Source organism: Juglans microcarpa x Juglans regia, chromosome 6S (genome assembly GCF_004785595.1).
Source record: "Juglans microcarpa x Juglans regia isolate MS1-56 chromosome 6S, Jm3101_v1.0, whole genome shotgun sequence".
Lineage (NCBI taxonomy): Eukaryota > Viridiplantae > Streptophyta > Magnoliopsida > Fagales > Juglandaceae > Juglans > Juglans microcarpa x Juglans regia.
The window spans coordinates 14,076,246-14,220,424 of NC_054605.1; the positions used below are offsets into that span (position 1 = coordinate 14,076,246).

The following is a 144,179-nucleotide window of genomic DNA, read 5'->3' on the forward strand; positions in this document are numbered from 1 at the left end:
CACAATTAAAAACTAAGTGGACAAATGTCAAGGACCAAGTCAATGGGGACTAAGTTTTGTCTCTCGTTTCCTCTCTTGTTTCCGTAAACCAATCGTTACTTCTAGGAGTTTGATTCGTTCAATGGGGAGAGGGGGGTTTGAAGCTTTGGCTTCACCCACCTCCCTCCCTCACCAACCTTAATCTCTGTTTAGATTTTTTTTTTTTCCTAATTTTTATCTTAGCTTTTCACCGGTTGCACCGAAACTAGTTAATTTGTTACTTTTCGGAGAGCAAATTCTGACACACACCCTGCCATCAGTCGCCCCAGGCGCCGATCTTCAAGACAGCAGAAGAAATCTGCATGTCCATTCAAGTTGCGCGTAAACCTCACGCACAATCTATGCCATGTGTGAGTTTCACATGTAGCCACGCCTGCGAAAGCTTCCTGCTGCCACGCGTGGCACCGTCAGAATCAACAGCGTCAGATCTTCATGTTCCATCCTTTCAACCCTCTCCAGGTGTGGTGCATGTATTGCATGCGCCGCCACAACCATTGGTGGCCCCACGCCGGCGATTCGTCTCAATTTTTGGTTGCTACACTACGTTCCTTTTTTTTCCCTAACCAAAAATCAAGTGAAAGTGGATGTGACAGTTCATTCCAGCCAGTCCAGACCAACATGTTGCAACACACCCATTTGTATTGTGGCTTCTAGCTGCAGTTTAATAGTCTATTCATCAGACTATTTAAAAACCATCACCAAGCGGTCTCCCCTTGTGGGAATTGGGTGTGAGTCATTTTTTGGCTCCGATCACCCTATTTGTATTTTTACTTTTGTGTTGTAATGTGTGTTGACTTTGGAAAGATTGTAGGGAACTCCCACCCCACCGAACTTGTGTCTTATATCCGTTAGTTTATCTATAAATACTTACTTGTCGAGAAAAAAAAAAAAGTGGACAAATGTCAATTTAATCACAAATCCTAAAAAATATATGCAAGACTTGCACATCATAAAATTGTATTCAATATTACTCATAAATTAAATATGTTAGACATTCAAACCTCTCTCTATACCTACTCTATCTCTCTCTCTCTCTCCCTATATATATATATATATAATATGTATATATATAAATTCTCGATCAATTGATCGAGATCTCTAAAAAATTTTGTCCACATTTCATATTTATAATTTCTTAATCTAGATCGTAAAACTCGTGAAAGTTTTTTAGAATATCTTGACTATTGTATCATGTTAGTAATATAAGATTTAGTTTGGATTGAGAAACATTTTATCATTATAATTTTTACAAATTTTTACATAAAATATAATAAATAATTCAACTTTTTTAAATTTTAAAATAATAATAATATTAAAAAATAATATTATAATAATATTTTATTCAACTTTTAACTTTAATATTAACTCATATCATTTCAACTCGTCCAAACCTAACTTAATTCCCACTACAGTACTCCCCCGCTCTACCAAGTCGGTTTCTATCCTTCTGATTTCATATTTGCTTTTTGATATACAAAAGTCATTTTTTTTATGACACCCCCTTTCAGAGAAAAGGCCAAGCCCATTGACGAAATGGGCCGGTCCGACTCAAAGCCTCATGCTTCGTTTCGGTTGGCAAGCACTAAATTCAGAGCGAAAGGTAAAATCTACTTTCATTTGCCATACCATCAAATGCATGTTGTTTCGCTTCAAATATACTTAGGTAATAAGATAATTTTAAATAAAATTTAAAATTTAAATAAAATATTTTTAAAATATTATTTTTTAATATTATTTTTATTTTGAGATTTGAAAAAAATGAATTGTTTATTATATTTTATGTTAGAATTTGAGAAAATTATAATGATGAGATAAGATAAGATGAAATACTTTCACTATTAAAATAGGACATTAATTACTTTCCTAGCCAGTGCCATCGTGATCAGGCTAGGACAGATTATTTTATAGTACTAAGGGTCACTTCATCAAGCTCACAAAATTAAAACACAAGAGGTTGTTGTAAGCTAGATGATCCTCAGCATATAGTTACAACATATATGTTTCAATTTACAAGTAGTACATAGCTACAGCTTCATACCACTTTGCATGTATTTCCAATCTCAACCTCTATGTATGGGCTTCAAACCAAGGCTAAAAAAACTGTTCAATTTAGGTTGATTTAAATTGAATCGGTGAGAAAGTGAACCGATTTTAGTCAACTTTTTTAATCGTTTACTGAACTGCTTCAATCGACCAATTTTAGATTGATTTGAACTTATTCCAACTGAATTAAAACATTGTATTTATTTTGAAGTTGTCTAACAACTGATTTTTTATTTTTATTTTTATTTTTGTACAAAAATATGATAGAACTAAACATATATTACATTTTTCATCATTATATTTGATAATAATCATATAAAAATTGAAAGATAAAGCATATAGTTCTTTATTTTCATTAGTTGAACAAAAAAGTTAGGAGATAATGAGCTTTTTTATTAAATTTGTGGTTGTGCATAAAATATTACATTTTTCATGCGCTTATAATAACTTCATGATCTTCTTCGTATACGAGGAAAGAAATGTCGACAATTGATATTAAATACATGAATTACATGTTTATTAAAACTATTTAGATTTATATAATATTTTCATTGAAACCAATTAATAAATTTATATTTTATACTCTTTAATACATAATATAAAATGCTTAAATTACATTATATATGATTTTTAATACTTTTTATCAACATGAAAATAACCGATTCAAAATTATCACGAATTATCTGATTCAATTTGTTAAATCGTCCAATATTAAATCCGTCCTTACCCGGTTCCAATTTTTCAAGCCTTGCTTCAAGCATCATCTTGGTCGATCTCTAATGCTGCAATTCCGCTGCGGGGGCAATCGTGCCGAGATAGTGATAGTGGTGGTAATTGTAGGAGTGTCGTCGTATTCATGAAGAATTAATGGTGCTTGTAGTTTCAGTGGTCAGGATTCTCATTGCATTGCCTGGCTAGAGGGTGAAGAAGACATAGACGCGCTTGTTTGGTTAAGAATAGATCAGAATGCTCTGCCATATTGGTATGAGCGTTAAACCAGTCAAAGCTTCCACGAGCATGACAATACGGACGAAAGAACATCAACGACGTCAACCTCGAATAAATGTACTTACTTTGGCATGATGACGCTTCAAATAGCAATCAATATTTAAGAGCTTTTCAATTTTGAATCAATCACTAAAATGATCTCTTGTACTCCAGAGGAAAGAGGAGAGAGTCTAATACGTTTAGTTTGTTTTCACAGATAAATAAAATACGATGAGATTAAATTTAAAAAATTGAATAAAATATTATTAAAATATATTTTTAATATTATTTTTATTAGAATATATCACTCAAATATAATTTTGTTTTTAATTTTTAATTTTTTTATCTAATCATTACAACCTTTTCAAATAAAACACAACAAAAATATAATTTTTTTAAATTTCAAAATAAAAATAATAATAATAAATATATTCAAACAATTTTTTAAATTTATAATTTTTTAAATTATTTCTTTCTCATTTTCTAAAACTCAATAAAACATCTTCATACAAATTATTTTATTACTATTAACAGATATATTAAAATATTATAAGTTACCAAGTGGTGTTGAATAGTCTTCTTTTGTGGTTTTATAAGTCTAGTCCATTTTATCTCCACAGTTTCATTAACTATTCTTTTTCAATCTTTTTGTTTGATTTATAAGATCATTCATTTCGTGGGAAGAAAACACACTGACTTTGCTCCGAAAAGTTTTTAAAATAAAGAGCAATGTCTCTTTATCGTAAATTCTATTCTCCTAGTTATGCGACTCCTTATTTATAAATATGGATAATGATAGATTTATTATATTGTTATCACTCTTTTATTACTCTATAACAGTATTTTGAATACAGTACCGGTGACCGTTTCGATCGAGGTATTGAAACGAGATATTTCGATATCGATATTATTTCAGATACAGTTTCGAAATAGTTTATATATGAATAAATTATATATATAAATTATATTCTAAAATAATAGTCTATATATAAAAAAAATTATATAAATATATATAAATTATAAATAGTCTGGTTTGAATTGAGAGGTCAAAAAATGAACTTACAATTTAAATAAATGAAAAAAAAAAGTAAAGGCCGAAATATCGGTTAGTATGAGCCAAAACGTCGAAATTCTGACCGGTACGAAACTATACCCTTCTCTATACCGACTATATTACAGAAACGAAATATTTCGATCGTACTGGTCGATATGGTACCAAATTCAAAACAATGTTCAATAGTGTATTTGAAATTTTTATTTTTTATTATTTTATTTTAAGTATTTTTTTAACATCTTTAATCATTAAAAAGAAATTAAAAAATATATAATTTCACTAATAATTATTTTCTTAACTATTAGGTAAAAGAAAAAAAAGAATAATAAATAAGTAGTAGGAAGTAATAATCCTATCATTATTCTATAATTTTTGTAAAGGAGTTTTTATAAGGATCGGATCCTCCGCCCTCTCCTATTGTACTCTTTTCTTTTTCTTTTTAACTCGATGTAAGTTGGATGGAAAGGAAAAAAAAAAAAAAAATAGTACCTTTTAAAATTATAAGATGCAAAGATAATGACATCATTCCCCTCTAAAAAAGTTAGGCGTGTTTAAGAAAGAGATAGTTGGGCCGTTCAACTAACAAGCTAGATATTGTGCTAAAAAAAAAAAAAAAAAAAGCTATATATTGTGCATAATAATTAAAGTTTGAAAGTAAAATCCCAATATCCTCCCATCTTTGAACTTGTAACTGATCTCCACTGGATGCTGATCACTGAGGGTATATGTTCCAAGGAAACGTGCTCGAAAGCTTTTTTGACACAACATATACTTACGACGGATTATTTGTCATGATAATAATTTATTTATAATAAAAATAGACTCATTTTATGATAGATTATCTGTGACGAATATTTGTGATAATGACTATTTGTAATAAAAATATAATTATTTTAACAGAAAATAATAATTTTTATAAAAAATAACTGACCATAAATAAATAATTTTTTTATAGTTATATTAGTTATATATGGATGATTAGGGATCACAGATTCATTTCCTCAAATCGATCCAAGAAAGCAACAACCGATAAGAGAGAAACTACAGAGAGGACTCCATGGCTGTGATTGCGTCATGCATGCACCGGCACCCAGATAACTCCACATATGGCTGGCTAGTGGCTTGAGAAAGCGAAACTGAGGATGTCGACATTTAACGACTCCTGTTGAGACTAAAATATGCAGTCATCAGGTGTATAAACACATCAATAATGTGTACACAGTACATCATGTGTATATATAGGTGGAGGATTATACCCTCTAAGAGTCGTGGCCATTTTGGTATCCACATGAATTATTATTGAAGGAAAAATATCATGATTGGGTACTTATCGATAAGAGACCCATGTCCATGCAGTCTTTGTACAACATAATTTAGGTCACATTTAGATTGTGAAAGTATTTCATTTTATTTTATTTTATTTTATTATTATAATTTTTTTTTATATTTTTATAAAAAAATATAATAAACAATTAAAACAAAGATGTAAACCAGGATACGGATCCAAGGTATCCTGCTTGGAATTAAGGGTGTAAACTGTTAGTTTTTAAATTTAGAAATAATTAAAATATTTGATGTAAAATAAAAATAGCGTAAACCATTACCTTTGTTCAATGTATCGATTCGGTTGTCTAGATTTAAAGGTGTCTTGGTACTTGAACCAATGTATGCCTATTGAAGATATGAGCATTAACCGCTTCCCAATCAAACAAAGGGTTGTGTCATTTGGTGAATTAGAAATATTTTCAATGTATTCTCTAATATTTAAGAAGTCTTTTCAAAAGTGCTCATTCTTTTTAGTTGTGATTTTTCACAAATACTATTTCATTTATATAAGTTGTGACTTTTCACAAGTATCATTTCATTTATATGATATGACTTTTTACAAGTATCATTTCATTTAAATAAGTTGTGACTTTTCACAAGTGTCATTTCATTCTCTATAAATAGGGAACCCCACTCACAAATTCAATATTTCCAAATTCTCTGCAAAAATTAGAGAAACACTTCCTCATTCTTTTTGTCTTTCTTTTTTTGGACTTTGGCTATTTTATATTAGGTTCGAGGATCTCCTTTTGTGTGCACCGAAGAGGAGATTAACGGAAACCAACGTTGTTGTATCTTAAGAGTAGACTGTCAAGAAGCCTACTGTATGTTTAAATTTGGAAGCGGGAGAATCTACTCTAAAGAAAGCGTATATCACAATGTACCTCAACACCGGATTATCTCTTTCTAATTTGTTCTTATTATTTTACATATTCTTTAGTTTACAAAGCGTTTCAAAATATTTCCTAACATAAACCAGGATGCGGATCCAAGGTATCCAACTATGCTCAAACCTGCATCGAGTTTATAATGCAATATCCCAATTGCATGTCTGGATTAATTAGGTTATAATTCGAACAAGTACCAGTTATAAATTAAGATCTAGTTTCTAACCGAATATCCATATTTATATAATAAAAAAAATTAAGGCAAGGAAAATAAACACAAAACAACATTGTGTTATCTATAAGATAATGGATTAATTAGTGTTATATATTCCGGATCGGACCGGAATAAGAACGGGTCCAATTGCACAAGCATGCTATTTGCTAATGTCTCTTTGTTAAATAATAATAATAATAATTAAAAAAAAATGTACACAAAATTATTTTATAAATTTGTGATGGAACAAACGTAGCAGCTCCCATTGCGTGATTGTGTATCCAACATCAACAAATCTCATTTTGTAAGTACAAGTTAAAGAAGATGACACGAAATTCATTGATTTTGGTCAACAAATAACAGAGTAAGCTTGACCTAAACCTTGGACAAATCAAACCAGTACCAGTTAAGCATATGATCACTTTAATTTCACTCTTGACCAAGAAAGAAGAGAGAAATCCAAATGAATACAGGCAAATGAATAAATAAATCCCAACCGATAAAACCAGAGTCAGTGGTTGACCCACTTTGACGCAATCAAAGTCAGAACTGGCAATGGAATGGCTTGCACAGCAGAATCTTCATAACTTTCTCAGTATGTTCTTGTGCTTTCGATCCTATCAAAGCCAAACTTCGACGATTACAAGAATTCATACGAAGAATTCTTATCTGTTTCATTATTAAAAAGAGAAAAAAAAAACAAAACAGTGGTATGATCATGTTTTTCTAATTCGAATATCCTTCATAAAGCTTTTCCTTTTTAACGATCCCGAAGCCTCGTTTCCCTAAAAGACAACTAACGGCAGTAACTATGTTTCCGTTTTTCAGTTACTACTGCATCATGTTCTTCTTCTTCTTCTTCTTCTTCCTCTGTCTTTCCCGCCCTTGCTTTCCCGCCAGAGCCTCACCAGACTTGTCAACTGCACTAACCGTCGATGCCCACAACGCCACGTGGCAAGGCTTCGTCAGGTTCCTACATGCCGGGAAGGGCACCCACGTCAGCGGCATGTCGGAGCTCAAGACTTACTTCAACCGTTTTGGTTACCTCCCGACGCCACCGCCCAAAGAGGAATTCGATGATATCTTCGACACTCAATTCGAATCCGCCGTTGTTCTCTACCAGCAAAACCTTGGATTGCCCGTCACCGGAAAGCTCGACTCCGACACCATATTGGCCATCATGTCGCCGAGGTGTGGCATGAGTGATCATACCTCGCATACCTTGCATACGACGCGTCACTTCGCTTTCTTTAACGGTCAACCGCGGTGGTTCCGGCCGCCTCCGATGACGCTAACCTACGCTTTCTCTCCAAACGACACGATCGATTACTTGAGCTCGTCCGATATTCGGGCGGCTTTTAGGCGCGCTTTCTCGAGGTGGGAGTCGGTAATTCCGGTGAACTTCACCGAGACGATGGACTACCAATCGGCGAATATCCGAATCGGATTTTACGGGGGGGATCACTACGACGGAGAGCCGTTCGATGGGGTGTTGGGAGTGTTGGCTCATGCTTTCTCACCGGAGAACGGGAATCTCCACCTGGATCTAGCGGAGAGGTGGGCGGTGGACTTCAAATCGGAGAAGTCAAAGGTCGCAGTCGATTTGGAATCGGTGGCTACCCACGAGATCGGGCATGTACTGGGGCTTGCTCATAGTTCGGTGAAAGAGTCTGTCATGTATCCGAAGATTGGTCCAAGGACGAAGAAGGTGGAGCTCAAGATAGACGACGTGAGCGGAATTCAGACACTTTACGGGCCAAACCCTAATTTCAAGTACAGTTCTTTGTTGGAGTCTGAAAATTCTGTCAACCAAGCCAGTGGCTTGGAGAGAAGATTCTCCAGGTTGACCCTTTCTATGGGTCTGATACTATTACGTTCGTTTCTGGGTACATCATGAAAATCTGTTTAATTTCGTGTTAAAGTTACTGTAGATCAAACAGTTACACTCAAAGGAAGCATGGCAAATTGGCAATAAATCAATGAAAAATTCTTTACACTTCTTCTTCTTCTTCTTGTTTTATTCATGATCTGTCATGTGGCTCTAATTTCGAATATATTTTTTCGACTGTCATAGGCCGACAGGTTGCAGATATTTTCTGTATGAGCGAGCTCCAGATGTCAAAAAGGAAACAAAATTGCAGGAAAAATACTATTTTCACCTCAGAAATTGTGATCAAGAAAATATTATTCGTTTCTAATTTTTATCATCATATGACATGATACGTTTTAGTGCTGATTTAAATTGTATAGATACGATAGAGATTAAGATTTTTTTGTTTTATTGACACTATGTTGGGAATAACGTCCAATCTAATTCCAGGAGTATACAGATAAGATAGAGATCTTACAATGAAATAAGATGAGATTATTTTATATTAAAATTAAAAATTAAATAAAATATTATTATAATATTATTTTTTAATATTATTATAATTTAAAATTTTAAAAAAATTTATAATAAAGAGATGAAATAAAATGTGATGGAGATGAAATCGTTTGCGTACGAAACGGGGCTAAGAATGATAAAACTTATCAGAGGAAAAGGCAAGTGCTAATTCCGTCAAGGTTGATGGCCAAAAGTGGAGTGGAAGACGCGCTCCACTGCTTACCTAATAATGACCCAATTTCATTGGAATTGAATTGCAAAGAATAATTATGTGGCAAAGACAAGTTTCCTGTTAGGAGGATACTTCCTAATCAAAACGAAGAAACTTCACTCTCGAGGGCTTTGAAAAATATCGGCTGCTCCGATGATATGAAAGAGAAAAAATATAGAGATAACGAGAGTTTGGGTCTCGACATGGGTCCCGATACTTTTTTTTTTTTAGTAATTAAAGATGTATTTTTCAATAATGTTGTTATTCTTTTTAAAAATAAGGATATAAAAAAAATCTAGGGATGGAAAAAAGAATTTAGCCTTCTTGGAACCCATCCTTAGGCTAGCACTACTCTATGAAAAATTTTATTCTCATGAAAGTCAGTGTATAGAGTATATTTAATAAAGTATTTATATGATATAATTTGACGTAAAAGATAGATTTTAAAATTTAAATCTTATAAATCAAATTTTATTATTTAAATAATATAAATTATGTATTTTACATACCAACTTTAGAATATAATAACTCTTACAATATTACTCACTCAAAATTTAAGTGATTTTTTAAGGCACAAATTTACTTGATTTCTAACAAATTAAAGAGAGTTAAGATAGGAGAATGAGAGGAACTAGTCCAATCGGAGAGCGTCGCAATAACTCTCTTGATGTAATAATAATAAAGAAGAGTACTTCTACTCAATAGCTTTACACCACGCACTTGTTAATGTCGATTTTTATTTTTTTATCTTTCTTTTTCTTAATAAATGTGTGGTGTATGATTGCTGAATAGTATTTTTCAATAAAAAATTTAGACAACCTCTACTTATTATAAACCATTTTCAATCCGTACAATATCAAAATTTATTTTAGCACGTCTCTAAAGAAAACAAAAATTATTCAAACAAGCTAACAAGAGCTGATACTTTTCTTCCTTATCAAAATTCGACCATCAAGATTGTATTACTTATTTTTCATTCATCTCAATTATTAAAATTGAATTATTGTAAAGGTGGTACGATGCTATCTATTTTTTATGAATAATGATTTGCATAAAAATTAAATATACAAATTTCGTATAGATATTTTATAAAAAATTAAATATTTATTTTTGAAATCTATACTTTCAACAAAAGACATATAAGGTGCGCACATAAGGTTTGTGTTGATGCTTTAAAAATTGTATAATAGGTTAGAATGAGAGAAAAAGTCATTCTCGGCCTATTGGGGTGACTTGGGCCTAGTTTGGTGTGGCCTGGTGCGCCCGACGATGATCCGGTGTGGCTATACAATGTCGGTGCGTACGTCCATAGCGATGAATGGAAAGCATGTGTAGAGAAAATAAGAAAAAATGACACATAGGTTTACGTGGTTTGGTATAATGCCTACGCCCACATATATTTGGGGATGAGAAATTCACTATAATATTCTTGTTTACAGTCTCTCATGGTCTTTCATTATACAATGGTAGATTCAGATATATTTACTGGAGAAAAACCCATCGCTGAAGCTCCATGTTCTGAGGTTGAAGGATAAGTCAAAGGGGAAGAAGAAGAATTGAAGAAGAAGAAGATCCTTGGAAGTCGTTCGGACACCCTATTTATTTGATTGCTTTTCCCGCATGCCCCTGCAGTGGTGAGACAGAGTTTGCTACGCGTGCCCGAAAGGTTCCCCTTTTTCCCATTTCTCCGGACCTCCTGACTTTACCTGCCGTCTGACCCCCTACCCCTCTTTAGCTCCCTGACACCTCATGCCTCCTCACCTTTCTTGTCTCCTATTTGTTCCCTGTTGGGCTCGGCAACTGGGCTTGGACCCAAATATTTTTACCCCCTTCACAATACCCCGCAATTGTTAAGGGCAATTAGCTCCAAAAAGAAGACCTTGAGAATCTTCAAAGGTAAGAAATGCAACCAAATTAGTTTACCCGAGTACGTAGAGAAATGAGTTTCGAAGGCCAGTCCCCATTCATTTGTTCCTCTGGCACGAGCAGTAAATATTTCCGAACTCAGAGTTGAGAGATGAGCTCGAGTACGTAAAGTGTGGGAAGACAGCTTGTCTCGACGAGGCGAGCGGGGGCGGGCTCGACCACTTAAAGCGTGTGCACAGGGCTTGTGCGAGTCTATGGACTCGACTTTGTTGAGGGGGATCGACGAGTCTAAAGACTTGGTCTTACCCCGCAATGAGTCTAGGGACCCCCATAACTAGTCTAGGGACTCGACTTCATGGTGAGTCCAAGGACTCGGCTTTGTTGAATGGGGGGTTGGCGAGTCTAGAGACTTGGCCTTACCCCGCAGCGAGTCTAGGGACCCGACTTTATGGGCTAGTCTAGGGACTTAGATTTATTGAACGAAGGGTCGGTGAGTCTAGAGACTTCGCCTTACCCCGTAGTGAGTCTAGGGACCCGACTGCGTGAGTGAGTCTAGGGTCTCGACTTTGTTGAACGGGGGGTCGGCAGGTCTAGAGACTTGGCCTTACCCCGCAGTAAGTCTAGGGACCAGACTTTGTTGACGGAGGCGCTTGTCTTGCTAAATCTCTCTGTCGGAGTGTGGGGCCACGTGACCTATGTTTCGTACTACAGGAAGTGGTTTTGTTAGTATAAATGAACTCTTATAATTTTTTAGAGCGACAAACTGGAGAGTTTTAGCTACTGTAGTCGATCTTTTTGTTTGACTAAAAAAATTGTTTGTTGTTGGTTGTAATTCTCAAGCTGGTTAGCTCCGAGCATGAGATGGGTCCGAGCAAGTGAATCCATAGTACCGAGCAGATAAATCCCGAGGTTGCTGACTCCCATGCAGATGGGTTTCGAGTTGCGTTTCTTGAGCCGTGGAGGTAAATTCCGAGTAGAGGACTACTGTGCAAACCTGGCTTTGTCACGAGGAGAGTGGAAAGTTTGAGCAGATGAGGATATGTCCCAAGGAGGGTTCCCGAGTAGTTGACTCTCGAAATGGTGACTTCCGAGTGGACGGTTTCCGAGCTGGTGACTCCCAAGCAGGTGATTTCTGAGCTGAGTAAATCTTGGGCAGAGGAGTCCCGACAAAAGTGGGTTGTGGAGATCAGGTGATTTCCTAAGCTGAGTAAATCCTGGGTAGAGGAGTCCTGATGTGAGTGGCCCGTGAAGATGCCGAGTTGGGTGGCTGTGATGGGGACTCCTGAGCAGGTTGGCTGCCGAGTTGAGGGGTTGTGATGGGGACTCCCGAGTAGGTTGGCTGCCGAGCTGATGGGCTGCGATGGGGACTCCCGAGCAAGTGGGCTGATGAGCAGGTAGCTCTCGAGCGGAATAAGTTCCGGGCTAAGGAGGTGTTGAGAAGATGACCTCCGTGTAGGTGGCGTCCGAGCTGGATATCTAGCCTGGTTCGGGGAACAAGCTCTCTTCGTGTGGGCATAGTGCCACTGACAAACAGGCTCTCTCTACTCACCTTAGATAAAGTTCACAGTGCCACCATAGCACTCCCGTGTTCACCACAAGGTGCACACGGGCTGGGTAGTCAACGACCCCTATGGGCGGGGGCTGTAGCAGCTTGAGGCATAATGTGCCGGTGGTTCGCGTAGTGACTGCCGGCAGGGCAACCTGCTCGCAGTTGGAGGTTGCGGGCTCCTTATTGTGTGCACGGCTACGTGTGCTTGGATGCTATGCCAATGGCCACCACGTGCCAACCCCGTATAACATCGTAACGACGTGCTGGGATAACATTGGTGTGGCCAGACGTCGCTGGCTAACCACAAGGGTCTCTGTCGATGCCTTTTCTGTCTAAAACACGGTTGGGCTGTGCTTTGGCCCCTGGCACGTTGGGACGTGGTTTGTGCCGAACCACACTAGGGAAGTGGGCGGTCGGCGACCAGCCTAGCAGAGATAGACGGCGTCGACGGTCATCATGGTGGTCGCCTGCGCCGCCTCTGGGTTGTGGCACCCTTGGGTGCTCGACGTGCATGCACGGGCAGGACATGCACGCTCAGTTGACGTGCACGGCACTGTGCACTTAAGTGCACAGTGCCACCGTGTACTATTTACTACTCCTTGTGCCCACATAGTGCACAGTGCCACCGTGTACTATTTTCGACTCCTTGTGCCCACATATTGAGTATAGTGCCTAGGGTGCTGTGCATAAATTAAACCCCTAGAGTCGGGAGATGAGCAACTAGGACAGTGCACTTTTTGCGTGATAGTGTGATTCAAGTGCCATGGCGAGGAGCCCGGTAAGTCCTTCACCTAGGCAATATGGTCTTTCCTTACTAACTGTCCGCCTATTTTTCATAAATGTAAAAGTTATGAAAAAATTAAGAATACTCATATGGGAGGGTGTTATCTGTTCGTTCGATGATTTATTCAGTGTGTTGAGAAATCGTCCTTCTCCCACCTTCGACGAAGAGAGAAAATCAGATCTCACAGACGGTACCACTGTTGATACTCTAAAAATTGCACAACAGGTCCGAATGGGAGAAAGAGTAATTCTCGGCCCATTGGGGCTACTTGGGCCTCTTTCGGTGTGGTCTGGTGCCCCCGATAGTGATATGGTGAGGCTATATGGTGTCGGTACTTACGTACATGGCAGTGAATGAAAAGTATGTGTAGATAAAATAAGAGAAAAAGACACATGAGTTTACGTGGTTCGGCATAGTCCCTACATCTACGGGCGTTTAGGGAGAAGAAATCCACTATAATATTCTTATTTATAATATCTCATGGTCTCTCATTATTCACTATACAATGACAGCTTCAGATATATTTACTGGAAAAAAACCTATCTCTGGAGTTCCCTGTTCTGAGGTTAAAGGAAAAGTTAAAGAGAAAGAAGAAGAATTGAAGAAGAAGATCCTTAGAAGTCGTCCAAACCCTTTATTTATCTGATTGCTTTTCTTGCTTGCCCTGCAGTGGTGAGGCAAGGTGGTCTGCTGTGCGTGCCCGATTGGTTCCCCTTTTTCTCATTTCCCCGGACAGTCTGCCCTACTTCCTCACACCATGACTCTACCCATAACGCCCTTTACCAGCCGTCTGACCCTTGGCCCTCCTTCAATTCCTAACATCTCATGCCTCTTCACCTTTCTTGTCTCTAATTGTTTCCTGCTAGGTACGGTGGCTCAGCTTGAGTCCAAATATTTTCACCGCATCACAGTTTGTATTAATTAAATTATAATATAAAATTGTTAAGTTTTATTAATTTGGGAATGTAATCTTCTAATTATTTTAATAATCTAAGACATAGAATTTAAAATTTTAAAACTTAAAAATTGCAAGAAAATGGAAAATACGATTACGCTGGATATAAAAACTCGAATGTTCTTGTTTATTTTTTTTGAAGTAAATTGAGATTAAAATTAAAAGTTAAATAAAATATTATTAAAATATATTAATAATATATTTTTTTATATATTTAAAAATATTAAATTATTTATTTTATTTTATAAAAAAATTATAATAATTAAATGAAATGAATACGTTATAACAGTTATGAAATAAACCACAACCTTAACAAGTTACAGTGGCCGTTCACTTCGTCTCGGTTCTGCTAAAACCCTAAACCCTCGCAGTCTCCCCGAATCATTCACGTCTTCTTCTTCTTCTTCTTCGTCAATCCTTCGATGGCTTCGGCATGCAACAGATTCGTCAGCAGAGCATCCCTATCGTCTGTAAAATCCGCCATTAGATCTAATGTCCGTACATCTCCGCTTACCAAATCCGCCACGTCCACTTCCCCGGGCGTCCCTCTCCCCACTAGATCCACTTCGAGTTCTCTTCCCCGATTCTCATTCTCCAGGTCTCTCTTTACCTCTAAATTATTGTGTAAATACCTTTAGAATTTTCACTTTGTTCTCATTTTAAATAAGTTATTTATTTATTTATTTTATATTTGAGTTTGGTAGGTGTCCCGCGGAACTGGGATGCGTGCAGTCAATGTTGCCACTTCACAGCGCGGTGGCAGTGGCGAGAATGATGTCTTGCCTGAGCACCACATCGAGGAGTTCTCGAGCGCTCTCGCAGGGTACACTCTGCTGCACCTCTCCGGGCCTGTAGTAGCATGTACAAAAATTGAAAAGAAAAAAAACTAAAACCTTTTTCGCTTAAATTGTCAGTAGCTTTTGCTTGCTTCCCTACCTCCAAATTAATGCGTTCCTCAATTTCTCGCTCCTGCTTTGAATTACACTGCTACTTCAAGTGTTTGCTTTGAATAATGAAACTGATGAGATTGGAAACTATGGAGAACTAAATTAAAATTACCCTTTGACGAATTTTATAGATTTGGCTTGCGCAATATCTTATGTCCGTGAGTGTTAAAGCGGCTGGTAGTTTAGTACTTATTCTTAGACCAATGTCGTATAATGGCTGCATTAGGGTACAGACTGGTCGCAGTTATGCAGACGCTGGCGGGAGAGACACTGAGACAATATTATTAGATTTTTTAGTTGTTAGTTTTTATGCTCTTGGTTTAATGAGTCCATTTCATGAGTTGGTGAATTGGGGTAATGGTTTGGTGGTGAAGCGCTCTGGTGAGGATCTTACTATCTGACTGTAATATTTAGTTCCTGCCGATACATAAGTATGAATATGAGTTCCCTATTTGTAGCATTAAGAAATATGGTTTTATAAAGATAGAATTTTGTGTTTCAGGTTTATCTTAAATTTTGATGATTGGTTTCAGAAGTACTCATGCATACTTTTAGGGTGTTATTCAGGGAAGGGGGCCCTTAATTGGTAACATATGAAAGTTTCCTTTGCTCATGAAATTTATGCATTTTTTGTAACATGTGCCACTTTCTCGTTACCGTATGGATGGGGGTTTTATTGGGTAGTAAATTTGGGGTAGTTTAATTGAAGGTAGTTTGCAGTTTGTTTAGCTTGACTAGACCTTGAAAGTCTTCTAAATTTGTGATATCCCATATGATAGGATAAAAGTAGGTGGTGAATGGGATCTCACATTGCTTGGGAAAGAGAAGTTCTTGCTCTTTAAAGGTTCCAATGGGGCTCCAATTATATCATTCATTAGTCATTTTGGAGTATAAACCATGTGATTTGGACCTTTTATTGGGACGTTATAAATGGTATTAAAGCCTATCCCAACAAAAAAAGTGGGAATTAAGCCGTGCCACTTATAATGGACAGGCCCGACGAGGACGTTGAGAATTTAAGAAGGGGAGATTGTGATATCCTATATGATAAGGATAATGATAGGTGGTGAATGAGATCTCATATTGTTTGGGAATGAGAAGTTCTCGTTCTTTTTAAGGTTCCAATGAGGTTCCAATTGTATCACTGACTAGTCATTTTGGAGTATAGGCCATGTGGTTTGAGCCTTTTATTGGAGTATTACAAATGTTATCAGAGTCTATCTTAACCAGAAATGTGGGACTTGAGCTGTGCCACCTACGACGGATAGGCCCGAAGAAGATGTCGAGAATTTAAGAGGGGGAGATTGTGATACCCCATATGATAAAAATAATGGTAGGTGGTGAATGTGATCTCACATTGCTTGGGAAGGAGAAGTTATTGTTTTTTATAAGGTTCCAATGTGGCTCTAATTGTATCATTGATCAGTCCTTTTGGAGTATAGACCATGTGGTTTGGGCCTTCCATTGGAGCGTTACAGAATCAAGCTTTCACTCATATATATTAATGACATACTACACGAGAATTTAATTAGAAACTCAAAATAATAAGAAAGTATTTTTTATTTTTTGATGACATGGGAACCACCTCACGACTGAGCCCTTAGGTTTCACCCATGGAACCTAAACCCCTGGGGAGACTAGCACAACAACCCACTGCCATGACCTCCCCACTTAAATCGCAGTTTGATCCCAGGGGGAATTGAACTTGTGACATGGGGCTCATGCACACAAGTTCGCCTTTACCACTTGGGCTACGCATGGGTGGGTAATAAGAAAGTCTTTAACGTTATGTGTTAGTGTTTGCAGTTTTTTTCTAATTAATAAGAAGTTTTATTGAATCTAGTAAATAGCATTTGCAGTTAAAATTTAGGATGTGTTTGTATCAGAGTAAATTGTGTTTTGAGGATTATTTCTGATCATCTGGTTGAGACCTTGATAAAAATATTTGAAAAAACTTTTAGGTATTTTTTTGGTACTGAGAACCTTTACTCATTATCCCATCGAAAATTACTTAAAACCATAAACAGCTAGGGAACTGCCAGAAAGAGCTTCAAAACCTTTGGAAACTGCCACATCTTGCTACTAGTAACTTAAAACAAAGCCAAGACATTTGACTAACTCATGTGAACGACAAGTTCAAAATCCAAAATCTTCACCAAGATTTACAACTACATGAATCCTAAAATGCTACCAGAAACCACACCGAACATGATTCAACTAATGAAATTGTTTTCAGGAGTTCCGTGGCATATGCGGCCAATATGAGGTCATCTAGCTCATGGTTCAGTCAAACACAAAGCCCTTTGTGATGGAATCTTCTATAGATGGGTGAGTGGATGGACATTTCTTTTGGTTGTCTAATAGAGAATAAGAGGCTGCAAATTACATGAGTAAATTTCCACATTCGACTTACAAATTATAAAAAAGAAGAAAACATCAAGTAGCCCAAAGGTTCTAGTAATCAAAATTAAGAAAAAGATGAAACAAAAGTTATAGTTACCTTAGGAATTATGTGGTTTTGTTTGGACTCCTTGGCAGTTTCTTGACTTCATCCAAAGGAGGATTCTTCATCTTCTCTTGAAATGCTTTGAGTCCAACATAATAACATGGTTTCACTTGGAAAATGGACCTTATCTATACTTTTCATTCATTTACTTTCCCTTTGGAATAAGTTTTATCCTTTTTCATAGTCTTTCCTTGAAAGTTCAGCATCTTGTTAATGATATCTGTCTTTTCCAAAGGCACAACATTTCCCGTGGAGAATGAAGTTTGATTTCTTGTCAATACTAGCTTTCTTGAGCAAAAATTGGAAACGTAACATTTCCTAAAGCATTAAGAAAGCCTAAAGGCGGCTATAAAAAATGTAGTTTCTGAAGAAACATTTTCAAGAAATTGGCTGTATACACAGCATGTACAGCTTCCTCCTCTTCCTCTCTACGACATCGTGATTAATTAAAATTTGCGAGACACTATCCTATGCATCTTTACATACCAGTTCCAAACACCAGGTATGTTACTTACCAAAAAACATACTTGATGTCTGGTATTGGTGGTTATGCCATTGTTTTGTAACCTCAGTAGTTTCCTTGCTCTTGTGCCATACTTGCTCCATTTCTTGGTGACCTTCTTTTGGGGTGAAATTAGTTTTGGTTGCTATTGTGCTTCATGCATTCCATTTCTTTAAAGCCAAATCCAAGCTTATAGAAGACAGCTTCCACTAGGCTATTTTGTGAGTGATCATTAAATTTCAACGTGGTCCCATGGCCTCATTGTTGTTTCATCTCCACTAGATTTTACATTATTGGTTTTTCATGAGAGTGAAAAAAGAGTGTAAAGGGTCCCATAGAAGCCTAAATCATCAAATTGCCAAAATTGGAATGAAAAGTGGGTTCTCCTTTGGCAAACTCGCTGTGTGCCGGTTGCGGGATGGGATTGTATACTAAATACCAACTGGTCATGGTGGCACTAGAGTATTTGGTGGATAAAATTGACTGAATTTTCCATATTCTCCAAGGATTAGCTTTTTTATTTTCCCAGACTCAATTTTACTAGTAGTATTTTAAAATATTTTTAACATGTGTTAAAGTTCAATAATAGGAGTCTTTTATTCTAGAAAAGTATTGGTTATAAGCTATTTCGCGCAAGCAATGCAAGGATAAGTAAGAATTGGAAATATCGAAAGTTTAAGAAGGTGGCCTTGCATGATAGGGGAATAGAGGTAGTAGGCAAATACCATTTCAGATAGAGGGGTTTTGGCTTGAATTTGTTTCACGTAGTGTGAATTACGTACATGTGAGTAAGAATTCTGTAGTAACATAGCTGCTCCTTTTCTCAGATGGAGTTGATGGTACGTGAGCATGTGTGCTGTATTTGGAGGTGGGCCCTGCATCTATCCTCCTATGTACTCAAAATTTCAAATTAAATTAATGTGGAAAACTGCTTTAGAAGATCGGGTCACATGTTATCTTGGTTTTGGAGGAAGTTGGGGGGCTAGGTTAGCTATACCTTATACCATATCATTTACAATATTCTCAGAATCCTTACATTTGATATTGCACTTACGAGTCATTCACTTGGATGAGATCTGAACTCTACCATCTCTGCTATTCTCCATTTAAAGACTCTGGCTTTACTGTATGTTTCTTCTGATATGCCTTTGTATTCTTTGTTGGTTTAGAGCTTGGTCTGTCAGTTCCAAGGTGACTTTTTATAGCAGTTCACTAATGACGAGATGTTATCTTCACAAGAATGGAAAATCTTGCAGCAAAGATCACAGTTTTGCTTTCTGAAGTTCAGTCAATACTGCCTGAACCTTGCACGCAAGGATACTGATTTTGATTCTTCCCACCAAATAAATATTTGTTCAGTACCTATTCATTTATGTTTAATCATCCAGCCTGTCTGTTCAGCACATTTTCTTCTCTGCCGGTTGCTTGCTTTGTACTCGCCAATTTGTTGCATTGCCTTTGCAGTCCCAAGGCTGCATGGAGACATTTGATGTGGTCCCAATACGTGAACTTCGATACTCAATCACCACCATGAGATGAGGTCATCTTGATAAGAAAGAACACATAATCAAGATGTTTTTGTTGTGTATTACTAAATATTGCTTGAACTCTCGAGAGGCCATAAAACTCGTTTGGTTCTTCCTAGCAGAGTGAGTTGTCCCTGCCTACACAAAATATATTTTTCCTGGTTTCTATTGTTTTTACTTGTCAATGCTACCATTTTGTTGTACATGCTTTTGGAGAGCCTCGAGGCCTAGAAAACGCCAGTTCTATTGCTAGATGCTGATGTGTGATGGCAGAAAGTAAACGCCATCGCCATAATCGTTCACCTTTGCTGCTTCAGTCATTGCAACTTTCAGATCTAGACAAGCGCTACAAGCAACATGACCCAAAACCCAATTCAATTATCATCGTCTTTGCCCTTCACCTAAATAAAATCGAGTCTGCAAATGTGGCCCATAACTTTTTGTGCATTTTATGTTCTACAACATAAAGAGTGTGCATAATGGACAACTTTATTTTAAAGAGAAGTGTTTTTGCCATAAAAGTAAATTTATAAAATGACGTAATTTGATGCTGAATATAAAGTTACTTTTATTGTAAAATAAATTTAACTGTATTTTATGAATTAGTATCAATTTGTAAATCTATTTTTATGAAATCTCTTTATGGATGTAGTGCTTCTCATTCCCAAATAACAAAAGGTTAGTTATTAACAAAAAAAAAAGTTTCTTGTCTCGAAAAGATTTGTTAGTTCAAAGGACTGATTTATAAACTGGTCCTTAGATTTTGACTTGTTTCCAAATATATATATATATATATATATATATATATATATATCGTAAGGTGTAAAATTTATCAAATTTGTCAATATGTCCATTCATCAAGTCACACGTGTATAAAAAAACAAAAAAACCATTGAGTCATGCTACAGACACGGATGAAACATGGACTAGGCATATAAATTTCACTATTCAATGAATTTTTTATGCCCGATCAATATTTTGTCCGTGAAAGTTATCTGTGTGCATATAATTTCTATTGAATATTTTGTTGATGACGTATTTTGCATACCATATACTAGGTTCAGTTACCTACAATATAAAAGGAAATGGTGGGCTCGGGGTGTTCTAAGAAGCTGTTGATGCCGAAGTTAGTAGGTTTCCTTAGTGTATTTACATAGAAGAGAGTTGTATAAGTACTTAGGGTTTGGCTTTTATAAGCCGTATTAGGAGAGCATTCCGTACATTGTGTTAGGGGTCAATACTTTGTGTGCAATTGTCATGCCGTGTTCTTTAATGCGACATGGCCTCTCAGGTGGTACTATTAATGCAGCGTAGTTCCCTGAGTAGCATCTTGATGGTAGGTGGATGGTGCGGTCACTACTCATTCCCTTCGTTAGGGAATGAAGGGTTGTCCGTGATCTCCGTTCACTTGTCGGCTTAAATCTTTAAATGTTAGGTGTCATAAGGAGACGTAAGAGTTGGTGTGTCCCGTCTATACAGGTTGTAAGTCGGGGTGTCCGGCGAGGACATCCCCATTCCTCTAGATCAGGTCGTAGGCCGGATTTCATTGGGGATTAACCTATAGGAGGGGAGTGATTTGGGCTAAAATGGGCTTCAGCTTCTTGCCCAGGCCCAACCAAGAGCCCCTCCACATTCCATTCAAACACCACGCGTACACAGTATTAGCATCATACTCTGGAAGATCCTAATTGTTGTGTATGGAACAAGGTGCCGTACCCATCTCTGTTGTGTGTCTGAGATTTATGCATGCACGTGCTGCTACGCTTTCCTCCTCCAGAGAAATACAAGTCCACTTGTTGTTCCACCTTTTCCATTGAACGCCAGGTGACTGGTGAGTGTGCAGCCTCGCCATTCTTCTTTTTTTATTTGCAGTCAATGAAAATATTAAACCTCAACTCATCAATTAAAAAAGAAAATAGCCTTTAGAGAGAGAACTATCTCGGACTTGCACGCTCAAATTTTTTTTATATCTAACTATTATAAATCTTATATTAATAGAAATTACATCATATTTCTAATATTTTTTAAATGAGAATTTAGTCACATTTTTAATAATCTAAATTTCGGAACATCACATTCATGAGAACGCAGATGTTGAAAAGAATGTTAGTTTCGAAACAAACGAAACTAAATATTGAAGTCTCGTTTATTTTTATAGATGAGGTAAGATAAAAATTAAAAGTTAAATAAACTATTATTAGAATATTATTTTTATTTTAAAATTTGAAAAAATTGAATTGTTTATTTTATTTTATATGAAAACTTGAGAAAATTGTAATGATTAGATAAGATGAGAAAAGATGAAAATGATCGTGAAAACAAATGAAATTGAGAGTTTAGACATATACCAATATTTTTTTTTTCTTGTTCTGCTTTTTGTTTTTTAGAACTACCTCCGATATAGGCCAGAGGTTATACCCATTATTAGAAAATTTGAAAGAAGAGATTTGCTTAAAATTGCCTATGAGGAGGCAAAAATAGCTCCACTAAAATATATTTTCACTAAAACAAATTCAATATATCCTATCAATCTTGAGCATCTAAACCAAAAATTCCAAAGTGAAGCAAATTAATAACAAAAATTAGTCCGAAAGAATTAAAACACACACACATACACACACAAGCTAGATGGAGGGAGAGCCGTTGAAGAAAGAAAGGCTCCCTACATTTTCTTTCCCAACATTTTCCAAGAAAAGGACAAGTTCAGGACGGAGGACCGGAAGAAGACTGGTAGGGAAGAGCTTGGCCATGAAAGTTAGCTGAGCTTAATTAACTCTGAAACACGGATAGAGAAGAAAAACAGACAGAACCACCGCCACATACTGAAGGGAAGAAAAGAAAGACACAAAGGGAAAACAGAGAGGGATAGGCATTCATGAAAAAGTAGGAAAAGGGAGAAGAGGGAAGAATTTTCTTGTAACAGAAAGGGAGGGATACGAGTGGTAAAGGTGGATACAGTTTTCCAGAAATTGGTTTAGAAAAGAAGAAGATATTAGGGAGAGAGAGAGAGAGAGAGAGAGAGATCATGGTAGAGATGATGGAGATAATGGAGCTGAAGAAGAGCGATATCTATGAAGATGTGGTGATAATAGGGGGTTTGATTGGGGTGCAATTTGTATATGCAGGGAACTCTGTATTGCTAAGTTATCTTATGTCTACTGGAATCAGACCTCTCACCATTGTTATTTTCTCTGCCTTCTCCACCTTCCTCATCATCTCTCCCATTGCCACTTATTTCGAAAGGTTCTCTCTCTCTCTCTCTCTCTCTCTCTCTGATATATTAATGCTAATTGGTACGGTTTTTCCTTTTCCTTTTCCTTGTTATATATCAAGTCCGAGTTCAAACGAAAGCTTTCATGCATGTATTGCAGGAGCAGGTGGCCCAAGAAATTCAGCTTCAAGTTAATAACACAGCTGCTTTTGATCTCTTTTGGAGGGTAAGAAAGTTTTATCCATATATTTCCATAACTTTTGATTTCATTTCCGGAAGAACAGTTCGGAAAAATGAGCAATGCAATCGTAATATCGGATGATAACTTTAGATTAATATTAATTATTGTTAGCTGGGAAAGTGGGGTAACAAAGAATTATTCAGTCTTTTTTAGATAAAAAGGGACAAAATACACACCTTGATACTATAAATCATGTTCTAATGAATTTATCTTTGTTTTTGGGAACTTGTACTGTTGAAATATCAGCTTGTGAATATCACCGCAGAGAGAAATTCGAAACATATGAGTGGATGATATATCTTTTCAAATATTGTCCACAACTCCACCTAACAAATTAGTTTCTTCATTCTTTCCCCAACCTGAGGATGAAATTAATTACGAACTTAAGACTTCGCCAACATATGTAATTTAACTTCAATTAATGGAACGTAGAAAAAACTCAGTTTTCAAACTCAATTTTTAGCAAATTTTCAAGATGCATATATATATAAACCCAATTAGAGTACCATCCGATTTGTAATCACCCCAAACCATCAATTTTGGTAATCACTCTCTCAAACTATCAGAAAATTTTAATAAATACCGTTGATAAAAAAATTAAGTTTCTTCAAAACAAAAATTACAAAAAAAAAAAGAATTATTTTTCAAAAAATAAAACATAAAAGCGTAAAAAAAAAAAAAAACAATTTTTTTCGAGTTTTTTAGTTTTAATTTTGTGGATTATTTGATAAGGATACGGGTATTTTTTTTGTTTTTATGATTGTTTTAAGATAATTTTGTCTAAGGGAAAATGGGTACTTGAGAATACCTGTGAAGTGTTGAGAATATTCGTGAATAATAGTAAAAAAATAATAATAGAATATTGAATAGTAGTGAAAAGTAATTAATAGTATTAAAAAGTATATAAAAAGTAATAATAAAGTAATGAATAATAGTGAAAAATGTTGAGAATACTTGAGACTTTTGGTACCCAAACTTAGATGGAAGGGATGATTGCAAATTGGGTGGTAGTTGCGAGAGAGTTTGTGTATTTTTTCCCAGAAAATTTCATCATGCATGCAATTGTGTATGGTTATCTTTTATTAAATGAAACCCTGAATTTGAATGTTTCAGATTCTGACCACTCCAAGAGACACTGATTTTAAGAAAAGAAATGGAAAACAAGCACGGTGGCTTTGATACTTCCTTCTTTTCATGTGTTTGTTTGTTTTACAGGGTAACATTATTCCAGACCCTATTTCTAAAGGGGATAAAGCTAACTTCAGCAGCAGCTGCAACCGCCATGCCAAACCTTGCTCCAGGGTTTATCTTTGTCATTGCATGGACTTTCAGGTAGCCACTCTTCTTTGTTCCTTTATTTGGTACATGTCGCTATATCTCATTATTTTGTGACATTTTCTAAAACATGAAAACGGGGAATACAACAAGAAGTCACATAAAAGTATAGAAAGTAAGATCAAATGATGTTTTTTGAGTGCCACGTTATTTGTCTACTTGGTGATATAGATTGCAATAATTGCAGGCTGGAGAAGGTAAAACTCAGTTGCTTGTACAGCAAAGTCAAGATTATAGGCACTCTGCTCTGCGTTGTGGGTGCTCTCGCAATGAGCATAATGCACAGCACCGGGGTTACAGCAAGAGAGGCTGAACTAAAACATCCCATACCTGATATTGCCTTTGACACACAGAAGATCATAGGCTGCCTCTACCTCGTTGCAGCAGTTTTGGCTTTATCCAGCAATGTTGTATTGCAGGTAAATCTCAGTAAAAGAATATGATTCCTATTCTTGCAGATGTTTATATTGAAAGTGTTGTGACTTTCCTTTAAATCTATGGATATGGTGATGAATGACAGGCTAAAACATTGAGTGATTTTCCAGCACCAATGTCATTGTGTGCAATAACATCCTTGATGGGTATGGTTATGACTGCAGCTGTCCAACTAATTCAAGATCACAGAATTGATGTTGGTTGGCCACTTGTAAATATCAGAGACTTGATTGCCTTTTCTCTACTGGTAAATATATATCACCCCCTAGCTCGATGCTTCTAAAGTATATTCATTGCTCATCCATTTATATAATATATACCTTATAAACATCTGAATGTGCAGGGAGGTTTTGTGAGTGGAATATGTGTTAGCTTCAACGGATGGGCAATGAAAAAAAGAGGGCCAGTCTTTGTTTCCACGTTTAGCCCCATTAGTACAGTCTGCTCAGTCATTCTCTCTGTGGCCACCTTAGGAGACACCATTAATATTGGAAGGTAGTTTAGTTTGTATCCTCCTGTTCAATATGATATTGCTTAGTGAAAATTTGAAAACTTCCAAGTCGGTGTGAAGGACACACCCTCGGTAACATCGGCATGACAGATCTTGATTTACAAAACTAATTTTAAACTTCTCTTACAAACCAAATCTTGACAGTGTGTCCTTCACGATTGACTTGTAAGTAGAAGCACATATACATTCGAATATCTTACAATTCAACTCACATAATGCAGCCTTATTGGCATGTTCCTTATGTTCATCGGCCTTTACTTTGTGCTTTGGGCTAAGGGGAAGGAAGGTTACTATGCAGCAGATGACATAGAAAGTGAGTTCAATGCAAAGAAGCCTCTCCTCTCTTAAGTTAGTATGTCATCAACAAATATGTAATTTTGTTCATCTTTAGTTGTAGAAGGAAAATGGAAAGTAAGCTAGAAAGACAACAGTATTTTTGAAGATTTCTGATTAATGCAAACAACAGTATCTTTAGTGAAAGATATCAGATCAGAGCAAGCATTACATAATTCTCAACAATGTTCAAAGATGCATAAGTTCCACCATTTTTAAAATTTTTTGCAGAATCATGATGAGCTTTCCATTTTTTGGCTATTTTTTACATGGGTCGAGTACTACTTATTCTTTATAGAGATTGGTAGAAGGTTCCTTGGAAGGAGGAATATTGGAGTTAAGCAATAGATCAAAATTCTGATAAATATTAGTCTTCTGCATGCAAAAAAACTCATCTCAAGTTTTGAGTACAAGCTGAGCCATATGCATGGTTGCTGATATAGCAGAAACTTTCGAAATTATTCTTTGTTGAAATTGTTGGCTGACAAAGTTGTAGGAAGATCTTGCAAACTCCATCATCATTCTCTTGTGCACCAAGTTTTGAGAAGTTGTAGGAAGATCTTGCAAACTCCTTCATCATTCTCTTGTGCGCCAAGTTTTGAGTCACAATAACATTTCTTGTCGAGGATGTGGTTTGTTTTTTGTCTAATGTCTATATATTGGGAATGTACAATTCTCAAAACAAACGAATGGAGAAACATAAATCATGTATCAATTAAGAAAGAGGAATCCCATGTAAATATCATCGGTTTTGTTAATATTATTTCTTATGAAGTTCTTTTTGGTGTTCCTAACCCCCCATGTTATTCAGCTATTTCTGGTTAATTTGAGATTGTTATTTCTTCCGACCTAATGGTTGTGGAGCACAAGGTTTCTGCTGGAGAATTAGAAGGAATGTGACGACAAAACATGCCATTTAGTTGTTCCTGTCTTATTTAGTATTAGGCCTTCTCACTCCGACATACTTTTCCCTCTCGAATAATTTCCTTTTTTTATAAAAGAAAATAATTCTATTTGAAATCCTATTTATTGCCATTGCGTAATTACATTCATATATATATATATATCAAGAGTTTTGCTATGTACAAGTAAATTTACGTACTAATCTGCATACTAATATTGTTGCCTTCATATTCTAAATTCAAATTAGCATTATTTTTAATAAAATTTACTTTCTGACCAATCATATTGAATGAGTGCGCGTATTAGTGCGCAGAATCTCTTATAATTAGATTTTTCCATATATCAATTACAAATTTAAAATGTCCGAAGCACAAAAACCCATATCCGATCCATGATTAATAGGCCTCTGATTTCTCATGGGGCTAATAATTGGCGATTGCGGAATTTGATTCATAGTTTCTCCATCGTTCTATTTTTCTACGCACCCAATACATCATTGATTGAAGTAATGTCACTAATTAATATGATTTGTCAAATTATAAAGTTATTTTTATTATAAAATAGATTTGATGAATTTCTTTATGACTACCGCTCGTCTCTAAATTAATGTCTCCAATCAAGAACTGGGGCCTCACATTCACTGCCCCCATACGTTTTTCTTTTGGTTCAATATTCTATTCTTTCAGGCTTATAAATAGCAAAATTGTTCTAAAAATGTTTTCTTTTGTCGACAAAGTATCATACCTAAATTCTAGAGTAATAATAGACACAAAATCATTTTCATAATATTTTACAGAACCATATTTAAATAGAATGATATTTTTATAAAATGATGATATTTTATAAATTATTTTTGTAAAAACATATTTAATTTAAAAAATAGAAATTTATAAAAGATTGTGAAAAGAAATTGCTAGCTTCCAGGAAGTTTCTTAAAAGCCGAACTTGCTAGCTAGAAGGCACTTGGCAGATTATATTTTCCACGTAAGATGAACAAACAATATTTTCCACGTAATTTCTTCTTAATTATTGACTTAAAAAGTAATTTTACACCAGACACATGACTACCCAATCTATGTAGTAGACACATGACTCCCAACTGTCCATTAATCTTGGGTTCAAGGGAAAGGTCTTCCTCAAAGCAGCTTGTAAGGTACTACTACACTAACTTTACTATCGCTCTTGTTCTTTTTCCTGCTCTTACATCCATCCATCCATCCATCCATCTATCTATATCTACAAGACTTTCTTTTGAAGTAATTGAAAAACTGATCCGCAGAGAGTTGTAGCTCTAATTAGAGGCAGACCAAAATGTTGTAGTGCTCACTTCGATCTCTTGACTGCAGTGCATATATATACTTGCATCAGTTTCCAGTCTATAAGCTTTCTTCCAATTCCAAGAGTTTGAAATAAAAAAGCATTTCTGGTTTGTGTTTTCGGTTAATTTGAAGAAGAAATCAAATCAAATATTTCAAGGGTTTTTTTTTTTTTTTTTTAAAGAGTCCGATCCATGGATGGTGTCGGTTATAAGCTTTGGTTTATACTCCATTTTCATCTTCAAATATCAAGTAGTACTGCACCTGTTTCAATTTAGTTCTTGAAGAAAAATTAATTCTGTATTATCTATATATATATATATAAATTCTTTTTCCCAAATCCTCTATTTTCGTTAATTTTTGCTTTCTTAGGATATATTTCATCTCAAATTTTGGAAGTGATTTTGATTTTGATTTTGGCCAAATGTGTTGCAGGATTCTTGTTTACTTACATATTTAAGTTTTATATAATAATTTGGATTTTTCCTTTTTTGAAAAATTCTCATAATTTCAGGGTATTTGCTATATAAATACTTACATACATACATACATACATATATATATATATATATCCTCTTGTTCTTTTCTTTTATGTTCTAAGTATTAATTAATTTCTGCGTGATCTGATCACATGCCCTATTAAGTCCTTTTCAAGCTACTAGCCAGGGTTGAATGAACAAATGAATGCCATTCATAGAATTTACAACAAGATGAACAGAAAAGGAAAATATTTCCATGTGATTTTTCATGCAGTTTTATATTTCAGATTTCCAGGAGTACTACTCTTTTGTGTGGAAACAGAGAGACCATGACCATCACTCGCATGGGTCCGATTCTCTATAATGCTGCAGCAAAAGGCAACATCGTGGCTTTCAAAGATGATAACTTCAAACGGCCACTAGAAGCCTTGTTAACACCAAACAAAAACACAGTCCTCCACATTTTCATCACAACCCTAAAAAATCAGATAGAATCAACAGAAAATAACTTCGTGAGAGATATACTCAACATGTGTCCCTCACTTTTATGTCAAGTCAATGTCAAAGATGAAACTCCATTACATATCGCAGCAAGGTATGGGCATGCTAATATTGTTGAAGTTCTGATCGAATATGCTAGATATCCACATAATCAAGATCTTGGAAGCGGGGTTAAAGCAGTCAGGGATATGCTTAGGATGGTGACCAAGGAGAAAGACACAGCCTTACATGAGGCTGTACGTTATAATCACCTTGAAGTGATAAAACTTTTAATCAAGGAAGACCCAGATTTTTCATATTCTATTAATGATGCCGGGGAGACTCCACTCTACATTGCCGTCGAGAGGGACTATGAAAATTTGGTGTTGGAAATTTTGAACACCTGCAATTCACTGGCTTATGATGGCCCCTTGGGTAGAACGGCTCTGCATGCTGCAGTATTTCGGGATAACACAGGTACTGCATTTATAGCTGTATAAATGAATTTATTGGATAGCATGAAATATTTAGTAAATATCGCAGTTTTTTGAGATATTAACAGAGGTACTCAATTGCATCTATCTCCATCTCTCTTCCTATCTAAACCTTAGAGATCGAGGAAGAATCCCAGATAATTTAAATCCCGTGAATTCTATCTCCTAATAAGTCGTTGTTGTGTCGGTTACAAAGTAATTATTATGGTACTTAACATGTATTCAAATTCTTTGTAGTAACGATCACAGAAATTCTGAAAAGAATTGGAGGAGATATAACTAAAAGGGTAGACCAAGAAGGTTGGACTCCACTGCACTTGACTGCATACTCAGATGGGTGGTTGTCTACAGAGCTGTTGCTGGAACATGATTCAGAAGTAGCATACATCAAAGACAAAAAGGGAAGGACAGCTCTTCACATTGCAGCTCATCGTGGCAATATTCTGGTCATGAAAAGCATTATAGACATGTGTCCAGATTGTTGCGAATTGGTTGACAACAGAGGCTGGAATGCGTTGCACTTCGCAGTGGAGGGCGATAGGCCAGATTCTACAGAATCTACAGTGGAATTGATCCTTGAAAATTCGTCTCTCAGCAATCTTTTGAACGAGAAGGACTCCGAAGGGAACACTCCTCTCCATCACATTTCCCTCTCTTCTGGCCCGTACTTGAAGGATCTCATAGATCACCCCAGAGTAGATAAGATGGCCTTCAACAAAAATAACCTCAATGCTTACCAAGTCGCTTTAAGTGCAAAGTTATCGACAGGAAAGGTAACGTCACAATCGTTCTGTTCTCTTTCATCCCACTAAGGAAATACTATTTATTATTATCATACCAAACATAATTTATCATTTTTATTTTTTTATTTAAATATATATATTTTCATATTAATATATATATATTTTATAACAAAAATATATGTATTTTTAAATAAAATGATAAAAATAACAAATTATATATTAACTTGTTGAGATGATAAATAGAATGTTTCTCCTCCAACATAGAACAGTAATTACTCCGGACTTTGCTACACCCATAGTGTTGGGGAAATCAGCACAGCGGAAGGGATAAAAACGGTAATAAAAGAGTACACTCTACGCACTCAGTGACACCAAGAATTTAACGTGGTTCGGCAACTGCCTACATCCACAGAAAAGAGCTTCACTATTAAATAGTGGTACACAAGAAAATATTACAGCGGAGGAGGATTACACTCCACTCAACTCAACTCTCTTTTTTCTCTCCGAGCTCTCCAGGCTCTCTCTCTTTTCTCTTCTCTTCCTTGGGTGTATTTGAGACTCTCGCCAGAAGCCTCAATTTATAGATGCATTGCTTTACGTATGAATGCATTTATTGTTGCATTCAATGGACAGTTGAGAGTTGGGCGTTGGAGGTTGAGCAGCAAGCAGCCATTGTGGACTGCTTGCTTGGGCAGGGATTTCAACACATAGAAGATTCTTAGAAAGAATCCAAAAGCAATTTTTTTTTTTTGCTTTTTTTTAAATCATTTTTTAAAACACTTTTAAACATTTTTAAAAATTACAAAAAAATCACAAATTCATTTAAGCGTTAAATAAAAAAAATAAAATCTAGCAGAAGATTTCTCTAAATCTTCTGTGAAAATAGTATTACTTACTCGTTAATTTATTGGATTATTTCCCTTGGAAAATGCAAAAGGGGTACAGCTCATGTGCTCTTTTCTTTTTGTTGGTCCTGAAATTGAGGTATAGTATATCGATTCAAGCTTGACGTGGGTTTTGCAACCCATGATTGAGATTTCACTGCTGCTCCCGGTCCTCTCCCCCGATCGTAGCTGTCAAATACCATTTGTTTCATAAATTTTGCAGACTTAAATTGGTTTCTTCTCTTTCAGAAATAATATATTTCATAAAGGAAAATGCAATTATTATTATTTCTATATCTTGATTACGGCTTTGTTGATCATAAACTACGTAACGTGAAATTCTGGTCTTAATAGATGATGGAGATTGGGCTTAAATTCTGGTCTTATTCTGGAAGGGTATTGACGGAGGACGAGGATAAATTAAAGAAAATCATACAGGATGATGTGAAGGACATGGAAAATAAGCGGAAGGCGAGCATGAAAGTATATATGGAGAAAGCGGCTGAAACACACTTGTTAGTGGCTGCACTCATCACAACTGTGACCTTGCAGCAGCTATAACCATGCCCGGTGGTTTTGTTGGTACTGGAGATAACCCACATGATTATGAAGGCTCTGCAGTTTTGACGAGAAATGCTGCTTTTAAAATGTTCATTATCACTGATGTCATATCCTTAGTGCTATCTTGTTCTGCTGTTGTTACCCATCTACTCATATCACTTTTGTTCAAGTATTCTAAATCTGATGAAACTCGATACGTTTTTCTCAGGTTGGCCTATGTGTTTATTGTGATGGCCATGGTAGCAATGGTGCTGGCATTTATCACAGGTGCATATGCTGTGTTAGCGCATTCCTTAGATCTTGCCATTACCACTTGTGTTATTGGTTCGTGCTTCTTCGTCATCATCTCTTTGATATGTGGATTGTATAGGAAGGATCTAGGTTTATTATATATAGTCGATAAAGTAAAGTATTTTCTTTTATAGGAAAACCGAGTATGGATATTGTTGCAGTTAAAGGAGGGCGGTTTCATCAATATCGGGAAATCCCCTATTTAGATGTAAGGATAAGGATATGTTTAAGGCCTAGGGACTAATGAACTTTATATGCTAATGCCTTTTTTTTTTTTTTTTGTTTCCCGAAAGGTTTGATTTATAATTTTCAATTTTTTAGGTCTTTTTACCTTTTAAAGACTTTTTATGCTTTTATTACTTTTTAACATATGGCATGTCCTGCATTACGAGTATGGTATAATGGCTATTTGCTGACATTTCACATGGAACTTCCTTTCTTACCCAAACATGTTGAAGCACATTTCACAGAGCATTCACCAATTCTCCCAAACAAAAACATTCCCAAAACACTTATGCTATGTTGCAATACCAAAATACTGCAAAGTATCAAAATTATTTTTAAAAAAGAGAAATGATATTTGTAGTTGTAAAATGCACAAGCGTTGTTTAATCCTTTTGAAAAAAGTGAATAATTACGGAATCTACGTGATAAAAAAATTAATTTTTTAATAGTAGATTTTACTCTTTTTCAAAATGATTATGTCACACTTACGACTCCTCGATTGTATCTAGTTGTTTAATTTCTAAAAATTAATGTTCCAAATAATGAAGCCTAAGTTGGTTACAAATGTTCGCATGGGCTGAGAATTTGTTGTAAATCTTAGTTAGTGGGCTCTACAACAGAGAGTAATTGTGATATGGTAAGAATTAATTGATCCACTAAAAATAGAGTGATACATTAATTATTTTTTAAAACCACACAAGAAGTTTTTCTGTTCACTGAAATATGGCATTTTCACCCTCTTAAGGAAAAAAGAAGAAGAGGGAAGGCAAATATCCGAAGTTTTAAAAACTGGGTTATATTTGGGAACAAAAATCTTAAGAAAGCAACCAAACAGAGCAGCTTTCAGAATCATCTTTCAAGTCCACCAAGCTGCTTCATCATGTAAATCATGAAATCGAGTCATGGGTCCGATTTGTTTACTTGTTTGTTTGTCGCAATCGAAAAGAAATTTGAGAGATCTTACAAAACATATCTAATTTTTCATATTGATAAACAAATTCAAATCAAATTTATAATCAAAAGTTTTAGAAGGTGAGCCTTCAACCCTTCAACCAGAGCACCAAAATTGTGACAATGAGAGAGACTTACTGAAAGGTCCAAGGAGAGAGAGCAAGGCAATGATTGAAAGGTCTAATGGCAGTCTCATTGACAGAATGCGGATGGCAGAAGCTCGAGTTAACTGCTGGAGATTGAATAGGGTACCCGGGAGAGAGACTAGGGCGGTTTCGACACTGAGATGAGGTGAGATAATTTTAAATAAAAGTTGAAAGTTTAATAAAATATTGTTAGAATATTATTTTTTTAATATTATTATTGTTTTGAGTTTTGAAAATGTTGAATTATTTATTATATTTTAAGTGAAAATTTAAAAAAGTACAAATGATGGAATGAGATGAGATGAAACACTTTCACTATCTAAATAAGGCATAATGAATGTCGAAGGGGAAGGGAGAGGGTTAATGTCAACTTCAAAATGACGACGTTTTGGTATGGAGTAATGCTAGATACAAGCTTTAAATAAATAAGTCTCATATAAGCCCTTTATAAAAAAGTGAGTCCCACTAATAAAGACTAATTTTTTTTTTACACTTTGTTTAGGTGAGGTTCACTTTTTTATAATAGCTTGCATGTAATTTATCTATTTAGAACTTGTACAGATCATTTTCATTTTACATCTAACATTTAAAAAAAAGTATAGTAATCGAAATCTGGGTATCGTACTGTATCTGTACCCATACCTGGGTAGAGAAATCCGATTATTGGACCATATAAAATCCAGGCCGATAACTGTCCAAGTTAACCCAATTACCTAGATTTCGAGGCGGGCCGGAAAACATCCAGCCGAACGTTACTACTTTTTAATGCAAGTTTCCCGCTAAGCACATAAACTCTCGCTTCTGCATGCCCACCCCACCTTTTAAAGATAAGTACTCTGTTGGCGCTTGGTAATTATGGGTTTTTTTCAACACACAGGCAACATTTGTACGACCCATATTGTCTGAATGTTCAATTCTAATCCCTTTTTCTAGCTATTTTGTGTGGCATTCCCATGTGCTTTAATCCATCATCGGTCAATACTACGTATAGTCTCGAGTTTTTCAATTTGTAAGTCGATGGAAAGAACGTATGGTTCATATTGCTGAATTTAATTCGCAAAAGGAAATTAAAATTGGATTTTCCCGGAGATGAAATCTTGCTATATCAAGGCCTTGCAAATATAAACTTTTATAGTCTACCGGCATGGAACAGACAGCCAACCAAACTAGTTGTATCGATGTCCTCTATAGCTATTGCATGTCCAAATAATCAAGTAAATTTTGACCATAAGAGAGTGACATATATGCAATTGGAAAATGAGCATGTAACTCCGTATGGGAAAAGTCTATCCATGTCATGCATATTGGTCAATTGGTGACAATGGCTGCAGCTTTGTATTTAGTCTTACTATAGATAAGTTCGGAGTTATGCTATTTACAAATTAATTTACACATCACTTATTTGAGATTTATGATATTCATAGAGAGAATCAAACTAATAATAATTTTTTTTTTTTTTTGTAAACTAGCGTGACATGCTTCTACGTTAATTCGCAATGCGTTTGGTATGTTAAGAAAAGAGATTTGCAAATAAAATTTATTCGGAAGTTTGGAAAGGTTGGTGGTAAAGAAAACTGTCTAAATATTATAACTTCGGATAGATTCTCTCTCCAAGGAAATCACTCTCTTTTTCTAAGAAACTCTTTAACCATCTCTAAAAAAAACTCACTTGAGTAGTACTGTTGGGATCGAGTGCAGATCTAGAGATGAACTAGATGTAGAGAAAGTAATAGCAGAAGCAAATCAGAGTCAGAATATAAATGAAAATCAACAATCGGCAATCAATGGAGATCTTATTGATGCTTTACCTGGCCGTATAACTATTGCAAGTGGGATCATTACAGATAAAGATAGCCCTCATGGTTCTTTAAGTAGTACTACATTTGCTATTCTGGCCTATTCATTTCTAAGTTTGCTTGGACATGTTATGGAAAATGGTTGTTTCTACCCTTGCACTACAATGTCTTTATTAATTAACCAGTTTCAAATTGACTTCTATGTATTCTAGGTTTCTTTTTCCAAGCGTCTTTCGTTTCCTTGGGCTTTCATATATGTTATGCCAAAGTACTTTTGTATATGAATATTTTTGAAACCGTTATTATGATATTTTGATAACATGTTTTGTTCTGAATTCTGAAACTAAAAATATTTTATTCTATATTATGTACTCTATATATGGCTTATGTTTACATATTAATATATGTTCTTTGTTTGTTGAGTTGTTGATAACTCATCCCTTATCTCTACAATAATTTTAGATGTTTTAGATGTTTCAGATGAGGATCAAGAATGAGAAGCATGGATAAGACTATGTGAACATAGTGGATTAAGTACATAAAGGGTATTGTGATTATTGAAGAATTTTGTTCTATTGATTTGATATTTTGGAAGACTGACTCTTTTTTTAAGACATTGCGGTGTCTTAGATTAATTATATTGAAGTAGTTGATTCGAAACAATAAATTTTATAATTTATAGAGAATTTAGAATATATATATTGTATTGTTGGCAAATAATTTTAAGTGACAGGAATAACTCCTGACCCTCCGGATAGCGGGCGTTACGTAGGTATCCCCAAATTCTCACTATATATATTTGTTAATATGAACACATCCAACGAGAAAAAAAAAGTTGGTGAAGGGGTCAAATTCAATCTGATAAGATCAAATCATGCATGATGGCCTAAAAAAGTGTAAGTTTTCCGTGATAAGACTATTTTTGACACAGATTAAACTTAGTCTAATGGTCATGACTCACCACGCTTCTCCACCAAAAAGAACTCGCACGGTTCAAAACCAAACTGGTGCGACTTTTGGCAGTGCTTGTGCACAGCCCACCCGCATAAATCATAAAATCACTCTCTTTATGCGTTCATGAGGTTTTGATCCTCTTCCCACTTGTTCTAATCAAGCATTCTATACAAAGGCAATCATCTACTTTGAGTTGTACTATAGATCCATTTTATTATAACTATATGCCATAGCTCATAAACTTTTCATAAGTCCTCTTTTTCCAAAATAATTCATAACTTTCAAAAATAAATTCTTAAAATATTATTAATAATAAATATAATATATATTATTTTAAAGGATCGTGGTTGGCTTATACTTGTATATATTTGCCACCACATATCCATTGTAATATTCATTCAACAAAATATGCAAACATTATTTCAATATATTTTAGTATATAATTATATACTAGTTGTATCAATATTATAAAGAACTTCTACGCTGGTTGGCAGAAACCATCCTGGCTTTTGGTTTCTATCCCATATAAGTCAATGCCGTGAATCCTAACTCTCCAATCTTGGGTTCAAGAGAAAGGTCTTCCTCCACAACCGACTCCAACTCCAAGTAGATCTCCAACTCTCATTGCACAGTGAGAAATGTGAAGCTATTGACTGTAAAAAGGCATATTACAGTGGAATCTCCCCTCCCTAAACCCTTGTAGACGTAGGTCAAGTGTCGAACTATGTAAATCTGTGTTCATCTCTTCTTATTTTCTATGCATTTAAATATTGTTCACCGCTATGGATGTATGCGACGACACCATACAGTCGCATCGGACCATTGCTGGGGGCTTCGCACTTCACAAATTGAGGCACAACCCACCTTAGCGTGTCCGGGAATGGATCTTTCTTTCCTTCCGAGCTGTGCTATTTTTAGGTGTTAACAGTGGCGCTATCTGTGGGATCGAGATTGTTTTCCGGAAGCGAAAGAAGGACAATTTCTTAGCATGCTAAATAATCTCCGAAGGAGCACAGATGAAATTTTTACCCTTAATGAAAAAATAAAGATTGGTATCTCACATGCTGTTGTTAAGTATTGTTAAGTACAAGAGATTTATATGAAACACTAAAGTCGTAAACTGAGTTTGCTAAATGACATTTTAAGGTCACCTTGTAGATTCTTAAAAGTTGCAGTAGGACTTGTTGATTAAAATCTAAGTTTTATATTGTGAGTTTGATCTTAAATGAGATTCGCGATGAGTCGTCGCTGACTTCATAGTTGTTCAAAAGACTTTTATATATAAAAGTATAGTCTCTTGGTAGGTGCATGTTTTGTAAAGTTATTACACATGAGAATGTGCACGGAGAGAAATGGTCCTAAAACTTCACTTGAGAGTTGTGGTTTGATTATTTTTTAGTTAACCATGTGATTTCTCTTCGTCATGGTTTTGCTCGTCGTGCACATGACACTAATGTGTTTTATGATCATGTGACGTGGCTGATTTTATTTATTTATTTATTTATTGTTTTATGTAAGCACACACATTCACTATAGATTTTGGAGTTATGGTGGAAAATGTATGTCGACAGGCATAGATCGACTCACTAACATGAGTGATCTCCTTTGGTGCTATAAAGAGATAGTGAGCAAAGATGAATCAATGTGTCACTCGGTACTTGTCCAGAGAGGGATAAGTTGTAAGTCACAAAAGATATGTTGCCTTAGTGAGAGCTAAGATGAGGTATATCATATTTAAAAGGACCGTGCATGGTTACCCACAATCCATGTAACCTCTGGTTTAGCCAGATGCGAGAACCTCTTTTGCACTTCGGATAACGAGCAAATGGAGAGACTCGGGTTAGGTGCTGAGATAGCGACTAGACAAAGATCTATACAGTCTATTGAGATTAGATTTACGCTCTTCTTTTTTGGAAAAAGAACTCCAATGTAACATGTATTTCATACTATATGTGTTTTTACGACAAACAATAAAGGTGAGTGAATGGATCTCAGCTTTCTCACATTGTGAATCTTGTAGGTCATAATTGATGAACTTAATTTATTTATATCCTTAGGAGACTTTTGACTATGTCATGAGATTGATGTTTTAGTGTCTACTACTTTGGCATGTTATCTATGACCAGGAATGATACAGTCTAAAGAAACATTGTTGGAAAAGTGACTGAGCTGAAACTAAATGACATGAGGGCTAAGGGAAGACTCTTTGGTAACACATCGACAATGGTGTGTACTCACTACTGGCAAGTTATGTTGCTTTTTGGAGTTGCAATATAGCTGTGAGTACATCATGTTTTATGAAGATTGAGCATTGCTCTTAGTCATTCAGACTCGAGAAGGATTAGGAATGCTTAGTCTGATGTGACTAAATGAGTCGGGGCAAAACGAGACACTTTTAGAGATGTTGCTATGCTGATCTTTTCTTGGAGAGATTTGGTATATTGCTCCCATTTTTCTTTTACATATGTGCTCGATGGTCTCACGACCTATTTGCCAGTATGAACAAGATTGATAATATATTGAAAGATGCAAACCTGGGGTCTTGCCCATTATGTGTGAGTGATAGATGTAAGATAGGGGCACCTATATTGGGCACCCATTCCCCTTCTCTTAGGGGTCATGAAGTGACTCTTAAGCCACTTCATGAGCCTTGATGGCTGGCTCTTAATAGTTAGCCTTGGGTTACACACATAGAGGGCCCCTCTTGTAGATTAGATACTTGCATCACAAAACAAGTTCTCTCTCTGATATGGTTATCTCTAGTTCTGACATCTAGGCTGTGAAATTTGTGAGTGTTGCTCTGGTCTTACCACATAACACACTCTACCATCAATACGGGATATTACGGATGAACAACAATGATGTCGGAGAATCCGTGGAACAACCGCACTAGATCCAAGATATTTTCGGCGATATAATATCGCTTCTGCTGTGTATTTTGATCTAGTATTTCTAACAATTTTCAAGGATGTGGCCTCACTAAGATTATAAACTAAGCTTAGAGAACTAATAAATTTATTAATATGGATCCCAAAGTTTTTGTTATACAATATTAGGCTTCTTAATATGGAATCCAATGTGAAAATATAAGAAAAATCATTTAAGGTTGATGATCTATATGAAAAATAGTTGAGTGGTTTTATCGTCTAGACTTCATTGATTAAGAGTAAACTTATTTAAGGTCTTAATTATGTTATTGTATGTTTAATGTGATGCAAAAATCTCTAAATTTTACATGAAACTTAATAAACTAGATTACACACTAGAATGAAAGATTGCATTCTAAAAGATCACTCAATAGATTTTATGAAAAAAATAAATTGTAAATATTTCATTACAAAAATAATAATAGATGAATATAATTCCATAAAATATTATCATCATAAATTTGAAATGTATATTAAGTTGTGTTTTTCAAATTTTATTCTTACGCGTATGTACCAAATTATCGAAATCTAGTTTTATATAATATAGTTATATTTTCTGAATATTTAATCTCTTTTTTATTTTATATAAATGTGCCACACGATAGAAAAGTTGGCACCCTAAAAAAAATTGATGGTTCTGCCCCTGCTTCCCCATTAACAATCTATTTGGTGCGTTAAGAAAGGGATTTGCAAATATATTTATTCATAAATTTGAAAGGGATTCGAATTTTTTCTAATCCGGATCGACTGCACTACTGCCAACAACTTTGGAAGGTCCCAATTAATGGTCATATAAGGAGATACCGCTGAGCATAGATTGGTATAAAGTATCAACTATATATATATATATATATAGATGTTATAATAATTATTATTATTATTTCTGACCACCTTGCACATCCTCTTTTTATATGTACAAGCATTGTTCCCAAAAATGTAAGAATTTTTTCTAGTATTCATTTTCTTTTCATTTTTATATTATTTTTCACAATTGAATAATTTAAAATATATTATTATTTCGCTTAATAAAAAGTTAATATTGACTTTACACCCATCCACCTTCAACATAATTCACTCACCTACTATGGGACTTAATCAATTCAAAGTATCATAATCAAAAGACCTTTTTTGTATTATTTAAGACTAGCGTTATATATTATATTCTTGTCTCACATTCATATTGGTTGGGCTTGGGCAGGACAATGAGGTTCATCTCAACCCAGGCCTTACCATCCAACGGCCTCAGAGTCGCCCAGAGGGCCCAGCCATCTAAGTCGTATCAGATGAAGAAGGGCTCACAATGCTGGAAACCAGACGAATGGGGATAGATGAGACTCGTCGATTCTGACATCCCTGTGACACCTAGCATTAAAGGACCTACTCCGGCGAGTGAACGAAGGACACAAATAGCCTGCCATTCTCTGACGAATGGGACCAGAAATGAGCGCACTGCTAACCCACTGTTGGGACGCATCTTGGAAGCCACACCACATTAAAAGTGTTGTCTCAAAAGCCGCATCGCATTTAAAGCCTTCCCTTAGAAAATCACATCGCATTAAATAGCTAGACTAAAATAGCTATGGGCGGGATGACCAAACCTTGAGGCTGGGTACAAAATGTCCCCTCCTGAAATCTCGTATAAAAACTAATCCTAGGTGCCAAAAACTCTCTTGGAGCTCAATTATTAATGAATTACTACTCCCTACACAAGTGACTGACTTAAGCATCGGAGGTTCTTGAACCACCCGGAGTCCACCTTCGTTTGGGTATACAAAACACAACGTTAACAGTGGTGCGTCTGTAGGATTTGACCTATAGACATTACGTGTCTTTTGTATGCTAGCGAAGACCTGTTCTAAGTGAACTTGAGGCTAGAAGTTTTATTAGAAGACATTGAAGCACGTTTTGTAGAGATGGAACAATTTGTGAAGATGCTGACCACACAAGCAGAAACACTTCAGAAGGAGAACAAAGCCTTACGGATAGACATTACCAAGCTACTTGAAGATACTGAGCCCAGTCACAATAGGAAGGGTGAGTCGCGAGGCACAGAAGGGATGGATGTCGATGTCGATGACGATGAAAAGAAGATGCAGCATGAGTTGCGTGACCTCATAGGCAAGTACAAGGAGATGGCTAAAAAGGTGGGAGACTCATCCTCGGTAGACCAAATGCTCACTAGCACTAATCTGCCTTACAGTGCAGAAGTGATGGCCATGCCACTAATTTAGGTTTCCTTGGATAGACATGTACGACGGATCTAAGGATCCCCTGGAGCATCTGGATACTTTTAAGGCGCATATGACTCTACACGGATTCTTTGGGGAGATTGCTTGCAGGGCCTTCCCTTTGATCCTGAAAGGTGCAGCGCGAGCATAGTTCTCGTCTCTGGCATTGAACTTAATCTACAATTTCGAGGACTTAGCTCACCTCTTCATCACGTAGTTCATGGCCAACACGAAGAGAAGACGCCTGGTGGCTTACCTCTTGAATGTCAAGTAGCAAGAAGACGAGTGCCTGAAAGCATACTTGGCTAGATTCAACAGAGAGTGCATGTCCATTGATGACCAAGATGAAAAAATTACCCTTGCCGCCCTTCTAGGCGGCATATGGTCTCGAAGCCTGTTTATGGCGGAGCTGGCCAGGAAGACTCCTACTATGTTGCGAGAGTTTATGGACTAGGCAGATAGATTCATAAACGCTGAAGACACGCTCTAATCATTGACAACACCAATAAAGACAGATTTGGAATGTCGGATAGGAAAGCCAAAACGTTTGCCCAATCCAAAGCTGCAGACAAGACCAAAAGAGGATACCACGATCAAGGGCAAGACGACACCCACCCTCCGAGAGGACGATGCACCCAGCCTAACCTTCCTTTAGGACTATTTACTCTCTATAAAGACATAGAAGGTTTCTTCGAAGGAGGAATAGAGTTAATCATAGAAATTTATAATAACTTTCGAAAATTCTTATGCATGCAAAAAAACTCATGTCAAGTTTTGAGTACAAGTTGAGCCATATGGCTACTGATATAGCAGAAACTTTCAGAATTGTTCTCTGTTGTAATTGCTGGTAGGGATGGAGTCAGAATGCCCACCTCTGACCTCCAATTCCAATTGGGGTCGGAGGTAAAAACCTCCTTTGACTTCGATCGGAGTTGGGAGCTCGGAGCTCCGATCAAAGTAGAAAATGGGCATTTTTAGGCCCAGTTGCCCTACTGTGAAAATGGGCATCGATCGGCCCAATATCAACCATTGTTTAATAATGTAAAAAAATAATTAAATAAATCTAAAATACTGTAAAAAATAAGTCAAAAAGCTAACATTTAAATACAATAACTAAATAAAACTACAAATCACAAATGATAAATTTAAATTCTAAACTACAAATCACAACAAATTTAGTACCAAAATATTGAATAATGTCATTAATTTCATTCAAATATGAAATAGCCACAATGCCCCGCATCAGTCTTGATAGTCCATGCATTTGAGTCGATGACTCGATAGTAATTTTCAATTTTTCTGCGTGAAGTTTAACTTTTATTGATTAGATGCACTATCTTTTCTTTAGTTATTTAACTATAAACTTCTAAACCATCAGCCAAGTGATATTATGAACTCACCTCCACTTCTAACTCTGACGAGTTTTGCATGGTGGTAATCATCCCACGATGTCTTTGGTGCATCAGTCTCAGACTCTCAGTTATCCACAATTAGTTTGGGGTTCACAACTAAGTCTACAAAATTATATAAATTATAAATTAAATAATGAAAACATTAAAATTATGTAAATAATAATTTAGAATCATAGAGTTACTTGATTCAAGCCTATAGCTCTTGACATCAACATCTACTCCAATGGGCATTGAATTTAACAAGTTCTGTGTGCGAACGAGGGCCACGATGGTGGTCAGAGATAATAAACTCCAATAAGCATCCAAGACACGACTTAAAGGCAACTGTAGTGATATGAATGACTAGTACATCCCTGGTTATTTGAGAAAGGATTGGGAACTTGCCAGAATTCACCTTCTACCAAGTTAATATCTGGAATGTATCACTAGATGTCTCGACATCTTCTATAAAGTAAAGCTCAACCTCAGACTTACATTGCATAATATTTATCGATGCACGGTTTTGATGATATCGCTTTAGCTACAATAAATTTGAACTTTTTGCATGCGTGTCATCCCAGGAAGATGTCGAGCTAGACGGGCGAGAAGAGCTACTGCCTTCGGTTAAAAACTGACCACTGCTGTTGTAATAGCTATATAAATCATCAGTATCACAATAAAGCAATCCAATAAACATTTCAGTGTCCTTATCACCGAGGATGTTCCTAATCCAATCCTCTACAATCGCCATCTTATATTCGGAGTCAAGGATCGCAATCATAAATAATAATCTATTTATCTTCTTCACATCCCCCATATATTTATTATATTTGTATTTCATCCTCATAGCCATTTCATTCAACAAACCCACACTGTCAGAACAAATCTCTTGCAAGTGGTCATAAAGTCCGAAGAACTCATTGAAGTACATGTTCATAGTATGATATTTTGTCCCAGATATCCGTATAGTTATGTCATAAAATAACTTCAAAAATTGAACAAAGTACTTGACATTGGCTCAATCAACTGTGTCCGGCGCACCGAGCCCTATTCTCCCCCCAATTGACTCCAGCAAAGTATACCTCATGCCCATATCCCCGACCTCCATCCCCAAGAACGTTGTTTGGTACTTCTGCGCTACATCCAACATCATGTATGTAAAGTTTCATCTAGTCGGAATGTCTAGTTGTAGCATATTGGAAGATAAGATCTCAAGTTGTTCGGCTATTGTCTTAAACTGGCAGAGCCGTTGGGGGGAAGCCCTCACATATCTCACTAGGTTCTGAACTTTAATAATAGATTCATCAACCTCATTGAACCCATTAGAAACTATGAGATTGATGATATGGTCACAACATCAAAAATGAATAATTTGGTTCTCATGAATGACATCCTCCTTTACCATCGTATTCTGCCAGAACCAATTAATGGTAGTGTCATTCACACTGGCATTATCAACTGTGATATAAAGTACGTTTCTGATCCTCCAATCCTTTATACAGTCATCTATATTCTTGCCAATGGATGAACCATTTTGATCAACAATTTCTTTGAAGCTGATAATCCTCTTCTACAACGTCCACTCATTATCAATAAAGTGGGTTGTGATACACATGTAGCCCACATTCTGTATGGAGCTTCATGTATCGGTCGTAAATGACACTCTTTGGTTAGTGGTGACAAACATTTCCTTCATTACTGCATTCTCCTTGGCATGCCTTTTCAAATAGTCACGAATCACAATATACTGGGAAGGCATGGGAAATCGTGGTTCTAAAGTGTGCCTAAATTTGTGGAAGCTTGGCTTGTCAACCATGGTAAAAGGTATCTCATCAGTGATGATCATCTCCAAAAGAACATCCATTAACATCTTCTCACTGTATTGAGGGATTGATAGCTTCTTAATCTGTGTGTCATCAGTGGCCACAAAAATCTCGTAACTTAGCTTCGTCTGGTCAGTTACTACAAGCTCTTTGTGTATCTTATACCGCTGGCAGTCCGTAAGATGTGCTATTAATACTAACGTGCCTTGCTTCTTTGGCCTCAACATTCATCAACTTATTCTCCTCATTAAGCATATCAACGTCTTCTAGATTTATTGGGACTTGGCTACTTACACAGGAGGTAGCTGCTCTAGATGGGGGTCTACGGCCTGAAGTACCAGTTGTGGAGAATTGCGGTGAGAATGAGATGATGTAACATCCATAATTTGAGCAAATAAACTAAAATAATTAACTAACAACTGTCATTTAAAATGTTATGATAATTATCTACAAATTGGAAACACATTGAAAAGGAAAAAACATACGTGTCTAATTGTGTTTGTAGTTTTAAAAATAAATAAAACAAAAAAATGAACGTCCGCTCAAGCCACACTTGAGCGAACAATCTGTGCGATGTTAGCTTGAGCCACACTCGAGCGAAGGCTCGATCGAATAATGTGTGTGATGTTTGCTCGAGCCACATTCGAGCAAAGGTTCAAGCGAACAATCTGTGTTACGTTCGCTCGAGCGCCACTCGAGCGAACATCACTTGGAACAAAAAACTCGATTTTTAGAAAACCTAAATCCCCCAATTCTTTTATTTAACAGTCTAAAAATTGAAATCATAGTAATGAAAACAACAAAGAAGTTAAAATGAATAACAAATCATACACGTTTCACAAAGGGAGTTACAAATCACATTTCACATTTTACAATTACTTGGAGGAACAAAAAATCTATTGGATGAGGAATTTATAAATCATTCTTACAGTTACTCCGATGATGGCATAGTCACAGATTGTGGCCTCACGTGATGATAGACAATGTTCGGAGCTCAATAGAGTTGTGTGAAAGTGAATCACTAGGGACTTTTATGTGAAAGTGAGGGGGGAAGAAGGGGGGTCCTACGTTTTAGATCCCTTTCCTTCACGAAACATTGTCGTTCCGCTTGAAGCGGAACGACATCGTTTACTTACTTGATGAAGACAAAATGTCAGCAAGGCCTATGAAACAACATCGTTCCTCGTAAAGTGGAACGACGTCATTTTGATCATGTGTATTTTTTAGAAAAACTTCAGAGTTCGGAGTTAGGACTAGTTCACATGGGCTCCGACTACAAACTCCGACTACTAGAGTCGGAGTAACTCCCACTCTAACTCCAAATTTCGCAAACTCTGATTTCGTCGGAGTCAAAGCCTCGTCGAAACTCAAACGAAGTTCAGAGGTCAGAAACTTTCCCACCCCTAATTGTTGGCTAACAAAGTTCTAGGAAGATCTCGTGAACTCCATCACCATTCATGTATATACCATTGGTTTTGTTAATATTATTTTTGGTATTCCTAACGTCCCCATCATGTCGGTATTCAGCTGTTTTTGGTTAATCTAATTGTTGTTTCTTCCCACCCAACGGTTGTGAGATAATGATAAGTTTACTACCTCCTACCATCTATTTACCACTCCCTTTATTTTTTAAAATTTTTTTATTAGTGAAGTCTTATGTTTTTTTAATTTTTTCTTAATGATTAAGGATGTTAAAAAAATAATTAAAAAATAAAAATTTCAAATACACTATGGAGTAGTATACTATGAAGTAGTAAATGGGTGGTAGGAGCTAGTAAGCCTATCATTTTACTTGTGGCTCAAAAAGTTTCTGCTGACGCATTAAAAGGAATGTGACAACAAAACATGCAAGTTTGAAACGTCCGAAAGCAATTTATCGTAATAACTTTATCCCTACAATATGATAAAAAGTAAACTTTTGCTTCAAGCTAGCTTGCTTGCTACCTTATTATAAGTATCGCAACTCCAACTCTCCAATCTTGATCAAGAGAAAGGTATCATAAGAACTTTATTCCAAGATACATTTCCTGGCCTCTTGAATAATTTCTAAAAGTATTTTGGCATAACTTGTATCTTGACAAATAAGCAAGGTATCGTCAGATCGAACTTTATTTCTACGATGTAATAAAAGTTAAACCTTTGCTTTAAGCTAGCTTGCTACCATATAAGTATCACGTACAACTCCAACTTTCCATGCTTTCTTCGCTTCACGAGAGAGGTCTTCTTCCACCAGCTTTACTTTCGTTCTTCCTCTTTTCCCAACCATCTCGAACAAAGTTCTGGTGAAGGTTGAGGCAGAAATTAATTAGCGTGTATCAGAGGATCAAGAAGGCCGTTGCATTGCAATAACCAAATTGGCAGCAAGGTAATTATTGTTCATTCACATAAACTTATAAGAGGCAGACCAAAAATGTTGTAGTGCTCCGCTTCTCTTGACTGCATATATACTTCCATCGTTTCCCAGTCAATTGCTGCATGCTAACATCATTTCCAGTCAGTTATTGCATAATTCCACGTAGGGTTCAAATTGCTCAGAGGCAGAAATTAATTAGCGTGTATCAGAGGATCAAAAAGGTCGTTGCATTGCAATTACCAAATTGGCAGCAAGGTTATTATTGTTTTTCAAATGGGGCAAAGATTTATGGTTTGTGGTTTTGAGTCTGAGGAAGTACTGAAATCACATATTTTAAGTTAAAAGAAAAAAATAGTAACATTGGACTCCGATCTGCTTCTAAACTTATAATGTTCTTACTTTTTATAATATTCTAATAGGGTTCCAATTGTATCATTGACTAGCCCTTTTGGAGTATAGACCATATGGCTTCGGCCTTCTAAGGGGGCGTTAAAAATGGTATCAAAGCGTATGTCAACCAGAAATGTGGGATTTGAGCCATGCTACCGACATAAATTGTGATACTCTATTCTGATAAGTGATAAGGGTATGTGGTATGAAATCCCACATTGTTTGGGAATGAGAAGGTTTTGCTATTTATAATGTTTCAAAGAGGTTCTAATTATATCATTGACTAGTTCTTTTGAAATATAAGTTTTGGTTTTGAGCCTTCTATTGGGGCATTACATGCTGCATCTGTTTCAATTTAGTTATTTGAAGAAAAAATTATGTATTCTCCATAGTTTTGTTTTGCAATCAGTATACCAAGTGATATACATATAGATATATATATATAATATTTAGTACAAAGGTGTAATATTATTTTCCATGCAGCTTCATTTTTCAGATTTCCAGGACTCTTACTCTTTTGTGTGGAAAACAGAGAGGCCATGACCATCACTTGCATGGATCTGAACGTCTATAATGCTGCAGCAAAAGGCAACATCTCGTATTTTAAAGATCATAGCTTTTTACAGCCACTTGATCTAGAACCCTTTTTAACACCAAACAAAAACACAGTCCTCCATATTTTCATCACAACACTCAAAAATCAAAGAGAATCAACAAATCAAAAGAACTTCGTGGGAGATATACTCAACTTGTGTCCCTCACTTTTATGTCAAGTCAATGTCAAAGATGAAACTCCATTACATGTCGCAGCAAGGTTTGGGCATGCTAATATCGTTGAAGTTCTGATTGAACATGCAAAATATCCACATCATCAAGATCTTGGAAGCGGGGCTAAAGCAGTCAGGAAGATGCTAAGGATGGTGAACAAAGAGAAAGACACAGCCTTACATGAGGCTGTACGTTATAATCACCTTGAAGTTACAAAACTTTTAATCAAGGAAGACCCAGATTTTTCATATACCGTTAATGAAGCTGGGGAGACTCCACTCTACATTGCCGCTGAGAGAAACTATGAAGAATTGGCAAAGGAAATTCTGCACAACTGCAAATCACCCGCTTATGATGGCCCATTAGGTAGAACGGCTTTGCATGCTGCAATTCTTTGGGATAATAGAGGTACTGCATTTATAGCTGTATAAATGAATTTATCGGACAACATGAAATATTTAATAAATATTGCAGTTTTTTGGGATAGCAGAGGTACTGCATTGTATCTATCTCAATCTATCTTCTTATCTAAACCTTAGAGTCCGATGAAGAATTCCAGAGAATTTAAATCCCATAAATTCTATCTCCTAAAAAGTCATCCTTGTGTCGGTTACAAAGTTATTACAGTACTTAACATGTATTCAAATTCTTTGCAGAAATGACCGAAAAAATTCTGAAAAAAATTGGAGGTGCCATAACTAAAAAAGAAGACCAAGAAGGTTTGACTCCACTACACTTGGCTGCAGACTCAAATCGCTGGAAGTCTACACAGCTGTTGCTAGCACATGATCCACAAGTAGCATACATGAAAGACAAAGGCGGGAGGACAGCTCTTCACATTGCAGCTCATCGTGGCAATAATCGGGTCATGGAAAGTATTATAGGCATGTGTCCAGATTGTTGCGAACTGGTTGACAACAAAGGCTGGAATGCGTTGCACTTTGCGGTGGAGGGCAATTGGTGTTGAAGTCCCTGCCCCAAGCAAGCAGTCAACAATGACTGCTTGCTTCTCAACCTCCAGCGTCCAGCGCCCAGCGCCTAGCGCCCAACTGTCTATTGAATGCATATTAAATGCATTCACACGGTAATGCTTCGCTTATAAATTGAAGCTCCATGCGAGAGCTTCTGATACACCCAAGAAGAGAAAAGAGAGAGAGCCTGGAGAGCTCTGAGAGAAAAGAAGAGAGTTGAGTTGAGTGGAGTGTGATCCTCCTCCTCTGTAATATTTTCTTGTGTACCACTATTTAATAGTGAAGCTCTTTTCTGTGGATGTAGGCAGTTGCCGAACCACATTAAATTCTTGGTGTCACTGAGTGCGTAGAGTGTACTCTCTTATTATCGCTTTTATCCCTTCCGCTGTGTTGATTTCCCCAACAAGTGGTATCAGAGCTATTGTTGGGAAGAGGCTTTTTTTCAGAAAACTCGTTTTTAGTGTGTAGCACAGTTTCCAAATTTGAGCATACTAATGTGTTCGTCTCATCGAGACAAGAAAAAAGGTGAAAACCAGAGGCCGGACGGACGCCGCACGCTCCCCACGCGCCGTCTGAAGATCGGAGAGTGAGTCCACTCTCTACACGCGCTACACGCGCCCAGGGAGGCACGAGCGCGTGAGACCCACTCTCGGCACGCTCCGCACGCGCCCCAGAGAGGCCCTTGGGCGTGAATTTCAATCGCCTGACGTTCCTATTGACACAGAGAAGCGCGTTAATTACACGCGCCTACGCGTTCCACGCGCTCCAGTAAGGTTCTTGCGCGTGAAGAACACGCGCCTACGCACTGTTAGCCGTGCCACGTGCTGCACGCGCGACAGTGTTCCTGTTTTGGTTCTTTTGCTCATTCCTTGTGCTATCTGAGTCCGATTTTGACGAAACAAGACTCGTTTCCTACAAAATCAAGCGTTCCAGACACAACGGTGCTGTCCGTTTTGCGATATTCCACTTCAAAGATCCTGTACTTGCATTTTGTATTTAGAATCAGTCTAAATCCATGGAGGATTCAGCATCAGGCGCCATGATAAAGCTGACTGCCTCAAACTACAGTCTTTGGAGGCCTCGGATGGAGGATCTATTGAACTGTAAAGATCTGTCTGACCCTTTGGAAGATGAAGGAAAGAAGCCAGATGAAGTTACAGATCAAGTGTGGAGAAAGATGCACAAGAAGACTATCGGTCAGATCAGACAATGGATTGACCATAGTGTTTTTCACCACGTGGCCCAGGAGACAGATGCATATAGCCTCTGGAAAAAGTTGGAGGATATGTATCAAGCTAAGACTGCTCGAAACAAGGCCCTCTTGATGAGACGGCTTGTTAACTTGAAGTTGAAGAGCGACACCTCTGTTGCCGAGCACACTAGTGAGTTTCAAAACCTAGTTAACCAGCTCGGATCCGTCAACCTGAATCTTGGCGATGAAGAACAAGCCCTGCTACTTCTTAGTTCATTACCAGATAGTTGGGAGACGCTGGTGGTCTCCCTCAGTAACTCTACTCCAGATGGCAAACTTACCATGACGATGGTTAAGGATGCCCTGTTTAATAAGGAGGCCAGACGAAAAGAGACAAGCATGAATCAAACTCATGTCCTTGTCACCGAGAGTAGAGAAAGGCCTCGAGGTGATGATAGAGGGAGAAGTGGAGGCAGAAACAGAGGGAAGTCTCAACCACGTGGAAGTTCCAGCAATAGCAGGAACCAGCAGACGGGTAACATGAAATGTTACCATTGTGGCAAAGAAGGCCACATAAGGAAAAACTGCCGCAAGTTTTTAAGGGAGCAAGGTCAAAGCAGTAAGCTGAAGAAAGAAGATGGTGAAACCCTTGTCACTCTTTCGGGAGATGTGGCAATACTCTCCACCAGTGACGAGACGTGTCTGCACGTTGCAAGCCATGATGTTGAGTGGGTGGTAGACACAGCAGCATCATACCATGCCACTTCCCATAGTGAATTTTTCACTACGTACAAAGCAGGAGACTTTGGTACGGTAAGAATGGGAAACGCCAGTTCCTCGAAGATCGTGGGAGTTGGCGAAGTGCAGATAAAAACCAACGTTGGTTGTACCATGGTGTTGAAAGATGTTCGACACATTCCTGACCTTCGGCTCAACCTGATTTCGGGAACAGCCCTTGATCGACAGGGCTATGACAACTACTTCAGCAATGGCACTTGGAAGCTGTCACAAGGTGCCATGGTTGTCGCCCGAGGACATATTTGCGGTACATTGTACAAGACCCATGTGAAAATTGATACTGATAGCCTCAATGCAGCAGAAGACGAGGCATCACCGAATCTGTGGCACAAGAGACTCGGACACATGGGTGAGAAAGGGTTGGATACGCTTGCGAAAAAGGCACTCATCAAGGTTGCCAAAGGAATAGCGTTAAACCCTTGTGAGTACTGTTTGTTTGGCAAACAACGCAGAGTCTCGTTCAATTCCTCTACAAAGAGAAGATTAGAATTGTTGAGTCTGGTACACTCTGATGTATGTGGTCCCATGGAAGAAGAGTCATTGGGAGGTAACAGATATTTCGTGACATTCATTGATGATGCTTCACGAAAGGTCTGGGTATATGTTTTGAAGTCAAAGGATCAGGTCTTCGAGCACTTCAAGAATTTCCACACCCTAGTGGAAAGAGAGACGGGAAAGAAGTTGAAGTGCCTGCGAACGGACAATGGAGGAGAATATGTTTCCAAAAGGTTCGCTGCATACTGCGCTGATCGCGGTATTCGACATGAGAAGACGGTCCCATATACCCCTCAGCACAATGGTGTAGCCGAAAGAATGAATCGGACCATCATTGAAAGAACAAGATGCATGCTCAGTATGGCTAAGTTACCAAAGCCATTCTGGGGTGAAGCTGTTCGTGCTGCCTGTTACCTGATCAACAGATCACCTTCCGCACCACTGGAATTTGAAGTTCCTGAGAAGGTTTGGTCTGGAAAAGATGTCTCTTATTCTCACCTGAGAGTGTTTGGGTGCAAAGCCTTTGCACACGTATCCAAGGAGCTGAGACTGAAGCTCGATGTCAAGTCAACTCCATGTATCTTTGTTGGATATGGAGATGAAGAATTCGGATACAAATTATGGGATCCAGTGACAAAGAGAATTGTCAGAAGTAGGGACGTTGTGTTCCATGAAAACCAGCATATAGGAACTGAAGCTTCCTTGATGTCAGTAGAGCTTAGTTCCTATACACATCCTGCACCATTACAGTTCGCCACAGATAATGAGGATATGCAGGATCGAGATCCAGAAGCAGAAGAAGAAGCTCAGGGTGTTGAGCAGGGGGAGCAAGAACCCTCTCCACCAGCAGCTGGTGTACCACTACAAGGGTTAGATGGTGATGAACCTCATTTGGTTGATGAAGCTCAACCAAGAAGTTCGGCAAGAGGCCGCCTATTGATTCCGTCGATGAGATATCCGGAATCAGACTATATTCTGCTTACTGATGAGGGGGAGCCGGAGAGCTTCCAGGAAGTTCAAACTCATGCTGATAGAAGCCTATGGGTGCAGGCAATGCAAGAAGAGATGAGTTCTTTGCAGAAAAATCAGACCTATGAGTTGGTAAAACTTCCTGAAGGAAAGAAAGCCCTAAAGAGCAAATGGGTGTTCAAGCTGAAGAAAGATGGCCAAGGAAAGCTGATAAAGCACAAGGCCAGATTGGTTGTCAAAGGATTCCAACAGAAGAAGGGAATCGACTTTGACGAGATATTTTCCCCGATGGTGAAAATGATGTCAATCCGAGTCATACTCGGATTGGTAGCCAGCTTGAATTTGGAACTCGAACAGATGGATGTGAAGACAGCCTTTCTCCATGGAGATTTGGAGGAGGAAATCTATATGGAGCAACCAGAAGGGTTTGAAGCTCCAGGGAAAGATCACTTAGTCTGCAAGCTAAAGAAGAGTCTCTATGGCCTCAAGCAAGCGCCGAGACAATGGTACAAGAAGTTCGACTCATTCATGATGAGTCATGGTTACAAGAGACTTGTTGCAGATCAGTGTGTCTATGTTCGAAGGTTCCAGGATGCCAAGTTTGTCATACTCCTTCTTTATGTTGATGATATGTTAATCGTTGGTGAGGATAGGTCCAAGATTAACAAACTAAAGAAGGAACTATCCAAGTCCTTTGACATGAAGGACTTAGGCCCAGCACAGCAACTTTTGGGCATGAAGATTGTTCGTGATAGGAATGTCAAAAGGGTGTGGCTATCACAACAAAAATATGTTGAACGGGTCATCAGACGTTTCAACATGGGAGATGCTAAGCCAGTCAATACTCCACTTGCTAACCACTTCAAGTTGAGCAAGAGCTCGTGTCCTTCTTCAAAGAAAGAGATTGAAGAAATGAAAGTAATTCCCTACTCTTCAGCAGTAGGAAGCCTGATGTATGCAATGGTCTGTACCAGACCAGATATTGCTCATGCTGTAGGCATGGTGAGCAGATTCCTTTCAAATCCAGGAAAGGATCATTGGGAAGCAGTCAAGTGGATTCTCAGGTACCTAAAAGGTACATCTAAGATGTGCTTGTGTTTTGGGGGAGCTAAACCAGTTCTGGAAGGCTATACAGATTCAGATATGGCAGGAGATCTAGATAGCAGGAAATCTACTTCGGGATTTCTCTTCACTTTTGCAGGAGGAGCTGTCTCTTGGCAGTCCAAATTGCAGAAGTGTGTTGCTTTATCTACAACTGAGGCAGAGTACATTGCCGCAGCAGAAGCTGGAAAAGAAATGTTGTGGATGAAGCGTTTTCTCCAAGAACTAGGGGTTAGTCAAGAAGACTACACGGTACATTGTGATAGTCAAAGTGCTCTAGATTTGAGCAAGAATTCAATGTACCACTCCCGCACCAAGCATATTGATATCCGCTATCATTGGATACGCGAAGCGATGGAACAAAAGCTATTGAAGCTTGTGAAGATCCATACGAAAGAGAATCCAGCGGACATGCTGACGAAGGTGGTTACAAGTGAGAAGCTTGAGCTATGTAGAGACATAGCTGGGATGGATAGCATCTAAGTAAGTGGGCATGGAGGGGGAGAATTGTTGAAGTCCCTGCCCCAAGCAAGCAGTCAACAATGACTGCTTGCTTCTCAACCTCCAGCGTCCAGCGCCCAGCGCCTAGTGCCCAACTGTCTATTGAATGCATATTAAATGCATTCACACGGTAATGCTTCGCTTATAAATTGAAGCTCCATGCGAGAGCTTCTGATACACCCAAGAAGAGAAAAGAGAGAGAGCCTGGAGAGCTCTGAGAGAAAAGAAGAGAGTTGAGTTGAGTGGAGTGTGATCCTCCTCCTCTGTAATATTTTCTTGTGTACCACTATTTAATAGTGAAGCTCTTTTCTGTGGATGTAGGCAGTTGCCGAACCACGTTAAATTCTTGGTGTCACTGAGTGCGTAGAGTGTACTCTCTTATTATCGCTTTTATCCCTTCCGCTGTGTTGATTTCCCCAACAATTGGCCAGATGCTACAGTGGAATTGATCCTTGAAAATTCATCTTTCAGCAATCTTTTGAACGAAAAGGACCACGAAGGGAACACTCCTCTCCATCACCAATATTCCTGCTGTTTCGAGTACGGGAAGAAGAATCTCATGGATGACCCCAAAGTAGATAAGATGGCCTTCAACAAAAATAACCATAATGCTTATCAAGTCACTTTAACTAGTGGAAAGTTTTCGGAAATAGAGGTAACGTCCCAATCGATCTGTTCTCTTTCATCCCACCAAAATGGAACACTAATTAATTAGTTACACGTTTATTGGTTTTTTTCCTTGGAAAATGTAGAAGTGGCAAAGTTCATGCTTTCATTTGTTTTTGTTGGTCCTGAAATTGAGGTTTAGGATGTCTAACATGTTCTCTGGGTAGAACTAGATTGACCTGGTCATTGCCCAATAAGCATGCAGTGCGACTGATTCAAGCCTAATGTGGGTTTACAACCCATGATTGTGATTTCACTGCTGCTCTCGGCACTCTCCCCCGATCGAAGCTGTCAAATACCTTTTGTTTCATAAATTTTGCAGAGACTTCAAAAACTATATATTTCATAAAGAAAAAATGCTAGTATTATTTCTATATCTTGATAATTACGACTTTGTTTATCACAAGCTAAGTGGAAAATACTATTACTCACATTATTCAATACATTACAAATTTGATAGCCGAAGGAAATTTGGTTTAAATCGCGTCTTCCGGGAAGGGTATCCTTCGAGGAACCAAAGTTGATAGAAGATCTGAAAAAAGACTTGAAGAAGAAGTCTCAGGCGAGGATGAAAGTGTATTTGGAGAAAGCGGCCGAAGCACACTTGGTAGTGGCTACCCTCATCACAACCGTGACCTTTGCAGCAGCTATAACCATGCTTGGTGGTGTTTTTGGTACTGGAGGTGACCCACATTATGAAGGCTCTGCATTTTTGTGGAGAAAGGTTGTTTTTAAAGCGTTCATTATCACCGGTGCCATATCCTTGGTACTATCTAGTTCTGCTGTTGTTATTCATCTACTCATGCCACTTTTGTTCAGATATTATGATCAATCTGATGAAACTCGCTATGCTTTTCTCAACCTGGCCTTCTGGTTTATTTTGATGGCCATGGGAGCAATGATGCTGGCATTTATCACAGGTGCATATGTTGTATTAGCACATTCCTTAGATGTTGTCATTACCACTTGTGTTATTGGGTCATTCTTCTTCCTAATCCTCTCTTGTATATGTGGAATCTATAAGAAGCATCTAGGTTTAGGTAGATATATATCTATGAAGTACAAGATACTTAAAAGATGCATTAAAAGTTGGCCAAGACCATTTCGTGCAGTGTAAGGTGGACGGTTTCATCAATATCGGGAAGTCCCCTATTTTGGTTTAAGGTCTCAAATGGATTAATAAACTTCATATTCTAATGCCTTTTTTTTTGGAAAGTTTGATTTTAATTTTGAATTCTTTTAGATTTTTTACCTTTCAAAGACTTTTTATGCTTTTATTACTTTTTAACATATGGCTTGTCCTGTACGAGTAGATATAATACATGGCAATTTCTTGATAGATCACATGTAACTTCCTTTCTTACCCAAACAAGTTACTAGCACATTTCGTAGAACATTCACCAATTATCCCAAAGGAAAGCAAGCATTCCCAAAACACTTATTTTATGTTGCAATACTAAAAGATACAGCAAATTAGTACCAAAATCATTCTTAAAAAAACACTGATTTCCAAATAATGAAGCCTAAGTTGTTTACAAATGTTCACATGGGCCGAGAATTTGGTCCAAGGAAAAACCAAAAGAAGAGGGAAGGCAAATATTCAAAGTTATAAAACAGGGTTATATTTGGTAACGAAAAGCTTAAGAAAACAACCAAACAGAGCAGCTTTCAAAATTATCTTTCAAGTCCATCTTGAGTATTGTGGAGTCTGGTCCACACCGCTCAAGCAGAGTCTCTAGCCGCTCGAGCGAAGACAAGTCAGAGAGTTCACTCGAGACAGCTCGACAGATCGCTCGAGCAAGGCAAGTCAAAGAGTTCACTCGAGATAGCTCGACAGACTGCTCGAGCAAGGCAAGTTAGAGAGTTCACTCGACAAACCACTCGAGTGGAGGGAAGTCAGAGAGTTCGCTTGGAGAGCCGCTTGATACATGGCTCGAGCTATTGCGGAGAAAAAGTTGGCTCGACACGCCGCTCGAGCAAACATCATTATTTCTGAATTCATTAGTATTTCCGCCGCATGAAGTATAAATATTATTTTGTTTTGACTTGTGACTATACAAAGTGAATAGTAGTCATCCCACACTATTATATTGTGATTCCTCAAGAAATAAAATCCTCTGCACCTCCCGTGGACGTTGGCAATTTGCCGAACCACGTAATAAATTACTGTGTCGTGTGTGATTGCTTGTTCTTTCGTGTTTACTTTTACTTAATTATCATCTGTTTTTCACAACAATTGGTATCAAGAGCCAAGGTTTGGGTTTGAGGAAAAACGATGGCTGGAGAGGAAGTGAAGGTATCGAAGATCGAGAAGTTCGATGGCACAGATTATGGATACTAGAGGATGTAGATAGAGGATTACCTCTATAGGAAGAGACTTCATCTTCCATTATTGGGGAAGAAGCCGGACAACATGTCAGTTGCTAATTGGAACCTGTTGGATCGACAGGTTCTGGGGGTTATTCGGCTAACCCTATCGAGATCCGTTGCACATAACAACATCAAGGAGAAGACGACTGCGGATCTCATAGCGACTTTGTCAAGTATGTATGAAAAGCCATCAGCAAATAACAAGGTACATTGGATGAAAAAGTTATTCAATTTACAGATGGCAGATGGCAGATGGTACATCTGTTGCACAACATCTGAATGATTTTAATACTATCACAAATCAATTGTCCTCTATTAAAATTGAATTTGATGATGAGATACGTGCACTGATAATATTGGCATCGCTGCCAAATAGTTGGGAAGCCATGAAAATGGCTGTTAGTAATTCTACCGGTAAGTCAAAGTTGAAATATGATGATATTCACGATTTAATTTTTGGCTGAGGAGGTGCGCATGAGAGATTCAGACAAGACCACGGGTTCGAGTTTAGCACTGAATGTTGACTCTCGGGGGAGAGCACAAGACAATAACTCAAATAGAAACAGATCAAAATCAAAGAACAGGGGCAAGAGCAAGTCAAGGCCTGGTCAGCAAGCAACTTGCTAGAATTGTGGCACAGCTGGCCACATAAAGAAGAATTGCAGAAATCCCGAAAAGACCGAGAATGATAGTGCTAATTTGGTAACTGAAAAAGTATAGGATGCACTATTGCTTGCAATTCATAGTCCAGTTGATGACTGGATATTTGATTTAGGGGCTTCCTTTCATACGTCTTCCCATCGAGAGATAATACAGAACTATCTTGCAGGTGATTTTGGGAAGTACCTGGCTGATGAAGAGGCTTTGAACGTAGTAGGGATGAGAGACATTGCCATTGCACTCCCTAGCAAGAACAAATGGACCTTGCAGAAGGTTAGACACATTCCTGAGTTGAAAAATAATCTCATTTCTGTTGGGTAGGATGATGATTGTGGCCATTCAGTAGTGTTGTCAGATAGCACCTGGAAGGTCACCATAGGGGCATTGGTATTGGCTCGGGGTAAGAAAATCGGTACACTCTATATGACTACTGGTTCGAATAAATACTATTGCTATTACCATTGCAGAGAGCACAACAGATTTGTGGCATTGTAGGCTTGGCCATATGAGTCAGAAGGGCAAGCTACCAGTACTGATTTTTGGCTAGAGGCAAGCTACCAGAACTGAAGTTAGTTGATTTCAGTATGTGTGAGAGTTGCATTATGGGGAAACAGAAGAAGGTCAGTTTCTTGAAGAGTGGCAGAACACTGAAGATAGGAAAACTGGACATTGTGCACACAGATGTGTAGGGACCTTCCCCAGTGGCATCCCTTGGAGGTTCTCGTTACTATGTTACGTTCATTGATGACCACAGCAGGAATGTATGGGTCTATTTTTTGAAGCATAAATCTAATGTATTTAATGTGTTCAAAACTTGGAAGGCCATGGTTGAGACAGAGACAGACTTGAAACTGAAATATTTGAAGTTTGATAATGGTGGTGAGTATATTGATGGTGGGTTAAAGGAGTACAGTGCAGCTCAAGGTATTAGAATGGAGAAGACCATTCTTGGGACACCACATCAAAATGGAGTTATTGAACGCATGAACAGGACAATAAATGAGCATGCTAGAAGCATGAGGCTGCATGCTGGGCTACCACCTACTTTTTGGGCAGATGCAGTCAGCACTGCAGTCTACTTGATAAATAGATGGCCATCAGTTCTGTTGGATTGTGGATTGTGGATTGCGGATTGCCTGAGGAAGCTTGGAGCGGGAAAAAGGTCAAATTTTCTCACCTTAAAACTTTTGGTTGTCTTTCTTATGTTCTTATTAATTCTGATGCTAGGAGTAAACTTGAAGCTATGTCAAGTAATGTTATTTCATTGGCTATGGAGACGAGGCATTTGGCTATCGTTTCTGGGATGATCAAGGTCGAAAGATTATAAGAAGCATGAATGTGATTCTCAAAGAGAAGATTGTGTACAAGGACAAGTCCAGTACAGTTTCTGAAGTAGCTCCCCAGGAGTCTGAGTTTGTGAGATTGGATGACCTACCAGAGGCCACAGTGTAGTGCAGAGATGTGAGTGACGGGGTGAGTGGGTCCAGTACACCCATTCCTATTATTCCGCAGTCAGATCAAGAGTCGTCCACTCCTACAGTTGCAGCTCGCAGGTTAGTTGGGACTATTCATCCTCCATAGTGTTTCTCACCTACTTTGAATTATATTCTGTTGACAGATGGTGGAGAATCGCAGAGTTACTAAGAAACCTTACAAGATGAAAATTCTAGCAAGTGAAAGTTGGCCATAAAGAATGAGATGGATTCCTTGTTAGGGAATCAGACATGAGAGTTGACAAAACTTCCATTAGGGAAGAAAGCATTACACAACAAATGGGTGTACTAGGTGAAGACTGAGCATGATGGCAGTAAGAGGTACAAGGCCAGACTTGTTGTAAAGGCTTTTAACAGAAACAGAGTATTGATTACTCTGAGATCTTTTCTCTTTTGGTAAATATCACAACCATCAGGTTAGTATTGACTATGGTTGCTACTGAGATTTATTTATTTAACAATTAGATGTGAAGACAGATTTTCTTCATGGAGACCTTGAAGAAGACATCTACATGTATCAACCTGAGGGGTTTATAATACAGAGAAATGAAGGTTCAGTTTGCAGACTGAAGAAGAACTTGTATGGCCTGAAGCAAGCTCCTAGACAGTGGTACAAGAAATTTGACAATTTTATGTGCAGTGCTGGGTATATCAGATGTCAAGCAGATCACTGTTGCTATGTCAGGAAATTTGAAAATTCTTACATTATTTTGTTGCTATATGTGGATGACATGCTTATTGCAGGGGCTAGTACTAATGATATGAATAATCTGAAGAAGCAGATGTCAGAGTACTTTGCAATGAAGGATTTGGGAGCTACAAAGAACATCATTGGCATAAGAATTGTCAGAGACAGAGTCAGAGGCACGTTGAGACTCTCACAGGCTAAGTATGTGAAAAAGGTACTCAACAGGTTCAATATGGACAAGGCCAAGTCAGTTGACACACCCTTGGACAATCACTTCAGACTCATCAAGGATCAATTACCAAAGTCAGAAGAGGAACAAGACTACATGAGTAAGGTTTCTTATGCCTTAGTTATTGATTCACTTATGTATGCTATGGTTTGCACTAGACCAAATATTGCCCATGCAGTATGAGTTGTGAGTAGATACATGAGTAACTCGGAAAAACAACATTGGGAAGCAGTGAAGTGGATTCTGATGTACCTAAAAGGCTCTTCAGTAACGTGCTTGTGTTTCTCAGGAAAAGGCTTAGAGGTGCAGGACTATGTTAATGTCGATTTAGCTGGATATATTGATAGCAGAAAGAGTACCACAAGGTTTGTTTATGCTCTGGGTGATACTGCAATTTCATGGGGTTCCAATCTACAGAAGACTGTTTCTTTATCTATTACAGAAGCTGAGTATATTGCAGTTTCAGAAACTGCAAAGGAGATGGTTTGGCTACAGGGCTTCTTGGAGGAATTGGGTAAAAAGAATCAGAAGGGCACTCTCTGCAGCGACAATCAAAGTGTCATATTCCTTGCCAAGAACCCAGCATTTCATGCCAGAACTAATCACATTCAGATTAGCTATCACTTTATACGATCATTGTTAGATGATGGACAGTTGTTACTTGAGAAAATTTGTGGAAGTAAGACTTACTGATATGTTGACAAAGGGTGTTACACTTGAGAAACTGAAGTTGTGCTCAACTTCAGTTGGTCTTCTAGCATGAAGACAGGGGTAATGAGTTGCAGAGGTAGAAGATATCATGTTTGAAGCAGAGGGCGATACTGTAGGTGTACCAGTCTCCAAGTGAGAGAATTGTTGAGTATTGTGGAGTCTGGTCCATACCGCCCCACACTATTGTATTGTGATTTTTCAAGAAATAAAAATCATCTGCAGCTCCCGTGGACGTAGGCAGTTTGTCGAATCACATAAATTATTGTGCCATGTGTGATTGCTTGTTCTTTCATGTTTACTTTTATTTTATTATCATCGTTTTTTCACAACAATCCACCAAGCAGCTTCATCATGTAAAATGTAAATCATGAAATCAAGTACTCGTGTGTCCGATTTGTTTGATTTGTTTGTTTGTTGCAATTGAAAAGATGTTATAATTATTATTATTACTGACCAGCTAGCACATCCACATTTAATATGTACAAGCATTGATCCCAAAAATGAAAGAATTTTTGCTAGTCTTCTTTTTCTTTCAAATCTTTATTTTATATTTCACAATGGAATAATTTAAAATATATTGTAATTTAAATTAATTCTATTTCGCTTTAGTAAAAAACTAATATGGACTTTACACCCATCCACCTTCAACATAATTCACTCACCTACCTAGGGACTTAACCAATTCAAAGGATCATAATCAAAGACTTTTTATTATTATTATTATTTAAGAGTAATGTTATATACTATATATATTCTTATCGGACTTTCATTTTATTGTGTAAATGTGATATATTTCATTACTTTTTTTATCATCTTTTTTGTTTAAAAAATAATGACTAATGGTGGAATTAATGATGGTGTAGTATATAGGATTTCCTTTGTTAATATGTACCTATATATTTATTATTTGCAGATCAGCACTGTCACTTTTTATTTTAAATTTTGTTATTCTAGTCATGACTATTAATGTGGCATGTTTTAAATGATTTTATATGTCTATAATTAAAATGGTTATCTACTTCAAAAATGCCACATCAACAACTATAACTTAGACCACTAAATTAAAAAATGAAGAACAACATTTCTTTAAGTTATTACTGTTATTCGTTTAAATTCTCATAAGGATAAGGGAAAGGAAACAGAAATAAGACTAAAAACAAAACTCAGTCTAATATAATTAGTCTTCTTTCTTCTCAACATCCAACAATAGTCTTCTTTCTTCTTTCTTCTCAACATCCAAAAACGCGCCTCGGCAGCCGCTTGGAGCTTTTTCCTTTTCTGTTGTTGTAGTTGTTTTCTTTTGTATTTTAGTGTCCCGTAAAAAAAAAAAAAATTCCAAAAATTTTGTCCCTTCAGATCTTGGTTCGAATGGTGTGATCCCCCCTATCCGCTTAAGCGGTGTATGGGGTTGGTGCACCCTACTTCGCGTAGTCGGAGTATGGGTTTTGTCACCTGGTTACTGTTTACTCTTTTGGGGACAGAGATATGCACGACGGATCTCTTAGACTTAGGTCTTTAGAGTTCTGTCGTCTGGGCTAGACTATGTCAGCCACGAAAGTGTGCTGAGGAGTTATTAACGTTTGTAACTGACTTGTTTAAGTCAAAGTTGTATGTCCTCTATTAATGAAATGTGATCTCTTATTATCAAAAAAAAAAAAAGAAGAAAGGACAAGAAATTAAGAGTCTACATCATTGAAATAATCCATTTAGTTATCTTTTCTTTTAATAATACATGTTGCATAGCTTCAAGAGAAGCCTAATTGAGTTACAAAGTAGCTAGGGGACACTCTAAAACCCCTCTTGCTTACCCATAAGAGCACATTTAATTTTAGAGAGAGAGAGAGAGAGGGGAGGTACAAAATAATGTGAAATGAAAGAGAGAATGTATGCTTGTGATTCATGATGCGTTCGCGCGAGACAAAAATTAAAAAGAAAGCATCAGTCGGCATGCTAATGCTAAAGCAAAGCAAAGCCATCCTACATCCTCTTGGACCATGCATCCAGAAACAAATCCGGATCAGATGATCAATGTTTCCCTACCAGTAGTAGTTTAATTATTTCAAAGGCTAAGTTATTTCATATAAAAACAAAAACAAATTATTGTCTTCCATTTGGACTATGCATCCAGCAACAAAATGATAACATATTTAGGTTCAACGATGACAAATAAAGTAAAAGCAACACAATAAAAAACACGACGCACAATATAGGTGGTTCGGCAAATTGCATACGTCCATAGAGCTGCAGAAATCTAATTAACCTAAGTAGATTACAATCACTCAATTTCAACTTACACTCTTTAAGGCTTTTTACTTTCTCACACAATATGCACTCATTAGATAATTGTTCTCTCTCAAAATATGCTTGAGGCTGTCCAACACAAGTCTAATATGACATGTATATAGTGAGTGGCACTGAAAACCCTAATTTGGCAAAATTGCGTACTTCACTCGAGCGGCGGGTCGAGCGCACCTCGAGCAAACAACCAAATGAACATTGGCTCGAGCGTAATGTCGAGCGAGGGTCGAGCGAAACACCAAATGAACATTGGCTCGAGCGGAGTGTCGAGCTATGGTCGAGCGAACACTAAGGTTTGTGTCTCGCTCGAGCTGAGGGTCGAGCGGGACTCTTAGACTTGATCTTCGCTCGAGTGGTATGTCGAGCGACGTCAAGCCGACTTTCGCTCGATCCAACTGTCGAGCCGACTTTCAGTAAATACTTTTTTAACTCCAAAACCAGTCTTCACATATACCCCAACAGGAAAAACTCCCGAGAAAAGAAGAATATTGTAACACCCCATATTTTAGTGTATTTTTTAATTGAAAGATTATTTGTTATTAATTTAAAAATTTATTCTCTTGTTTTAAAATTGTTGGATTTTTAGTGGGTTTATTTTTTATGATTTTGATTTTGTGAAATTTATTTTTGAAGTGCTTTCTTTAAATTAATTATTGTTATGTGTTTAAATTTCTTCTCGAATTAAATTAACTTGTTGTTAGGTTTAATTATTTATTTTCATTTTAATCACTGCGTTTGAATTATTTTATGTCACTTGCTGTTTTAAAACCGTTTCCGTTGAATCATTTTTGTGACCCAAGATGTGAGGATTGTACCTCATTTCTTTCCCTACATTTTTCTCTTTCCTCTTTTGCTTTTCTTCCATTTTTTTTTCTTCTCCCCTGGTTTCTCTTCCCGCGCGGACGTCTCTCTCTCTCTCTCTCTCTCTCTCTCTCTCTCTCTCTCTCTCGCCGTGCAACCGTTCCTCACCCAGCCCGCCGCCGTCGCGCCGCCGTGCGCGACACCGCTCACCCCATCGTGCTCCCCACCGGCCGGCGACCTCACCCCTTCAATTTCAGCCCTCATCGCGCTGCCGTTAGCCTCCACACACCACACCAAGCCGCGGCACTCCTTGTGCCGCTGCGCCGCCGTCGCGCCACCTCCGGCCACCATCTTCTCACCACATCATCCTCGACCTCTTGCCAACCCATTGGACCCAACCCCACCTCCGATCCGTCACCGGTGAAGCACATTCATCAACATTTCTGATTTGGATATTTTGGTCTTCTATCGCCTATTGCGCCGCCACCCACGGCCAACCACCACCACCATTAGCTTCACCGACATCCCTAAGCCCTACCCTATCAATCTCGGGTCTTCGTTTGCACCCGTTCAAAAGTGGGTTTTTGAGACCCACGGCCACAGTGCATTTGGCACTGTTTTGTTGCTACGTTACCGCTTCTAGCACCTCCGTGATCTTTCAAAAATTATATTATAGCATTGTAAGTATTTTTCTCGAAGAACTTTTGAGATTTAAATGTATTTTTGCGCTAATTTATATTTACTGTGAATTTGTTGTTTGTGCCGGACTGAGTCCGAGGAGTAAAGGGGTCGGTTGGATTGGATGATGGAGTTGTTTGTGTGATTGGTTTATGCTATGAAATTTGTTGGCTGTTTCGGATTTAAATATTGGTGTTTTGAGTTTGACGTTGGTCATAGTGGATATTGGTGATGTTTTTAGGAAGTGGTGATATATTTTGGGATTATGAGGGTTTTAAGTTTTGAGAAATTAAGATAGATTATTTTAGAAGCTTAGGCTTAAATATGGAAATCCGTGATTGATTGAAAACTTACGAAAATTTTGTGATTATTTTTATAGGTGACGATTTATAGTCGACTCGACATTTTTGAGGAAATTTCTGAAAAGCTAAGTTGCCTAGGTAAGCGGGGTTCATATACTAGTTTTGCATAAATGAAATAAAATGAGGCTGACTTGGAAAATAAAGGTGTTTGTTTTTGGAAAGAAATTATCTGAAAACAACCTCAGATGTTTATTCTGCATATGCATAAATTCAATATAAGATAAAGTGTTTTCTGTCATGACTGGTGTAGACATGAACTAGTTTTGTGCACTTTATTTCTGAACTATGTAAAAGAGCGAATAAGGAATTCTAAAAGTTTTGTTATGAACAAATGAGAATGTTTTGTTTATGTTTATCTCGAACATGTGAAATGATCTGAAGCTTTTCAGTGTTTTGTTTTGATGTGATGTGTCATCTGAAAACATTGGCATGAAGTTCTGATTCTGTATATGATTGTAATCGGATTTTCGATGAAATCCGTTCTGTTTCTGTTAAGGCTCAGCCACTGGTATAATGGTGGTTTATAACCCTACCACGGGGGTGAAACATGGTATACGGCCCAGCCACGGGTATAATGGTGGTTTATAACCCTACCACGGGGGTGAAACATGGAAAATGGCCCAGCCACGGGTATAATGGTGGTTTATAACCCTACCCGGGGTGAAACATGGAAAATGGCCCAGCCACGGGTATAATGGTGGTTTATAACCCTACCACGGGAGTTAAACATGGTATTGTCCCGATGTGATATTAAACGATGATAAGATTATAATGTTTCAGTTTAGAAATGCCAACGGATTCTCTTTTTGGAATAAGTATATTTTTCTGAAAAATTTCGCTCTAATGTTTTTGTACAAGTTTTGTTTCTGAATTCTGAAAGTAAATGTTTTGTTCGGCTCATCAAATGTTATAAATGCTCATGTTTACATGCTAGTATATGCTCTCTGCTTGCTGAGTTGTTGATAACTCACCCCGTTAATCTTCATAATATTTCAGATGACATCGATGGCTCAGCTGAAGATCAGTATTAGAGTCTATGGAGAAGATTAGCATTGATTTATTGTTGGGAATCTCATAATATTAGTGTTGGTGTTGGAGGTTAATTATCTTTCTTAAGTTTGCTTCAATGGATTTAGACGGTTTATGGAAACTATGTTAATGTTTTATTATTTCTAGTTGTTATTTGAGATATGAAGAAGAGTTGATTTTACTTGGGTTATTGGATTGAATATTGGATAAATGAGTTTATTTGATTTATTTAATTGAAGTATTTACGTTCGATTTGAGGTTTGAAAAATGGATATATTCTTGAATTTGGAAGTACTCTAGTCTTATTAGAGCTGATTATCAAGTTTTATGAGTTAACTCTCCGGACCTCAGGGTCGGGGCGTTACAAATGTATTGTAACTTCCAAGAAGTTTCTTGAAAAGCCAAATATATAAGTCAATGCCGTGAATGCTCTTGAAGCTGTCTCCCAACGCACCAATCTTGGCTTCAAGAGAAAGGTCTTCCTCCACAACCGACTCCAAGCAGCTAGTTATAAGGTACTACTACTCCACTGGCTTTACGATCGCTCTTGTTCTTTTACCCACTATCTCGAACACAGTTCTTGTGAAGGTAGCGGCAGAAATTAAGTACTGTGTATGACTATTGCATACAAGGTTGCAATGAAATTACCAACTTGGCAGCAAGGTTGTTATTTTTCATTCAAATAAATTACTTAAAAGGCAGACCAAAATTGCTGTATGACTACTGCATATATACTTGCATCATTTTCCAGTCAAATATTGTTGCATGCTAACATTGATCATTTCCAGTCAGTTGCTGCATAATTCCAAGTAGATGGGCTATAAGCTTTCTTCCAATTCCAAGAGTTTGAAATAAAATGGCGTTTTGCAAATGCATGGGGGCAAAGATTTATAATGGTTTGTGGTTTTGAGTTTGAATTAAGAAGATACCAAATCATATATTTTAAGTTCTTTTATAAAAAAAGAGTCTTCGTGGTGTTCGGCTTATAAGCTAGGGGTGTTCAACCGGATCCGGATCCGGATTCGAGTGCTAAAATCCGGGCAGTTATCCGTGTGGATTAATCTGGATTTTAATCCGGGTGAATAATTGGATTCAATCTGGATATCTAGATTGTAACTGGATGTCCGGATTTAATCCGGGTTATAAACAGATAATCCGATTTTAATTTTTTATTTTTTTTAAAAAAGACTTTAAAACTTAAAAAAATGTTTTTATAGCACTTGTTTTTTTTTTTTTAATTCTAATATGCTTAAATTGCCCAGATTTTTTTAAAAAAATAATTTAAACACTTTTTAAAAGATTTTTTATAAAAAAAATAAATTAACAAACAAAATAAATAAAAATGTAAAATAAATAATATTGTTTTTACATCACAATGCAAAGCATAAATTTACAAAAAATAAAATAAATAATAATACATCACAACTAATTAACTAAAACATAAATTTACAAAGAACAAAAGAAATAATAATACATCACAACTAATTAAACTAAAACATAAATCTACAAAGAAAAAAATAATAATAATGCATCACAACTAATTAAACTAAAACATAAATTTACAAAGATCAAAATGCATTAGTCTTCACATCTTGAATCTGGAATAGGGGAAATAATTGGTTTCTTTCACCTTGATCAGGTGATGCCATTTTGGAAAATTTTCTACTAGACTGAGTCTCCATAAGCTGCCAACAACATCAATTACAACAGATAAATAAAAACTATAATGATTAGAAACAAGAAGTCAATCAGCAGCAATGGTAAGGAACACAAATATTCTAAAATGAGTGTCTATAACTTCAACCAGCATAACCATTTTCACTACTAAATGCATACAGATTGCAACCCCACACATTTTGGGTGAATCGATCTGTCTGAATCAAATGTTCAGGATTCTGCTTTATTATATGATATACCAGCATTAACTATTACAATTATTCATGCAACACAATCCCAACACCACCTAATAATCACCTAATAATCCCAACACAATCCAGACTTGTAGAAATCCTCTGTAAGGTGCCAAGCCAATACCAGGTGCCACCATGACAACATGAAGTACAAACAATTTGGAGCTAGTAAAACCAACAATTTAAGTAACAAAACAAGAATGGAAAGAAGTCTATTGTCCACTTTTTTAAGGCTTGAACACAAATAGTACAACTTGCCTTTTTTCATTTCATATAAACCAAAAAAAGAGAAGGAAAAATAATATAACCAAACAAATAGAGTATTACATAAAACAATGATTAAAACTAAATCCCTAAAACTACCTTCCACCAACACTACCACTAAAACTACCTTCCATCTGTATTAAACATAAGAAAAAAAAAAGAAATATAATAAAAATCAAACCAACAGCTAACGTGATAGCCAAAAGAATTATTGTGCATGGGTTAGGGTGTGAAGCTCCAAAACTGATAACTTGGATAAAAATAAATAAATACAAAACTGGAAAGACTTGCTAAGGGTGATAAGCTTTGGGTGCTAAGGGAGAAGACACATGGGATATGATTCTAGCAGTTTTCATTTTATGTGTTGAAAATATGTTTAACTTGGTTGTTGCAGGGATATGATTCAATTCCAGCAGAGGTTCCTGACCCAAAAGCCAAAAGGGTTAGTTTAGCTTAAGAAGCCATAGCATAAGCAAGGCCATGTGTATGAATTGCTGCTTGGCTTTAATAATGTTGACAAAACTGGGCACCTTTTGGATCTTAGTTTGCAATCCAAAAGGTAGCTTTATTTTAATTTATTCTCCTTGTTTCCATTTTTTTTTTTATGTTGACTGCTGCTATTTTGTGACATGATACCTTTAAAAAGCATTAAAACTAATATTAAAGAAGATGAAAACATCTCACAATTCTTTTCCATTATGATAAAATTGTTCATTTTGATTTGATGGAAAATTAAGAACCCCAATTATATAGGGAAACGGAAGACTCCTTGGATTGATAATCCAGGTATTTTGAAGCATACATAGTTATTTTTATTCATAAATTTCAGCCTGAAGAAACTGCAATTGAAGTAGTTTCCTTTTATCACATCCATAATATGTATTTGATTAATGTTTTACTCTTTTTTAACATATATTCTTGACGGTATCATTCTTGGAGCAGATACAAGAACCATTGAAGGACCCATAATAATTGATAAGAACTGTGAAAATATTCAATATATGGCACTAAACATATATTGTTGTGGAGCAGGAACTGCTGCCGATACAAGGACTGTAATAGGTATTTGTTAGGTCTGAATTTAATGTGATGATGTTCATGCATAAAACAGTGATTAAAACTAAATCCCATGTAAAAAATAGAGCTATGGAAAAATAATATAAACCAAACAAACAGAGTATTACATAAAACAGTGATTAAAACTAAATCTCATGTGAAAAATAGAGCAAAGGAAAAAATCCACTAATAAGGTATCGAAATAAGCTTACAGAGCAAAGGAAAAATAATATAAACCAAACAAATCTGAGCTTTTCTGAGAAAAATCCCTAAGTACAAAGAAAGGTACCTTAAGAGCTTAGAGAGAGAGCCTTCGATGGTAGCCTCCGCATGTCTCACCCAGATGCGCAAAGCACTTCGAAGTTTCTTTTTCCATGTTTCGATGATGTCGAAAGACTTGAGAGAGAACATAGCCTTGAGAGAGAAGGCCAGAAGGGATTGGAGAAGATGAGAAAGTTGCAAACCCTAAGCGAGAGAGAAGGCGTATTCGAGACCGAGAGAGCAAACCCTAAGCGATTCGACAATTTGGACTAAAGACAAGAAAGGGGCGGTTTTTTTCATTTTAAAGGATCCAGTTACGGATAACCGGGTCACATAACCGGATCTGTAACTGGATCCGGAATCTTTTTAACCGTCCGGGTGTAATCCGGGCAGATAACTGCCCGGATGCACTGGATTTTTAGGTTTCGGACCAGATCAGGAAAAAAATCGGACCGTCCGTAGTCCATGCCATCAACACTCTTCAAGCTGAATCCCTATACCTCACAGTGGTTAATCATAAATACCTTTAGATGGTGATCTCAACTTTTTTCATTTAATTATTATAATTTTTTTAAATTTTTATATAAAATATAATAAAAAATTAAACTTATTTAAATTCTAAAATAATAATAATATTAAAAAGTAATATTATAATAATATTCTATTCAACTTTAAACATCTTAACTTATCTCATCTCAACTACTATGTAAACGACACCTTAAACTTAATTTTAGATTTTATCATTTTAATTTATACTTTTTTTTTGATAAAATTTTATACTTGATTTTATACGTCAATAACTTAAATAATAACAGCTTGAAATATATTATATAACATTTGCAATTAAGAATAAAAAAAATATAAGATGAAAAAACAATATTTTTGACATAATTTCTTCATAATTATTGACTTGAAAAGTAATTTTACACCAGACTCATGATTGCCCAACATATGTAGGCTAATTAATGGGATTAGGTTTGGATAAACCTTTGCTTTAAGCTAGCTAGCTAGCTAGCTTCCATTATATATATATATATATATATATATATATATATAAGTATATATCACAGCTCTCCCAATTTGTAAAGTGAATCTTCTAATGGCAACGAAGCCTAAGAGAGAATCTTGTGGGTGAACAGCGAAGAGAAAACCCTAACTCACGTATCCCGCCGCCACCCCCACCCACCTTCAATCGGAGAGTGACACCGCACCTCCATCACAGACGAGGCCGACGGGCGCCGGCATCCTCACTGAGGTTTGTCCGGCATCAATCCTCCCCGACGAACTGGCTCCTTCACGTTTCTTCTTTGTTAGAGGTGTTAAAATGTCGACGTGCACTTTGACACCGACACAGACTTGAACGACAAACCCCGGTGACTCTGTTGTGGGGCCTCCAAAGTTGGTCTTTCTTGGTGACTGGGAGTTTTCTGCTGCTTTTCCGTTACCTCCTCCGGCAAACTGCGACTTGAGCCTTTGCATTAGCCACCATTACAGATTGTTTCAATGGACTCCAGTGAGTACATTAAGGGCCTCCGACTTCGGTCATCCTCGGCAACTAGAAGGTTTCTGTTTTCTCCATTAACTCAGGTTAGGGGCACTGTCAACTCTGTTTTCACAACACCTCTACCCGCAACCTCCTTCGCGCATTGCTTTTTCTCAACAGAATGAAGACATTTAGCTTGGGATGCCCCTGCATCTGAAGTCGAAGGTTTGATATTAGTATGGGTCAGCTGGTGCGCTTTTGGGTGGAATTGAAGGCTTTTGAGCTTTTGCTAGAAACATGGAGGTCTTCTTTAAAAACTGTGGAGAGTATTAAAAGAGTTTGGAGATTTGTAGTGATGGGTCGTAATGGTATAGAATGGCTGATGGCTATGGTTGAAGCAGCATTACAGGCAGGGAGAAATTTGGATTTCAGAAAACACTTGCATGAAGGAAACAAAACATTCATGGCTCAATGGTGCTCCAACGAGCATGGTAGGTTTCTAACTATCACCAAATATGGTGGAGGAGGTTGGCGGAGTGTTGTAGTCATTCCTAAAGGGTATAAAGGTCTGGGTTGGAAGAAATTTGGTGCGGAATTACGCAGAGTTGTGGATATGTTTTTTGCTAATGGATCGAAGAAGGAAAACTAAAAGAAGAATGAGAACATCAACTTGGAGGTGAATCATAAAGACCCAAGTACATCACGGTGGCAAGGCAATCATATGTGACAGCTCTGAAGACGGGTCCTGCTTCAGGGGTTCATAGTGAGGGGATTGGTGAAAGTGGTTTGCAGATCACGCCTCAGAACCAGCTGGTCACGATGCATAATTCTTTGAAGGAGATGAAAACCCAACTTGTCTGAATGTCCAATTCTAATTCTTTTTTGTAGCTATTTTGTCTCGCATTCCCATGTGTTTTAATCCATCAATACCGGTCAATATTATGTATAGTCTCGAGTTTTTCTATTTTTAACTCGATGGAAAGAACGTATGGTTCATATTGCTGAATTTAATTTGCAAAAGGAAATTAAAATTAAATTTTCCTGGAGAGAAAATCTTGCTACATCAAGGCCTTGCAAATATAAACTTTTATAGTCTACCGGCATGGAACAAACAGCCAACCAAACTAGTTGTATCGATGTCCTCTTTAACTATTACTAATATGTTTTTTTTTAATGTAAACTAGCGTGACATGCTTCTACATTAATTAGCAACGCGTTCGGTATGTTAAGAAAAGAGATTTGCAAATAAAATTTATTCATAAGTTTGGAAAAGTTGGTGGTAAAGGAAATTATATAAATATTATAACTTCGAATAGATTTTCTTTCCAAGGAAATCAAACTCCTTTTTTCTAGGTAACTCTTTAACCATCTCCTCTAAAAAACCCACCTGAGTACTGTTGAGATCGAGTGCAGATCTAGAGATGAACTAGATGTAAAGAAAGTAATAGTGAAAGCAAATCAGAGTCAAAATAGAAATGAAAGTTAGCAATCAGAAATCAATGGAGATCTTATTGTTGCTTTACCTGGCCGTATAACTATTGTAAGTGGGATCATCATAGATAAAGATAGCTAGCCCTCATGTTTCTTTAAGTACCACATTTGCTATTTTGGCCTATTCATTTCTAAATTTGCTTGGACATGTTATGGAAAATGGTTGTTTCTACTCTTGCACTACAATGTCTTCATTAATTAACCAGTTTCAAATTGACTTCTATATATTCTAGGTTTCTTTTTCCAAGCGTCTTTGGCTTCCTGGGACTTTTGTATATGCTATTCTAGAGGACTTTTGTATATGAATATTTTTGAAACCGTCCTTATAATATTTTGATAACATGTTTTGTTCTACATCCTAAAATTAAAAATATTTTATTCTGCATTCTGTACTCTATAAGTGGCTTGTGTTTGTGATTATCTTAAATTAGAACTATGTTCCACATTATCAAAAAAACTAGTACGAGGAAAAGTACCAAAATAATATGTTTCCTTAAAATTATAAAAAAGTACTTTAATACATAACAAACAAATAACATAATTTTATCAATGATGGGCTTTTAAGGCTATATAAGAGTTTTTTAGGACTCCTAACGATAATTACAAAATAGAACCTTATTATGACATGGTTTAAGTGATTTTACATTTCTATAATTCAAATGGTTATCTACTTCTTTTTCTTTTTCTTTTTCTTTTTTTTTTTTTTTTTTTTTTTTTTGAGTCAAAATGGTTATCTACTTCAAAAGAGCTACATCAACAAGTATAACTAAATAAATCCGGAGTCATAAGACTTGAAAAAATTCTCAATATGTTTGTTAATATGTACACATCCTACGAGAATAAAAAAAAAAAGTTAGTTAAGATACTGTTAAATTCAATCTGCTAAGAATATTAGCTAATGTGAAGAATTTTTCAGGTTGGTATTGGTTCGAGTCCCAGGACGCATCCTTCGAGAATAACTTTTAGGCCTCGTTTAGTTACGCAATTCAGATGAGATATGATGAGATGTTTTGTTGAAAGTTGAATAAAATATTGATAGAATATAATTTTAATTTTGAGATTTGAAAAAGTTGAATTATTTGTTATATTTTGTATGAGAGTTTGAGAAATTTATAATATTATGGGATTTATTTTATGCATCTATCTCTCTCATTCTAAATTCTAAAGTTTGAATGAGACTTAGGGCTTGTTTGGAAAAAATTTTCATCTCAAAATTCTTATCTCATCTCATTCCCAAATTAAATATCACTCAAACACAAATATTTTCAAACTATTCATTACAACTTTCCCAAACTTTCAAACAAAAAATAAAAAATAATTCAATTTTTTCAAATCTCCAATAAAAAATAATATTAAAAAACTATATTTTAACAATACTTAACTTTATAATATTTTTTATTAAACTTCCTTTCTCAAAACCCCATAAATCAAACTATTTCACTACTATTTACAAACTATCTTACTACTATTCACAAAATTATCATCTCATCTCACTCCTCAATCTTGTCTTAAACGATAGAGAATGTTTTGCAACAGTCCAAAAAAAAAAAAAAAAAAAAGAGAGCGTTAGTCAGCATGCTAAAGCTAAAGCAAGCTGCCATCCATCCTCTTGCCTCTTGGTTTTACAGTTGGCACTGTTAACACCCACAAAAGGTCACACAATCTTTAACTAATCAAGCCGATATCACTGATTTCTATTCTCAATTTAGAATCAACTTTGGCTCGGTCTGTTGGGAGTATAGCTCCTAAGTTTCATTTAGACAAGAATAAGAAAGTTAAAGGTATCTACAGCTACCTTTATATTTTTGGCAATCATATCAAGGAGCTTCTTATGCAGAAATGTGAGGTATATAATTCACTTTAGCACATGGTATCATATGCTCCGAACTCTAGGACCATAGTGAGAGAAAGATACACACAATAAATATTATGGGATCCATTTTATGCATCTATTTCTCTCATTCTAAATTCTAAAGTTCGAATGAGACTTAATTTGAAGAACCCAAATTCGGATCAGATCAACTCTTCCCTACCAGTAGTTTAATCATTCAAACGGCTAAGTTATTCCATATAAAATGAAAACAAATTGTCTTCCATTTGGACCATGCATCCAGAAACAAACTGATAACATTGTTGGGGAGACTTTTTCTGTTCCATAGAAAATTCATACGATGCACAAACGACCCACGACAATACACAACATACACCTATTTGGGGTGCTTGCCTTGTATGACTAAGCCACGTATTTGACTTGGTATCCCCAAATCCACTGACTACACTAAATAAATCCCAAGTCATAAGCATGGCATTAAAAAAAATAAACACAAAAAGATCAGCTAAATTATCGTGCCAAGTCAAATTCTCAATATGTTTGTTAATATGTACACATCCAACGAGAAAAAAAAAATTGGTTAAGGTGTTAAATTGGTTGATGTATGGTAAAACCTTTTTCAAAAAATAATTCTTCTCACCAGCAACTATTTATTACCTCACAATCCACACCTCATATCCTATGAAATAAAAAATAAAAAAAAATTGTTAGGTATGAAGTGTGAGAGTAAATAATAGTTGATATATAGGAAAACTCTCTGAAAAAGAAAAGAATTCTTATTGTAACTTTCAGGAAGTTTCTTGAAAAGTCAAATATTATAAAGAAGTTCAGAAGTTTCTTTTGTCGGGAAATAATTGATCTAATTTATTATCTACTACAACCCCCCACCCCCCACCAAAATTATATATAAGTCAATGCCGTGAACGCTCTTGAAGCTGAATTAAAACGCTCCAATCTTGGCTTCAAGAGAAAGGTCTTCCTCCACAACCGATCGACTCCAAGTAGCTTGTTATAAAGTACTGTTACTCCTCTGGCTTTACGATCGCTCTTGTTCTTCTCCCCTCTATCTCGAACACAGTCAAAATTACTTTAAGAGGCAGACCAAAATTGCTGTATGACTACTGCATATATACTTGCATCATTTTCCTGTCAAATATATTGCTGCATATTGCTAACATCAGTTTCCAGCCAGTTGCTGCATAATTCCAAGTAGAAGGGCTATAAGGTTTCTTCCAACACGAAGAGTTTGAAATAAAATACCGTTTTGTAACTGCATGGGGGAAAAGATTTCTGGTTTATGGTTTTGAGTTTGAAGAAGACATCAAATCACATATTTTAAGTTTTTTTTGAAAAAAAGAGTCTCCGTCGTGTTCCCTTATAAGCTTTGCTTTACACTCCATTTTCATCTTCAAATATCAAGTAGTACTGCATCTGTTTCAATTTAGCTCTTGAAGAAAAATTAATTCTGTACTGTCCATAATTTGTTTTGCAATCAGTATACCAGGTGATATTTTTTTCATGAAGTTATTGTAATAAATAACTTCTCAATTAATATGGTTCTGACTCGGTATTTATTATATATATATCCTTTTGTTCTTTTCTTTTACATATTCTAAGTATTAATTTCTGGGGAGATCCTAATTAATATCAGCCCTAAAAAATACCAAATTCTTTACATATTATTGTTCCTAAAAAAATATCACTTTAGTGATCAAATGCACATATTAAGTCCTTTTCAAGCTACTAGCCAGGGTTAAATAAACAATGAATGTCATTCATAGAATTTATAAAGAAAATGAACATAAAAAGAGAATATATATCTTCTCTGTGATCATCGATTTATTGTACAAATTAGGGGTAATATTATTTTCCATGCAGTTTCATTTTTCAGATTTCCAGGAGTACAGAGAGGCCATGACCATCACTCACATGGATCCCATTCTCTATGATGCTGCAACAAAAGGCAACATCATGGCTTTCAAAGATGAAAACTTCAAACAGCCACTAGAAGCCTTATTAACACCAATCAAAAACACCGTTATCCATATTTTCATCACAAACCTCGATCATGGGATAGAATCAACAGAAAATAACTTCGTGGGAGATATACTCAACATGTGTCCTTTACTTTTATGTCAAGTCAATGCCAAAGATGAAACTCCATTACATATCGCAGCAAGGTATGGGCATGCTGATATTGTTAAAGTTCTGATTGAACATGCGAGATATGCACATCATCAAGATCTTGGAAGCGGGGCTGATCAAGCAGTCAGGGAGATGCTTAGGATGGTGAACAAAAAGAAAGACACAGCCTTACATGAGGCTGTACGTTATAATCACTTTGAAGTGATAAAACTTTTAATCAAGGAAGACCCAGATTTTTCATATTCTGTTAATGATGCCGGGGAGACTCCACTCTACATTGCCGTCGAGAGAAACTATGAAAACTTGGTGTTGGAAATTTTGAGCACCTGCAATTCACCGGCTTATGATGGCCCCGATGGTAGAACGGCTTTGCATGCTGCAGTATTTTGGGATAACAAAGGTACTGCATTTATAGCTGTATATAAGAATTTATCAGGCAGCATGAAATACTTAATAAATATTCCGTTGTATCTATCTCGATCCTCTGCCACTCTAAACGAGTTTGAAGAAGTTATCCTTTTGTCTGTTACAAAGTTATTCCACTGCTTAACATGTATTCGAATTCTCTGTAGTAACGATCAAAGCAATTCTGGAAAGAATTGGAGGACCTATAACTGAAAAAGCAGACAAACAAGGTTGGACTCCACTGCACTTGGCTGCATACTCAGGTGGGTGGTGGTCTACACAGCTGTTGCTGGAACATGATTCACAAGTAGCAAACATGAAAGAAGAAGAGGGGAGGACAGCTCTTCACATTGCAGCTCAACGTTGCAATGTTCGGATCATAAAAATGATTATAGCCATGTGTCCAGATTGTTGTTTACTGGTTGACAACAGAGACCGTAATGCGTTTCACTTTGCGGTGTTGAGCAGGTTACCGGTTTTGACAGTGGGAGTGATTCGTGAAAATTCGTCAGCTCTCAGAAATCTTCTGGACGAGAAGGACGCCGAAGGGAACACTCCTCTCCTATATTCCCATTGTATCGAGTACGCGAACAAGTATCTCATGATGGATCACCCCAGAGTAGATAAGATGCCTTGAAAAAAATGACCTCAATGCTTATCAAGTCACTTTTAATTTTTATGATAATTTTTTATTTTTATTTTTTGTTTTAAGAAGAGGAACTCCCAATTTTATTGATAACTCTCAATTATGAGGAAGTAATATGTTTTACAAAAGGGGGAAGAGCTTTGGGTGTTACAGAAATCCCGAAATCAAAGCGCTTGCAAAAACTATAAAGAAACTAATCAATACAATAATTATTTCGAACTATTTATCATAATAAAAAAAACATAAAACTATATGCCTCGCTAGTGTCTAAAGTGAGAGTCTTGCTTTATCCAAAACATATATGCAATATACGTGTTTTGTGTTTTGGTGAAAAACTAAGTAAAAAGAGCATCCATACCAAGAGCTCCTAAGTTTGCTAAAATTACATCAACCAAGCTATTCCCTTCTATGTAATTATGAATTAATTCAAAAGGGAATGAAGAATGGATGCTAAGATGTCAGGCCACATTTCAAAATACTTCCAAGGAGGCTCTTGTTTTTTGTTAAATTACCGGTTCACAGCAAGTAAAAAAAACTGTCTTCACTACTAATTCTAAAATTTGCAGCTGATACCATAATAATAAACTATATTTCAAAACAGAAAATTCAGCAAAAATGTTTGTCCCATGACACAAACGGCAAGAAAAACTATGAACAAATTTACCATCATGATTTCTAATCACACCTCCACATGAATTAGCTATGCCAAGATTTCCTTTTGAAGCTCCATCAATGTTCAGCTTAAATTTACCAACAGGCGGAGGATATCATTTGACTAATAAAGGCTTAAGAAGGCTTATTTGAAGCCTAACCAACTACATAGGAAAAAAAAAAAAAAAAAAAAAAAACCCGTACGTTCTTATGGTATCTATCCTCTTTCATCCAATTGACTAATAAGCTTATCAAGTGCATGTAACTTTGGCGCATGTAATCTTATCAAGTCACTTTAACTAGTGCAAACTTATCACAGAAAAGGTAATGATACAATCAATGATATGTTCTCTTTTTTCTTTTCTTTTTTAAAGAAGAGGATGGTACCACAATTTTATTGATAGCCCTCACTTGCGGCAGAGGAAGATCGTGGTTACAAAACGGATGCCTAGGGGTTACATATAATCCAAAAAGACTCAAATCCAAGCATCAAAATAAGATATAGATTAACTCAAAACTTATACAGTATTAAATAAAACTCAAAACAACATTCAAACCTTAATAAGTCAACTAAAGCTAAAAGAAGACCTGCATAAAACCTGTGTAGAAACCTGTATAAAACCTACATAATCCAATTTGATCTTACCAAAAAGTTGGGAAGTAAGGAAATGCATAACCAGTCTGCTGCAACCTGCACGCACTAAATAAACCTCAATCTCAAATAAGGTAAAAAATATTTGTCAAAGTGCAACAAACCTTTTAAGTCTTTTCGGAATAAGGCTATGAGCACAAAAATCCATACAAGAATTACGGGCTCCTTCTTTGGCAAAAAAATCAACAACCAAATTGCATTCTTGAAAAACATGTCAAATGCGACAATTAAGAGTCTGAATAAGCTCAAAAACCTCTTCCCAAAAGTCCCATAAATACCAGTTTCAACATGATGAATCCATGAAAGAATCATCATTGAATCTATCTCAACTATTATATTCTATAAACTTAGTTCTTTACAAAGTCTAAGTCCATCTCTTAAAGCCCAAAATTCAGCTACAAATATAGGTCTGAATTTGATAGTGATGAGGGGAGGACAGCTCTTCACATTGCAGCTTATCGTGGCAATTATCGGATCATGAAAACGATTATAGGCATGTGTCCAGATTGTTGCGAACTGGTTGACAACAGAGGTTGGAATGCGTTGAACTTTGCGGTGGAGGGCAGTTTACCGGTTTGACAGTGGGAGTGATTAGTGAAAATTCGTCTCTCAGTAATCTTTTGAATGAGAAGGATGCCGAAGGGAACACTCCTCTCCTACATTCTCGCTATCTCGAGTACGCAAACAAGTATCTCATGGATCACCCTAGAGTAGATAAGATGACTTCAACAAAAATAATCTCAATGCTTATCAAGTCACTTTTATTTTTTATGTTTATTTTATTTTTATTTTTATTTTATTTTAAGAAGAGGAACAGTACCCTCAATTTTATTGATAATTCTCACGTATGACAAATGAATACGTCTTACAGATGGGAGAACAGCTTTACAGAAATCCCAAGACCAAAGCCCTTGTAAAAACTAATCCATACAATAATTATTTTGAAGTATTAATAGAAAAAACATAAAACTATATGTCTCACTAGTGTCTAAAGTGATGGAGTCTTGCTTTATCCAAAACATATATGCAATATAAGTGTTTTGGTAAGTGAAAAATTGAGTAAAAAGAAGCATTTATACCAGTAGCTCCTAAGTTTGCTAAAACAACAACAGATATTCTCTTCTATGTGTGAAATCACCACTTGTGCAAAAAATTTAAGTTGATGGTAAGATGTATATTTTTTTATTTATTTTATATTTTAACACTCTCCCTTATGTGTGGGCCATACTCTCCCTCAAAGAGTGACCCAACATGTATAATATTTAATTAAATAAGCTAGAGTATAGAGTAAAGATTCGAACTAAGGACCTCTTGTAATAAATGGGCCCAAGCCCAAGCCCAGCCCAGGACCTAGGCCCAGGTCCACGAGAGCCCAGCCTCTGAAATTTTCGAAACGGCACCGTTTTGGTGAGTTTTCTCCTTCCTCTCAGTTTCTTTTCCCTGAAATCTTCTCCTTCCTGCCGGTTATTCCCCAATACTTTCCCCCATCCCTCATCCCCGATACATACTCCCACTCCCCAACCAATTATTTCCATGCGATTCTTTTCCCTCACCCTCAAATTCTCAAACCAAACTAACTCTCACTCCCTTGCCCTCTTTATGATTTTTTGTCCTTAGAGGTTTGTTGTTGAAAGTGTGTCGGCTATGGATTTTGGGTTGTTGCCGACACTCCTCACTTCGGTAAGATCCTCTCTCTCTCTCTCTCTCTCTCTCTCTCTCTCTCTCGCTTTCATCTTTTCTGCCTTCCCCTCTCAACTCCGAATTGTGGTGATAGTAACACATTCGCGGGATACTCCCCACCTCCGTTCGCTCCCAGCCGTCGTACATCATGCACGACACCACACTAGTAAGTCTCGTTGCTTTGGCCTGCATCTCTCTTGAATACTTCTTCTTATTATATCTCAGTCACTAGTTTCGTTCCTCTCACTAGGAATTAAGGCAACGACCGAACTAGGCCGTGACAGATTAAAGCCATTGGAGACAACCTCTCCAAGGCGTTTTCTTTTCTGCATAGTCTGATTCCAGGTGAGCCCCTCTATTTCTTTGCTTTGAGTGTTTTTTTGTCCCTCCACAATTTTTGCCCCACACCCGTTCTCACTTGCACAAAATTTCATATTCATCATCTCGAGTGGTACTGCCTTTGAGATGTTTCTTAACTTAAGACTTAAGTATTGGAAGTATTTCTGGTTCACAGAGCAACACTTACGATACCGGACAGCGTTGCTCCGCTCACTAACTCCGTTGGCCACCGACGAGATTAGGTATGATAATTGGAATATTAGGCTTGTTGTTTGCACTTAAATGGGATGATTATTATGATTGGTAGTTTGCTAGAAAAATGTTAGGAAATACATATTTGAAAAACAAAATGGAGCCTATAACTTGTGGGATTTAGTATTAGATGGAGGCTTGGATTGTTGATGTTGTAGAGGTTTGGGTTATACACTGGCTGCTAGAGGTGACATTAGACCGTTTTGAATTTATGTTTATGTTTTGGGGTTGACGTATGGGCTATTGTAGGTTTAAGTGTGGACTGTTTCATATTTTTATGCGGTTGTTGGGCTGTTTTAATTGCTTTTAGAATTTATAATTGGTTGTTTGGGTGAATAGAAATGATTATTTAAACATTTTCGTGTGACCATGTTGAAAGGTGAAGCTTGGCTAGAGGAGCTATTATGCTTGCTGTATAGGTTGGCATAAGTGGCTGTTTGGGCTGGGTTTGTTGTTGGAAATGAAGCTATTTGATTGGTCGTGAGGGGTGACGAATTAATTACTAAATAATGACTTGTGTTAATATATTGTAGAGTCAGGTAGTTGCTAGAGGACTTAGCAGTGGTTGTTGGGTTGTTCATGACATGTAGGGAGTGATTATTGTAATGCTATGGATTGGTTTTGAAATGTAATTGGGTTGTTCGTGTGGAATGTTGCATGTGGGCTTATCGTGTTGGATTCATGATGATTATGGGCTGTTTCTTATTTATTTACGGGCTACTAGAGTTGACGTGGTTTTGCTTTAAATTTATATTTTTATTGTTGGATGATGTGGTAAGTTATGTGGCTGTTTGGGTTTACGTTGTGACCGTGATTAAGTTAGCCATTTTGGGCTAGTCGCGGGTTGATGTAGTGAAGTTGTATGGGTATTCAGGACTGAAGTGGTTGCTGGTCAGGATTGCTTGAGACATGTGGGAGTGATATCAATGATAATATAAATTGATTCCTGAGTGCGAGATGGATTAGTTAGTAAATTGTTTAATCGATCGACATGCTGGGAGTAAATGAGGGCTGATTTATTGCTATAAATAGCTAGTGTAGGATTTGCCCATGAACTTGATTGCTTATAGAATTGTTTTACTCTAGGGTAAAAATTTTCTGGTTAGCCAAGTATATGCTAGTTTGGTTATTAACTTGTGCACAAATTTCATAATATAGGTTACCGTGACACGGCTAGAGTACAGTTTCCGAACGTAGAGAATACACTACAAGAGTCAGGTAAGTGGAGTTCCTATACTAGATTTGTACAAAAAGGAAAATGAACTGAAGTTGGTTTGTAAAATGTACATGTTATGTTTTAAAGAAAAATATGAAAACAACCTCAGTTATGGGTTCTGCATTCACTCATGAAATATGTATGGAAGAGAAAAATACTTTTTGGCATGAATAGTGTAGACATGAGCAATATTTGACATGTTTCTTAAATGTGTAAAAGAGCAAATATGAAATCTGAGAATTTTGTACATGTGATATGAAAATGTTTTGAATTTATTTTTGATCATATGAAAATGATATGAATATATTCAACACGTGATTTGATATGATATGCATCTGAAAAACCTTTGGCATGACTTATTAGTTTTTACTCTGATTCTGATTCTGGTTCTGATATGATGATACTAGTTCACGTGATATGGTTGGTACCAACATGATATGATATGAGTGCGCACCCACTTTGAAAACAAAGTGATCTTTTATGTATTTTTTCTTGTGTGCATACTCGGGACTCTGAGAATGAATAAGGAAAAGTTTCACAATATGATAATGCCTGGTTTGGCCACCGGGGATAGCATAACCCCATCACGAGGATTAAACATGATATATGATGTGATATGATGATAAGATACGATACGATATGATAAGAAGAATATGTTCAGTTATGTTATGCCAAAGTGTTTTATTAATATGAACAGTTGGTTTTTGAAATATGAAAAAAATTGAAATATCGCTTTGATATGATGTTAAAATGTTTTGAGATCTGAATATGAAAATGATTTTTTTTTTTTTTTTTTTTTGCATTCTGAACTCTCTGAAAAGGCTCATGTTGTACACACTAGTATATGTACTTTGCTTATTGAGTTGTTGATAATTCACCTCTTTATTTTCAAAATATTTTTCAAATGATGTGGAGGGTCCAGCCGGACCAAGATTAGAAATGTGAGTAAGGCTAAACTGAGAAGAGGGTGTTGAGTACCTTAGGGTACTAATGTTAACAAAATGATTTATGATGTCTATTTAGATATATTTATATATTTGGTTTATTAAGATTTAAAGATCTATGAGTTTGTTATGTTGAGACTATTGGGAGATTGTGGACCCATTGGTTTATGTTGTTATTGTAGTGATGACTTTGTGGAGATTATTATGTGTCTATTTGAGAAATATGAGATTGTTTACTGTTTTCGAAATCTTTGGAGATTTTAGATGTGTCAGGAGACATGTTTATAAATGACATGTAGTAATTCTTCGACCCATCTAGGTACGGGGTGTTACACCTCTACTCTGATACGATATGAAATCACCATTTGTCCTAAAAGCTTAAGCTAATGGGGAGAGATAGATTTTATTATTTATTTTATATCTTAACACTATGTAAGTATAAATTAATTCAAAAGGAAATGAAGAATGGATGCTAAGTATGTCAATCCACATTTCAAAATACTTTCAAGGAGGTTCTTGGTTTTTGTTAAACCAGTTCACAACAGGTAAAGAATTTGTCTCCACTACTAAAACTAAAATTTGTAGTTGATAGCATGATAATAATAAACCATATTTCAAAGAAAAAAGTTCAGCAAAAATATGTCCCATGAAGCAGATGGCAAGAAAAATCATAAGCAAATTTACCATCATGATTTCTAATCACGCCTCCACAAGTACTAGCAATGCCAAGATTTCCTTCTGAAACTCCATCAATGTTCAGCTTAAACTTACAAACAAATGGAGGATACCATTTGAATAGTAAAGGCTTAAGAATCCTTATTTGAAGCCTAACCAATGGAAAAAACAATAGAGCTTCTACTATGGTGCATGTAAGCTTATAAGTCACTTTAACTAGTGCAAACTTGTCGACAGAAAAGGTAATGACACAATGGATATGTTCTCTTTCATCCCATCAAAATAGAACACTAATTACTTACTCGTTTATTAGTTTTTCTTTTTTCCTTGGAATATGTAAAAGTTGCACGGTTCATGCTTTGATTTGTTTTGGTCGGTCCTGAAATTGAGGTATAGGATATCAATCTTGTTCTTTGGGTAAAACTAGATCGACCTAGTCATGGCCCAATAAGCTTGCAGCTCGATCGATTCAAGCCTGACGTGGGTTTGCCACCCATGATTGAGATTTAATTGTTGCTCCCTGCCCTGTCCCCCAATCCAAGCTGTCAAATACCCTTTGTTTCATAAATTTTGCACAAACTTAATTGGTTTCTTCTCTTTCTGAAACAATATATTTAATAAAGCAAAAATGCAAGTAATATTATTCCTATATCTTGATTATGGCTTTGTTTAACATAAGCTAAGTGAAAAATACTATTGCTCACATTATTCAATGTACTGAAAATTTGATAGAAGACAGAGATTGCGATTGAATCAGTCTCATTCGAGAAGGGCATTCATCGAGGAAGAAAACGTGTATCGGTATACATTCAACGAGGATTATTATAAGGATATGGGTAAGAAGTGGGAGGCAAAGAGGAAAGAATATTTGGAGAAAGTGACCGAAGCACACATGGTATGGTTGCACTAGTCATAATCGTGACCTTTGCAGTAGCTATAATCATCCCTGCTGGTTTTGTTCGTACTGAAGGTGACCCACATGATCATGAAGGCTCTACAGTTTTGAGGAGAAATTATACTTTTAAAGTGTTCATCCCAAAGAATTTAAATCCCGTAAATTCTATCTCCTAACAAGTCGTTGTTGTGTCGGTTACAAAGTTATTACGATACTTAACATGTATTCAAATACTTTGCAGTAACAATCAAAGCAATTTTGGAAATAATTGGAGGAGCTATAACTAAAAAAGCAGACCAAGAAGGTTGGACTCCACTGCACTTGGCTGCATACTCAAATTGGTGGTGGTCTATAGAGCTGTTGCTGGAACATGATTCACAAGTAGCATACATAAAAGACAAAGAGGGGAGGATAGCTCTTCACATTGCATCTCATCGTGGCAATAACGGGGTCATGGAAAGTATTATCACTACAACAAAACTTGCCTTTTTACACCAATTTTTTTCCAATATATACTATCGTGGAAAATACTTAGTTGATGACACGAAAACTGTCTGTGGAAAAAAAAAAAAAGTCTTTTGCCACAAGATTACTTCCTGCAAACAAAATTTTGTGGGAAAAAGTTTTTGCGACGAAAAAATGACTTTTTGCAGCGACATATTATCGTCGCAAATAAGCATACCAGAAATATTTTCCTTTCGTGGGTTATTTTTTTTGCGACAAGTTTATTGCGGCGATAATAAACTGCGGGAAAAGATAATAAATTTAAAACCCTTCTTCTCCCCTTTCTTCCTTTCTTCTCCCTGATACTCTCATCTCTCTCTCTCTGCGACTGCGACCCTCTCCCCGCACCGCGACCTCACCTAGAGCCAGTCCCCCCCCCCCACACCGTGCGACCTCACCCAGTCAGCCACCCTTCCCCAACCACCTCCGTTGGCCGCAGTCCACACGACCTCTCTCTCTCTTCTTGGGACATGGTAAGCCTCTCTCTTCTACCTTCATCTTCTCTCTCTCTCTTCTTCCTTCAGTTGTAGAAGTGAAGAAAATGTGTTCTTGTGTGTCTAGTGGAGGCTTTGTTTAGCTTTGCTGCCCCCTCTTTCTGCTATGCATAAAATGGCTATATTCTGGTTGTGTTCCTCTGATTTTTGCCTTTATGGGGTTGGGGAAAAATATTACCCAGAATATCAATTCTTCTTAGAACTCGTCTCTTGAATTTCTTGTAATTTTTTAAATAAACGATGTGCCCTTTAGATAGGGTTGACATAGAAGGGGTGATAAAGAGAGCTAATCAAAATTTTTTTGATGACAACGTTGATTCTCTATTCTTTGGGCATTCTCTTTATTTTATTGTTTATTGTTTAGTTATATGATTCTTTATATTTTCGTGCTTATTTTAGAATTAAAGAGTAGATAACAATTACTGGAGTTCTTAACAAAAAATGAACTTGGGGCCTAAACTTGTTATTATATATATATATATATAACTTGTCTCAAGATTTTCTCATTGGTGTGGCAAGCCTGTTGTTTATCTTTCTCTAAGGTGTTTGAAGACCCATGTCTTCTTATTGATCTTACTTAGTCTTGGAGAAAAACATTGATTAGGAAGTTGTTTTTAGACAGATTCTGTAATTTTTGAATCTGTTGTTGTTGGCAGTTGGGCATGGCTATAGTTTAGTTTCAATAGTGAGAACATAATTTGTCTTTTGTTTTTGTAGGAGTATTGCTTCCTATGTCTTGGTCCACTAGAATGAAAATTGCATTTGGAGTTGCAAAAGGACTTGCCTTTCTCCATGAAGCTGAGAAACCTGTCATCTATCGTGATTTTAAGACGTCTAATATTCTGTTAGACTTGGTTAGTATACGAACTGAATAATTGTTGAAGAAATGAAATCAAGTAATTATTTGGCTTCCCTTTGTTTCATATCATAGAAAAATACACCAGAGGTTGTTGCGAACTGGTTAACAACAGAGGCTGGAATGCGTTGCACTTTGCGGTGGAGGGCGATGCTTGTACAGTGAGTATTATCCTTAAACTTTCATCTCTCAGCAATCTTTTGAAAGAGAAGAACGCCGAAGGGAACACTTCTCTCCATCACCAATATTCCCGCTATTCCGAGGACGTGAATGGGGCTCTCATGGATCACCCCAGAGTAGATAAAATGGGTTTCAACAAAAATAACCTCAATGCTTATCAAGTCGCTTTAACTAGTGCAAAGTTATCGCCAAAAAAGGTAACGTCAAGTCGCTTTAAATTTTGCAGAGATTTGATTGGTTTCTTCGTTTTTAGAAACAATTTATTTTATAAAGGAAAAATGCAAACAGTATTATTCTTATATCTTGATTACGGCTTTGTTAATCATAAACTACGTGAAAAATACTAATGCTCACATTTATTTAGTCCACTAATACTTTTATAGAAGATCATGGATATTGCGACTAAACTCCGATCTCGTTCGAGAAGGGTATTCCTCAAGGAGCACGAAAACAATGTCACCCTGGATGACATTATGAAGGACGAGGTGAAGTGGTGGCAGGTAAGGAGGAAATAATTTTTGGAGAAAGCAGTCGAAACACACTTGTTAGTGGATGCCCTCATGACAACCTTGACCTTTGCCGCAGCTATAACCATGCCTAGTGGTTTTGTTGGTACTAGAGGTGACCCACATTATGAAGGCTCTGCAGTTTTGAGGAGAAATGCTACTTTTAAAGCATTCATTATCATAGATGCCATATCCTTGGTGCTATCTAGTTCTATTGTTGTTACCCATCTACTTATGCCACTTTTGTTGATCAAACATTCTGAATCTGATGAAACTCGCTACGATTTTCTCAGCCTAACCTTCAAGTTTATTTTGATGGCCATGGGAGCAATGGTGCTGGCATTTATCACAGGTATATATGCTATGTTAGTGAATTCCTTAGATCTTCTGGTCACCACTTGTGTTATTGGCTAATGTTTTTTCCTCATTCTCTATATTATATATGAATTGTATAAGAAGAATATAGGTTTCTCCAGGATATATTCAAGTTTATATTACTTTTTATGTTATTGAATCTATGTATAGATCACATCATTCAAAATTTGATTTATAAGATTTAAGTTTTAAAATAGATCTTTTAAACTAAATTATGTCATATTAACTTTTTAGATGGTATGTTCTACACAATGACTAGCTATAAGCTAGCTAGGGATTGGAGAAGGTGTATTTATGTTCTACACAACGACATAACATAGCTTACATTTTTAGATTGTGTATTTATGTTCTATATCATTGCATGAACAGATCAAAACACATCTTCTTTATGTTTCAACAAGTAAAGTCAAGTCATTCGAGTGCAATCATCTACAAATGTCACAAACCAACGAATGCCTGTGGAAGTAGTATTTGGAGAAGGTCCCTACAAAACGAATATCACTTTTATTTAAGCTTACTGGATAAGGAACACGATGACTTTTAGCTAAAATGCAAGTATCACATTTAAAGTCTGAATCTTGTAAATTTGAAAATAGATTTGGAAACAAGTGCTTCATATAACTAAATGATAGATGCTCCAAACGATGATGCCATAGCTAAATCTGTCTCTCCATGACACTAGTCGTGTGTTGCATATTATTAGCTCTACCAAGACTAAAATCATCCATGTAATACAATCCCCCCTCTTAGTACCACACCCAATGATCTCCTTGGTGAGAATATCCTGAAGAAGACAAAAAGTATAATACATGAGTGCAACACAATTTAGTTCCTCAGTAACTTGACCAATAGACATCAATTTATTTGAGAGAGATGGAACTAGTATAGTATTAGATAAAGAGAGTGAAGGTGATAAAGCCATAGTTCCAGCCCCTGTAACTAGATATGTGACCCCATTAGCATTAGCAATACTGGTTCACCTTGGTTGAGTGATCTGGATAAAGTCATTTGAATTGTATGTCATGTGGTCAGTTGCCCCTGAGTCAATCCCCTGAGTCATTTGAACTATCATCATTCGAGTTAGAACTAAGTAATGCTTGACCATAGTTACCTTAATCATTGAGAGTAGCTGAATCATTTGAAAATCCTACTTGTGGAGTGCAAGATAACTGAGGTTTAGCAGTTACCAAGGCAGCTCGACCTGAGCCTCCATTGGAGGCAACTTCACAATGTTTATGTGCCTTGAGTTTGTTCCACCATTCTGGGTACCCATGTAACTTAAAACAAGTTTTACAGGTATGTTTCACGTTCCCACAATGAGTACATCCGCCTCCTTCTTATTGTACCTTAGCCTCAAAGGTTGTATTCGAATTTTCGTTACTCGTCGAGGGAGGCCCGCTTTTGAACATCTAGAGTGAAGGTGATTGTTGTTGCCCCATCTTGATTCCTCTAGAAGCCATAACAACACCAGTTGTAGTTTTTGTGCCTGTTATCATCACCGCTTGCCTAATATCCTCCCTTCGAACGTGAGCATAGGCCTATTCTACCATAGGGAATGGTCGCAACTGCAACACATCACTCCGAATCTTATCCAACTGATCATCTAATCCATCAAGAAAAATATAAACTTTATCTTCTTGTAGTATTAAATTGTATTTCTGTATATCAACAGCACACTCCATTGGGTTAGGATGGCTGAAATCAATTCTCTCCACAAGCCTTGACGGTCATTGTAATATTTTTCAATAGACCCTCCAGCTTGTCTCATTTGGTCACTTGTCTCTTTAGATCATACACTTGGGAGGTTTTAGTCCCATCAAAATAAGTCGTAGCAATAGAATCCCATACCATTTTTGCAGTTGGAAAGCGAATGAAATTGCTAATCAAGGGCAGGTCAATAGAGTTGATCAGCCACCCATGATCAAGCGAATACATATAGAAAGACTAATGTAGGGAAAAAGTGTCGACTTGTTTTCTCTCTTCAGCGAAAAAGCTCTCCAGAGAGGTGTAAAAACTCTTACCTTCTCTGTCTAGAGGGTGGCTAGAGCTTCGGGCTCCACCCACCCTCATCCCGTTTGTATAGTCTAGATAATATTCTACTGTGCTTTTTCGGGTTTTTTTTTTTAAATTTTCTGGCCATAGCATAGAGAAATGCTGATCTACTACTTTCCGGCCATCCTAGACCGCCCCACGCCGCACCATAAGACTCACTAGCTACCGATCCCTCAGATGGCAGAAGAAAAAAGTCGAAAAGAGTGGCGCATGGTCCTCATGCGCGGGCCAAACAACGCGTGAATCTCACGTGCCGCCACACCACGGCGAGTCTGTTGCCAACATAGTCTCCTAGTGTGGTGCGTGGTCCTCATGTGCCACCAAAGTTCCTGGCAATCTCCTGCCGGTGATTTGACACTTCTCCAACTTGTTATCTTCCTATGTTATTGCTCATCCTAACCAAGGATCATAGGAAAAAGGTAGTGAAAGTCTTATTCAATCAGTCCAGACTAGTGACCTGTGGCACAAATCCCTGTATTATAATTCGTTTATCGAACTGTATCAAAACCGTTTCAAGCAGCTTTCCCTTGTGGGAAATGGGTGGGGGTCAAGTCCTTGGCCCCAAATCCTTTTTTTTTTCTTTTTCCTGTGTTGTACCGATTGGTTTCGAATAAATGTCGGGGCCTCCCACCTTGTTATCTCTTATATCGTGTAACTGTTTTATATATCTAGAATATGCTTGATTAGAAAAAATAATAATAATAAAAATACATGTAGCAAGACAATGAGATTGTTTTAGGGAACTATTATAAGCCAAATCACCTACATTAAGGGTACGTTTGGTTACCAAACTCACCTCAACTAATCTCAACTCATCATTACAACTTTTTCAAATCCCAATACAAAATATAATAAATAATTCAATTTTTTCAAATTTCAAAATAATAATAATATTAAAAAATAATATTCTAACAATATTTTATCATCACAACTCAACTCAACTCAACTCACTTCAACATCCACACACACCCCAAGACTTTTCCAAAATTTTATCTAATCTCATCTTATTTCCAAACATAATACAAATATAAAATTTTGAAACTAATCATTACAACTTTTTTCAAATTTTCAAATAAAAAATAAAATTCAATTCTAACTTTTTCAAATCACAAACAAAAATATTATTATAAAACTATTTTCTTACCAATATTTTAACTTTATAATATTTTTTATTCAATTTTTTTCACTCATTTCCTAAAACTTTAAAAATACTCCACTTAAACTATGTCATTATTATTCATAAAATTTTCATACGATTTCACGCTTCAAACCATTCTTTACACTTTCTAAGACTATTCTAGTCTAGGTTGTACACTTTCCAAGGCTAGTATACTTTCTAACCATTGACCCTCGAAAGAAGAATTTTATATTCAAATTGATCCTACAATATCTCCCACTGATTTTTTATTGAAAACTTACTCCAATTATTGACAACTCACGCCAAAATCAGAATCTGTTCCCACAGAACAGATTAGAAATGAGAGCACCATTGATATTAATAAATTAATGAAAGGTGAAAGAAAGGACTTGCAGAAATTACTACCCCATCAGAATTCTATTGGAGTAATGCAGCAAGAAACTAGACTCTACCATGGAAACCAAAGATGGAGATGTCGTTCGGTTCACCAAAAAAAAGCAGATTAAAGGATCTAAATTTGTTTTACTTGCAGGAAAAAATCCTTTAATGGAAGCAGCCTTGTTTAACTGCGGTCTTATTGATTGCATTTATCCAAGCAAAAACCTAGTCGAATTGACATTTTGCAAAAGGTCTCATTGATGCAGTGAAGACATACAGGAAGAAGATCAGGGCCCAAGAGTTGCCAGTTTTCTTAAGATTCCATAGTTCTATTATGGATTGGGAAGACGAAGCAATTCATCAGCCTTATCATTTCATCAAGCTCGGCATAACCAAGAAGTCTACAGAGCAAGATGAACCAAAAGCCCTTCAACCTCGAAAAGAGCAGAAGGAAATTCTTCATGAAGAAAGATCTCACATGCTTGCAGAGATCCTTGCAGAAATTTACAAAATTTGACCCTATCTCTCGGCTAAAGAAAGGTTAATTAGAGCTCGGACCACATTCTGATGACCAGTCAGTTGAATAAATTGATCAGTCAGGAAGACGCGAGCTAAGTAATTGCTTTTGAAGCAAAGCTGAATGCCAGCCTGCACACGCTAAAGTTTATTGTTAAAAAATGGTGAAAGATAGAAGAATAATGCTACTATCCGCCTCATAATGTATGTAAATTTTTTTATATTTTTTTTAATTATTAATTAAAGAAGTTACTATTAATATATTGGTATTTTTTATATTTTTTAAAAATATTTAAAAATAAAATATGACTAATAAAAATAAAAATAAAATTTTGCCAAGATGCACGTCCACTGCTAGCGGCAAATTCATCATTCTTATATCCTACACTTTTTATTCTTTTATTTTTTTTTTTCTTAATGAACATGTGGCGAAGAGATCTACCATAGAAGTACTTTCAAAGATAACAATGGTGTATTTATTGTTGAGTTTTACTGTTTATCATCTTATATATTATATTTTTTTATTAAATTAATTGAATTCTTCTACTCATCATTTCTATATCATATTAATAAAAAAAATAAGAAAACATATATAATAGAGTCATGCTAGGCTGCCACCCAGCAATGATCTCTGGACATGCCGCCTAGCACAAATTTATATTTATATTTTTTTCTTTTTTTTATTTTTATATTTTTGTAACATATTTAAATATTTTTAAAAAATAAAAAAATACATCAATACACTAAAAGTCAATTTCTTAATTATTAAATAAAAATAAATAAATACATGAGCAATCAAAGTAAGAGGATAAACTTAAGCGGCATACTAAGATTTTCATTTATAATATATGAATAATGAGTGGGATTTTTCTTTGGGTATTGTTAGGTTGCCACCTAAAAATGACCGTTGGATGTATCGCCTAGATAAAACTCAATTTTTTTATTTATTTTATTTTTTCTTTTCATATTTTTTTAACATCTTTAAATATTTTTAAAAAATAAAAAAATATTAATACATTAATACTTACTTTCTTAATCAATAATTAAAAAAAATTAAATACACGAAAGACAAAATGAAAAATAAAAGTAGCATTATTATTATTATTATTATTCTTTTTCTTTTACTGTTATATCAGTAAAGCAAATGCCCAATCAGTAAAAAGCAAAGACAGATTTTGACGCACCAACATCTTCAACATGTGAAGGCATATGAAAAGATTCTCACCGACATTTCAAGTAAGATCACTGTCATTAGATTAGTTAAAAGTTAAATAGTATTTAGTTATTAAAAAGTAAAATATACTCATAATAAATTAGTTAAATTACTACAATGACTTTAAAAAAAATTTTAAATTTAAAGGTTACTGTATATATATTAAATACATATTTTATTAATTATTTCTCTCTTTCTTTCTTTCTATCACATATTTTATCATAATTGATATATTAATTTGAGTTAGTGATATATTAATTTAATAAGAATATGATTATTAATTAATATATAATAGTTAGATTAGTAAAATATGATAAAATTAAATAAATTATTAATTAAAAAAATTATTAATTATATTAATATATTAGTATTTTTTTATAATTTTTAAAAATGTTTAAAAAAAATTTAAAAATATGAATAATAAAAATTTAAAGAAAAAATTTAAAAATTTTTGCCTAAGAACACGCCCAATAATCACTGTTGGGCGACAAATTCATCATTCTTATATCTTACACTTTTTATTCTTTTATTTTTTTCTTAATGAATAGATGGCGAAGAGATCTATCATAGAAGTACTTTCAAAGATAACAATGGTGCATTTGTCAAGTTTTACTGTTTATCATCTTATATAATATATATTTTTATTAAATTAATTGAGTTTTTTTACTCATTATTTTTACATCATATTAATAAAAATATATATATATATATATATATATAATAGAGTCATGCTAGGCTGCCACCCAGCATTGACCACTGGACGTGCTGCTTAGCACAAATTTGCATTTTTATTTTTTTCTTCTTTTTATTTTTATATTTTTTTAACATATTTAAATATTTTTAAAAAATAAAAAAATATATCAATACACTAAAAGTCATTTCCTTAATCATTAAATAAAAAAAATTAAATGCATGAGTAGTCAAAGTGAGAGGATAAACTTAGAACACTAGCATTGATTTCTTTATATGCATCTTCAAAATCACATTTTTTAAAGATTGATTTTGGATATCAAGAAAAACTCCTACATTAGATTATGTAGCTTTAAACCAAATAATAATAAAATATTATTATTTTTAATTTTTTTCTTTAAATTATTATTTTTTAGAGAAAAGATATTTGCAACCGTTAATTATGCAATCGTCACGTAATCACTTTGAAGAAAGTGAATAAAACATGAGATCCACATGAAAAAACTAATTTTTTAATAGTGGACCCTACTATTTTTCAAAGCGATTACGCGGCATTTATGCACTTCACTGTTGTATGTAAAATTACTCTATTTTTTTATATATTTTACAATTAGCACCATCATGTGATAAAAAATACAAATTTCATATATCTAAATATTACCAATTTCATATATCAAAATAACCAATTTTATCAATAAATATTAATATGTACTAAAAAACACTTTGTATCTCAACTTAATACAAATTTCATATATCAAAATCATCTTAATACAAATTCCACAAAGTTAGTTTTAATGGATAGGAGAGAAAAGAAAAATTAAAAATAATGTTTGGAGAGTGAATAGTGCTTCTTCAAACTTGAAATACTATTCATAGCTATGTAAAAATTTAAAGATGCATAAGTCAATATAAATGAATTTAAAGACATATTATACAAAAATAAAGATAAAAATAAAAATGAATAAGTTATTATTAGTGCTCGGCGGTATATTAAGATTTTCCTTTATAATATATGAATAATGATGGGGATTTTTTTTTGGGGTATTGCTAGGTTGCCACTGTTGGGCATATCGTCTAGGTAAAACTCAATTTTTTTATTTTTTATTTTTGATTTTCATATTTTTTTAACTTCCTTAAATATTTTTAAAAAATAAAAAAATATTAATACATTAATAATATTTTTTTAATTAATAAATAAAAAAATTAAATACACGAAAGACAAGATGAAAAAGAAAAGTAGCATTATTATTATTACTATTCTTTTTCTTTTACTGTTATATCAGTAAAGCAAATGCCCAATCAGTAAAAAGCAAAGGCAGATTTTGACGCACCAACATCTTCAACATGTGAAGGCATGTGAAAAGATTCTCGCCCACATTCCAAGTAAAGCATAAAAGCAGTCGCTTCTGTATTAGGACACTGCTCGGGGCCGACACTCCAAGTAAAGCAGAAAAATTCTCGCCGACACTCCAAGTAAAGCATGCAAACAGTCTCAACGGTTTATTTTTAATAGAGAATATTACAATTATTGAAATAGGTAAAGATTTTATATAATATTACTCGTATCAATGTGTTGAGCATGTTAGATAAAGAAATAAATATATATAATTTTTTATTATTGTCGTATTATAATCTCTTTTTTTTTTTAATTCTTATTTGGCTTATAAATCTTTATTTTGTGTGTATATAACTTTATATAAGCGGAGAAATTATAAATTTATTAATAAATAGAAAAAAAATATTTAAAATAAATAAAAAAAATTAAAAGTAATAATTAAATAGTATAGAAAAAAATAGAAACCGATATATGGTAGATTGTAAAATTCGTTAAATAAAACTAAAAAGAATAAAGTTTTGAGGATGTATTTTAGTGAATAAGATACAAAATTTAAATAGAAATGAATTGTACAAACGGCAAATAAACAAGTTTCACTTAAACTTTTGTAAAAAATTAGACTCTATTTTTAAAAAATTAATAAAAAAAATTATTTTTTTTCAATGAGATCTACTTTTTTTATAAATGACTTATGCAAGACTTCTCTATTTAAGATTTGTATTCAGTATTATTCAAATCCAAATTATCTAATGCTTACAACACCAATAATACATCTTTTCCACAAAAGGGTATTAGTTGTCAAATAATTCAAAGGGGCAGTTGAAGTCATTTGAAGACCTCAGCTCAACTATAAGAAGGAGCCTTCTTCACCATACGAAGACACGAAGAAAATAAGAAAGGGTGCTTCTACGGAGACCCCGACGGGGTCTCCTTGGTTTTTTTTTTTTTTTTTTTTTTTCTTATATCATTAAGAAATTCATTTCTGAATGATTTAAGAAAAAGAAAAAAAACAAAACCAATTCAGTGCATTTCTTAATGCTTACCTACACGGTGCCTACAAGCTGCTTGCCATTAATCCTCGGAGAAAGCGTACAGATCGTTGTTCTGGAGATCAAGAAACTAGTAATCCAGGTTAGAGATCAGAAAGCTGATGATACAGTAAGGATTCTAGAAGCAATTCACTCATGTGATTGCAACAAAAAATTGTTAGATATATTTCTACCAAAGATAGATAGTATTATTTATTTTTTTGATAAGTAGATAGATAGTATTATTAAGAAGCCATCATCGTCTAGTGAACTAGTAGTACCACAGTTCCAGTTCCCTAGAGGAATACATGATGACAGACTATGTTTCTGATGAATATGTTAGAAACAAATTCTGGAGTTCTTGAAATTCAAATCATCCCATAATACTTGGGAAGACACCATCTCAGAGGATGTCTGGAATTGTACTCCTAGAAAACCGAAGTTTTCAGAAGTCTACAAGACTTCTTGGACAACATTCAAGCAGGAAGAATTCCTCGTTGAAAAAGAATTCACTGTAGAACTTAGTCATCTACATAATCCTTTGCATGTTAATAAGATTATTAGCTGAAGCTGATATATCTAGATGCATCAAAACACAAAAGAGTTAGAGAGGCGGCTAGAGATACAAAGGATCCCACACATAGGCACTTGCCACATATTTCCTTTATATTTTTCTTCTTTTTTTTTTTTTTCGATTTTTCCCCTTCTCCCCGGGCCTCTCCCCTCCTCCCTGTTTCTCTCTCCCTTTCCCAACTCCTCACTGGCGTTTCTGCCGCAGCCTCTCAACAACGTCGCCGCCAAACCTTCCTCGCCCCTCGCCCCTCGCCAACGTTGCTGCCGCACCCCTCACCTTCCTTGCCACTCCCCGACGTCACCCTTCACCCTCTCCTCCGTTATCATCGTCGCTGCTGCCGCCCCTCACCGACAGGTACGAGATCTTTCTCTCTCTTCTCTCGGTCGGGCTGGGGGGTGGGGAGGGGTTGGGAAAGGGAGAGGGAAAGGAGGAGAAGGGGAGAGGGGGGAGAAAGAGAAAAAAAAAAAAAAAAAGACGTTGGGATTACTTTGTGTCTTAGTATTTTTCAAAGAATTATATACATTATGGGCTAACATCCATAACTGCAAGCCCATTAGTTCGCTTAGAACTAGATATCCCAATTATGATTGGCCTTTATATAGATCATAGTTGCAAGAACTACAAATACTGAAAAAATTATAAATTTCGGAAGAGTAGTAAAAAAAAATATAAAGACTCTCCCAAAAAGAAGAGATGCTTTAGGAAAAAGAAACCTTTTGCCTATTGCAGATGTTGGCTCTGCAACGAAGAAGGACATTATGCAAATGAATGTCCTAACAGAACAAAACAAAAGAATGTAAAAATTCATGAATAAATCATGGATAAGGCATTCAGATTAAATTTGATTCCCATTGAATCAGATTCAAGTGATAATTAATCTGTATACAGCTATTATACAGAATCAGAGTCAGAAAGTATGACTTCAAGTCTATCATCTTCTTCGAATTCAGATAATGAATTTGAAGATTTTTATTTCTGCAAAGAATGTGGAAGATCTAAATACGCATATGGAATAGCCCATGTGTTATAGAAAGCAGCAAGCTTTCAAAACTCAGGAAGAAGTTGTTATTAACAATAAACCTTCTATTACTAATCCCAATAGTAATTATATTGAGATCGGTATCAAATTAAAAGGATACAATAAGTATTATTTACATGCCTATATATATTGATACAGAAGCAAGTATGTGTTTAGCCAATAAATACACATTACCGCCCCATTTATGGCAAAAATTACACATAATTCTACTATTGTGTTAGATTATTGTGCAAAAAACATAAGCCTTGAGATTTCAGGTCAAAAGTTTCTTGTACGTACCAACAATCTACCAGAGCAGCATGACAATGGATGTGCTTTTAGGTAACAATTTCGTGAAAACCTTCCATCTACACAGGGAGATTCTATCATGCCAAGAAGGGGGGCCCTCGAAAGATCATGCACAGAGTGATGTCTGGAAGTCCTTTTGGAATTTGCAGGTTCCCAATGCAGTTAGAATGTTCCTTTGGAGAGCTTGTAATGAGGCTATTCCTACTTTTTGCAATCTGCAGAAGAGGAAACTGAGAGAGAATAGCTTATGCCCAATCTGTCAACTTGAAGGGGAATCATCAGGCCATGTATTATGGGGTTGCAATGCTGCTCAAGATGTATGGGGCCAAGCAAGTATCAAAATTTTGAAGTTATCATTGCAATGTATCTGTTTAGAGACATCCGGGAGCAGCTGACAATAAGGTTACCAAAAGCTGAACTGCCCAATCTGTCAACTTGAAGGGGAATCATCAGGCCATGTATTATGGGGTTGCAGTGCTGATCAAGATGTATCGGGCCAAGCAAATATCAAAATTTTGAAGATGTCATTGCAATGTGATCTGTTTAGAGACATTTGGGAGCTGCTGACAATAAGGTTACCAAAAGCTGAACTGGAAATGGCAGGGTTAATAGCAAGACTCATATGGACTAGAAGAAATGATGTCGTGCATGGCAAGGACTTTAGACACCCTAACTCTATCATCCATAAGGTCAAAGAGGATCTAAGGCTCTTCAAAATTGCTAAGCTCCAGGTTGCGGCTCCTGCTGCTGCAACTTGTCCTGGCATTGTGCAGAAATGGAAAAAACCTCCAGAAGGGAAGTATAAACTTAACTGGGATGCAGCTTTAAATGTGTCATTGGGATTGGTTGGCATTGGAGCCATTCTCAGAGACTGCCATGGCATGGTTCTTGGGTCAGTTAGGGCCAAAAGAATGTTAAGAATTCACCTTTTACTGCTGAAGCCTATGCTATGATGGTGGCTATTCTGTTCTGCAGGAAGCTGGAGTTAACAGACATATAACTTCGTTTGGATCTTTAATTCCTCTCAACTCATCTCAATTCATCATTACAACTTTTTCAAATTTTAACACAAAATATAATAAACAATTCAACTTTTTTAAATCTCAAAATAATAATAATATTAAAAAATAATATTCTAACAATATTTTATCAACTCAACTCAACTCACTTCAACATCCAAATACAACTTTAGTTCTTGAAGGGGACTCCTTGCAGGTGGTTCAATACATGAAGAAATCAACAAAGGACTGGAGCCAAGGTGGTCTAATTCTTGAAGATGCAAAAGCTATCCTGGAATCTTTTCCTGATTGGAGCATTGAACACACGAGGGATGCTAATATGGCTGCTCACTTGCTAGCCAAGGATGCCCTTGTGTAGAAGATTTATATAATCTTGAGTTTATTCCTGATTGTTAAGCATATTGTTTTAAAAGACTCTTTGTAAACAGTTTGTTTGAGGAATATAGATTGATCTTGATTTCAATATATATATATATGTAGAAGATTTATATAATCTTGAGTTTATTCCTGACTGTTAAGCATATTGTTTTAAAAGACTCTTTGTAAACAGTTTGTTTGAGGAATATAGATTGATCTTGATTACAATATATATATATATATATATATATATGATGAATACAGCGCATTAAAGACCTTAGATAAAAAATTAAAAAAAAAAAAAAAAAAAAAAAAAAAAAAAAAAAAAAAAAGAAGAAGAAGAAGAAGAAGAAGAAGAAGAAGCTTTGGCTTTAGCTTATGAAGGTTTTATGAACCAACATAAAAAGCAGAATCGTGGTGAGGTTAACGAAAAAATTGAAGAACCACTAGAAAAAGAAAGACCAGTTTTAGAACAACCCAAGACTAGTTTCACATTTCAAAAAGAGTTGAAAAACACTCTTGAAACACTAGAAGATTGGGATAGACTCCTAGAGTTGGAAGAAATTCCTCTAGATAATTAAGAATCCTTACCTTCTAGAAATAAAAGAACACAATTCTAAGACTGAAAAAGACATGGAAGAAGTTGAAGAACAGCTAGAAAAAGCATGTATAGAAAACCCTTTAGACTTTCGGCAAAACAAAAGCCTGAAGCAGAAATCAAACTTCTACCTTCAGGAACACAAGTTGTTAGGGTAAAACCTATGGAATGCACTCCAGAGGATAGAAAAGAATTTGCTAAGCAGATTCAAGAATTGCTAGAACTTAAAAGTTATTAAGGCCAGTAAATCAATGCACTCTTCTCCAGCATTTCTTGTAGAAAATGAAGCCGAAAGAAGACGTGGTAAAAAGAGAATGGTAATCAACTATAAGAAGCTGAATGAAGTTACAGCTTTTGATGTTATTACATTCCAAAGAAAGAACAACTCATAGAGTTGATCAGGGGAAAACAATGGTAGTTCTCCTCATTAGATTGCAAATCAGGATTTTGGCAAATTAAGCTAAAACCCGAATGCACCCCATTGACGGCATTCAGCTGCCCTCAAGGAGAGTACGAATGAAGGTAATTCCATTTGGACTAAAACAAGCACCAGGTATATATATTTTCCAGAGACATATGGATTAAATCCTGAAACCATTTAAAGATTTTTGTATTGTTTATATAGACGATACTAATCTTTAGTGATGAAGAAAATGAACACGTAAAGCATCTAAAGACTGTTTTAAGTGTTTGCATCCATAACGGAATTGTATTACCAGAAAGAAAGCTGTGATAATGGTCCGGAAAATAAATTACTTGGGCTTAACTTTAGAAAAAGGAAAGCATAAGCTAAAGAGAAAGTATTAAACTTGTCTTGTTTGATTCGAAATGATACATGGCTTTATACACGTAAATGACGACAGTAGAAAAGGAAATTAACAGAGGAAATAAATTCTGGAGATCATCTAGATATTTACACATTAATTACAGAGTACGTAAGGAATGTTTCCATATAGTAGAGACCGAGAATCAAGGGAGCTTGACTTGAGGAGTGATGGATGGCTTGACTGGAGGAGCAACGCACGTTGGTAACTTGTCATGCCCCCGCAAGATTGACTGGCCGTTTGAGGACACCAATCTTGGTTCAACGAGTGTGGAAGTGTAGACGAGGCAGTGGCTTGGTGAGTGAGTCAGCAAGCTGATCAGAAGTATGAACGTGGGAAACATGTAGACGACCTGTAGCAACTTGATCACGAACAAAGTGGAAGTCGATGGCAATGTGTTTCATACGGGAATGGAATACTGGGTTGGCACAAACATACGTAGCACTTACATTGTCACAGTAGATGACAGGAGCAATGGATACTGGTACACGCAGTTCTTGAAGAAGGTTCATTACCCAGTTCACTTCAGCAGCGGTAGAGGCGATGGCCCGGTATTCGGCCTCAGTGGAAGATCGAGCAACGGTCTTTTGCTTTTTAGAACTCCAGGAGATAGGATTTGTGCCAAGAAAAAGAACATAGCCAGAGGTAGAAGTTCGATCATTAGGATCACCTGCCCAGTCGGCATCCGCAAACGCATGTAGAGTCTGAGGAGAGTTTGTTCGAAGCATGATGCCATAGTCAAGAGTTCCAACCAGATAGCGAAGAAGCCGTTTAACTGCAGACCAATGAAGAGTTGAAGGAGAGTGCATGAACTGAGAGAGCTTGTTGATAGCGAAGGAAACATCAGGACGTGTCAGAGAGAGGTATTGTAACGACCTAAGTGTTTGACGATACAAAGTAGCATCAGTGGGTGGAGAGCCATCAGACAGTTTGAGAGTTTCAGCAGCAGCAAGAGGGGTAGAAACAGCCTTGGCATCTGCCATGTTGACTCGATGCAGGAGATCATTGACATATTTCCTTTGAGACAGAAATAAGCCGGTAGAGGTAAATTGAGCTTCAACTCCAAGAAAATATGAGAGATTACCAAGGTCCTTGAGAGAGAATCGTTTGGCGAGAATGGTGATAAAAGTATTCACATGAGCAGCAGAGGACCCAGTGATGATGATATCATCAACGTAAACCAAGAGATAAATAACCGAATTGGAAGAGTGGAGCATAAACAGAGAGGTATCGGACTGAGAGTTGGTGAAGCCTTCCGAGACAAGAAAATTGCGAAGTTCATGGTACCATGCACGAGGGGCTTGTCGAAGCCCATATATGGCCTTACGGAGGTGACAAACGTGATCAGGAAGGTCAGAGTGAGTGAAGCCAGGTGGCTGTTCCATGAAGACTTCATCAGATAAAGAGCCCTGCAAGAACGCATTATTCACGTCGAGTTGGCGAAGTGACCAACGGTTAGTGACAGCAAGAGTAAGTAATATCCGAACTGTTGCAGGTTTAACAACAGGACTGTAAGTTGCAGAAAAGTCTATCCCAGGTCGCTGATGAAAGCCCTTTGCCACAAAGCGAGCTTTATAACGAGCTATGCATCAGGATTCCTCTTAATTCTATAGACCCACTTACATCCAATAACATTTTGTGTGGAAGTTCGGGGAACAAGGGACCAGGTGTGATTGGAGAGTAATGCATTGTATTCATCGCTCATGGCTTGACGCCATGAGGAATGTTGCTGGGCCTGTTTAAATGTGGAGGGCTCGGAGGTGGGAATGGTGGTGGTGATGTGAAGATCAAAAATTTGTTTTGGCTTGGTAATCTGATTACGTAGCCTGGTATTATAAGGATGGGGTTCGGCTGGAGCAGAAGGGAGGGGGCAGGCTATAGAAGGTGAGGGACATACCTGTGAGGAATTGGATGCATCCCGAGTTGAAGGCGTGGAGAGGGAACCCGTGCATGAGGTGTCCTGGTTCAAAGAGTCAGTCCTGCAAATATGCGACTCACCACATGAGTTAGAAGAGGATTGAGTAGTGGAGATAACAGGTAACTTGGAGATGTTAGGAGAAGATACTGGAATGAATACTTGGGTAGTATCATGAGGTGAATTGGATAACCAAGTAGCAGGGGAAGGCAAGATTGGGGAAGACTCAGTACGAGATGTGTTACTCTGGAAGGGAAATGTAGTTTCCACAAAAACTACATGTCTAAATATGAAGATTTTATTTGTGGAGGGATCAAGGCACATATAAGCATGGTGTGGAGTTGAGTAACCAACAAAGACACAAGGACGGGATCGTGGTTAGAGTTTGTGAGTGGAGTAAGGTCGTAACCATGGGTAACACAGACAACCAAAGATTTTTAGAGATAAATAATTAGGTGGCTGCTTAAAAAGATGAGAGAAAGGAGATTTGTTGGAGGTTACCGGAGAGGGCATATGGTTGACGAGGTAAACAGCAGCTTGAAAGGCTAAAGACCAATATTTGAGGGGAGTAAACGCATGATGAAGCAAAGCAAGTGCAATTTCAACCACATGACGATGTTTACGCTCAGCAGTGCCCACATGTTCAGGGGTATGGGGAGGAGATTTGAGATGTTGGATTCCAACTTGAGAGAGAAAATGACCAAGACTGGTGGCTTCACCACTTCCATCTGTGTAAACAGTTTTAATTGTTGTAGAAAAGTAATTTTCAACAAGAGATTTAAACCGTTTAAAAACGAAAGTAACATCGGATTTATTTTTTATGGGGTAAAGCCAAGTATATTTGGTAAAATAATCCACAAATATAACATAATAGCGAAAATTATCAAAAGAGAGGAGAGGAGCAGGTCCCCAAACATCCATAAACAAAGTTTCCAAAGGTCTTGAACAAGTTAAGGAAGAAGAGCCAAACGGAAGTTTATGACTTTTATTACATAAACATGCATTACAAGAATTAGAAAATGAACTGGACTTGAACGAAGGTAATTGATGAGATGCAATGATTTGATGAAGGATTTTAGAGGACGGATGACCAAGGCGACTGTGCCAGAGACTGATGGTGGGAGGGGAAGAACTGGAACAGGTAGCTGTGAGAGCCGAAGGGTGTGGTGAAGAGAATGATCTGCTCACTGAAGTCGGCCACTCATATATGTTTCCTCTACTCTGGCCTCGCACCAAGGATGCCCCCGTGGTTAGATCCTTCACAAGAAAGAAACCAGGAAAAAATTCAATAGAAGTATTATTGTGAGTACAAAATTGAGAGACAGAGAGAAGGTTTTTCTTGATTTTGGGTGCACACAAAACATTGTTGAGTTTAAAAGTGGAATCACAGGAATTAAGAGTGGTAAATCCTGTATGAGTAATAGGTACGTTATTACCATCGCCAACCACAATATCTTCATTGCCACCATACTCAGAATGAATGGAGAGATTTTGCAAGTCTGAAGTAATGTGATGAGATGCCCCTGAGTCAACTATCCAACCCGACTAATTACCTGAAGTCTCATGAGCTGTGAAGTTGGCCTGTGGCCAAATGGAGGGTAAGGGACGAGACCTGCAAACTTTGGCAACATGGCCAGGTTTGTCGCACAATTGACATACGACTCGAGATTGATTCCCATTGAAGTTGGGCCGCCAGTTCTGATTAAAATGGTTGGGCGAGTATCCTTGATTATACGAACTGTTGGAAGAATTTGGGTTCCCACGGTTTCCATATGAGTTTTGTTGGAATTGACTGTTGTTGTTCCCTGGATAGCCATTATTGTTCCCTCCATATCTTGATTGTTTTTTAGAGATATTAAAATTGTCGCTTCTGCTTTTCTTGTTGTGTTGCTTTTGTGAGTATTGAGCAGTGATAACAGATTCTTCTTTTATTGGGTCTAATTGCTTGAGACTTGTTTCATAGTCTATAAGCTTTTCAACTAATTCTTCAAAGGAGATGGGTGATTCTCTCGCACGTAGAGCAGCTTTGAGTTCTTTGTAGTCATCGGTGAGACCATTGAGTGTGTGTACTACTATTTCTCCATCACTCAAGTCGTGCCCAATCATAGCAAGATCATCAATAATAGTTTTAACAGTTTGCATGAATTCAGAAATACTCTTTCCTTCTTGACTAACCTTGGTGAGGGAGTCAATGAGACCAACCATCCGAGTATTAGATTTATTGGCATAGGTAGCTTTGAGTTTACGCCAGGCCTCCTCAGCATTTTTGCACCGAGATACAATCGGACCTGCTGGTCCAGTGATAGCTGTTTGAATGGCAAGGAGCAGTAGTCGATCTTGCTGAATCCAAGTTTTGTACTCTGGATTATCAGCTGGTGGGCATGGATGAGTGCCATCTACAAATCCCATGAGATCATACCCGAGAAGAAGATTTGTCATATGTGAGTTCCACATAGAATAGTTTCCTCCTTACGAAAGTTTATGAGGAATAAGTGTGGCTGTGTTGATCGAGACAACATGTGGGAGGAAGAGTTTGGGTTCCCCACAGAGGAAGAATTTCCACTATTGGACATAACCGTGACTTCACTTGATTCAGTCATGGTTGAAGAACTAACAGGGAATGAAGAGCCTAGGGCTCTGATACCATAAAGAGAAAGTATTAAACTTGTCTTGTTTGATTCGAAATGATACATGGCTTTATACACGTAAATGACGACAGTAGAAAATGAAATTAACAGAGGAAATAAATTCTGGAGATCATCTAGATATTTACACATTAATTACAGAGTACGTAAGGAATGTTTCCATATAGTAGAGACCGAGAATCAAGGGAGCTTGACTTGAGGAGTGATGGATGGCTTGACTGGAGGAGCGACGCATGTTGGTAACTTGTCATAAGCTACAGCAACATGTTCTAGATCATATTCAAAATTTTCCTGACAAGATCAAAGACAAGAAGCAGCTTCAAAGGTTTTTAGGTTGTTTAACCTATGCCGAATCATACATCAAGCGATTAGCTGAAGTGAGAAAACCTCTACAGCTTAAGCTCAAAAAAGTAGCATGGAATTGGACGGACCAGGATTCCAATTACATGAAGCTAAGGTAAAAGATTTACCAGCTTTATATCATCCTAACCCAGAAGAAAGACTGGTGTTAGAAACGGATGCTTCCAATGAACATAAAGATTCTTATCATGAAGAACTGTGTAGATATGCATCAGGTTCTTTTTAAGGATCAGAATTAAATTACCATAGCATGAAAAAGAATATCCTGTGTGGAAAAAGGAATAGATAAATTTAAAATTTATCTAGCACCTCAACGCTTTTTAGTTCGTACAGATTCAAAGAATTTTCTGTATTTCTTGCGGACTAACATTGCAGGTGATTATAAACAAATTAAGTAGATTACTCCGTTGGCAGCAATGGTTAACAACTATCAATGTGATGTTGAACACATCAAAGGAGAAAGGAATTGTATAGCAGAAGCTCTAACTAGAGAATTAAAAGACACAGGTATTACGTGATGTTTCCTTGTGCAGGATAAAAGATGGACCTCAAATCCATCAAAGCTCTTATGGAGCAACAAAAAGCTTTCATGAGCTACTTAGGAGTGTAAATTGGTCCAGTCCAATCTGGTGGGCCAAAATTTTTCTCCGGACCAAACCAAACCGAACATCCATAGGGACCGGACCGGATAGCTATCGGTCCGATCTAATTATTTTACTATTTTTTCATCTTCTTTTTTTCAAATAAATTAATAAAAAAATTATTTAAATTACTAAATTATAGTTAAGTGAATTATTAATGTGGATTATATAACTAACTCATTAAAAAAGTATTTTACTATAATTATATTTATGACGTTGATAGTTACTACTTACTAACTTAGATTTTACTCTTTAGTATGCATAATTATTAATTATTGGGGTGGAGACTGGTTTTGGAGCTGAAAATCGAGAAACAGTACGTTCGCTCAACTGTCGTTCGAGTGCTAAAACCTTGAGTTCGCTCGAGGTGCGCTCGATAGTGGGGTCAAGCAAATCTCAACTAGTGAGTTCGCTCGAGTCTCGTGCCACAGTAGACTCGAGCGAGAGACAAATCCCAATGTTCACTCGAACCACGCTTAACACCCCGCTCAAGCCATTGTTAATGACTATCAAATAATTTCATTTTACACAGATTATTCATGCTTGCTTACAACTTAGGTATTTAAAAAAAAATTACCTAATTATTTTAATTAAGTGTAAATAGTAGAGTATGTATGAATGTATGATGTATTAACTATTTACATATAATGACATAAATTATCACATGATTTATGATTTTATTATTAATTGATAGCATATATTATTTTACATTTTATATGGTTAATAATAATAAATTAGATGAAAATTACATCATTAACTTATATAATTCCTATATAAAAATAATATATTAAAATTTTAAAAATATATTAAAAAAATATATGGGTTCTATCCAATTCGGTTCGGTCCGATCCAAAATTTGTAGACCCCGAGACAGGACCGAATGTCATCAGTCCACATATTTTGGGACCGAGACCGACCGGTCCATAATTCGGTCTGGTCCGGTCGGTTTTGCTTGTCTGGATCGAATTACTTACGGCCCTAGAGCAACTCCAACAGCTGGCAGACGCTTTGGAAAAACAGAGTCTCACAAATATAAAGGACATGTGCACCTCAAAAATTGAGAACTGTGGTAGTTCTTTTGTAGGAGACAATGTCTCTAAACAATAGGGTCAAACCTAGAAATCTAATGAGGAATCAAGTCCCTCAATGGAGATAAGTTCATCTCAGAAAAATAAATTGTACAAACCACAAAAATATTATGTGGTTGAATAATTCTTTATGTAGTTCCCTCTTAGGGGACTCCCCGCACATGCCTAACATGAAAATGTAGAGGATTAAACGTTCGTTTGATTTAAGTAGAAAAGCCTCATGCATAGAAACGGTGCGTATTGAATGAACTAAAATCATGCCCTTTTGATGGGAACCAAGATGGGCCTAGTATTAAAGATCCTTTGCAACTTTCAGATGGGCCAAGAAGATTAATGAGACAATGCAAGGATTGATGCAATCCACTTAGGACGAGTTTAGCAAGAGCTCAACATTCAAGATGGGCTTGAAGGATGGAGATCAAGTTTTGATTCATATGATAAGCTATAGAAGAGGGCAACAACATGACTTAAAAGCTTTGGGCACTTGAAAACTTTCAACTTATTTGATTCATTTAAAAGACTTATTTTATTAGTTTGCAATAATTAAGTTTATTATATGAACAACTTAAGGGGGCCTATGCAAAGGCATGTTGCGAAATTTATTATTTTATTGAACTAGGATTAGGGTTAGTACTGTAACCGAGTTACTGTAGCGTCGTACTGTAGCCGCGGCACTGTTCACTAAGGGGAATTTTTGGAAGTTGGGGCATTATTTTGGCTAGGGTTTTAATTAGGTTTGGTTTAAATACTCTATGTTGCCTCATTTTAAGAAGTTTATGAAATTTGATGAATTTATTCATTGTGAGTTGAGTTTTACTCCTCTTGTTCTTGATAGAACTTTTGAACTTATCAAAGGTAAATCACAACCTTGAATTTAGAGTGTGGGCAAAAGTCATTGTGGACTTTGTGGGCTTTGGTTTGGGGTAATAAGAATTTAGAGATTTGGGCTCAAGGGCTTTCATGCACTTGGATAACTAATGTCGTTTGCTTAGTTTTATTATATTTCTTAATATGGACTAGGGTTGTGTTAGTTGAGCCCAGTTGCTTGTATCCTCACTTAGGCTTATTGATGTTAGCTTGGACTTAAAAGGCCCATGGCCTCAACTTAGCTTCCCGTAGGGTCTTCTGGGAGTATTTGTACTCAGCTGAGAGTGTAACGGATTATTTTGAAATGTTATAACCCGTTTGTCACTTTTCTATTATTTTCTCTTCCATTTTCCTGGAAGAGCTCCCCTTAAAGAGAGCAAACCCTTGTTATTTTTATCTAATCTCTAGAGTGTGTTACAAATTGATATCAAAGAGACACCGATCTCTATGCAATCAAAATCTATGGAAGATAAAACTCTTGCATCATTACTCAAAATCAAAGAGCTAATGGAACAAAATCAGCAACGTTGTGAAATTATCCTGTAGAAATTAAAGGAATACCTAAACAACCTCCATGAAAATTTAAGCTATAAGCACCGGTTTTCTGCGATGCAAAATATGCACCGAAAGTCAAAGAAAAGGGGAAGTCTAATTGAACAAAAATTTCGTCTCAATTTTTCATTCTTCAGATCTCCCTTCTCCTTCAATAGTTGTACTGAGCAAAAAGCATATCATGGACGGAAAAGGAGGAGACCCAGGGCTCAGGACCATTCTCGACACCAACGACAACGACTCGAGCATCCTTGATTTTCTGAGCACTAGATGAGAGTTTGACCTAGGTGGTGTAGATTTCCATTGTCTCTGCTCCTCACCCTCCTCATTCTCCCAGGAATGACAACCTCCCTACAACTTTTTGTCCTCACCACAAAAATCCAGCCAAACAATATTTCAACCCGCAGACCCCTCCCACTCTCATTTCTCTATGTCTCTCCGAATGGAATATTCTAACACAGTAGAGAAAATAAGGGAAATATCAAATAAAGTAGTGAATGTAGGTAAAGATAGTTGCTCTCTTCGAGGAGGAGCGCCTCCAGGAATTAAAGAAAAAATGAGAAAATTTATCTTTTCAATAGTATTTGCATAGTGCATCCAAAAGTTCCAGGCGTACAATAAGATAGACTCCACTAATGGTCCACACAATGGTTGTGGACCTACTACGGAATCTTACATGAATTAAAATGGAACAGGCCTATGGCCCAGAGTCCAACAGGACCGAACTAAATAAAAAGAACAAGAACCAACGAAATAACAAAAGGGCCACTGGCCCACACAACCGTAGTCCACCATACTTCAGAACTCCCTTCAGAACTAAGGAGTTCGACACTTCGACTTCTCCTCTTCAGTTTAGAACAAGTACCCCTCACGTGTGCTAGGGTTTTATCTTCTTCCCTTCCTCTCTCTTGCCTTTTGCCGTCCTTCGCACTTCCACATTCAGATCTAAGCCGTCATTTGTTACGTATCCCCCCCCCCCCCCCCCGGGTTCAAAACACATTCCCGCAAGGTGGGGGAACTTCTCCTTCAGCCGTGAGTAAACTTCCCAAGTGGCATCATCGGCCCTTGGCCTTAACAACGAACCAAGAGCTCCACCCGTGCTCGGTTGCCTGCCTTGGTCAAATCACTCATTGGTTATCCACTGGGGGAAGCGTGAGAAGGGAAGTGACCCTTGAACCAATCTTGTATTTGAGTTGAGTTATATGGAAGGTGGGGTAAATTCTTGAGGATCTCAGAAGATCTAGCTTGTAGGCCACCTGATCACCCTCTGTGATTCTCGAAATGGCCAAAAATACCGAGGGGTAAGCTTGAGGTGGCACTGTTGTGCTACTGTGCTTTGTCTATGTGACTGGAGCCATAGTATACATCATTGCCCAAATTAAATTCTTGTTCCTTCTGTTTTAGATTTGAGTAATTTTTTCATTCTATCTTGTGTATTGTGTAAATTTTGTTTGAGGATTCTTGTGATCTGGTCCCGAATCCTCAGAGTGGTGTCCACAGCTTCCCCGTGTGCTGTTCCCAGTACATAATCAAGTCAACTAGGTCGCAGTTGCCCTTAAAGGGCCTCATAGGAAGTCATTCTTGTCGATGAGTGCTAAGCGGAGTTGTACCACCACTTAGCCAAGGGTATACACCTAGCCCAGTATTTAGGCTTGTCTCCACTTAAACATCTGAGGTAGTTCTCGACTATCTCGTTCACAACTTCAGACTACCCGTTGGTTTAAGGGTGGTATGTTGTGCTTAAAGATAGTTGAACCCCCGCAAGGAAAACATTTCGTGCCAAAATTGGCTAGTGAACGTGTTGTCACAGTCAAAGACAATAGCCTGTGGTAGCCCATGCAATTTAAAAATAAGTTCAAAAAACAACTTAGCAATGTCCCTAGCTGTATAGGGATGTTTCAGAGGAATAAAGTGGTTATATTTGGTCAGCCTGTCAACCACCACCCATAAAGCACTGAACCCTTGTGAAATAGGTAGCCTTTCCACAAAATCTATAGTGATGTGAGTCCATGGCAGCGTCGGTACGGGCAATGGTTGAAGTAACCAGCTTGGTAGGGTGTTGTCTATCTTAACTTGTTGGCATAAGTTACAACTTCTGATAAATGCTTTGACATCCTTACCCATACTCTTCCTCGATAAGGCCTCGACAACCCTATTTTCCGACCCTTTCTTGTACTCCACCATGAAGTCATATCCTAAAAACTTAATAATCCAACATTATTGCTAGGGGTGTAACCGGTCCGGTCCCGTCCGGTTTTAGACAAAATCTAGGACCGAACCGGTATGTACTGGTTTTACATTTTTCAAAACCGATTACGCCCTGGTTACTCTCCTAAATCGGTACTTCCGATTTTACCGGTTTCAGGTCTGGTCCGGTTTTTCAGTTTTTTAAAAATGTAAAAAACATATAATGAAGTGTTACTTTTTATAATAAAATGTTATTAATAATTTAATATATATTATGTTTAAAGCATATGATCAATTAAATTTTCATCTTTAATATTAAACTTTTATTTTATAAATTATAATAACATTATCTTATATATAATTTATATTAATAACATATGATCAAACAAATTGCAAATGTTCATATTTAAGATTAACATTTTATGTTATAATTTATAAATTATAATATGAAATTATTTCATATATGATATATAATTATATATATTATATATAAAAATTTAATATATAATTAAAACTTATATATAAATATTTTGTATCATATATAAAAAATTAATTTTTATATATATTTTTTCCAACCGGTCCGGTTCAGTCCGGTCCCTTTTTGTAAACTACGGAACCGAAACCAGACCGGATCCGACCGATTTTCATAATATAGGAACCGGTTCCGGACCGGACTGGTTCAAAATTGGACCAACCAGTCTGGTCCGGACAGGTTTTTCGGTTTAAATTTACACCCCTAATTATTGCATTAGGGTCCCCACTTTTTGATCCAAAAGATGCTTGAGACTTTGCTGGTCTATGTGCACCACAAAAGTTTGTCCTAGTAGCTAAGGCCTACATTTAAGAACAACTGAAACTAAGGCAAATAGGTCCTTCTCGTAAGTCAACATCATAAGTTCTCTTCCCTTCAAGACTTGGTTGAAATAAGCTATAGTCTTGCCTTGCTGCATCAAAATTGCCTCAATGGCATTTCCCAAGGCATCGCACTCAATAGTGTATGGCCTAGAGGAATTCGGAAGAACCAAAACAGGAGACTGTGTAACAGCCTTTTTTAGCTTATGAAAAGCTAGCTTAGCTTCCTCACTCCATCTAAAACAATCATTCTTCAACATTCAAGTTAGAAGGGAAGCAATCCCACCATAGCCTCTTATGAACATGCGATAATATCCCATCAACCCAAAAATCCCCTTAGAGCCTTGAGGGATTTAGGTAAGGGCCAATCTTTCATTGCTTGTAGCTTATCGAAATCTGCCCATACACCTTCATCAGAGATTAGATGGCCTAAATAAGCTATCTCCTTGCACCCAAAGTGACACTTCGATCGCTTGGCATACAACTTGTGTTGTCTTAGTAGATCAAGGGTGGTTTGGAGGTGCTCCACGTGTTCCTCCACTGTTTTACTATACACAAGAATATCATAAAAAAATAAAAATAAATATAAAATTTCTTAAATGAGGTCGAAATACCTCATTCATAAGACTTTGGAAGGTGAATTGGGCATTAGTTAGCCCAAATGGTATAACTAGGAACTCGTAATAGCCTTCATGCATCCTAAATGCTGTTTTTTGTGAGGTTAACAATCTCTTCTTGAATCTTGGCTAAGTTATAGGCTGAAGTTAGGTTTGGAAGGTTGAACATCCTGACACGCAAGCAGATGTCATACTTAAGAATACTATGGAAACAACTGAGTTTATATGTATCAGGCAACATGTTCAATCAATTAGACAGTGTCTCAAACCTGGCCTCACAATATCATTTTGTCTTAACTTAGTGAGTGCCTCCATAAGGTCATCATAGGCACTAGGATCAAATCTCACTAATAAGGCCTTAATGAAAGAGTCTCAATCAGTAAGTTGTCTAGATTCCTCTAGATCTTGAAACCAAGTGAGAGTTTTACCCTCCATATGAAAAGAGGCAAGCCTTAAACGATGTTTTGGCAGTGTATTATGGAATGTAAAGAACTGATGTCCTTTGTAAGTCCAACATGCAAGATCTTCACCATGGAAGACAGGGAAGTCGGGTATATTGGTTCTTGTTTGTATCTCTCCCATGTGCTGGTGTGGGACAGGTTCCTCTCTGGTTTGTATATCGGATGAAGATTCACCATTGTTGTTCCTCATGTGCATTTCTGCAGTCAAGGTTGTGAGTTGTTGGACTATAGTATCCATCTGCCTCTTTATGGCTATCACCTCTATCTCCAGCACTTCATTGGACTTTTTTACATCATTAAATTCATCTTGTAATTGATTCATCCTTATACCTTCTGTCATATTTTTAATATTGATATACAGAGAATCGGTATCTTTAATACCACTTGTAACGCAACAGAGAAAATAAGAAAAATAGTGGATAAAGTATTGAATGTGGGTAAAGATAGTTGCTCTCTTCGAGGGGGAGCGCCTCCAAGAATTAGAGAAAGAAGGAGAAAATTTAAGATTTCAACGGTATTCGCATAGTGCATCCAAAAGTTTCAGGCGTAGAATAAGACAGATTCCACTAATGGGCCATACAATGGCCGTGGACATACTACTGACTCTTACACGAATTAAAACGGAGCCAGGCCTACGGCCCAGAGTCCAACAAACTAAATATAAGAATGAGACCCAATAAAATAACAAAAGGGCCACTGGCCCACCATACTTCAGAACTCCCTTCAGAACTAAGGAGTTCGACACTTCAACTTCTCCGTTTCAAGTACCTCTCACGTGTGCTAGGACTCCGTCTTCTTCCCTTCCTCTCTCTTGCTTTCAACCGTCCTTCATGCTTCCACCTTCAGATTTGAGCCGTCGTTTGTTACAAATATCCTCGAAAAATTTCATCATACAATATTATCTCTCTCTCATAGCATACAATTTCATTACCAGTATCTTCAACCTGCTCTCGAACAATGGAAGCCCTTCCAAGACATTCGACTATGGCTTTCATATCGTCGGTGCTGACCAAGCCAAGCGTGTCATTAGCAATCTTCTTGGCTCCATCTCGCCTGATGTCACCGTTGAAATCCGAAACTCATATGATGTCCCTCACAGCGAGTTCTTGGGGCAGATTGCTTTGAATATCGAGTACCATCACAATATGTTAGTATCCCACCAAAAAGTGAATGTGAAAGAAGTCATCGTTGAATGGTATTCAACTGGTCTTGGAGTTACTAGCGGTAGTGCACTGATTCATGAATTTTATTCCAGCAAAGTTCCCAACCCTGTTCATTTGACTGCCGATACAGGATTCAGGAATGGACTGGGCACGATAAAAGATTATGTTTCTTTTAATTTGCAACTTGGAGACCAGCAGCTTTGATAGGCCACGGCAGTCAACGAGGTTCCGTAAACCCAATCCCAAGTATTTGGGATAAACTGTATGTGATCAATATGCAGTTTAATCAATATGCAGTTTACGTTGCATGCATGCCGCATGCAACAAGAGACGAGAACGGGTCGTAAGGGACGTTGGGAACGTGGGAAGCTTGAGTTAGTTGATTACGTAGGAATGGATCTTCAAGGAGTTACGTGGAGTTACGTATTTTACGTGTTTTTCTTTCCGTTGATGTTCTGTTTTGGGGCTCTGTTTTATGCTCTGTTTTACGTGTCTGTTTACGTGTTTGAGTCGGTTAGTTAGCTACTAGTTTCCCTTTATTTTCGGCATGATTGTAAACGGCTTGGCTTACTTAAAGCAGCCCAGAAAGTGTCAAGTATTATCAGATAATTTATTCAACTATTACGGTTTATTTCTCACCGGAAGAGAAAGCATTCTTTTACGTTAACGTTATCACAAGTTGGGACCTATCAAGCTTGCTGCACAATTTCAGGAGATTCCTCTGGATCTTCGTATGGTAGAAGCTGAACGAATTGGATTTGATATTCTAAAGACAACTGTGATTTTGAGCTTGTCACCTGCTGAGTTGCTTCCTGGGAAGCCTCTCTCTAAGCAAACGGAGAAGTCGTTACTTGCTTATTCTGGACCCTCTTTAAATGTTCCTGTGGAGCATGCCTCAGGAGAATACTTCAAAGATGGTGGTGTGTCGGATAAAAGGTATGCGTGGTATGGAGCTTCATCCAAAGGTGTAGCGGGAGTTTTCGGTACTAAGTAAGCTTTCAGGGTTGGAAACTTATGGTACTTGTATATGCTTCTCATCGGTGGGCTTACCCCATATAAGTGCACATATGAGTTTTCGATGCTAATCAATGTTTCAGAATGGATGTCCCTATTTTGCGCCTAACCTGTTCGATAAAATGCCTGAAAAACTCTTGCGGATTGGAACTCAATGAATTATGGGTTCTGGAAGTTGGGGTCTTGTAGAATTCACAAAAACGCTGGGCTGGATTATGTGGATCGAGGTGCAATAGCAAGCAATGGTGTAAATGGTAGACTTGGGACTTGCACGGATAGTGGCATTTGTTCTTCGGGTAGTAGAATTCAGGGGGATTTTAACTTGAATAATTTCCAAGATGGTGTTCTATTTCCTGCCTTTATCGTTGGACTTCTTGTAGCTTCTCCAATATTTGCATCCTTGGCAAGGAGCCACAGTCCTTTTAGGCTCGTTGGAGTTGGGTCATCTGTTTGGATATTTGTTGTCGCTGGGTGTGGCAGTTCATTTGACAATTGGTCCCTTGCAATATGTCGCATGCTGGTTGGTGTTTGCAGCATCTATAATCATGCCTGGTGGTTTTGTTGGTACTTGAGGTGACCCACATAATCATGAAGGCTCTACAGTTTTGAGGAGAAATGCTGCCTTTAAAGTGTTCATTATTATTGATGCCATATCCTTGGTGTTATATAGTTTTGCTATTGTTTTCCATCTACTCATGCCACTTTTGTTCCAAGTGTTATGAATCTGATGAAACTCGCTACGATTTTCTCAGCTAGGTCTTCCTGTTTTTTTTTATGGCAATGGGAACAATAGTGCTGGCATTTATCACAGGTGCATATGTTGTGTTAGCGCTTTCCTTAGATCTTGTCGTTACCATTTGTGTTATTGGCTCATGCTTCTTCCTCATCGTCTCTTTTATACGTGGAATGTATAAGGAGGATCTAGGTTTAGTACATTAATGAATGAGTTATTCTATTTTCAAGTTGGTTTATAGAGCACACCATCCATCATTCCATCCTCTTGCCTCTTGATTTTTACAGTTGGCGCTGCTAACACCCACAAAAGGTCTCACAATATTTAATTAATCAACCAAGTATCACTGATTTCTATTATGATATTAGTGTCAAATATCACTACAGCATATGGTATCGGATGCTTAGAACTCGAGGACCATAGAGAGAGAAAGATACACACAATAAATGTTATGGGGTCCAGTTTATGTGTCTATTTCTCATTCTAAGTTCTAGAGTTCGAATGAGACTTTAAAGTTTAAAGAACAAGTAGTTTACTCATTCATAAGGCTAACGTATTCCATTTAAAAGAGAAAAACAAATTGTCTTCCATTTAGTCCGTGCATCCAGAAACAAACTGACAAACGACCCACAACAATAGACAACAGACCCATTTGGGGTTCTTGGCATGTACAACTTACCCACGTATTTGACTTGTAAAAGTAGAAGTTTTCCATGATGACTCCGCCCAACTAAGTTTAACATAAAACCAGTATCCTTCAAACTCACTGACTTTGACTGATCTAAACCAGCCTGGCTTTTGGTTTCTATCCCCCACCTATAAGTCAATGCCGTGAATTACGACTCTTGAAGCTGAATCCCAACTCTCCAATATTGGCTTCAAGAGAAAGGTCTTCCTCCACAACCGACCCCAAGCAGTTTGTAAGCTTTATATTCGATCGATCGCTATTCCCCACTATCTCGAACATAGTTCTGGTGAAGGTGGAGGCAGAAATTAAGCGTTTATCAGAGGAAGAAGTTGGCAGTGGAGTACTCCACTGGCTTTGCAATTACCAACTTGGCAGCAAGGTTATTATTGTTCTTTCACATATTTTAAGTTAAAAGAAAAGAAAAAAAGATTAATGGTTTTGTGGTTTTGAGTATTTTAAGTCAAATATCAAGTACTGCATCTGTTTCAACTTAGTTTTGATGAAAATATTCTGTATTCTACGTAATTTGTTTTGCATGCGTTCAGTATTTGCTATATATATATATGTATATAACATTTTATTCTTTTCTTTTATATAAATTCTAAATACTAATTTCTGCCATCTGAGGAGATCAAAGTTGTCGGCCCCAGTAAATATAACTTCTTTCAGTTTCGGCCCTAAAAAGATATCATTTTAGTGATCACATGAACAAATGACTATCATTCATAGAATTAACAAAATGAACAGAAAAAAGAAAATTTCTTTCCTGTGATTACCAATTTATTGTACAAAGGGTTAACATTATTTTCCATGAGGTTTCATTTTTCAGGTTTCCAGGAGTATTACTCTTTTGTGTGGAAAACAGAGAGGCCATGACCATCACCTGCATGAATCCGATTCTCTATAATGCTGCAGCACAAGGCAACATCATGGCTTTCAAAAATCATAAATTCAAACGGCCACTAGAAGCCATATTAACACCAAACAAAAACACAATCCTCCATATTTTCATCACAACCCTCGAAAATGGGATAGAATTAACAGAGAAAAACTTCGTGGGAGACATACTCGACATGTGTCCTTCACTTTTATGTCAAGTCAATGTCAAAGATGAAACTTCATTACATATCGCAGCAAGGTATGGGCATGCTAATATCATTAGAGTTCTGATCCAACATGCGAGATATGGACATAATCAAGATCTTGGAAGCGGGGCTGAAGCAGTCTGGGAGATGCTTAGGATGGTGAACAAAGAGAGAGACACAGCCTTACATGAGGCTGTACGTTATAATCACCGTGAAGTGGTAAAACTTTTAATCAAGGAAGACCCAGATTTTTCATATTCTGTTAATGATGCCGGGGAGACTCCACTCTACATTGCCGTCGAGAGAAACTATGAAAATTTGGTGTTGGAAATTTTGAAAACCTGCAATTCACCCGCTTATGATGGCCCCTTAGGTAGAACGGCTTTGCATGCTGCAGTATTTTGGGATAATAAAGGTACTGCATTTATAGCTGTAAATGAATTTATCGGACAGCATGAAATATTTAATAAATATCGCAATTTTTTGGGATAACAGAGGTAATCCATTGCATCTATCTCGTTCTCTCTTCCTACCTAAATCTTAGAGTTGGAGGAAGAATTCCAAAGAATTTAAAGCCCATAAATTCTATCTCCTAACCAGTCGTTGTTGTGTCGGTTACAAAGTTATTACCATACTTAACATGTATTCAAATACTTTGCAGTAACGATCAAAGCAATTCTGGAAAAAATTGGAGGAGGTATAACTAAAAAAGCAGACCAAGAAGGTTGGACTCCACTGCACTTGGCTGCATACTCAAATTGGTGGTGGTCTACACAGCTGTTGCTGGAACATGATTCACAAGTAGCATACATGAAAGACAAAGAGGGGAGGACAGCTCTTCACATTGCAGCTCATCGTGGCAATAATCGGGTAATGCAAAGTATTATAGGCATGTGTCCAGATTGTTGTGAACTGGTTGACAACATAGGCAGGAATGTGTTGCACTTTGCGGTGGAGGGCGATGTTTGTACAGTGAGTATGATCCTTAAAAATTCATCTCTCAGCAATCTTTTGAACGAGAAGAACGCGGAAGGGAACACTCCTCTCCATCACCAATATTCCCGCTATTCCGAGGACGTGAATGGGGCTCTCATGCATCACCCCAGAGTAGATAAGATGGGCTTCAACAAAAATAACCTCAATGCATATCAAGTCGCTTTAACTAGTGCAAAGTTATCACCAAAAAAGGTAACGTCACAATCGATCTGACGTTCTTTTTCATCCCTCCAAAATAGAGCACTGATTACTTACTCGTTTATTAGTATTTTTTTTTTCCCTCTTTGGAAAATGTAGAAGTGGCACAACTCATGCTTTCTTTTCTTTTTGTTGGTTCTGAAATTGAGGTATAGGATAGATATATATATATATATATATATATATATATATATATATATATATATCTTGTTATTTGGGTAAAACTTGATCGACCTGGTCATGGCCCAATAAGCATGCAGCTTGATCGATTCAAGCCTGACGTGGGTCATTTCACTTTGCCCTGCTGCTCCCTTCCCTCTCCCCCGATCGAAGCTGTCAAATACCCTTTGTTTCATAAATTTTGATGCAATTTGATTGGTTTCTTCTTTTTTAGAAACAATATATTTTATAAAGGAAAAATGCAAATAGCATTATTCCTATATCTTGATTACGGCTTTGTTTATCATAAACTACGTGAAAAATACTAATGCTCACATTTATTCAATCCACTAATATTTTTATAGAAGATGGATATTGCGACTAAACTTCGGTCTCGTTCGAGAAGGGTATTCCTCAAGGAGGACGAAAACAATATCACCCTGGATGACATTATGAAGGACGAGGTGAACTGGTTGCAGGCGAGGAGGAAAGAATTTTTGGAGAAAGCGGCCGAAACACACTTGGTAGTGGCTGCTCTCATCACAACCGTGACCTTTGCCGCAGCTATAACCATGCCTGGTGGTTTTGTTGGTACTGGAGGTGACCCACATTATGAAGGCTCTGCAGTTTTGAGGAGAAATACTGCTTTTAAAGCGTTCATTATCACTGATGCCATATCTTTGGTGCTATCTAGTTCTGCTGTTGTTACCCATCTACTTATGCCACTTTTGTTGATCAAACATTCTGAATCTGATGAAACTCGCTACGATTTTCTTAGCCTGGCCTTCAAGTTTATTTTGATGGCCATGGGAGCAATGGTGCTGGCATTTATCACAGGTGCATATGCTGTGTTAGTGCATTCCTTAGATCTTCTGGTCACCACTTGTGTTATTGGCTCATGCTTCTTCCTCATTCTCTATATTATATATGAATTGTATAAGAAAAATATTGGTTTCTCCAGGATATATTCAAGTTTATATTACTTTTTATGTTATTGAATCTATGTATAGAGCACATCATTCAAAATTTGATTTATAAACTCGTTTGTTTTTAGATATGAGATGAGATGAGATTAAAGTTAGAAAGTTGAATAAAATAAGTTAGAATATATTTTTTAATATTATTTTTATTTTGAGATTTGAAAAAGTTGAATTGTTTATTTTATTTTATGTGGAAATTTAAAAAAATTATAATGATGAGATGAGATGAGATTTTCTTTAAAACAAACAAGGTCTTAAGTTTTAAAATTGATATTTTAAACCAAATTATGTCATATTAACATTTTAGATGGTATATTCTACGCAACGACTTGATAATAAAATTTGTCTATATATTAAAAGCCATTTAGTGGTGTAAGGTGAAAGGTTTCATCAACACCGTAGAGAAATCCCCTATTCAAATGTAAGGATAAGCATATGTTTTAATGGCTTAAAGGGTGTAATGAAATTTATATTCTAATAGCTCTTCATTTTTTCAAAAGGCTTGATTTATAATTTTTATTTTTTTTGGTCTTTTTGCCTTTTTAGGACTTTCATGTTTTTATAACTTTTTAACAGATGGCACTTTTGCTGACCTAGCTAGCATGATTCTCCTTGAGGTTTCTGATAGGTAATTGGTGAATGGATCATTTTTTAACAAAACACAAAAGGAAATTATGAGTTTTCTTTTCAATCCCGAGGGATTTCTCCCCTTTTTTTTTTTTATTCTGTAACTATAAGATTCAAATCTCAGGGCGTGCCCCACTAGCACAAATCTTCCTTTTCATTTTTTTTATTTTTTTTAATTTTTACATTTTTTTAACATATTTAAATATTTTTAAAAAAAATATAAAAATACACTAAAAATTACTTCCTTAATTATTAAGTAAAAAAAAATTAAAAAGATAAATAAATACATGAGCAGTCAAAATGAAGAGGCAAAGTTAAGAGGCATACTAGCATTTTTCTTAATCTTATTAAGATAAGTTCGGAGTTATACCATTTTTTTTTATGCATGTAAGCTGACATGATATGCTTCCACATTAGTAATGTATTTGGTGTGTTAAGAATGAGATTTGCAAATAGATTTAGGCATTTGGTCTCCCTTTCTGGCAAAGGCGCGAAAGAGAAGCAGCAACAGGGTGTATGTTATTCTTAGATTTAAAAAGGTTGGTATTTTTTATAAAGGAAATCGTCTATATATATAAGAGAAATATTTTATTCATAAATAAATTATACAAAAATAATCTCACAAATTGAAATTGCTTGATATGATTCGTCAGATTGTAAAGTTATTTTTATTAAAAAATAGATATAACTTCAAAGAGAGTTTCTCTCATACTATAGTATTCCCTTTCTTTTGCTATGACGTTATGTCCCAATGTAAAATGTGATTAAACAATCAATAATTATAAATACTTTTCTAATTAATTTGTGTTCCCTCAATCAATATCTCCTCCTCTTGAAACTTGACCCACTTCAAATCAACCTACCAATCCGGAGGAAAACAACAACAGAACAAAACAAAATAGAACAGACAAGCTTCCAGTTTCCTCCCTTTTTGAACCATTAATAAGCTAGCTAGGGATCTGTCCATTTTACTTTGCCCATCGACATACATACATACATACAAACGTATATACATGCATGCATCTAGTTATGGGTCACGTGTGCCATGCTATATGCTATAAATAAGCTTTTTACACTGACAAAAACCTGGGGTCGTAGACGTGAATGGTTTACATTCATGACCTAATAGCGTCACAATTAGCACATGAGGCAATTAGGTCTACATTCAAGTACTATCTTTTGGACCTAAGACCCACCAAATATGATTTTAATTCTTTACGTGCCTTATTTTATCACGTAATGGATCTCAATATATATGGTTGCTAGATTCAGATGATAGATCCACTAATATATTTTAAATTTTTTAACATATTTTACCACGAAGAAGTCTCTAACCTGATCAACCATTATTAATTGTCAAACTAAATGGTTAAGATTTTGTCACATTACCATATCTTACTACCAACCTAACATGATCTATCTTGTTATACATTATAAGAAAAACAAGTATTTGTGACAGATTATTTATGATGATAACGACTATTTACGACAAAAATAGAGTACTTATAATTTTGGTAAGAAATTTTTAAAAACAGACTATTTAAATAATTATTTTTGCTGAAAATAACTGGTCACAAATAAACAATTTTCTTATAATGTTAGTATCAACAACTTTGATAATCATTTGTTTTGGATCAACTTCCAAAACAATTTTTAAGTTGGTTTGGTAAGTGACAAAGATCGATCTTGTCATCTTCAACTACAGTACCTATATATCAACGTAACACATTTTAAGCAGTAAGTACGACTACAAATAAAAAGAAATCTAAAATGAAGAACAATACTTCTGTTGTTTAAAATGATTTTTTTTTTTTAAAGAAAAAGATCAGAGATTAAAGAATTTGTTAGATGTTTGAAAGTATATATCAAGAAAATTAGATGATGCATGATAAACAACTTTCTAAATTTCTAATGGATATCTAAGACTTTACGAAACCTTGAAGGTAAATTATCATGTGAAGTGAATCTTAACTTGTTTGCGAAGATCATGACCAAATTAGCTGCACCATTACTGCTAGGTCGGTGGGGCTTGGCATCCGAATAAATCCTGAGTGGGACGAGTTAATTTCCCACTACTTTTGGGTCTAAGACTGGCGGCAAATGCTAAGGCCTCAATAGCTGACCGTTTATCTATTTATTTATGTTGACAAATAGAATGTCCTCAAAAAATTATTTTATAAACTTATGTGATTTAACAAGGTAATTAAGTTGTATTCCAATGATCTTTTTACTGTAAAATAGACATATTAGATATTATATCAATATATATACACAAATTTTTAAGTTTTATTAATTTGTTGTAAGATCGGAAAGTCATGATCATCTTGATCTCGTTTGTTTTCACAATCATTCTTATATAATCTCATATAATCTTATTTCATTTAATCATTACAATTTTTCTAAATACTTATTCAAAATAAAATAAATAATTTAATTTTTTCAAATCTTAAGCTAAAAATAAGATTAAAAAAATATATTTTAACAATATTTTATTTAATTTTTAACTTTTATTTTAATACATCTCATCTATAAAAGTAAACAAGTCAGGCCTAGCATCCAAAGAACACGTTTGATTGTGCTTTCATGTGAGACCCATGAATTACGGTGGAGTGGAGTCGAACCTGAAGATCCAAGGTCAAAGAATCCATTAATTGTACGTTGTCACGTGTGTAGGGGTTAAAAGACCCATTTGCGATATCGTGTGAAACGTACTCACGCATGGCTTAGGACTTGAGCAACGCATGAATACATGCGCTGATTCGACTGTGGCCATTCTGGCAACTTCTAATTTATAAAGATCAACTCCATGTGTGTGGACATTGGATGGTCTGATGTGGAAAAAATGGTGTCAAAGTGATCAGGTGTGGGAGATCGGGAAATTAGGTGGAAAGGAAAACCAAAGATAAGAAATTTTAAGCCTATTAACAATGAGAGAAAAGGAAAGAAAGATGACGAGTAAAAGTGTAAAATCAGTAAGGGATCGAAGAAGATGTTTTTGGCAAAGAAAGTCGTATTTTTTCTAATCAGAATCGACTTTGGAAGGTGCCAATTAATGGTCATCTACGGAGATACCGCTGAGCATACAAACTAATGCTACTTCCTGTTCATGCAAGCTTATATAATTCTGTCCTTAAAATTTTTTAAAATTATAATAATATTTCTCTTAAAATAATATTTTTTATATTTAATGAAAGGTTTGCACATACAATCTCTAATATGGAGACTGCTAATAGAATTACTCGAGCATAAATAGTATCAACTATATATATATAAGTGGGTCGGGTGTAAAAATTAACTAGAAAATGGGCCCGGACCGGCCTGAACCGATGGAACCAGTCCGATCCAAGACCAGTTCCCTTAGTTCCAAAACAGGCCGATACCGGTCCAGTTCCGGTTTTATGCTTTTTAGGACCGTACTGGATCGGTTAACAATATTAAATATTTTAAATTAATTTTTTTAATATTATATAATATATATATAATAATATAAATTATAATTATATATAAGATAATGTTATTATAATTTATAACATAAAAGTTCAATTTTAAATATGAAAATTTATTTGATCATAAGCTTTAAACATAAAGTATATATATTAATATATTAAACATAAAATATCAATATATTCATTTTAATAAATACATAGTACATTAGTATATTAATTAAATTTTACTTTAATTATATTAGTATATTAATTACATTTTATGCCCTAACACAAATACTATTAAAACTGGAAAATCGGACCCGAACTAGTAAAATCGGAGGTACTGGTTTATAAGGCTAATCGGTGCATAATCAGTTTTCGAAAATGTAAAACCGGTGCATACTGATTTCAGTCCTAAATTTTGTCCAAAATCGGACCAAACCGGACCTGTTACACCCCTAGGTCTCACTAATCAAATATAGTTTTTGGGTGGCTCTACAGCCACCACTTGGAGCTCCCGTTGGGGCTCCCGATAGTGCATTTCATCTATATTTTTTTTCACGTGTATTTTTTTAACGCTTTCAAATATTTTTAAAAAAGAATTTCACAATGTCATTAAAAAATACTTCTTTAATCATTAAGTAAAAATAAATAAATAAATAAAATCTTAGCGAGAGCTCCCAGCAGGAAAAGTAGCATTATTCATAGTTTTTTTTTTTACAATTTTTTAAGGTGAGGTTTACTTTTTTACAAAAGTTTGCACAATACTTATCTATTTGGAACTTATACAAATCATCTCTCTATATGTATACATATATTGCCTATATATATTGTCTATATATATAACCGGCTTATTGTTGTTGTTGTTGTTGTTGTTATTATTATTATTATTATTATTATTATTATTATTATTATTATTATTATTTCTGACCACCTTGCACATTTACATTTAATATGTACAAGCATTGTTCCAAAACGTGAACAATATGGACATGAATGCTCCAAGTAAAATAAAGCAGTTTGCGCGGAGATTATGTCATAATATCCTTCCTACTACGTATTTGCTTAAAAAAAGACATGTAGAAATTATGGTTTGCTGTCCTCTATGTAAGAAACTGGTTGAAAGTTCTCATCATGCTATATTCTCTTATAAGCAAATTCAGGAGGTACGGGCAAGAAAGTTTCCAACCCTCTTTTCTAATTTCCATTTACTTTAAGTTGTTGGTGTGTATCTATGCCATTCGTTGCTTAAAGAGAATTTGGATGTCGTGAAGTGGTGCAAAGAACCTTAAGGATCAACCTCACGTTGATAGCTAAGAGGAAAACACGCGTTTGGATGTTGAACTAAGTTGAGTTGAGTTGAGAGGATAAAATATTGTTAAAATATTATTTTTTAATATTATTATTATTTAAAATTTAAAAAAGTTGAATTGTTTATTATATTTTGTGTTGAGATTTGAAAAAGTTGTAATGATTAGTTGAGATGAATTGAGATGATTTTAGGTTCCAAACGAAGCCAGAATCTCTATGTAATTGGAGTCTTTCCAAAAATTCAAACTTGGTAAAAATGTCAACTGCCTTTTTCCTTTCCATTTTGACCTTGTTAAAGGATTACATTGATTGCGATAAACTAGGAAATAAATTAGGAAAGAGCTAACAAAATAACAAGAATTCAAAACAAATCAGATAAACAATAATTCAAAAATTAATCGGATAAAATCCCCCTCCAATGGGCCAACTAACCCGTCCGACAAGATTGGATCCGACCCGATAAAGTCGGGTTGAAACCAATAGTCGATTTCGATACTGTCGAATCTAATGAATGTCGGACCATAATTTGCAACCCATCTATTTAACTTCTCTTTCACTTCAACACGAACCCTAGCCCCTGCTTCTTCTCCTTCCTTGTTCATACTCTGTTCCCCTTCCGCATGACTTGGTTTTGGATCTACGAAGCAAGCCAGCAAGATGGCATCACAACCTTCCTTCAATATTATTGTCTTCTTCTTCGTCATCCTTTGGTCTCCGTTTTAGACAAATTCTCAGTTTTAGTCTGTTCTAAAAATCCTTGATCTCTATTTGTGGGTTCGGTCTTGGCCATGAGAAACAATGGGGTTTGGGGGGATTGAAATCAAAACCCTTTCTTACAGAGGCAACGTGAGAGATTTGGGGTGAGAGTGAGGAAAAAAATTTACAAAGTAGCCCAATAATGGTGGCAGCCATTTTTGAAGCAACTGCTTCCACTAACCCCAAAACCATTTCCCAACAAGACGAAGAACAACAAACCCATCTGCAAAGACCCCCTCTGCTATCAACGGTTTTATATTTTGGTTTCAACCCATCCGAAAATCATACTTATCTTTCAGTTCTCCAACCCTAGCCGCCCAAAGTCCCAAGCATATGCAGATTTCAGAAACCAGAAAGGGTAGCTGATTGCAAAGGATTTTTCTAAAGTCATTCTACAACCATCATTCCAGTGCATCGATCGCCCACCAGGGATATTGAACGAAGTATTTGCTCCAGTTGGAATAAACAGAGCCACTGCAGAGTGAAGGAGTGACAGAACCTGGCGTTGGGCACAGAGTAGAGAGACGCGGAGTGCGGTGGTGCGGCGTAGTAGTCATCGGTCTGAGACATGACTAGCGGCTGTGTTTTCGTGGGATGAGGTGGTGGCCAACGTCGATAATCACAGAGGAAGAGTGGGCAACAGAGAGAGAGGAAAAACAACAAGTGGTTGTTTTCGTTTTGCAAGTATTTTTTGGGTTTTTCTTGAATTGGAGGATGATGGTAGATCTGAGATTCAGATCATGTAGAGATTTTGTATATCGACATGCAAAAGCAGATTCCCCCCCCCCCCGGTAGTACGGATTCGACCCGACTTCATTTTGTCGGGTCGGTTTGGCGCCTTAAATAGTTACGTTCAGGTCAGGTCAGGCACAAACCCGATTATACGAGGTCAGGTTGCAACCCTACATGCGCTGATTCGACTGTGGCCATTCTGGCAACTTCTAATTTATAAAGATCAACTCCATATGTGTAGACATTGGATGGTCTGATGTGGAAAAAATGGTGTCAAAGTGATCAGGTGTGGGAGATCGGGAAATTAGGTGGAAAGGAAAACTAAAGATAAGAAATTTTAAGCCTATTAACAATGAGGGAAACGGTAGAAAGAAAGATGACGAGTAAAAGTGTAAAACCAGTAAGGGATCAAAGAAGATGTTTCTGGCAAAGAAAGTCGAGTTTTTTCTAATCCAGATCGACTTTGGAAGGTGCAAATTAATGGTCATATACGGAGATACCGCTGAGCATACAAAGTATTGCTATGGGACTGTTAATGCAAGCTTATATATTTCTGTCTTTAAAATTTTTTAAAATTATAATAATATCCCTCTTAAAATAGTATTTTTTTTCTATTTAAAGAATGGTCTGCACATACAATCTCTGACATGGGGACTGCAAATAGAATTACTTGAGCATATATAGTATCAACTACATATATATATATATATTATATATATACGTGGGTCGGGTATACAAATTAACCAGAAAATGGGCCTAGACCAGCCTGAACCAGTGGAACCAGTATGATTTAGGACCAGTTCCCTTAGTTCTAAAATCGGCCAGTACCGGTCCGGTTCCGATTCTATGCTTTTTAGGACCGGACTGGATCGGTTCACAATCTTAAATATTTTAAATTAATTTTTTTAATATTATATATAATAATAATATAAATTATAATTATATATAAGATAATGTTATTATAATTTATAACATAAAATTTTAATCTTAAACATGAAAATTAATTTGATCATATGCTTTAAACATAAAGTGTATATATATTAATATATTAAACATAAAATATCAATATATTCACTTTGATAAATACATAGTACATTAGTATATTAATTAAATTTTACTTTAATTAATTAGTCTACATTAGTATACTAATGTATATTAGTATATTAATTACATTTTATGCCCTAACACTAATACTATTAAAACCGGAAAACCAGACTGGGACCAGTAAAACCAGAGGTACTGGTTTAGGAGGCTAATCAATGCATAATCGGTTTTCGAAAATGTAAAACCGGTGCATACCGATTTCAGTCTTAAATTTTGTTTAAAATCGGACCGGATCAGACCCGTTATACCCCTAGGTCTCACTAATCAAATATAGTTTTTGGGTGGCTCTACAACCACTGCTTGGAGCTCCCGTTGGGGGCTCCCGATAGTACATTTCATCTATGTTTTTTTTTTCATGTGTATTTTTTTAACACTTTCAAATATTTTTAAGAAAGAATTTCACAATGTCATTAAAAAATACTTCTTTAATCATTAAGTAAAAATAAATAAATAAAATCTCAACGAGTGCTCCCGACAGGAAGAGTAGCATTATTCATAGTTTCTTTTTACAATTTTTTAAGGTGGAGTTTACTTTTTTACAAAAGTTTGCACAGTACTTGTCTATTTGGAACTTATACAAATCATTTCTCTATATGTATACATATATTGCCTATATATATTGTCTATATATAAAACCGGCTTATTGTTGTTATTGTTGTTGTTATTATTATTATTATTATTATTATTATTATTTCTAACCACCTTGCACATTCACATTTAATATATGCAAGCATTGTTCCAAAATATGAACCATGTGGACATGAATGCTCCAAGTAAAATAAAACAGTTTACGCGAAAATTATGTCATAATATCCTTCCTATTACGTATTTGCTTAAAAAAAGACATGTAGAAATTGAGGTTTGTTGTCCTCTATGTAAGAAACTGGTTGAAAGTTCTCATCATGCTATATTCTCTTATGAGCAAATTCAGGTGGTACGGGTAAGAAAGTTTCCAACCCTCTTTTCTAATTTCCATTTACTTTGTTGGTGCGTATCTATGCCATTGGTTGCTTAAAGACAATTTGGATGTCGTGAAGTGGTGCAAAGAACATTAAGGATTAACCTCACGATGATAGCCAAGAGGAAAACACAGAATCTCTCTGTAATTGGAGTCTTTCCAAAAATTCAAACTTGGTAAAAATGGCAACTACCTTTTTCCTTTCCATTTTGACCTTGTTAAAGGATTACATTGATTGCGATAAACTGGGAAATAAATTAGGAAAGAGCTAACAAAATAACAAGAATTCAAAACAGATCAGAAAAACAATAATTCAAAAATAAATCGGATAAAATCCCCCTCGATGAAATAATCTTTATTCCCGCATGATCTCCATTCACCATGATCCATTGAACATCATTCACGAACAACTTCCGTATTTGCATCAACTACCGTCCATCCGGAAGAACTTGACTCCGGCAAGTGTTGTTGAACATAGGCAGTAAATAACTTTGAGTGTAACCGCTTGAGCTCTGAGGCCTGCAGCCAAACTGATTAGGACTTGGGGCTATTTTTCCACTGGACCAAAAATTTATAATAACCTCCACGGCGTGTAGTAACAAGCTGGTGATCCAATATAGACGCAATTTCATCTTTAGGGTCTGTATTTTTAGGGACCCGAATAACTATCTCTTGCACGACTGGTGTGGTTGAAGTGGCTGGTAATTGATCTTTGGGGCCATGGAACTCGGTAAGATCTCCAATGTTGAAAACAGGGCTAATGACAAAATTAGGGGCAGTTTTATTACATAGGCATTTGAACCCAACTTCTTAACAACTTTAAAAGGTCCCGCGCGCCGTGCATGTAGCTTGGTAAAGCTACCTGGAGGGAAGCGCTCTGATCTTAGGTGGATAAGGACCCTATCGCCAACGTCGAATTGTCTATCCTTGTGCTTGGTATTTGCAGATGTCGTGTATGCTCCAGTGCTGAGGGAAAGACGTCACTTCACCTCTTCATAGATGTCCCTCATATAGCCAGAAAAGTCCAATGCAACTTCACTTGGTCTAAAAGGCAGAGGTAAAGGAAGGAGGTCCAAAGGAGTTTGGAGCCAAAAGCCATAGACCACTTCAAATAGTGTTCAACCTATGGAACGATTCATTGATTTGTTGAAAGCAAATTCCGCTTGAGGTAATACCAGGTCCCAGCTTGTCTCATGATCTACTATGAGACAACGCAATAAATATCCCAAATTACGGTTGATCACTTCAGTTTGGCCATCGGTTTGGGGATGAAAAGCACTGGAGAACAGCAACTTCGTCCCCATTTTTGCCCACAATGCCTTTCAAAAATAGCTTATAAACTTGACATCTCGATCGAACACTATAGTGGCTGGAACACCATATAGCTTAATAATCTCCTGCAAAAATAAAGCTACAGTTTTGGAAGCATCAAAAGTTCTATGTCAATGAATGAAATGGAACATCTTTGAGAAGCGATCCACTACTACCATAATTGAATCATGTTGTCGGATAGTCTTGGGTAATCCAAGAACAAAATCCATACTAAGATGTTGCCAAGGTTTATCCAGAATTGGAAGTGGAGTGTACAGACCTCCTCTCTACTTAGTACCTTTGTTAATCTAACAAACTCGGCAACGAGCCACCACCTTTTGCACATCTCGACGTAATCGTGGCCAAAAAAAACCAATTGGCGACAATAGCAAAGGTCTTGTCAAAGCCAAAATGCCCTACTAGTCCCCCTCCATGAAGTTCTAAAACAACAAACTCTCGGGAAGACCCTTGAGGAATACACAAAGGAGTCCCATAAAATAAATAACCATCCTTTAATGAGTAATTGCTGATAGTTGCGCCTCCACCTTCAGTTAAATTATTCCAAGTATTACCAAAGTCTTCATCTGCGGCATAGTGGAGCTTAAGGTTTTCAAATTCTATGGCATTAACTGAAGATACAAACAGCAGGTGTGGTCTCTTGCTTAAAGCGTAGGCCACTTTATTTTCAGCTCCTGATTTATGCTTGATAACAAACGAACTACTGCAAATAATCCATCCAACGAGTATGCCTGGCATTTAATTTACTTTGAGAATTGAGATGCTTCAAAGAGTCATGATCAATATAAAGTATGAACTCTCTATGAATTAAATAAGGACCCCAATGTTTGAGAGTTTGAATCAAACATAAAATTCCATGTCGTATGCCGAATATCTCCGCCGGGCCTCATTAAGTTTCTCGCTAAAAAAAGCGATAGGATGACCTTCCTTACTTAATACCCACCCCCCGGGCCTACATGTGAGGTATCACAAGCAACCTCAAATAATTTGGAAAAATCCGGTAACTTCAAAAGTGGTGCCTCTCCCATCTTAGTCTTGACTCTTGAGATGTCTATGTAATTGTCCCTAAATATTGTTATGCTTGCTGATGAATGAAGTTTGTTTCAGTTATGAAAACAAAATGTAACAGTTTTTTCTAGTCTTATTTTCCTTTCAAATTTTTATTTTATTTTTCACAATTGAATAATTGAAAAATACATTATAATTTAAATTCTATTTCGCTTAGTAAAGACTATGGGACTTAAACCAATTCAAAGGATCGTGATCAAAAGACTTTTTTAAGTAATGATATATATTAGATTCTGATCTCACTTTCGTTTCCTTACGTAAATGTGATACTTTTCATCATTTTTGGATCTTTTTTTTTAAATTAATGATTGATAGCATTTTCTTTTCTTTATATGTACCTATTTATTGTTTGTAAAGTATTGCCACTTCTCATTTTAAATTTTGTCATTCTAGTCATGACTATTAGTGCATGTTTGAGATTGTAGAGTTTTTAAATTTAGGACCTTTAGTTGTAGAGTTTAAGTTAAACTCTACAACTAAAAGCTACTTACTTTGGTAACCATATGTCCAAAGCAACATGTTACATTTGTATTAAAAAAAAATAAAAGGTGTTTATTGAGGTGAAAATGACATAAAAGGTCTTTTGAGGTAGTGTCATGCTTGTGACAAGATCAAAGAGCAAATTTGTGATTATCTTAAATTAGAACTATGTTCCACATTATCAAAAAAACTAGTACGAGGAAAAGTACCAAAATAATATGTTTCCTTAAAATTATAAAAAAGTACTTTAATACATAACAAACAAATAACATAATTTTATCAGTGATGGGCTTTTGAGGCTATATAAGAATTTTTTAGGACTCCTAACGACAATTACAAAATAGAACCGATATGGTTTAAGTGATTTTACATTTCTATAATTCAAATGGTTATCTACTTCTTTTTCTTTTTCTTTTTCTTTTTCTTTTTTTTTTTTTTTTTTTTTTTTTTTTTTTTTTTTTTGGAGTCAAAATGGTTATCTACTTCAAAAGAGCTACATCAACAAGTATAACTAAATAAATCCGGAGTCATAAGACTTGAAAAAATTCTCAATATGTTTGTTAATATGTACACATCCTACGAGAATAAAAAAAAAAAAGTTAGTTAAGATACTGTTAAATTCAATCTGCTAAGAAAAAAATTGTTTAAGTCATAAGACTTAAACAAATTCTCAATATGTTTGTTAATATGTACACATCGAACGAGAAAAGAAAGTTAGTTAAGGTACTGTTAAATTCAATCTGCAGCTAAGATCAAATCATGCAATATGGCTTGAAAAAGTAGAAGTTTTCCATGAAAAATCCGCTCAACAAAGAATATTATATCATGATAAACGAGTAATTTCTGAGTTTCTAATGGATAAAAGTACTTTACGAAACCTTAAAGGTAAATTATAATGTGAAGTGAATCTTAACTTGTTTGTGAAAGATCGATCATGACCAAATTAGCTGCACCATTACTGCGTGGGACGAGTTTTCCCACTAGCTTTTGGGTCGTCCGAGACTGGCGGCAAATGCTAACCATGTTCGCCGTCATGATCAGTAGCTGACCGTTTGAAAATTCATATTGACACAGAACCATATATATATATATATAGAGAGAGAGAGAGAGAGTACAGAATAATACCGCGTCGGCCGGTCTGTACGTCTTTAAAGTTCAAAGCACAATTTCCTCATGCTCAGCACTGCACATTTGACTCCCGGCCATGAAATTTGTTTGAAGTTTCTAACTTCAAAAATCTGTCCAATCTAACTACTATATATATAGCTAATTAAAAAAGAACAAATGCAGGATAATGCCAAATAGCTAGATGGTATCAATTAGATCCTCTCATATTGATCAGGTGATAGTAACTATAGAAATTCAAATGGTTATCATGTAGAGAAAGTGACACATGATGAAGTACTGAGAGCTATAATAATCTTTATTGATTATTTCATGTTGTTTTAATATTGTACATTATACCATACTTCCGAATCCGACATCTACAGCAATCAACTCTATCAATACTGACCAGATAGTAGCCCTTTATTTTTTGGCGACTTCATTCATCTATCAATATTCAATAACTTAATAGCATGCTCATACATAGTACAAAGGTATTTTAATCCAATATCTAGGTCAACTCCCTCGTAACTTGAATTTGTAACGTGGCGGCTGCTTTGAGACCAATTATTAAAGACCCAACCATTGATCCAAAAGCTCTAAGACTGTTGAATATTAATTTGGTTAAACTTTTAACTCTAAAGATCATAACAAAATAATGTAATTTATAGTATTACTCATACACAAATATACAGATATATAGATATTGGAAGAGTTTCCGTTCAGTTCAAGTTATAAACTAATTAAAAATAGATTACGTACTAATTCTAATTGATAAAGAAATGTCATTGTAGTAAATAACTTGAAAATAATCTACCCTGAAAAACTATATAATGATGCCTTTTGGGGAACCACTTGATCAAGCACGTGTTCAGAGTCAAAGGTTCATACGCTACAAACTACACTATCATCTTATTCTCATCCACTACATAAATTGTTGCACTCTCATCACCCTTAGATCATCTTTTATTTTTTTAAAGAAAACATCTATAGATTAATGGACAATGTCACCCCATAATAGTACTAGGATAAATGTGTAATTTATAAAATTTTCCATATGTGTATACGTGGCATGTGCTCCACTAAAAAAACTGAGAGAGAGAGAGAGAGAGTAGTCGCTGTGCTGTATTTGAAAAGTTTATAATATTTTTAGTAAATTGTAGATGGATTTATAAATCTTAGAATATAAATTAAATAATTAAATTTGCCTCATAAATTTTGGAATAAGAAGTCATCTAACCTAAATAATTTTTATTTATCTCTGTTCGTGAAGTCGTCAATATGACAGCAAAGATAAAAAAAAATCTCATATTCGGTTGATTGCGTGTTTGGTCCTTCATCGAAAATTCTCCCAGATTTCTGAAGTTATCAAAGAGAAATGTCACTCAGGTTTTAGACTTTTAGTCATTTATTTATTTAGTTGAGAAATCATGTAAAGCCAACAAATACAACTTTAGATTGAATCGAAAGTCTTCTATCCCTTTCTCTAGAAACTGACAGGAAGAGGTGAAGTGCAAGTCTCTCTGCTCCCATTGAGTAGAGGTGAGAACAGTGCTATTTGTTTGATTCTCTCAAACAAGATAGTGATTTTGTGATGTGAGGTGAGGTAAGTGATGGAAGAACTTGAGGCAGTCTGGAATAAACTGAAACTAAATGAAGAGGAACAACAGGAGATTTCTTTTGCAAACGCTAGTGACTGCTATAGAGTGATGGCTGGGAGGCCCTGGTTATTTGATGCAAACCTTTTTGTTTTGAAGAACTTTCGATAGCCTGATACAATCCCATACCATGAAGTTCAATTCTGAGTTTTTCTGGATTCAACTTCACGACCTCGTTTTGGAAGCAGAAATTTTTTCTCTCTCTCAATTGATCATTCTTTTTTGAGAAAAACTGCTATGCCGCCCAATAGTGTTACCTCTCCATTTGACCGCTCAGTAAAATTTTTTATTTTTTTTACTTAATGATGAAGGAAGTAATTTTATATATTTTTTATTTTTTTAAAAATATTTAAATATATTAAAAAATGTGAATAGAAAAATAAAAAATAAAAAAGTTGTAAAGGCAACTAACGGTAATAATGAGCGATGCTACTCAGGCAGCAGAGTAGCACCGCTCTTCTTTTTTCTCAAACTAGGGTTTTCGATGAATCCTCCTCTTTTTTCTTAGCTTCTCTCAAGTTGCTCGAATGACGAATCCGAAATCTTAGTCTCAGCTTCTTTTTGTCCCACCTCTCTCTCTCTCAAAACTCCGAAACCTATTGTATGTTCCCCTCTCTCTCTCTCTCTCTCTCTCTCGGATGGTAAAGTCTTTTCCTTGTGTAAAATGCATGCCCATATTTTACTACACTCCTAGCATTATTCTACAAGTTAAAGTAAATGGCATTCTAAAGAGATGGTGATGCCAATGGTAGTATTAGAGTGGCAGCAGTAGCAACGGGGATGAGCTTGTTAACGGGTCCCAATAGGGGTGGTTTTTATGTTGTGGGTTGCTTTAGTTGGATTCCTTTTTGTATAGAGATTTTTTTAGCTGACTTTTCTCTATACCAATAAATTATTATGTTGGGATGCTCAATATTCTGGGTTGGTTGTATTCATGAAGCAGATTCAATGACTATGGTATATTATTGTAGGAATAATCAGAGTTGCTCACAACGTGTTTAATTAATAAAAGGTTGAAGAGAAAAATCAACAAACTCAAGTTAAAAAGACACATGACCAAATGAAGATTCTACCTTTCTTTGTTCTTTGCAATTTCTTGAGTTGGAAAGAATTTATGAACCTGACCAGTTTTTTGGTCACCAAACACACCAGTGCTCTTAGGCTTTGTTTGGTTCTTAAACTCATCCCAACTGATCTTAACTCATTATTATAATTTTTTTAAATTTTAATACAAAATATAATAAAAAATTTAACTTTTTTAAATTTTAAAATAATAATAATATTAAAAAATAATATTTTAACAATATTTTATCATCTTAATTTAATTCAACTCAGTTCAACATCTAAATGTAACCTTACTCTCCAGGTATGAATTCATGATAGCTAGTGCTTGAGAATTTATTCACTCAAAACTTATCTACAGCTGGCAATGTATATGCTTATTAATTTGAGAGCACAAAATATAAAATATGAATATGCTTCTAAGCACATCATCATATTATTTTTCTGTTTGCGATGCTTAGAACTTGGCTGTTAAAAGTAGGCTTACTTCAAAACCTTAATTATTTTTTTTCTGTTTTGACAGGAATAAATTTTAGCACTTTTCCTGAAGTATGGATTTCTTTCATGAGTGGAGTTTGAGAAGTCAGAAGTATGGAATGAACTTTAGCACTTTTGTTGTTGTGACGTATTATTATTTATTTTGTTCTTTACTTTTTTGTAAATTGATGTTTTGCATTATGATGTAAATAACAATATAATATATAGTGTATTGTGTGTTGATGTAGTATTATTTATTTTGTATAAATAAGTAATTAACATAAAAAAATAATTAACATAAAGGCCTAAAAAAAGAAAAAAAAAAAAAGAAAAAAGCCTTTTGAATTGTTCTTGTTAAAGATTATCTAAAAAAAACCTTTTAAAAAGTGTTTAAATATTTCTTTAAAAAAATTTACTATAAAAATATTTTTAAAAGTTTTAAAATGTCTTTTTAAAAAATAATAATAAATCGAATATAATCCAGATATCTAATTACAACTCGAATATCCGGGTTCATCTGGTTACATGCCGGGTTTTTCCCGAATTTATCCAAGCGGATGATTATTTGATTTTAAAATTTAAATATGGATTCGATTATGACCGGTTATCTAGATCCGTATCCAGTTACACACCCTTATAAAGATGATAGCTATTTGTTGTAGCACTAGCACCCAAAGAATACGTTTGCATGTGAGACCCACGAATTATGGTGGACTGGACTGGGGCTGAACTTGAATATCTAAGGTTGAGCCTCAACAGTTGTGGAATCCATTGTTGCCACGTGTGTAGGGTTTAAAGACCCAATTGCGATAGCTTAGGACTTAAGCAACACATGAATATATGCACTTAAAGTAATAGCATTAGATTATACATCTGTATATGTATCTATATATTTACATAATATAATTTTAAATTAGACTGTATTATATTATGTATATTCAAAAATTTACATAATTATGAACAGTATTTTTACAAATTTAAAGATGCAGTGTTCACTCTCAAAATCTTATTTTATTATTCTATTCTCTCTCATCCCTCCTCTCTCCACCAACTAATAGAATTTTAAGAAAAAAATTATAGTTGGTGGTAAATGATAAAATTTACAATAGTGCTAATTACAAAATATACAAAAAAAGACTTAAGAAAGAATAATAATAAAATAATACTATTTTATTATTATTTAGTTCAAAGATGTATAATTCAATGTTGCAATTTTTCTTAATATGTAAAATCAATCTCTAGAAAATATGATTTTACATATACATATAGAGAAATCAATATTAATGCTCTTAGGGGTAGTAGGAGGATAGTAAATTTATTATCATCTTAAGTATTATCCTTAAAAAAATGATAATGGTTAAGGAAGTAACTATTAATAAAATTTTATATTTTTTTTAATTTATTTCTTGATGATTAAGAATGTTAAAAATACTTAAAATAAAATAAAAATAAAAATTTTACATATACTATATAGTAGTAAAATAGTGGTAAGATGATAATTATCCTTACACTTATCCCATGTAGAAAAGTCGCCGATGGTTGCTACGGACTTGCTACAGAATAAATTTTTTTTTTACTTAATGATTAAAGAATTATTTTTTATTATGTTGTAAATTTAAAAAAAAACAAAATATTTAAAAATATAAAAAAAAATGTGTGGAAAAAAAAAAATCAAATCAAATCAAATAACCTTCTCTGAAGGCTCTCGGTGGAGAGTGTCGTGACTGTAGTATTGTCTTTTTTCTCGGATCGACCGTACTACCGCCAACAACTTTGAAAGGTGCCAATTAATGGTCATATACATACGAGTAATATTAGAGCAAAATTATTATAATAATGTATATTTTATATTTATTATATAATTACTTCTAATTGATTATTCTCAATACTCATTTAAGAAGATGTATGATATATATAATGTCACATTATATGTGTAAAATGAATGTTCTTAATAGTAACTTCTATCTATATTTATTTTATACAGAAATACCGCTGAGCATATACAGCAAAAAGTTTTAAATATATATATTATATATATATAGAAATAATATTTAAGGTTGAATATATAGGTGACGTATAATTTTTAAAAAAAAATTATACGACGTTTACATACTCTACAATTATTCTAACATTGTTGTTTATATATGACCGGCTTATTGTTATAATTACTATTATTATTATTATTTTGACCACTTAGCACATTCACATTTAAGTTGTATTTAGATGTTGAACTGAATCGAGTTGAGTTGAGTTGAGTTGAGATGATAAAATATTGTTAAAATATTATTTTTTAATATTATTATTATTTTAGGATTTGAAAAAATTAAATTTTTTATTATATTTTATGTTGAAATTTGAAAAAAATGTAATGATAAGTTGAGATGAGTTGGACTTCCAAACGAAACAATATGCACAAGCATTGTTCCCAAAAATATAACAATTTTTTCTAGTCTTCTTTTTCTTTCAAATTTTTATTTTATTTTTTATAATTGGTTGAAAAAAATATTATTAGAATATTATTTTTTTAATATTATTATTTTTTTAGATTTGAAAAAGTTAAATTGTTTATTATATTTTATATGAGAATTTAAAAAAACTATAATGATGAGATAAGATGAAATACTTTCTAAATCCAAACGTGGCATCAACATAATTCACTCACCTAGTATGGTACTTAACCAATTCAAAGCGTTATAATCAAAAGACCTTTTTTTTTATGGTAATGTTATATATTATATTTTGATCTCATTTTATAAACGCAATATTTTCTATTATTTTTGGATCATTAAGAAAAAAAAATTAATTATTGATGACCAATGTTACCTTATCATAATATGATAATGGTGTAGTATACAACAATTTTCTATTTTTATATGTGTATATTTATTGTTTCCAAAGTACTGTCACTTTTCATTTTAAATTTTGTTATTTTAGTCATAACTATTAATGTGGCATGTTTTAAGTGATTTTATACGTCTATAATTAAAATGATTATCTATTTCAAATATGTCGCATCAACAACTATAATTAAGAAAATTAATTTTAAATGGAAGGACAAGGTTTTTTTATTTTATTTCTCGTTTAATTCTTACAAAGATAAGGGAAAATGAAACGAGAAAATAAGAGTAAGTTTAATGTGATTAATCTTCTTTGTTTTCCACATCCAACATTAGAAAGGACAAGAAATTAAGAGTCCACATCATTGAAATAGTCCAATTTAGTTATCTTTTCTTTTAATAATAATACATGTTGCATAGCTTTAAGATAAGCTTAATTGAGTTACAAAGTAGGGGACACTATAAAAGGTCTAGAAACCCTCTTGCTTACCCATGAGAATACATTAGATTTTAGAGAGGAGCGGTGCTACTCTGCCGCCTCAAACTGATCGCTAGTCAATTTTATAAGTTTTTTTTTTATTTTTCTATTCACATTTTTTTAATATATTTAAATATTTTAAAAAAATAAAAAAAATACATCAATATATTTAAAATTATTTTTTAATCACTAAGTAAAAAAAAAATTATCTAAAAGATATATTTGAACAGTATACTTGAAGAGGCAAAATAGCTTTTCTCTTTAGAGAGAGAGAGAGAATGTGGGGTTGTGATTCATGATGCGTTCACGCGAGACTATAAACCATGGAGCATGTTTTGCAACAGTCCGCAAAAAAGAAAGCACCAATCGGCATGCTTAAAGCAAAACAAGACATCCATCCTCTTGCCTCTTGGTTTACGGTTTGCGCTGTTAACGCCCACAAAAAGTCGCACAATCTTTAACTAATCAACCCAATATCACTGATTTTTATTCTGATATTAGCGTCAAGTACTTTTGGCTGTCTGTTGGGATTATAGCTCCTAACTTTCATTTAGACAACAAGACAAAAATAAGAAAGGTAAAGGTATCTACACCTCTACCTTTATATTTTTGGCAAGGACCTTCTTATTTAGAAATGCCAGGTATATTCACTTCATCATTGGGTATCAATGCTCCAAACTCTTTTTTCGGATTAAAAATTCATCTCAATTCATCTAATCTTATCATTATAATTTTTTTAAATTTTTACATAAAATATAATAAACAATTCAAATTTTTCAAATCTCAAAATAATAACAATATTAAAAAATAATATTCTAACAATATTTTATTCAATTCATTTAAAACCATCTCAACTCATCTCTGAATCCAAATGGGGCTTGTAGGTTTGGACAGCAAAATCCTCCTAACTCATCTTATTTCAATATCTAAACACTACAAATATAAATACTTATCAATTTCAAATTTTTAACTTTTTCATCTAATCGTTACAACTTTATCAAACTTCCAAACAAACAAAAAAAAATTAAAATTTTCAAATATCAAAACAAAAATAATTTTTTAATAATTTTTTAATTTTGTATTCAATTTTTTCTCTCATTTTTCAAAATCCTATAAAACATATTAACTCAAACTATTGAATTACTATTCATAAATTATTTCATTATTATTTACAGATCATCTCATCTCATCTTATCTATCTATCTAAAGTTGTTTAAGACCTTAAGTGAGAGAAAGATACATACTTATTACAAAGTCCACTTTATGCATCTATTTCTCCAGTTCAAATGAAATTTTAAAAAAGGGTAATAATACCCTTTCAACCGGTTTATTCCTCCTTTAACACTTATGTTATATTTTCAATTTTTTTATTTTTTTATTATTTTCTTTTAAGTATTTTTTTAACATCCTTAATTATTAAGAAAAAATTAAAAAAATATATAATTTTACTAATAGTCACTTCTTTAACTATTAAGTAAAATAAAAAATTAAAAAAAATTAAATATAAAAAGAGAAGTAAATTAGTAGTAAATGAGGAGTAATTTTATCATTTTCCTTTAAAAAAACCAGTAGTTTAATCATTCAAGGCCAACTTATTTAATTTAAAAGAAAAACAAATTGTCTTCCATTTGGACCATGCATTCAGAAACAAACCGATAACATTGTTGGGGAGACTTTTCCTTTTCCAAAGAAAATTCATGCGATGCACAAACGACCCACAACAATAGACAACAGACTCATTTGGGGTGGCTTGACTTGTATGACTGAGCCACGTATTTGACTTGGTATCCCCAAATTCACTGACTACCCTAAATAAATCCCAAGTCATAAGCATGGCATTAAAGAAAGAAAAGTACAAAGAGATTATATAAATTAAATTTGTAAATTGACGTGATTTTATTGAATTCATTAGATTTATTTTATAATAAAAATAATTTTACAATTTAACGTATCATATCAAGTTATATTAGTTTATAAATTTATTTTTGTGTAATTTCTATACTACTAAAGTATTTTCCTTAAAAAGAAAAACACAAACAAAATCAGCTAAATTTTCGTGCCAAAACAAATTCTCAATATGTTTGTTAATATGTACACATCCAACGAGAAAAAATAAAATAAAATAAAGGTTGGTTAAGGTACAGGTACTGTTAAATTCAATCTGCTTAAGATCAAATCATGCAATTTGGCTTTAAAAAGTAGAAGTTTTCCATGAAAAATCCGCCCAACAAAGTTTAAATTAAAACCAGTATCCTTCAAATTTATTATACGTAATTAATGTATTAAAACCAGAGGAAAGCTCTATAATTGCCAAACTGGCAATTTATGAACTTCCAAAAAGTGGTAAAAAGAAAAGGTTAATGCCCAGATGGGCAAGGTCTGCATTGTCACTTGTCCAGCTTTCCCCACTCATGATCACGCTTTCTTAATTTTTTGCCGCTCGGAAGAATTAAATAGAAAGGAAAATATATATATATAATTTTATACCAAAAAACCATATTTTTGGCTTGTGTGTGTCTTTTGGTGAAGGAATGCTTGTCACCTACTCCTTTTAAAGTTCCCAATCTCCCAATGCTTCTCAAAGTCTCTTAGAGAGAGAGAGAGAGAGAGAGAGAGGGGGTAGTAAAAGCTTTGATCTTTGCTTGCTCTGTTTTGGTCCGTTCTGTGCCAATGGAGAGGCATAGATGCAAGCTCTGCTTCAGGACTTTTGCTAATGGCCGAGCTTTGGGTGGTCACATGAAGGCTCATTTGACCACCTTGCCTCTTCCTCCAAAGCCACTGCAACTCGTTGAGTCCCATACTGAGTCGGCCTCGTCTTCATCTTCTTCATCTGGTGAAGAGCAAGAAGAAGATGAACAAAGCCTCAGAGATGCAGAGGAAAAGGCTTTGGCCTATGGTTTGAGAGAGAATCCCAAGAAAAGCTTCAGACTTGCAGATCCTGAGTTCTCTTTTGCAGTCGATGCTGGGTCTGTGGTCCAGGATAGAGAGAGCGAGACCGAGTTAAAGAACCCCACTCGTCAAAGATCCAAGCGAAATCGGAAACAGAGTGTAGCAGAGAATCAGGGCGAGAACTTGGAACTGAAGAAGCCAAAGTTGAGAAAACCCAGTTTGGTCGACTCGCCTGAACCGCTGAGTTCGGTTTCTGATACTTCTCCAGAAGAAGATGTTGCTATGTGCCTCATGATGCTTTCAAGGGGCATATGGATGGGGAACAACGAGGAGCAAGATCAAGAACAAGGTAAACAAGTGCAAAGATCGGTTCAAGTCAAGGTCCAAGAACCAGAGGAACTGGAGGAGATTAAAATTAGGAAGGTTCGAGGGAAGCATTGTTGTGAAAAATGTAAGAAAAGGTTTCGATCTTATCAAGCTTTGAGCAGTCACAAAAGGATTTGCTATCGAGATGAAGCAGGAAATGATAGGAACGAGCGAATCTTTGAATGCCCGTTCTGTGACAAAGTGTTTGGGTCTGGACAAGCACTTGGCGGCCATAAGAGATCTCACCTCTTGGGTTCTTCAACAGCAGCTGCTGCTACTGCAAATGCTGCTGCTGCTGCTGCAAGTCCCTTGAAACTTGAATCAACCGTGATAGATCTCAACTTGCCTGCTCCAGTAGAAGAAGATGATTTTAGTGTGGTCTCTGATGCATAATTTTTTTTTTTTTTTTTTAATCTCTAAGATCCAAGTTTACATCAATCTTGCTTTGTTTAATTGGATAAAATGGATTTCCTGTAGGCGGTAGTTAGAATATTTCTTCACCTTTGTTAGTACATCAATGCTTTTGAAGTTCTTTTAAAGTTTATGGCAATTCATTTATTACTGACTACTATTTATATATATGTGGTAACCCCAATTGATCAATTGTCTTGGATGTTGCACGGATTCACTCCTTACAAACAAAACCCAAGTGATTTTTCATAGCAAATTCCCAAGTATTGTAGCTTTGCCTTCACAAATTCCAGTGCTGTGTTAAAGGCAGAATTCATTCAATATTGTTGTTCACTGTGACAACCAATTTAGGTGCAGCAACCTTTAGTAGATGAACCCACTTCAGGTGTACCCCATTTCAGTGATAAAAGTGTTGTTGGAGGCTTGCTTGTGGACTAAGAGAAGCTGGTCTTTGAAAGTACCGAAATGTTGCTGTTCTGTTAACATGACAACTTTCAGTCTTTACCAAATTCTTTATAATTTTCTTTATTTTTTTAATTCTCATCATTTGGAATGTTATCTCTCCTGTTCTATGTTGGGTTTCTTGGTTCAAGGTGAAGAAGCATAGAATCAAGATGAACTAGGAACTAAGCTTTAGAGCCATGAAAATGACCTCAAAAAAAAAAAAAGCATTAGTTTCTTTGAGTTGGGGAATTCATTGAGATATGCAAAATCTCTTCATTTTCTGAAGAATAGGAAAAGGAAATGGGTGGAATTTATTTGCCTTGGAATGAACGAAGTATCCGGGCAAAAGGAAGTGCCATGCTGTTGTTATCGAAGAATCAGTCAGATTTTTATTAATTCCTGATGGGAATCATATAATTAATGGCTTTTTTTAAAAAATTAATATATACCTGTCACTTTACCAATCACTAAAGATTGGAATTTGTGTTTCCTTTTCTTTCTTTCTTTCTTTCTTTCTTTTTTAAAATAAGAGGAATTCCTCTTCACAGTTTCGTTCAAGCACGGTGAATCACTGAATTTTATATAAAATCCAATGCATCGGACCCCATTGCAATCCTATAGGATTGCAATTTTTTATAGTTGTTTTATCTCACATTTGATTTTTTGAAAATAGAAATAACCCTAAATAACACCATTTAATTTATTTGAAAGTGTTTGAATCATTAAATTACAAGAAAT

General features: G+C 35.9%; 11 protein-coding genes and 2 long non-coding RNA genes across 26 annotated transcripts; all 13 read left to right on the forward strand.

Moving 5' to 3' along the window:
- Positions 1-6,902: 6,902 nt before the first annotated feature.
- On the forward strand, positions 6,903-8,544 carry LOC121236970 (metalloendoproteinase 1-MMP-like). Its single transcript, XM_041133500.1, has one exon. It carries the CDS (start codon positions 7,362-7,364, stop codon positions 8,445-8,447), a length of 1,086 nt encoding a protein of 361 aa, XP_040989434.1. The 5' UTR covers positions 6,903-7,361; the 3' UTR covers positions 8,448-8,544.
- A 6,049-nt stretch (positions 8,545-14,593) lies between these two features.
- LOC121236971 (protein NONRESPONDING TO OXYLIPINS 2, mitochondrial) lies at positions 14,594-19,988 on the forward strand. 5 transcript variants are annotated; one of them, XR_005934852.1, is made up of 4 exons: positions 14,595-14,899; positions 15,006-15,124; positions 19,084-19,242; positions 19,426-19,988. XR_005934852.1 is itself a non-coding variant. In XM_041133505.1 (4 exons), the coding sequence occupies exons 1-3, from the start codon at positions 14,724-14,726 to the stop codon at positions 19,101-19,103; spliced, it is 315 nt and encodes a 104-aa protein (XP_040989439.1). In that variant the 5' UTR covers positions 14,595-14,723; the 3' UTR covers positions 19,104-19,124; positions 19,426-19,988. The 5 variants fall into 5 exon arrangements, 4 of the variants coding, with proteins under 4 accessions (XP_040989437.1, XP_040989439.1, XP_040989438.1 ...); XM_041133505.1 differs by having other exon boundaries at positions 19,084-19,124; XM_041133503.1 differs by lacking the exons at positions 19,084-19,242; positions 19,426-19,988 and adding an exon at positions 17,485-19,075 and having other exon boundaries at positions 14,594-14,899.
- Positions 19,989-22,394: 2,406 nt separating this feature from the next.
- LOC121236975 (WAT1-related protein At5g47470-like) lies at positions 22,395-26,626 on the forward strand. Of its 2 annotated transcripts, XM_041133513.1 has the most exons (9): positions 22,395-23,025; positions 23,154-23,219; positions 24,450-24,566; positions 24,757-24,988; positions 25,090-25,251; positions 25,348-25,499; positions 25,737-25,828; positions 26,080-26,398; positions 26,475-26,626. In XM_041133513.1, the coding sequence occupies exons 1-8, from the start codon at positions 22,808-22,810 to the stop codon at positions 26,085-26,087; spliced, it is 1,047 nt and encodes a 348-aa protein (XP_040989447.1). In that variant the 5' UTR covers positions 22,395-22,807; the 3' UTR covers positions 26,088-26,398; positions 26,475-26,626. The 2 variants fall into 2 exon arrangements, with proteins under 2 accessions (XP_040989447.1, XP_040989446.1); XM_041133512.1 differs by lacking the exons at positions 26,080-26,398; positions 26,475-26,626 and having other exon boundaries at positions 25,737-26,060.
- A 1,133-nt stretch (positions 26,627-27,759) lies between these two features.
- LOC121236973 (ankyrin repeat-containing protein At5g02620-like) lies at positions 27,760-32,275 on the forward strand. 3 transcript variants are annotated; one of them, XM_041133510.1, is made up of 5 exons: positions 27,793-27,904; positions 28,821-29,141; positions 29,217-29,503; positions 29,758-30,293; positions 31,502-32,275. In XM_041133510.1, exons 1-5 carry the CDS (start codon positions 27,840-27,842, stop codon positions 31,706-31,708), a joined length of 1,416 nt encoding a protein of 471 aa, XP_040989444.1. In that variant the 5' UTR covers positions 27,793-27,839; the 3' UTR covers positions 31,709-32,275. The 3 variants fall into 3 exon arrangements, with proteins under 3 accessions (XP_040989445.1, XP_040989444.1, XP_040989443.1); XM_041133511.1 differs by having other exon boundaries at positions 27,760-27,904; positions 28,834-29,503; XM_041133509.1 differs by having other exon boundaries at positions 27,794-27,904; positions 28,821-29,503.
- Positions 32,276-47,722: 15,447 nt separating this feature from the next.
- On the forward strand, positions 47,723-48,918 carry LOC121236641 (ankyrin-1-like). Its single transcript, XM_041133078.1, has 2 exons — positions 47,723-48,359; positions 48,608-48,918. Exons 1-2 carry the CDS (start codon positions 47,723-47,725, stop codon positions 48,916-48,918), a joined length of 948 nt encoding a protein of 315 aa, XP_040989012.1.
- A 5,101-nt stretch (positions 48,919-54,019) lies between these two features.
- On the forward strand, positions 54,020-55,839 carry LOC121236642. Its single transcript, XM_041133079.1, has 3 exons — positions 54,020-54,108; positions 54,450-54,633; positions 55,105-55,839. Exons 1-3 carry the CDS (start codon positions 54,020-54,022, stop codon positions 55,759-55,761), a joined length of 930 nt encoding a protein of 309 aa, XP_040989013.1. The 3' UTR covers positions 55,762-55,839.
- A 20,306-nt stretch (positions 55,840-76,145) lies between these two features.
- LOC121236976 (ankyrin repeat-containing protein At5g02620-like) lies at positions 76,146-85,151 on the forward strand. Its single transcript, XM_041133515.1, has 3 exons — positions 76,146-76,804; positions 76,977-77,056; positions 85,028-85,151. The coding sequence occupies exons 1-3, from the start codon at positions 76,174-76,176 to the stop codon at positions 85,040-85,042; spliced, it is 726 nt and encodes a 241-aa protein (XP_040989449.1). The 5' UTR covers positions 76,146-76,173; the 3' UTR covers positions 85,043-85,151.
- Positions 80,577-81,037, forward strand: LOC121236981. Its single transcript, XR_005934854.1, has 3 exons — positions 80,577-80,604; positions 80,689-80,783; positions 80,953-81,037. It is a non-coding gene; the product is annotated as an uncharacterized LOC121236981 (long non-coding RNA).
- Positions 85,152-86,140: 989 nt separating the features above from the next.
- Positions 86,141-87,801, forward strand: LOC121236980. The gene is made up of 2 exons (XR_005934853.1): positions 86,141-86,990; positions 87,221-87,801. It is a non-coding gene; the product is annotated as an uncharacterized LOC121236980 (long non-coding RNA).
- Positions 87,802-95,859: 8,058 nt separating this feature from the next.
- On the forward strand, positions 95,860-106,416 carry LOC121236978. 5 transcript variants are annotated; one of them, XM_041133517.1, is made up of 5 exons: positions 95,860-96,068; positions 96,101-96,128; positions 96,804-96,953; positions 97,896-97,959; positions 106,178-106,416. In XM_041133517.1, the coding sequence occupies exons 1-5, from the start codon at positions 96,033-96,035 to the stop codon at positions 106,389-106,391; spliced, it is 492 nt and encodes a 163-aa protein (XP_040989451.1). In that variant the 5' UTR covers positions 95,860-96,032; the 3' UTR covers positions 106,392-106,416. The 5 variants fall into 5 exon arrangements, with proteins under 5 accessions (XP_040989451.1, XP_040989452.1, XP_040989453.1 ...); XM_041133518.1 differs by lacking the exon at positions 106,178-106,416 and adding an exon at positions 97,329-97,395 and having other exon boundaries at positions 95,861-96,068; positions 97,896-97,960; XM_041133516.1 differs by adding an exon at positions 97,329-97,395 and having other exon boundaries at positions 95,865-96,147; positions 96,674-96,953.
- Positions 106,417-113,594: 7,178 nt separating this feature from the next.
- On the forward strand, positions 113,595-116,048 carry LOC121236979 (eukaryotic translation initiation factor 3 subunit F-like). The gene is made up of 2 exons (XM_041133521.1): positions 113,595-114,268; positions 114,765-116,048. The coding sequence occupies exons 1-2, from the start codon at positions 113,740-113,742 to the stop codon at positions 115,064-115,066; spliced, it is 831 nt and encodes a 276-aa protein (XP_040989455.1). The 5' UTR covers positions 113,595-113,739; the 3' UTR covers positions 115,067-116,048.
- Positions 116,049-116,703: 655 nt separating this feature from the next.
- On the forward strand, positions 116,704-119,958 carry LOC121236972 (protein ACCELERATED CELL DEATH 6-like). Of its 3 annotated transcripts, none has more exons than XM_041133508.1 (4): positions 116,704-116,743; positions 117,323-118,007; positions 118,254-118,780; positions 119,311-119,958. In XM_041133508.1, the coding sequence occupies exons 2-4, from the start codon at positions 117,380-117,382 to the stop codon at positions 119,941-119,943; spliced, it is 1,788 nt and encodes a 595-aa protein (XP_040989442.1). In that variant the 5' UTR covers positions 116,704-116,743; positions 117,323-117,379; the 3' UTR covers positions 119,944-119,958. The 3 variants fall into 3 exon arrangements, with proteins under 3 accessions (XP_040989442.1, XP_040989441.1, XP_040989440.1); XM_041133507.1 differs by having other exon boundaries at positions 116,730-116,886; positions 117,337-118,007; XM_041133506.1 differs by lacking the exon at positions 116,704-116,743 and having other exon boundaries at positions 116,959-118,007.
- A 21,874-nt stretch (positions 119,959-141,832) lies between these two features.
- LOC121236982 (zinc finger protein ZAT4-like) lies at positions 141,833-143,144 on the forward strand. The gene has a single exon (XM_041133523.1). The coding sequence runs from the start codon at positions 142,002-142,004 to the stop codon at positions 142,977-142,979; it is 978 nt and encodes a 325-aa protein (XP_040989457.1). The 5' UTR covers positions 141,833-142,001; the 3' UTR covers positions 142,980-143,144.
- Positions 143,145-144,179: the final 1,035 nt, after the last annotated feature.

Bases quoted from the DNA above. Each gene is read 5' to 3' on its own strand.
- LOC121236970 (XM_041133500.1), top strand. From the start codon at position 7,362: ATGTTTCCGTTTTTCAGTTACTACTGCATCATGTTCTTCTTCTTCTTC.
- LOC121236971 (XM_041133502.1), top strand. From the start codon at position 14,724: ATGGCTTCGGCATGCAACAGATTCGTCAGCAGAGCATCCCTATCGTCT. The intron at 14,900-15,005 runs GTCTCTCTTTAC...TGAGTTTGGTAG, and splicing joins CCCCGATTCTCATTCTCCAG to GTGTCCCGCGGAACTGGGAT.
- LOC121236975 (XM_041133512.1), top strand. From the start codon at position 22,808: ATGGTAGAGATGATGGAGATAATGGAGCTGAAGAAGAGCGATATCTAT. The intron at 23,026-23,153 runs GTTCTCTCTCTC...CATGTATTGCAG, and splicing joins ATTGCCACTTATTTCGAAAG to GAGCAGGTGGCCCAAGAAAT. The intron at 25,252-25,347 runs GTAAATATATAT...CTGAATGTGCAG, and splicing joins TGATTGCCTTTTCTCTACTG to GGAGGTTTTGTGAGTGGAAT.
- LOC121236973 (XM_041133509.1), top strand. From the start codon at position 27,840: ATGACTCCCAACTGTCCATTAATCTTGGGTTCAAGGGAAAGGTCTTCC. The intron at 27,905-28,820 runs GTACTACTACAC...TTTTTCATGCAG, and splicing joins TCCTCAAAGCAGCTTGTAAG to TTTTATATTTCAGATTTCCA. The intron at 30,294-31,501 runs GTAACGTCACAA...TGGTCTTAATAG, and splicing joins CAAAGTTATCGACAGGAAAG to ATGATGGAGATTGGGCTTAA.
- LOC121236641 (XM_041133078.1), top strand. From the start codon at position 47,723: ATGACCATCACTTGCATGGATCTGAACGTCTATAATGCTGCAGCAAAA. The intron at 48,360-48,607 runs GTACTGCATTTA...AATTCTTTGCAG, and splicing joins AATTCTTTGGGATAATAGAG to AAATGACCGAAAAAATTCTG.
- LOC121236642 (XM_041133079.1), top strand. From the start codon at position 54,020: ATGACTGCTTGCTTCTCAACCTCCAGCGTCCAGCGCCCAGCGCCTAGT. The intron at 54,109-54,449 runs GTAATGCTTCGC...TTCATCTTTCAG, and splicing joins ATATTAAATGCATTCACACG to CAATCTTTTGAACGAAAAGG. The intron at 54,634-55,104 runs GTAACGTCCCAA...CAAATTTGATAG, and splicing joins GAAAGTTTTCGGAAATAGAG to CCGAAGGAAATTTGGTTTAA.
- LOC121236976 (XM_041133515.1), top strand. From the start codon at position 76,174: ATGACCATCACTCACATGGATCCCATTCTCTATGATGCTGCAACAAAA. The intron at 76,805-76,976 runs GTACTGCATTTA...AATTCTCTGTAG, and splicing joins AGTATTTTGGGATAACAAAG to TAACGATCAAAGCAATTCTG.
- LOC121236978 (XM_041133516.1), top strand. From the start codon at position 96,033: ATGCTTACCTACACGGTGCCTACAAGCTGCTTGCCATTAATCCTCGGA. The intron at 96,148-96,673 runs ATGATACAGTAA...ACACATAGGCAC, and splicing joins GGTTAGAGATCAGAAAGCTG to TTGCCACATATTTCCTTTAT. The intron at 97,396-97,895 runs GTAAAAATTCAT...TTGAGATTTCAG, and splicing joins ACAGAACAAAACAAAAGAAT to GTCAAAAGTTTCTTGTACGT.
- LOC121236979 (XM_041133521.1), top strand. From the start codon at position 113,740: ATGCTTCCACCTTCAGATTTGAGCCGTCGTTTGTTACAAATATCCTCG. The intron at 114,269-114,764 runs AGCTTTGATAGG...TGGGACCTATCA, and splicing joins TTTGCAACTTGGAGACCAGC to AGCTTGCTGCACAATTTCAG.
- LOC121236972 (XM_041133508.1), top strand. From the start codon at position 117,380: ATGACCATCACCTGCATGAATCCGATTCTCTATAATGCTGCAGCACAA. The intron at 118,008-118,253 runs GTACTGCATTTA...AATACTTTGCAG, and splicing joins AGTATTTTGGGATAATAAAG to TAACGATCAAAGCAATTCTG. The intron at 118,781-119,310 runs GTAACGTCACAA...ATATTTTTATAG, and splicing joins CAAAGTTATCACCAAAAAAG to AAGATGGATATTGCGACTAA.
- LOC121236982 (XM_041133523.1), top strand. From the start codon at position 142,002: ATGGAGAGGCATAGATGCAAGCTCTGCTTCAGGACTTTTGCTAATGGC.